Source organism: Strix uralensis, chromosome 23 (assembly GCF_047716275.1).
Source record: "Strix uralensis isolate ZFMK-TIS-50842 chromosome 23, bStrUra1, whole genome shotgun sequence".
Classification (NCBI taxonomy): domain Eukaryota; kingdom Metazoa; phylum Chordata; class Aves; order Strigiformes; family Strigidae; genus Strix; species Strix uralensis.
The window spans coordinates 2,444,650-2,552,916 of NC_133994.1; the positions used below are offsets into that span (position 1 = coordinate 2,444,650).

Consider the following 108,267-nt stretch of genomic DNA (forward strand, 5'->3'; position numbering starts at 1 on the left):
GTTTAGCTTGTGTTATTATCCCATCACCTCAGCTACAGTGGATCTACTCCTGTTTTATATAGATATGGCCATGGTGATCATCTGGATTCACACATGTAATGCTCCATTCAACCTCAGCGTCCAGTTCTGCCACAAATTTCTAGCGGCTGTGGAGAACACTGGTCTGCTAAGGGACCTAATGTTGGTATTTTGGCTGCTGCAGCCTAGTAGAGTGATGCTACCTCGTTATTGAATTATCTTTTTGACTAAAAGTTATGAACATCCAGAGTGTTGGTTTCCAAACTTAATTCTCCCTTCATTATTTCATTGTACTGTTGTCTCTGACAGTAACTTTGAAGCCAGTATTTATTTAAGCATGTGTATCTGCGCATTTCCAGCAGATGGCAAGATATTCCTAGGCAACTCTCTGGGAAATACAGTTGTATATACAATGCTTGTAAGTGCTAGTTCTTTATTTTAATGCTACAGGCTGTTGAGAACTGTTCTTTAAAAATTAGTTTAAAGAGGAAAAAATTAATTGGGGTTAATGATAGCATAAACCTAAAGTACTGCTTCAGGCATCAGATATTTGTATTAATGTTTATTAATTTCACTCCAGTACAAGGTTTTTCTAGCTGTATTTATCTTTTTAAAATTTTAAAAAACATTTGCTACATAATGGGTTTGGAAACTGTTAGACTATGCAGTACAACTGTTTTAGTGCCTCTAACAAGAATGTAGTAAGCTTCCTTATCTCCTTTTTCACTTGGTGTCTTGAAAGAAACAGGCAGTGGCTGCATAGGAAAACTCTGTTGTAGGGATATACATTCCTTGCTGTCTTGGGCCATTATTCAGAAAATAATTTGTCTTGCATGCCTAAAAAACTGAAGCACCTAAATACCTCACTGAATCCACAGAATGAAACCAAAATAATTTATTCCAGGCTTCACATGAAAAAAGTAGTGTCTTTTATCCTTTTCAGTGAAAGGAATAATATTCCAAAATCAATCAGAGCGTTTTTCTATATGTACCACTCAAAAGAAACAACTAATTGTCAAATATAGTTCTATACACTACAGCCAGGAGGAAATGAGAATATTTCTGGATTGAAAAGTTATCTAGCTTGGTGAATACCATAAAAAAAAAAATGATATCACAGGTGTAGTACTTGTAACTAGTATTTAGGCACAAATAGCTACAAAACCAGGAGAGGAAACTAACAATGTACAATTATTTTCTGTTAGTTTTTAGGTCAGAGAACACCATTTTCTCTTCAAGCTGAACTTCAGCATAACCAAGAGACAGAAACAAATTTTATCTTGTCATCTTCACTCATCCTGCTTAAAATCTGTAAGTAATGCCTGGTTTGGGAAGGTAGCTACTGCATCTGAAATTGATTGTGTGTATTGAATTTTATTATATTTTAACTCTTGTACCTATTGTTTCTGCTGTGCATTTGCCTCTTTCTGATCTACTGATAGATGCATTGGTCTAATGGAAAAGCATTTTAACTTTTCCAAATAGCTCCAACCTCCCTTTGCAAATAATCTCAGCAGTTCTTTTTTCACATTTTGATGTACAGATCTGTTTGAGTGCTTGTGCTTTATATTAACCTATTGTTATTCTGCCAGCGACAGCTGCTGCAGAAAGAAAGAAAAAAAGGAGTATCCTAATGCTTACCCATTCATACTATGTGCTTCCACTTGTACAAGTTGGTATTGTAAATATAAGTACAGATCCAAAAAAAGTGAGTCTGTGAATCCAGGCTACAAACAATGGGAGAGAGATTTAAAGATGGTGCTGGGTGGTTTGGTTGAATAAAAGAAAGCTTAGCCAATTTATAGCCATTAAAAAGTATGTTTTTGCTTAGTAGAATGCAGTAAGCCACGTTTTGTATTTCAGCATATGAAGTTCATGGAGTTGGGTTGGTAAAAAAATATGGTGGCTTATTCTTGGGAACAGTACTTCTGGTTAAAACAAGTCAAGTCACAGGTGGGGCAACTCTTTAAATAGTTATGAAGCACTTGTGCAACATTGGCATTGGAATATTTACAATATTAAAATATTCATTTAATGGAGAAGGGGTTATAAAATCAGATGAAAAATGGTCTGAAACATCACATAAAAAGTCATTGAGAATCATCACAGAAAAGGTGTATTGACGAGCAAGGTTTATTTTTTGTGTAGCTCAGATCACAAAATTGTTTTTGACTGATACTCTTGAATCCCAAGGTTGGAGGAACCAAAGGATCTTGACTGAAAGGGATGCTAACACTCACTAAGGAACTGTACGGCAATAAAAGGGAATTTTTCAAGGAAACTTAATGATACATGTAAAAATCTGCTAGAGTGTCTCACATTAGTTCAGAGTTAGTTTTGCCAATGTACCATCAGGTGATCAGTGTTTGGCTAAAACAGGCACGCTCATAGATGGCTCGTTTTGAGATTTTCATGTTGAAGTGCTTTGTCTTCACCTTTAAGACTTAATTATACATTAGTTTAGAAAATCTGTCCGATAACCGTTATCACTTATCCCACATCCTACCGGGAAAAAGCTCTGCTCTTTAACCCAGTGAGGACTACTGAGTTTAGTGTTTAAGGTGCTATTGCTTAGCGCTCATTCCAGGAGTAGGAGCATTGCAGATCACGGAGAGAAACGCTCCAGGTCTGCTGGTTAAGACGTGGGTGGGAGGCAAAGGCACTGTTGGACTGAAAGCATTACACGAATTACCAGTCGTAGCTAGGAGGCTCTTGGCTCACTGTCACTGCCAGTTGATCTGTCTCCTCTCCAGAGCACTATCTCTGGCTTACAAAAGGCTTTCCTTTGGAAGAAATATATCTCTTTAGAAACAAAGATCAAAGGATACGTATTTGTTATGGTTCGTTTTATTTCACAAGTGAGGAATTCAGCGGAGATGAAGACTCTGTCCTTGTAGCTTGGAAGCTATTGCTGCTATATTGATATTTACATCCCCTTTCCACTAGCATAAGAAAGAGGGAGGAAAAGCTCTCTCTTTTAATTTTGATAGTTCAGTGAACACATAAAGTTATGTAATTAATTAGCAAGTGGCTCAGCTAGGACCTTCATTGCTTAAATGACTAGAACTATTGGGAATGAGTTCCTACTGAAGGTTGTTGAAGAATCATTGCACTATAAGGGTGCCTCACCGAACAGATTCTGTACTAAGTTATTCTTACAGATTTAGACAGAAGGATACAGAGTGGTAACTTTTTAAACTTGATGACCAGGTGGCAGGACTTGTAGTTTTTCCTACCTTTTCTTTGCTGAAATTTTTTTTTTTTTTGACTGCTCTATCCACAAAGTACTTATATGTTTCTGACAAGGTTGACCATAGAAAATTCTTCTCCTTTTCTCCCCCCTAAACGCTTCATTTAAGACGTCATTATGACAATTAGTTCTCAAAGACAATTGTTGGAAAAAAAGGGCAATCAGTACTAGGTTTACCTCAGTAGAAGATGACAGATATCCTGTTATTACTTGAATTAGTGACTTAAGATCTTCAGCTATATTAGGACCTGACAACTTCCCAAGGTTTTAAAGCTTTAGTAGGGATTAGAGACTATGAACTAAAGAGCAGATAAATAGCGAGAGAGGGCTACTATCTTCAAATATATGTGAAATGTGAGTAACCAGTTCTGTGTCGCTCTAGAATGAAAATGTATCCCCATAGAATGTCCTCTTCAGCAGATCAAACCAGCAATGAGTGCAGATGTGCAGGCTGCTCTTCAGCTGACTTAATCTTTTTATTTCCCAGCAAGAGACAAGCTATTGTTTCTATTGAAGTCAGTGGCAGTGAAATCACTGAATCCAGGGGGGAAAGAATTTGGGCCAAATGACACTAAGTTTGGATAAAAACTATAAGGCAAAGCATTAATATATTTGAACATAAACTGGGGTAAAGCATATATCCTACATAACATCAGAAATCACCATGGTAATTCTTTGCAGATTTTTTTGCTGGATTGAATATTAGTGTTTTTCTAGCCCATGTTAAAATAGACAAAATGAATAATGTTTCAAGACTATTTTAAGTCAACACCTCCCTTTCTTATATAAGATAGAAGCACCCAGAAGCTAACTCACTTTTGTTGACACCACATTAGCCAGCAGGATAAAGAATTCTATGGGTAGCCCAAGCTACATATGTTTATAAAAGCAAACCCTTATGCTTCTCTATTTATTTTTTCAGGATATTTAAACAACCTAGCTCTGTAGAAACACAATTTTTGCCCGCTTTCCTTTTGTATGTGTTCACCAGCACACAATACACTGTAAATCATAGGGGCTCCTTTCTTCTTGCTGCATGACCTGTTCCTAATCCTTTAGAAAGCAACAATCCCTCTTCTGAAAGATAACTGTGAAAGAAACTATGGAAGAAAGAAAATGGATGCTTCTACCATCAAAGACATGCAATTGTCAATTCAGAGGATGGAAGAAAATGGTGAAAAATTTAAACAAAAAGACTTAACACTGAGGATCAAGTTTTCACCTTGGTTCCTCAAGAATCCTCTTTTTATTGCTTTCCCTGGGCCAGACCTAATTGTGCTGTCCTAAATTCTTATTATTGGTCAAGCCAGCATTCAATGTGATTGAAAGACAGGCACCCTTAGCTCAAAATACTCCAAATCCAAGACGTGCCTGATGGATCTTCAATAAGTATGCACAGAAACACCATTGTAGGCAATGGGGAAATAATCACGGCTGACACATTAAATGTTTCTTCTTTATAAAGTACAGGTTCAATTTTAAAATACTATATGCACTATAGTTTATAAACAATATCTAGAATCCTCCTGTCTTTTATATATATATAGCCCATATGAGCTTGTATATATAGAAGTTGCACACGCAACCTGGAAAGATGAGGGTAGGATAATCTTAAATATATCTATAATTACATGGTAAGTTTAAGACGTACAGAAATAGATCTTTTGTGTTTGTCTGACTCTGAAAGAAATCTAGCAATAAAGGAAGAACAGTCTGGATGGACTATTACACCAGATGTTTTACAGATTACTCTGTATTTCATCACTCAGTATTTAGTCTTAAAACTGTAGTAATTGTAATACTGAAATAGCTGAATAGCCTATATATTATTTGGCTACTTCCAGCTATGACTGTTCCACATACTTACCCCCTAAAGCTGGCCAATTATTTATTACTATGTAAAGAAAAATGTCCTCCTTACCCCATCTGGTAACCCAGTGCATGAAAATGGAGAGCTTTGTGATATTTGTGCTAGCACAGGGAATTCCCAGTGCTGCTCTTGTTCAGATTACTCACCCAATAAGCAACTGATGCAAATCTGTATTTGTTAGTAACTTGTGCTACCCAGTGACTATGGTAAAGGTGTCTGGGACAAAATTATGATCTTCAGAAGAGTCTGTTTAAGAGTGTGGGGAATTTGAGGAATGCCTTAAACTATCTTTTTCTCTCTATGGGGTTACCAGTATGTGGTGCAAGAGAATGAACTGGGGGGGGGAGAAAGAGTGTGTTTGTGTGGGAGCGTGGTGGTTAACATATGAAATGATCACAGAGTTGAGTTTCTTGCCTTTTATGTAATACCCATTGGAAGATACAGAGGTTTGTAAACTGAGACTTTTAGTCTCACTGTTTTTCATACCTGTGTGATGAGATTATATTAGTTTTGCCTAATATGTTCTAGTGCCAAAGAGAAAAAAAATTCACTCTTTTTTCTGTAGTGTGAAATACTTTTCAAGTGGGAAAAAAAAAAAAAAAAAAAAAGGGAAAGATGACTGAGTATCAAGCGAAATAGAAGTATTGCAAGAGTTAAAGAAAGGGATACATTTCCAGAGGTTGGATTCCTTTCATAGCTGTTAAATTTCCAAAGCTACTCCGGATTCAACTCTCTCTGACCAACTTGCTACAGTGTCTCCTCTTTACTTACACACCAGGAATATACAATTTATTTCTGCTACTCCTTTGCCAGTCGAGTTTTTAAAGTTACTGGGACACGTATTATGTCTCAAACATATCTTTAAAATCCTAGTAAGCTAGGAACTGTAATATTAGTTGGGACCTTTTGTAATAATAATTGTATTATGTACTATTAGTTACTTGGTAGGAGCCTGATCCCACTGGCGCTTTAAGTGCCAGGCTTTCCGCTGAAGATGTGAACATGAACATCTGAGCTTGTGACTCTCCGGTCTTGAAAGACTGGGTTTCCTTACCTTTATTTCTTCTTTTATCAAGCAGCTGAAAAAACCCCATTGCACCCCCCCATCTATTTGCAATAAAGTAAACTGAGCCAACAAATTATGGAATGTAACCGCAGAGTTAACTTCCTATTCAATAAAATACTGCATCCTAATGCAAAGGAGGCATAGAAGGCAATATTTTGTTATTGAAGGTTCCAAGGAGCACAAACCATATGAGGAATCTTATTACCTTAACCAGAAGATAATTATTTGCCATTGGTTAATATTTTATGGTTGCTACAGGAATATAAAAACTGTTTAAAAGCAATCAGGAAATAAAGAATGTCCAGTCAGTTTATATCCCCTGTCCCTTAGTGCATCTGTAGGATGCTATCAGAAATCTTCTTCCTGTCAGGTGAAATCTGGAGTAGTTGTAGGGTTAATTATTGTTGAACAACTTAGTTTCGAGGCCTGAAAAATATTTGTTACCTATTTCAAATGTTCTTTATCTTTCTGAGTACGTTTCTCCTTACTATCTTAAAGTATTCCAATTAAGCATTTAAACAGTTCTGAAAAGATAAGTTAAAATATTTTGGGTAAATCCACTCATGGAAATTTCACAGGCTTTGTCTACACAAAGAAGTTCTACCATTAGTTTGCGTGCTCTTTTCTGTGTGAGCTGAAATGGCAGTAGTGACAAAAGGAGCTTGTGAAACTAATTTGGTTAAAACAGTACAACTTTTTGTATAGATGAGACCTACAAGTATAAAAGCACTTTACTTTGGGTTGTCATATTGTCTGTCTTTGCCCCACTTGAGAACACGAAGAACAATGCTCCTAAGTGCTGAGTAAGTGCACGTACTCAGCAGCTCCATGACAGACCAAAAGGTGGAGATTGGACACTGGACTAGAGGGATCCTTCGTTCAGTGGAATTACTCCTATGCATTGGCTGGTCCTAAATCTGGAGTGATCCAGAGTGAATCTAGAGTTTTCAGATACCTCAGACATGTGGGATATTTGGATTTCTTTTTTTGGACCAATCTTTTTGCGGAACAGTGAATTCCCAATAATATCTGACTAGTTCTGTTGGTGCTATGTTTTCTGACAGCCTAGGCTTGACTGTCTTCTCAGATCTGTTTTTACTGTGCAGGACTTAGTAAAAGGAATAGCTGTGACATAAAGCTGGTATAAGGAGAGAACAGATCCCTAATGAATTATGTAATGATGGGCTTAGATCCTCAAACTCATTTCATTTAACTTACAAGCTATAAAGGCAGAAAGAGACAGTGCCTTTCTCATTTCAGCTACCAAATCCATCCAAATAGACAGGTTCATTGCTAAATTTTTATTCAGTTTTCATGAAGAAGAAATAGCTATATGTGTTTGTAACATATATTGCACGCAGTATTATCATAACATCAAACAAGCTTTCAACCATTGCAAGTGTTTTAAGCTGCTATAATAAAGAGGGCATGAGGGAGTTGCTTCAGATTTTTTTTAAAGGAAAATATTCTCAGAAGCTTTCAATAAGCATTTTGTTATCTATTCTGCTCCACAGACAAATATGCAGGGGTGCCGTTTTCCTCATAATGTGAAGTGCTTTCTTAGGTTAATGACTCAGTATTTAAAATCAGAGCAATCGTTTTAAGTGTTTTGTTGTACCAACAGTAGAAGCCTCATTGAGTTAAATTGGTTTCGCTACATTATCTATTGGATTAGCAAACTGGTTAAGAACTGATGTGAGAGCTTTTACTTTAACTTGGATAAATGCTTTTATTCTCACCCAGAATCAGGACAGACATTTCTTCATATTAACCTCTTAATAGCGCTGTCACTGCCAGCAGTACTTTCAATAAATCATGCAGCATCTTGCTGCTCTTCATCTTGTGCTTTCTGATTCTTGTCAACCTCTTGAGGCAGCAACAGCTATTTTTTAACATAAATAGAGTAGTCTGCATAAGTGCCCCACAGAAAGCACTCATGAATACAGAATGGTACTTTCTCTTCTGTTGTCAAGGCCAAAGTAGAGTTTTGCAAGCCCTTGGGCACCGAATAGGCAGGATTTAATTATGGAATGAAATCTCTGAGGTTATTTTGATTTTCCTTCTAATGCATTTGATCTTCCAGTTCAATAGTTGGAATGTCTATTTTGTCCATTTATAGAAGCTCCAATTTCTGTATATCTACATTTTATTAACACTTCGCATTTAGAATGATTACATTAACACATATCCCACTCTTTTTCTCACAGACACCCCAGTCCATAGAGCAGTGCTCTAAATTGCTGAAAGGAACACAAATGCTTTCAGGTACAGCACAGAAAAAGTGCCTTCTGATCTGTCACATGCTTTTTTTTTTTTTCCCTGTCTCCTTGACACTAATACAATCCATCCAAAGTCAGCATTCAACTGTCATCAAATTTAGTTTATTTCTGTTTATTAAGGGCATCGTGAAATTAGAGTTGAATAGGTCACTATCTTTAGATGTTAGTATGTCTAAAGTACTAATGTCTGATTATTTTTGAGTATGATGATTTTAAATGGAAAAAAAAAAAAGTAAAGCACATGCAAAAGTACAGAAGATTTAAATTTATGTAAAACTCCAATCATTACACCCTATTCCTGTACTGAAGTTTCTCCTTAAAAGAGTTTGAATGGCATCTGACTTTTCTATTTCTGGCTCTGGAAACAGATTTAAGAAAATCCCACTCTTCATGATGGAGGTGTTTTGTCTTGTGCTACTCATGCTGGTGCAGTAACAGTAGCTGAAACACCTGCTCTCCCCGCTGAGTCACCTTGTGCTGGAATGGACACAACTGCCATATGTGTGCTCACAGTGCACACTTCTGACTGCCTGCAAGGTTTTGAGATTTGTTTTTTTTTCCCCTTTATTTATGCTTCTGTCTACAACACTGTGATAGTCTAGCATTCTGGCTTTGTTTGAGGTTTTTTTGAGGAAAAGATTGCTGCCACCTTTTACTTTGATCAATCACAAATGAGCTGCGCACCTTGAAGATCTGCAGTCAAACTACAGAAAAAATTAATTGAATAAACCTTTTGAAGAAGTCAGCAGGGCGTGCAGCCTATGACTGTCTCCCAGATGGAGAAGCAACTAATTTTGTCCAATAACCCCATGTGATTGCTCAGTTGGCTTCAGTGTAAGGAGTTATGTCAGGTGCACAATTACAAACTATTACTGCTGAAGTAATTAGATTAGACATTGCCTTTATAATATCTGCAGCCACTTTCTTGCTAATTACTCTAAATAACCAGCCACTGCACGCTAGAGAGACTAGGTCAATGCTTTGTTCTCTGCTCTTTAATAACTTTAATTCCAAAATCATGGATTATTTTCTTATGATTTACACTCCACAGGAACTTGCTGCAAGTATTTCTTCAGCTAGGTTTAGTCAATAATTTCACTCTTAGCAGTAGATACTGACCCTGACAGGCAATGTCATAAACTAATAGCTAGAGAAACCAGCAGGATACAATAAGTTAGATTCTCCTTTCACAGCAGTAGTTAATCTACTGATTTTAAATGAAAGATTATTTCTGATTTATGCAAGTGTGACAAAGAAGAGTAAGGCACTATGGCCTTTCTAAAGGGTGTAGTACTGTTGTGGTGATACTGTTCAAAGTGCTGAGCAGAATATTTCAGACTTGCCTACCATCTTCCCTTGCCTATGTAAGTGCATCATCCAAGAGTCACATTTAAAATTCCAATGCTTCTGAGGCCAGATAAGAATTACATCAGGTGTAAATTGAAAGAGCTCTGTTTTAGGCTGAAAGGAGAGGTAGAAAGGGGAGTTAAGATGTGTCAAGGACCTGACCCAGGATCATGGAAAAAGCAACAACTTAGTAAAGAAAAGGCATTGTAAAGTCATGCTTCTGCTGTTTTCATTCCACTCTGCACTTAAACATTATATAAAACAGTAAGAATGATTCAGAAGAGAGCAGGAGGGGTTGAACTTCCTTGGGAAGAAACTAATTACGACCAAAAATGCACTTAGGAAAAAAAAAACAAACCCAAGGTGTATTTCTGTAATGTAGCATTTCATTGACATCAGGAACAAATACCAAGAAAAATAAAATAGAAAGAGAAGCAGGAGGAAAAAGAGACCCCCGATTACCTGCATATATTGAAAGAGATGCAGAATTTCATTAGCTTTCTAGATAAGGTGAAAGTTGAGTGATATTTGCTTTAAATTCAGTATGTGAGAGTCTCAGAAACTACAGTACGTAGTCTTAGCTGGATGCACTTACCTAGTTGGATGATAAGAGTTTCTGTCTCTTCTGAAGGGTTTTTCTTCTGTAAAACTCAAAGATACAGGAAATAAATCAGTATCATTGTACCAATTGTGCAGATGATGCAGTGATATAACTTATCTACGATTCCCCAACAAGTCAGTGGCAAGATCTTGGAGCAGAATCCAGGTGTCTCAGTCCAGGGCTAGACTGGTGAGACTGTGGAACGATCACAGCTTGATGGCAGTTTGTGCTTTCCACACGCTGTTGGCAGACAGTTTTTCCATTATAACAGAAACTAAAGATTGAGGTGGATGTAAGCCTGATTTATGATGGGAGCATATTTTCTATTACAGCTCAGTTTGGGATCATTATTTTTTATTCAAAACATTCTCTTACTTCAGTGATATTGAATAAATCTTATTTCAAGTTATAAATCTGTGTTAAAATAACCAGTTTTTCAGTGCTGGTCAAACCAAATCAAACCATATGTCACAGATAAGGCAGGAGGAATGTGTGCACACTCCACGTGATCAAATGCTTGTTTCATTCTTATTGCAATTGCAACTATTAATCATCAGCCACTACATTCAAGATCCCCATCTTCAAAGCCCAGCGCAGCTCTTCCTCTTATCTACATCTTTTGGCTTGTTTAATCTTACACCTCCCCAGTGCTTACTTTCATTGCAGCTTTCAACCACTTGCTTTGCTTCCATCTTTCCCTCCCTCATTTCATATTTTCTTTTGTGTCAGTCTCTATATTTAAAACAACCTCTCACTTTCAAGGCAACTAAATCCACAAAAAAAAAATTCCCTTTTGAAGTGTCTTACTTTGCTTTCCTACACTAACAATATTTCAGTTGTTTTGATCCATATCCCAATATATTTAATGCGGAGTTTTTTTAGAGATTAATTGTGAAACTTGTTGTGAATACCGTGTTCATTTGCTGAGTTCACTGGAATTATTTACAGAACAAAGTGTTGTTTTGCATGAGTTGGGTGAGACGATGTAGTCCTGAATTAAGGACTGTGTATGAGTACTCACAAATTTCATTGTCAGATAATGGAAGTGAAGAGCCCTAATGTATTAGGTCAGCCTCTGAATAAAAATGGCAAAAATATCCAAAGCAACTGAGTAACTCAAAGCCAGTTATGACATTTTTTTACTTCACTCAGCTATTTAGGGACAGATGCAAAAAGGATATTTTCAGAGGCACACATGGTAGACTTTCACTGAAAATTAACAGAATGAATTCTAAAGTCCTTCCTGAAAATGGAATCTGAGTTCCTTCACTGCCAAGCACCTTTAAAATTTTTCCCAATCTAACACAGGAAGCCTGAGCTTTCCCTGTGTTTCTAAATCACTTTTATCTATTTTTGGGTCTAGTAAACTAATAAACATTACTGTGTTTAAGTGTTTAAAATTTCAATAGCTTAGATCTGAAATGTAACACAGTCATTATTAACAATCCAGTAGAATTTTATGTAGTATATTTTATTTCATGCTGTGACTAAGAGCATTGAAATGGTTTCAATACTTTATCCAAGACAAATAATAATTTAAGAAAAGGCCTCCACTCCCCTCTATTCCCTTTTACTTAGCTCATGAGATTTTTATGATTAAAAACTCCAACTTTACCACTACTGTTAAACCTGGACCATCCCACAGAAGGCCAGATGCAGAAAATCACTTATGTGTGGAAGTGAGGAATTAGCTCTTCCATTACAAAAAAGGAAATGATCTGAGTGTGAAAAGCCAAATCTTCATTACCGATCAACCCTTAAAGTGGAGGAAAACCGTGGTAATTTAAGATTTACTTCTGCTGCAAATATGTACATATGAAAAATTGTCTTATGGTAATACAGGAAATAAGGAGCTGGGATTGTTTGGCAGAGTACAGTTATTACTGTATCAAATCAGATCGGTAATAAATTGCTGATTTTAGTAGGAATTGATAGCAGAACCTCCTTGACTTTAGAAGTGTCTTAAGCTCATTGGAAAATATTTTGAAAAGAGATGGATCAATACAGTTTCAGCAAGGCTTTTTTAGTCCATAGGTATTGTTCAATTTGTAGCTCTTCGCATGATTTTTTTTTTTTTTTTTTTACATTGTGTATGCAACCCAGTATATAACATTGACTGCTGCAAAGGCTGCTGGGAACACGGCTCTGGCATATATATCAATGGTATCAGCATCAATGGGCTTAAAGAGGGACTTCAGACCACTCTTTTTATCCAGTTTCATTATGTGCTGCCGTTTTGTCTCTCCAGTTTCTATTTCTATTGTGCCATACGATCCAGGTAGGCTTCTGGGAATTCGGTGCTGCCTATTGGAAATGGCCAGTTCCTGGTTCACACCAGCTATGGAAAGGGAAAACAGAACAATGGCATTCTTCACGTTTATCTGCAAAGGAAAGAGGAGAACCTATAATAGCAACTTATAGGGTAAAGGTGTAGTGTACTTCATCCAAGCTAGCCATGAGACCGACAGGGTGAAATACCTATGAGATCCATAAGGGCTGAATGGTATTTATCACTTGCTTTGGCAGAAGGACTGCTGAAAGACTGTGCCACCATGTCTAATTCTGGTTATAGTTTTACACGCTCCGAATTACCAAGGCACAACTGGGACAGCATGCTTAGGCTCCCTGACTGAAAATAATTGACTGACTTTAAGGAGAGAGTTATCCCATTGTGTGGCCAAAGCCAATAGGCAGTTCTCAGGCTCTTGTCAAAGTTGAGAGAACATGGACATGGGACTGAAAATTAATACGGATCAGTTGTATCTGCTACAGCTAAATAAAAATGAAGTAATAATAATCATAAATAATACCCAAGGTGCCAGAGAGTTCAAAAATATGTAGGCCTGGACTAAAAATTGTGAATTGTCAGGAAGAACGTTCCTTAATCAATACACTCTGCTTCATCACTAACATGCATGTACATATATGAAGAAAGCAGCAAAGCCATCTGGAGTTCCTGGAAGAAATTTCATCCCCGGACTCCTTTGCTCAATTTCACTGAGCTTCATATCTATATAACTCATATCCCTGCTAATTATACCTGTATTTATCTTAGGCAGTTTAGGTGTAAAAAAAAATATAATCTCCAGGGGACAACATTCAAGACTACAGTTTTTGTTTTGCTGACAGCATTTTATTATGCTGTAGCAGAGCTAAGAGAGTCTTAGCAGAAGCAGCTGATAAAGAACACCTTCTGAGAAAAGGCCTTTCTTCCCCATCTCATGTAATATGGACCCTAGGGGAGCAACTCAAGGTTACTGTAATTTACACTGAGGCCTGGACAAATATCCAAGGGTCTAAATATATTCTCAAAGTTTAAGGTATACAAATCCAGCTCAAGACATACTTTGCCTCTCTTCTTATTCCTCCTCTCTTATTCTCCATTTCCCATCTTCAATACAGCAACAAATCACGTAAGAATATGTTGTCTTTAGTGTTAACCATGCTGCGAGGGGAAATTAGGAGTTGCGTTTGTTTGCTTGTCATATTAACATGGCAAAAGAATCAACCAGGAAATTTTTTAATATTTCTTTTTCAAAAGGGGTAGAAGAATTTGCTTCCATAGTAAAAAAAGGTCATAATGCAGGGTGATTGCTTTTGCAAAGTTATTCACCGTATTACACTTACTGACCTCTCCACTCTGCCTTCTCGCTTTTATCTTGTTCTTTTGCTTTTTCATGTAGTCAGCATTGAAATGTGCAAATGCATACTCTACCAGTGCAGCGAAGACAAACACGTAGCAAATCCAGAAGTAAACATCAAGTGCCTTGATGGCAGATGCTCGCGGAAGCGAAGATCGGGCACTGACCATCAGCGTAGTCATAGTAAGAACAGTAGTTATACCTGCAGTGTGGTGTGAGAAAATTTAGTTTAGGTTTCAAAGCGTACACTATAATAACTGTATTTACTAACCTGAAGCTGAGGAATATTTTCACAGTAGAAGCCCTTTAATAGTGTGGCTTCTAATTTTCAAAAGCGGGGAGCTTGTGAAAGACAGTGCATTTGTATGACTAAGGCAGCCTTGAACACGTTCTCCTCACTTTTGTTCTAGATCAAGACAAACAAAACCAGAAGACTTAACCCTCAAAAACTTTTGTGTCTGGACTCGCAGCCCTTACTCAGGCAAACAGATCCACAAGCTCTAGGAACATTTTTTGGTCACTGTCCCAGTTCCTTCAGATCAATTCTTTCATACATCTGCCTCACATTCACTATTGCTTTTAGCCATCTTTAGACTGTTATTTTCTGTTCTTTACTGAGGCAGCTGCTCTGATAGCATGGCAAATTAAAACATGAGGGAAATCTTTTAAAGGACTGTCTCTTCTGCAGATGTAAATATAGTATTCATAAATGCACCTTCATGGAAAAGGAGGATTATTAGAGAGCATAATTACAACTCCAGCATACCCTTCCCCGTTAGTTCCCCAAACGATCCGTTTTACCTAATGACACTCTGGCAGGCACAGCTGACTGACTGATCCAGAAGGATACCCAAGACATGGCCACTAGTAAGATAGAAGGAACGTAAGACTGAATGATGTAAACTCCTCGATTTCGCCGAAGGTGGAAGTGGAGACTGAGCCTGGGAAACTGACCTGCTGGAAAAAAAAGCAGGCAAAGAAAGATTCTGACTGAGTGAATTACAATTAAACTGATATTCAAAATAACATTTTCTATAATGACACAGATCTACGTTCTTAAATATCTTTCAGAAAGGATCACAAAAAGCTTTTTTGAATGTTGTTCAATTAGTCTTCATAAACCCTGCACGAGGTACTGCAGTTCTCATCAGCACTGTTAGCTAAGAATAGGTCAAGTGATTTGTCTCAGGTCATATCAATGCCAGATCTGAAAATAAAATCATGAGTCTTCTCGAATAACAGTATTGCTTCAAAATGTGTACTGTCTTATCATCTGCTGTAGAAAGTCCTCCAGATACTAAATTTAGATTTTTTAAAAGGCCAAGTTAATTTCAAACTCAAAAAAGAGCTTAGAGGAGATGTGCAGCATAAATGAGAATCTGAATACATGAAAGAGGATGAAAAATCAGCAGGAAAGAAATTACTCCAATCTTTTACAAACATTGCAATAAACCCAGTGATACGCACACACACCACTGACTTCTACTGGGTAGAATTAGAATGATCTGACTGTACGTCATAAGCCTCATAACATCAGGGCTAATGGAAATTTTCCTTTATCCGAAGTTGTAAATTAGGTCAAGAAAGCGTGAGCTCTACCTCAAGTGGTTTTTATCAGGTGTTGTCTGGCTACTCCATGCAGTATTTTGTCAAACATACAGAGCTAAAGGACATGATATGCTACAGTGGCTACCTGAAGGCTCAGCAAAGGTTGGCATTTTTTACAAGTGTAGGCTAAAGAAAACTCTTTATCAGAAACCTGACAGGTCTTAAATTAGTTACTTAAGAAGAAGGATTTTCTATTATAGATATAGGAGGTTTCCCTATGCAGGAAAGTCAGATACTGTCCCTGAATTGAAAACAGATCCTGTTACCAGATTTGAAGTTCATCATTTCTGTTGTGAACTGGTAATTGGTAATTGTGAATTGAGCAAGCTGCAGCTTATCCAGCCCATGGATCTCCTCCTGGTTTTCTGACCAGTGGTAGACGATGTCCTCTGAAGAGTAGCCATCTGCCAAAAGAAAGCTGAATAAACACAAAGTTTGAGGAAGAAATTAAGAACTTAGAGGACTCATAGTGAAAGTCCTCTAATTTCTCTGCTATGCTGATTTTCACCAGTCCCATTGCAAACATGCTGTGATTCAGTCTGGATAATTCACTGTCCTGGCAACATCCATGCTGCCAGTGTCACATTGGGGTAGCTTTCCTACAGGGAGAATAATCCAAGTTGATTCACACTGACTAGCAATATGTGCTATGGCACAACGCACTTCGGTGTCATGAGAAATATTCAAATTATCTCTCAAAAAACTCATTTGCATACTCACTTAAAGTAGAGTAACTGTTACTGTAGCGCTCAAATTAGCCTACTTACCCTGCACTGTGCTTGGATCTCAGAGTCACAGAAATTTCTGATTGTAAAAGAAAATAACTACCAAATCTAATCTATCTATGCCTAGGTAGATCAGTGTAATTGTGTACTGCAAGTCTATCCCCAAATTCAAACACTGATTTTATGAGATAGGTATTCTGTACCTGCCAGGCAGTGTCAGGGAAACAGATCTCCTTTGTCAGGAATTCCCCCAGTGTCCTCAAAAATGATGTGTTCAGTTGGCTCTGTACCTCCCCGTGCAAGCCCTACAGTGCTTTTACAAAGGGACACTGCGTGAAAGTAAAGTATACAGCTGAATTGTTCATGTGAATCCCCACTCTTGGAAACAACTGTTAGGGCCTCCCCCAGGCTTGAAGTAGTTTAATAAGAAAACAATGTCTATGCAAGCTGCCTATGCGTTGTTTTTCTGTCAGTTCTCCTAACAGCTTTTGAACTTGATATTTTGAAACCAAAATGACAAAAAGGTAAAGATTTAAAATTCTTGATTCTTGAAATTCTAGATTCTTGAAAGTTTTGTAAAAAATGAGTGTGTAGAGAACAAAAAATTGACTTTGTGCATCCAGTTAGAGATCCAGCAGTATAACTCAGACCCGTGTCCATTCTGATTGTCACCAGCTGGTGTGACAATCGCCATGTATATCAGCCTGTTGATGCCTGCACTTTGGCATGGGTGGCAGGTGGAAGATAACTGCTAGGGAGAGGTGCAGGGCACCAGGGACATGAGAGAAGGGGGGAGATATGTACGAGGGGATTTATGTAATATGCAACTCCATAGGAAATCAATCTTTGCTAGTTTTGCTGTTAATGGACAATTTGCTACTAAACCACTCATTTGTTTAAAGAGGCTTTATTTCTACCTGTTTGTTTCACTGAAATCAAACCCCTCAAATTCAATTAAAAAATTCAACCACCACCAAAACTCCCTGCAGGACTTGCTGGGAAAGAGAACTGATTGCTGGTTCACTGTCTGCTGCCTCTGCATTTGGTGATTACATAAGTAAAACTGTAGATTGCTATTTTTGACAGGATAAAATGGTATTGTGGTTAATTGCCTAGAAAACAAAGTCAGTGCTAAAAAAGAAAAAGAGAAACTTGCATCAATAGGCCAATGGATCTGCTCGGAAACTGCTATTCACAAATCTCTGGAACCCTCAGGACCTGTAGACTCCTCGATATAAAACCCACAAAAGGCCAGATTCATTATCATTGATTGGGTAGCCCCTGCTTGTCAGTGGTGAATTTCATTCAAAAGTATTAATGTTCATGGGAATTACACGCTGATCATAGATAAAATACAAGTTGGACGAAATAGAAATTCATTTTTCACCCTCCTTTGTGAGTACAACTGAATTTAAGCCAATCCATGCAGTATTCTGATTGATTTCTGTGTAACAGATACTGGAGTGCCTAGGCAAGCAAGCTAAACAGCTACATAGGGGTTAGTCACGATGGCATTCATTAAAAGCAGGGAATTCTTTCTTTTTCCTGTTTTCTCATAAAGAAAAAATAGCACATCAAATTTTGCCTGTGGGTTTCTCTAGTTATTCTCACTAGATTTGATGCAAACCTCAGTAATGCTAGTGACTGTCACAATTGCACTAGGTTTTACATCAAGCACAAGGTTCCAGACATTTGTCAGCAGGACTATATGTTGTTCATCTTCACTAGATTAGATCCTATAGGTTTGAATTGGATCAGAGCTGAACTGGTATTGAAAAGTCCATAGTCTAGTGCCCAGCACAGAAAATGAAAGGATTCGTGTTTGCACCCTTTATTTCTAAATCCTAAGGCACCCCTTACATTTCATTGACTAAAGCAGAATCATTCCGGCAAGCTCCAGCAAGCTAAGTACCATATATGCAGGCTTTAAACAAAATACAGATTATAAAAAACACTGTACTCAGCCCTTACAGCTCTCCAAATCCAACATGCATTCTTGCTCATCCATTGGATACTTGGAAAGGTCCATGTCACAGGCCACTGTTGAGGTAATCCTGTTCCAAGCAATGTGGACACCAGTTAGTTGCATTCAGATAGAGCCTTTTCCTCAGAACTCAAAAGACTAAATGGAAAAGTTTGAAACCTTAATACTAATACAGGGAATTATTTTCTAAATCCTTATGGTTGTTACTAAGTCTGTGGGAAGGCCAAAGGCGGGGGGAAATTGAAGAAAGGTCAGGTGACTTCTCTAATGTCAGAGGACGCTTCAGCTACTTCTGACAATAAAAACGACTTTTCTGAGTCAAATCTGCTCCCTTCCACTGTCCCCAAGATCACTACCAATATCTTAAGGGTGACTTTGGACTTACAGTTTCAAGGTGCACACTCATTATTCTTCAGAACATCACACAATTAACTTTAAATACTGAGTTCTAGCAAGAACACTCTTCCAAAGTGAGGAAATACTACTTTGTCTGTTTAAAAGATGGGGAAGTTGAGCCTAAATCAGGGTCATAGTTCCCTTAGAAAACAGTGAGAGTGGGGAACAGAATCTTTGCTTTGTATTCAGCATCTCCTTGCCTGGTGACCAAAGAGTTATGAGATGCTTCTCCCCCATTAAGGACATTCTGGAAGTACTCAGTGATTATGCAGTGGAAAATGTGTTAGTGTTGCCCAACATACCTTCCTGGCAGTGTAATCCTTGTAAAGCAAAGGGATCTCTGATAGCAGTCACCAGTACTTTCTTCCATTTAAAATTAATAATTATTTTAGGAAATCATCCTAGGCAAACTGAATGATTGCTTTATAGTCTGTTCAAAAACTTAATACATGACAGAGTACACTTGCACTCTTCTCACTCACCTGATGCTGTATAAAATGACTCCATCTGGCTGGAGCCTGATAAGTTTGTTTTCCACGGTCACATCATGGAACCAGGCAGACTTGGCATTTACTATGAAAGTATCTGGCAGCCAGAGCTTGTCCACAAAGCGGCTGTCTAAGCCCAAAGTTTCATTGGTGTGGTTGTAAGACAGACGGTCATCTCGCCAGCTCTGGTGCAAAAATACCGTCATGGTATATTCCTATGACAAGAGAAATCCCAATAAAAATGTGATGCTAAACAAACACAGTGATGTCTTGGGACTTGGTCAAAAATCATTGTATTACCCTAGAACTGTATTAACTGCCTCCAGTGCAAGTAAGTATTTTTTTACTCAGTCAACCATAGAGCTGCACAACCATTTTAATTTCTGTCATATGCTTCTACCATGGATAAACCCGAGATATCAAAAAGTGATTTGATGTCAGTGTTATATTTAACATGCTGCAAGGGCTGTACATGTATTAATGAAGACAATCAGTTTATGTATCTCCACAAGTACAGCTTCTGTTGAGGGTTTTTTAAAAGAAAACTAAAAAATCAGGTGAAGTTATGCATCTGTAATAAAGGGAAAGGATGGAGGGAAAGTAAAAGTTCCGGTTTTAAAATTAAATCTATTGTGTTTCAGAAATGCAGTTAATCCATGCCTATGCTTGTTTATGTGACTTGTAAATTGTTATACTCCACTGCTTTATTGGAAGGTCTTTACACAAAAAAAGAGGAGCATCTCACAAGCAATCGTTCCCTTAGCTTCTTTTTGGAGTATCTGTGGTGAAAAGGAATTTGAACAGAAGTTGGCATTAATGCTTAAAATTAGGCTTTCTATTAGTAAGTGCTGCACAGATCCAACCTTGCTCCCTGTAGTAAGAAATCTCAGTGGCTTATACATGGCTAGATTCTTGTAACTGCCAGTGTCTGCCAGAAGAGACTCTGCCTGTGTCTTAAAATACAATGTTTGTTCTTTGCAGCATCTCCTTGTTGTAATTTCTCCACTTCAAACCCGTTGGGGATCAACTGTCTCTATTTAGTTTGTTTTCTACACTCCCTGTCGTTGCAGTACATACATTCACAACTTGGTAGGTTTAACTGATAACATACCATGTTCACTTCTGAGATGTGGTCGATGCTGGCTACTTCAATTGCAAGAGCAACATTAACAGGAGGACCTGAGAAAAAATGGTTGAATGGGGTGATTTACATCATCATAGTACCTATAAAAACATAGATGACCCAAGACTGTTAATTCTTTCATACAGAGTGAATTCATAAAAGTGTTTTCCAAGATAAAATACACTTTCCAAGTAAAATCTACCTAAAAGCAAGAGATTTAAACCTTTTACAGATTGCACCCTCAATTTCCAACAGAACACCTCACTTCAGTGATAAAGGACATGAGATATAATCACAACTAGTGAAAATTATGGAATCCTTTCTGGAAACCACATGATCTAGTTTAAGACAGCATGGCTTCAAGCAAATGCAGAAATTATCACCATTTAATGTAATCCAAAATTCCTTCAACTTAGATACCAGTGATTTAAGAACTGTATCAGCAACAAGACTGCATTGCTAGTTCTGTTGTACAGTCTTTTTTCAAAATCAAGCAAATTGTTGATTGTTTTTATTTCCAGTGTCCAAGTAATAGATAATCACAACCTTTTACTCATGTAGAGGATGAAGTTCACATAAACACCAGAGGGTAGAAGGATTGTAAGAAACAAAAGAGGCATTATTCTCAAAATCTCACCTCCAATCCCAGGCCTGAAATTACGTGCATACCCTTTCATTAAATCATCCAGGTTGGGTAACCAGGATATTTCGATGTTGGAACCTATGTAATCTCCGATGTCGTTCATAGCTCTAGGTAAAAAGAATAAGTATCTTTTAAAACTTGGCCATGTTTACAAACAGAAGAATAACAGAAAATGGAAGACATTGACTTCTACACCAGAGACCACCTACAGTATAATCAGCTATATTGGTAATTTAGTGGAAAAATACTGTGTATATTGATAGGAAAACCATTTCAGATATTTCTGTTTAAACCAAAACATATTTCAGGCAAGACTATGGCCTCTTTCTGAATTACAAGCACATACTTTTTTAAGGTTTTTCCTTTTCAGAAAATCAGTAGGGGAAAAATATATTTAGAAATGTAAAGAAAACATGAGGGAAACCAAGATACTTTGTACACTGCGTAAAATGCATCTGTGGATGCTGAAATGCAGCTATCTGGGTAGCAGGACACAGCAGCTGTGAGAGCTCCTCGTACCACTATGGAACAGCTGAGATCAAGAAGGCTGGTGTATTGTCAAATGTGATGGGAAAGCAGTAAAAATTACGCAGCTGGAATGTGGATTTAACATCTCTGATGCTGTGAAAAGTACCATTGGGCCTCAGAAATATGAAAAGCAATGCTAATAGAAGGTGTACAAGCACCTGAAAACTGCAAAGAGATGGTCAAAAAGGAGATCTCGCTTAGAAAGTGAACAGCTGAAAGCATGGAAGCACCAAAGGGGACATCCCCATGGCCCCGACCCAGCATGGAGCTGCCCATGGGCCGGACCCAAACCTCGGCTGTGGCGCTGAACTCAGGAGGTGCTGTCCATGCTGCCCAAGCCCTGGTAGTTCTCCCTCTTTCTGAGCCAAAATTGGTGGCTGCCTACGGTCCAGGCGACTCAGGAGCTTCCACAAACCTTGAGAGGGGCCCCTGGTTCTGCAGTGTGAGGAGCTGCCCGTAGTGGTGAGCCTGAAAGATTTGGGCATTGTCCTGGAACCTGAGGTGTGCTCCATGATCCTAGAAATGCAGGGGCAAGAGTCCTGGCTAAGGGCCTGGATCTGGGGCCATTCTTGTCCATGCTCTTGAGTGGTAAGTGAGGTATCGGTAGCACTGCAATGTCTCGGTCCCACTCCACCTTCCCGCAGGTGCCCCAGAGCTTTGGGCATACAGGGGTGGTTCCATCATGCTGGGAGGGCCCCAGCTCACCTGCTTGTGCTGTTCTGCGCTTGCCAGCGTCAGGCAGTGTGGGTGTTTGGCCATCTGTCCTCAGGTCAGGCGTGGGGGATGCCATAACGCACGCATCCCTTTGTAGTCGCTCCTGAGACCTGATGAGCCACCAAACAGGCAGTAGGTTTTGTTTGGGAGGTGATGTGTTGCTGTCAGATTTGTGCAGCATGCCACAGTCCCCCTCCCAGAAATAAGGCTCCATTTCTCAGGTGCTAGGCATATGCTTCTTTCTGATCCAGCAATGCTCCTTGAGCACATCAGCACAGTTTCTTGTTGCCATTTTCCACCACGTGACAGATGCCAGCGCCTCAACCTTCCCAGTACAAGCAGTTATATGGATATTCCATAATCTCTTATAAACAAAGGCAAGCTTATATTGTCTTCATAACTGTTTAAACTGAGCTGACAGACTTCATTTCAGGAAGATTTGTGCCTGCTCACACAATTCCTCTTGCCAGCACTGTGATTGACATGACAGGAATAGAGAAATGAAGGACTGTGACAACGTCTACCACAACTATTTGCAAAGAGAAAAATTGCCGGTGGTTTGAGAGGGCCAGTATCTGAATGCAAGTACTACATCAAAACTGTCTGAGCACTGTTTTGGCATCTTCCACCAAGTCCAGCAATAAATATGGCATTTGAGAGATATATATCACTAGTAACAGAAGAGAAACTCATTAAACGTTGATGAAAGGCTGCAGAATAATATACCATAGACATATTCTGCCTTGGTACTTACATAACTTTCTTGGAGTGTTCATGCGACATTGACCCACATAAAGCACATGTTTTTTCTCTCCAAAATATGCCAGTCTAGGCATTCAGCTCAGCACATGCAGTTACTGCTAGCACAGTAGCAGAGTATCCTACAATAACCAACTGTTCTTCTCACAGGGGACTGAAAGAAAAATCTTTGATTGCCCCAGTCATAAAATTCCTGCCCAACATGTATGGAGTCAATTATATAAGGAACGAGTTGTGGGATTACAATGTATAAATGTATGTTCTGAGCTGCAGAGACACTGAAAACTTGCATTAATGGAGCTGTCAAAGCTCAAGTGACCTTAAAGCACAGGAATGCTGCTCCAAAGTGAAACTTCATAGTTCAGGGCAAAATGTTAAATTTGGGGATATATATTAAATTGCATTTATAATGTTTCCTTGCCATGAGCACACTGTTGCATGTTCATCTCAAATATTTCTCAGGTTCCTATACCTCTTCTGAGTAAGGATCTTGGAAAGCACAGAGCAGTATTTTCAGCTACATAAATTGGAATCACATAACTGATTTAGACAAGGGCTTTGAAGATTTATAACAGAGGTTGACAGAGTTTTTTCCTTCTTTATTGGGTCTCATCAACTATATAAACACTTCTTTCTATCAGACTGCTGTTTTCTATGTGCTGGTCTTTCAATCATCCGACTGTCAGTATTTACTTAAATGAAACTATAGTTTCATAATATTTGGCAAGATGCTAAAGGTCTGGCTTTCTTCTGCAATACTATCAAACACTGCAGTACAGAAATTCTTTCATTTATTTTCTTTTACATTCACTACCCTATTTTTGGAAATACTAAGGCTATCAGTTCATACAGATAACAAATAATTTTTTTAATTAAGGCCTTGGCAGATTAAAGAATATGAGACTATGTTGAAAGTATTTTGTTTCAAAATGTACTTACTTGTAACTTGTAAGTCTCAGCCATAGATACATAATGGTATTCCTAATCAGTAAAATATCTGAGCTCCTTTTACAGGTAAGAATGTTACTTTAAGTCTTTTCATAATTAGAGTAAATAACTAGAATACGCTTGAATTAATATATCTTCCTAAAATCTCTTTGCCTTTTCGGTAAAAGATGGTGCTTTTTGACTCCTGTTGCTAAAACTGCAGTCAAGTCCTGTAGAGTGTTTTGAAAACAGTACTCAAGTCAAAAGGTGACTACAGCGTAGTGACCAATCTTGTGTGCCCAGCCTGTGAGGATGGGAGGATCAAGTGCTAGGTACAAGTCGTTGTAAAATTAGAATACCATGTATATTTATGAGTACTATACCCGAGAAAAATAATAAAAACAAATTCTTCTGCCCGCCTTTCACAATAGGTATTGCTACTTGCGTGCATCCAGAACTCATCCCCAGATAACTGACTTATAATCAGTCACTTGCTATAAAAGAAGTAATGCCACTAAAAGAACTGCCAGGAGCCTCATCTTTTTTCAAAAAGCATTTACAGTATGCCGCAGTTATCCTGTGTCACTATTCTATTTTAATGGCATTAAGGAGAGACACAGAGCTAAAAGGAAGTTAAAATGATGAGAGTTGGGTTAAAAACTGTGGGCTGTAGCTTGCCATGTGTTTTAAGCAGATTACAATCTAGAGGGAGTTTTATTTAAATATCCATGACACAATTAAAAAGAATCTTGTTTCTATTATTAATAAAGCCTTAGGGTCAGATCATCAGCGTAACAAATGTGCTGAAGTTAGTGGAGCTATATGCACTTAATACCAGTGGGGGTTATTAAAGTATTACAGCTGAAATAATTTGATGGCTAGATTTACTTTGTTGATGTTTATACTACTGGTTCATTTTAAAATTTCTTTGAAATGGACAACAAATTTGTTCTTACTCAGTTACTGCCACTCTCACACACTAACTAGCATGGTGCTCACATGAGAGAGTATGAATCAGAATAACCTACAGTTTCGTTTACAAACAGTTATCACTGAGTTACCAAAAGCTTTTGCTAATATTAAGCTTTTTTCATGCAGATGATTAAGAGATGAGCATCTCTTACATTAGCAAAAGCTGAGAGAGCTGGGACTGTTTAGCCTGAAGAAGAGGAAGCTCGGGGGGGGACCTTATCAATGTATGTAAATACACGAAGGGAAGGTGTAAAGGCAGCAGAGCGAGGCTCTTTGCAGTGGTGCCCAGTGACAGGAGCAGAGGCAACGGGCACAAACTGAAAGCCAGGAGCTTCTGCTTGAACATCAGGAAACACTTTTTCACTGTGAGGGTGACTGAGCCCTGGCACAGGTTGCTGAGGGAGGTTGTGGTCTCCCTCCTTGGCGATATTTCAATGCCACATGAACGTGGTCCTGGGCAACTGGCTCTGGGTGGCCCTGCTTGAGTTGAGGGTGGACCAGATGACCTCCAGAGGTCCTTTCCAACCTCAACCCTTCTGTGATTCTGTACACCTATATTGTAAACTACCCAGTGATCACTTCAAACAGCCATATTCTTCAAATTACATTTTGTCAGACTGATATGGAGGCTGGTGGAGCAAGAGAAATAATACAGCCATAAGAACTAATGTAGCAGGGGCTGTGTGCTTGGGTGTATGATTCAGCATTGTGGAAATGAGTCCAAGTTCTACCTGTGTCAGTTGATATGTGCTCTTTAGGTCTAAGGGCATTCCAGGTCCTTCAGCACAGTGGAAATCTCCCATTCCCCTCTTTTTTGTCCCTCAAAAATATTGAGGGAGAGGAGAAATAATAAACTCAGTAATATTATTCTACCTATAATATTTTAGTTTTTTATCTGATGAAGACAGAAGTGTGACTATTAGCAGATAGTATAGCAGTCCTCGGTCAAAAATTATTACTTTGGAAAACAGACTTTTATTTTCATGGCACTTTACAGGCAGTTTGTGGTAACTCCTTTGTGCCATTCCTCTAGACCTCTGTACATCAGATCCAGTGCTTTAAAGTTACATGAAGGATGTGGGATAATTTCGTTCATCCTTGATAAGTGGTTGGGATTATATATGGCCTAAAATATTATTCATTTATTGTACCTGAAAAAGGAAGACCAGCATAGAAAGACACATTGGAAGGGATTAACTTTTCATAGTAAGCAGTAAAGATGAAAAGAAAGGAAACTACTAATAGTTGATTCAGCAGCTTCGCTTCCTGACGTAAGCTGCTGTAAAGCTTGTTTTAGTAAGAAAAGGACTTTGTAAAATTAAGCTATTGATTTGTAACATTCAAGGGGTGTAACAGCGCGTCAAAAAGCTTATCTTTACTTTGCACCAGGCCAGAGTGGGGTGCCTAGCTGACTGACTGGCAGCATAGTCATGTGTATTAATATCACTCTGGATTCCCAAATCTAAAGCTGAAGATGGGTTTTCATCCACACTCTGACTCTGTACACGTCTCATTTCAAGCAGATACTCTGGAGAATATATTTGCATCTGTCAATATCTGGAGTTCAAGTGTTGTGAGAACTTCAACAGAGCTCATGAGCAGTAGAAAAGAGATTTCTGCTGTTTAAAAGAATAGTGAGTTCTCTTGCACACCAGACAAAGGAGAGAGGAAATTGCCATTGATAAACCTGGCAAAACTATGAAGTTCTTCTTTGCCTAACAAAACTGTCCTTGACACAGGTTAGGGAAAGCAGCTCCAAGCAATAAGTCTCAAATGCCAAAGTGGTACATCTCTTTCAGAGCCAAATACTATCAGTTCTAGGATAAAAAGTACACACATCCCAAAATCCTTTTGTTTCGAGCTGCCATCTTTCTCCCAGCTGCTGCAGGACCATTGCGTTCTACTAATGTGGAGTGACCTGGAGGAGAAGCATCAGTGGACAGCACATCTTTAAAGGGCTTGTCAGGTATTAGCCTGTCTTCACTATCTTCCAGAACACTGCTTGAAAACGGTTGCTAGAAATTTATCAATATACTAGAAAAAATCTGTTAAGTATTTAAATTACACCAAGGAATGAGGCAATCTATATGTTCTGCGTGAATTAGTGCACTACAGCAGCTGAGCAAGAGATAACATTAGCAATATTATTTTTGCAGAGTAGTGCCAAAAGCTCGGCAGCATCTTTAAGTCAGTGGCCAATGAGATACTGATTTTAGGTCACACTTGTAGGGAGAGTGCACTAACCTTTTGACAAACGTGTATAGCAGTAAGATGTGGAAAATCACTTTTTGCATCTCCTGTCTCTTCTTTAAATTGGCTAACCTGATTCTTTTTGGGACTGTGACATAATTGTTACACAAATCTTTTAACCTGGTAGATGGAAATACCAGTTTGACTGATACTGAGGACTGGGATGGAGTACAATTCAGTTTCTCTGAGACAATCTTTTGGGGTAAATGTCCCAGATGTCATTGCCACCCAAGAAAACTTTTTCCTGGGAAAAAGACAAGGAATATCCTGCAAGGTCAGTGAACAATCTGGCCTCTGTCAAACTCCAGGATTATCCAGAGCAGTGTGTGTAGCCTTCCCATCTTCCATTCCTGACTCCAAGTGAAGCTCACTGTAAATATGTTTTGTATTTCAAAATGTAATTGAAAAAGCATTAGGCTTAATTCATGGCAACCTTTTGAACATAAAAGCCCTTATTTCCTCTCTGTGAGTTTTAAGCTACAGAAAATGGACCACTCTTTGCATATATTCACATGTTAAAGCTGCTCTTTTTCCATGAATAGAAGGAAAAGGCTGAGGGAGACACACAACAGAAGGACAATTCTATGCAAATGTATAGAAGTCATTTAACACAGTAGAGTCTTAAATATAAAAGATACCCCTATTTTTAATTAGAGAATTAAACCCTCTTTCAGTGAAGAATGACAAAGTACAGACATGCACCCCAAAACTCGTATCAATAGTACACTTTCCCGCACAAATGAAGAAATGTTTCACTATTTCAGCAGATGATCTCATTCAGCGTCCACAGCATATCCAACTCTGACAAAATAATGGAAGCTATAGTCTTTGCCCCAAAGAGCTGTCAATCATTTAAATGCCAAATTTCTTGCCACTAATCACTGCCTCAAGCAGACCAAAAAATACTACTTTTTTAAAATGTTTACCTGAAAACAGCACTGACATAAGTAGGATGTGCTGACTTAAGTTGCATTTGGCTCACTCACTTCAGCCAAATAGCACACATGACAGAGAGATTGCTTCAAATACAGCTCTCTAAAGCACCCTGAAAGGATATTCAAAAATGCCATGAGGAAGCAGGCTACATGTATTCCCCACTTCCCTCCTGTGCCAAACCCTAACATTACTTTAATAGGTAGTTTTGCCTTTGGGAAGTCTTATGTCATACCACTGAGTTCAGAACTCGCTGAAATGTTCTTGGTGTTTGGAATATGTTTTGCTTACACCTGTCAATATACACATACAACTCGCAAGCAGAGAACCTGGTGGTGTTGGATGGCCTCTGTCATCATAACCATAATCACATGACATTCAGAAACCAAAATCAGAGCAATAAAATGTAGCTATTGGCAGTTTTGCCCATTATTATAAAACCACAGTATTAATAAAATACTGCTCTTCATAAAAGCATCACTTACCAAAATAATTATATGTAATATCATATTACAGAACTCCAAGGAAGAAGAATAAGGAAGTTAATGTGCTTCTTGGTCCCTTTCAAGGGGAATTATTTCATAGGTCATCTATGTTTGAGTAATTTTCCTGATGCAAGGATAAAATTTTGTTTTAGTTCTGTTTAACTCATCAAAAGTACACATGGAAGCAAGGTTACTCACTTTTCACAAGATAAACAATGTTCTGCCATAGCCTCTCTTAATCCTGCATCTTCAGAAAACCATTGTACTAACCAGAGCAGCTTTCTCTGACCGCTGAATGTCTTACACTTTTGCATATTTGGAAAACTACTACAAACTGAACAGCTGGAATTTCACAAGCCATAATTTGCCTTGCCTTACTCTGCCACGAGTATATATATTTCTAACAAACAACTCATCACTATTGTGTAACTGGAGGAAGAAAGTCAAGTAACTAGGTAATTAATCCAAATATAAAATAATCTATCCAACAAATTATAGGTTGCACATATCCTGGCAGTTGCTGTGCCTAGAAACAGACCTTGAAGACAGAGGCTGAGAAGGCTGACTCTTCCTTAAAATTCTTTTTTCCCTTCTTTTATACTCAAACATCACTTTTCAACCAAAATCCTTAATGCTAGCTGAAGTGCAGATAGAGAAACAGGATCATTAAAATTATGGGCAAGACCCTGATGCCCTTAGGCCATAAGCAGTATTTTCTCTGCCTTTAACACTGGGTTGCTTCAGAGCTTGAGGGTGTCAGGATCTGACCCTGGATAACAGATTCAAGGTCATTGGATAAATCATTATGTCAGTCCTGAATAAGAGCAGTTGACTTGACACTTCCTCTAATGCAAGATGCTTTTCCTTCCCAGTGAAAAAATCAGATCTCACTAATTAATTCCCAAAACCATAACAGCAATGTTTTGTCTTACTACAATTACCACTTTGCTTCTTATACTCCTCTGAGGCTATTAATAATGTCTATAAAGTAGAAGTAGGAAGACCCCTTTAACACCACACCATCTCTGCACTGGATGATGTAGGCATGTTTTTACATGCAGCAAGTTCTTTTTTACTCCCCCTTCTATTTTCATTGCATAATCATGGCAAGCTTTCTCCACATACAGCCTCCAGATCTGTAGAGAATATATAGAGAACATAGCTGGTTGCCTAGCTAACACCTTCAGAATAAATGTGACTGAGAATTGCAAACATATATCTTTACAATTCATGATTTTTAGGAATGATTGGTGTTCTTCACCAGATCTCCACTAAGATCTCTGCCAGTCTCTTCCTCTTATCTCAAGTTCAGGAGACTTAATGAACCCGTTAGAAAGGAGTGTCTGTTTTTTGGGGGTTTAAATTGTGCCTGTGGAGGCCCTAAGCAAGGATGTTCAGTTAGTGCCCCACTGGCAGTGTTGGGTTTTATGGGAGAGTTTCATGTTCAAGCGGGCCCCCTACAGAGCTGTTTAAGGGGATGAGGCTGCGCTGGGATGTGCAGTGCCGTTACAAAGAGTGATTGTCCCCAATTTGGAGTGAGTGCCCTCGGGAAAAGGCTTCCACAGGCACCCTGTTAAAAACACACCCCTTGACTAACCCAAGAAACTGCTGCTCAGTTAGTTGGCAGAAGTGCATCCTCTGCTAGAAAAAGAAGAAAGAAAAAAAAAAAAAAGAAAAGATGAGGAAACTCTTAGTCAAGACCCCTTTTTCTACCGAACCCTCACTCAAGCAGTCGTAGCCCTGCCATGGAGAACATCCCAGGGCAAAAGTGGGAGCCGCGGGCAGGGGAAGAGTAACAGCTCCAGCCGGAGCTGGCACTTGTCACCCCAGCCACGCCGAAAGAAGGGCTGCTAAGGCCAGTCTGAGAAAGAACGAGAAGGCGTTTTCTTACCTGATACACCTGTGCTGTTGGGTGCACAGTAGAACCAAGGCAGGAAAAACCCAGGTAAGAAATTCCATTTTACTCCCATTTATTAGAGAGCGGCAATCAAAACCCAGGTTCCCTGGCTCTCTGGGCAGCTCCGGAGCTCCGGTAGTGTTGCCATCCTTGCTGTGCTAAGTTGAGGCTGAGTTTCAAGCAGGGGGTTGTTGCTCAGCAGCAGCAGCAGCCCCCCCGAGCCGAGACGTGCCCAGGAGCCATGCAGGCAGCCCGGGGCTGGGGGGCAGGCAGCAGGGCAGCTCTCCCCACCCCGTCCCCGGCGGGCTGGCACCTCGGCTCCGCCGGCTCAGCCCCGGTCGGCTGCGCTGCCCGGTGCCGGCATCCCTCCTCTGCCGCTCTCAGAACCGCCGGGCTCCTCCTCCGGCCGGTCTGCCCGGGTGCAAGGCTGGCTGCTGAAAATAACCTCCCGAGCGACAGATGAATCCCACCGAGCGCGGGGGGGAGCAAACGAAAAGTGCTCCGGAGGTCCTAGACATGTCCTGTGCAAATAATCACAGCGGGGAGGAGGAGGAGGAGGAGGAGGAGGAGGAGGAGGAGGGAGACGCAGCCCGAGCGAAGGGCGAAGGCGATTTAGCCATAGAGCTGGAGCAAGCTCGGCTTTGCTGGGCTGGGAGCTGGGCTTGTGAGCGGCAGGATCCGCGGAGTGCCACCGCCCCCCGCCGCCTCCCCCCCCCCCCCGCCCCACCGCGCAAATCCCGCGGCACCGCTCCGCGGCCACCGCAGCTGCAGAGCCCGTCTGCCAGCAGCTTTCCGAGGGAAGAGGGAGTCTAAGCAGGGGGGACTCTGGTGAGGGTCAAGTGCCCCTCTTCGCTTTCTAAAAGCTGTCCCAGCCTGGCGGCACAGAACCGAAAGAGGCAGAGCCAGGGTTTGACAAACTTCTGCCTCGTCGCTCTCAGGTTCCTAAGGGGCTTTTCTAAAGTGAAACGCTTCGGGTTACTTCAGCAAGCAGGGAGCTGTGAAACTGCATTTGCAATCCTCCATCCCACGGCTGCTCGGGGGCTGACATGGTGCGTGCTCGGAAACGCCGGGCACGGTTCCACCCTCCGGGCCTGGCCAACTCCCGGGAGCTCCGGAGGGCAGCCCGGCCGGAAAGCTCTTCGGGACTTTGATTTCATCTTTACTTGCAGGTCAAAGTCGATTTTCTCCTCCATATTCGCTCTTTTCTTCTCTCCTCCTCCGCCTCTTCTGCTTTTTGGTGCTGTTCAATCTAGAATGACAATTTTAAAACCAACCCACAAAGGAAACACTGTGAAGGAGACATTTTAAAGAAATTTGATCGTAAAGCAAAAATGAATGTGCAGATACCTTAAGCAAATGAAAGGATGCACCTGGGGTAAAGTGTTCCATTTACCTCTTCATATACTTAATTTTCTATTATTATTCAATACAATATTTCACATGGCAGCTCAGGGGTGGTGGGTGAGGGGAATAACAACCCCGTGGGATCCAGGAGAAGAGATGTACAGATGTACACAACACATACACAAACGTCCCTACACACACATATACGATCATACGCCATAAATGTGGAAGTATGATGGGGGGGGGTATTTTCTTTCTGATCATTTCCTTCCTCTGCACATTCCAATGGTCATGCCTGCGGCTAATGCACGCGAAGGAGGAAAACACCTAAATTTAAACTCAAGTAGTTGGATTGTTGCACGAAAACTGTTTTTTTGGAGGAGGGAAACCAAAAGATTTTAAATGGAATTTACAGGATGACATACGGAACAGAATGGTTCTGTCTGTCTCTATAATAGAACAGATTTACACCTTTCAGGATATTTCAGTTGACATTTTTTTGTATTTTTCCTACTTTTAAGGATGGTGTTCCAACGAGCTATGTACCTACTCTGAGAATTCCTTGGTATTGTTTTTTTCTGGCTAGACAGCTGTCATCTGATTTACTAGTAAAAAAGAACAGTTTTCTATATCTTCAGCATACATCTGTAAAAATAGCAAAAATCAGCTGAGGCAATTTGTACATTTAGAATGAGTGTGTGTGTATGTGTATCTTACACATGTCAGCGTGTGAGTGTGTGTATTTGTGTGTTGGTATAAGTACATCATGGCAACACATGCTCCAAAGGGATAGACATTGCTACAAATTTGACCATTAAAACAAGTAAAAATACAATGGCAATCCTCTAAAAGAGTCATGACCGGAAGACTTGTATTTCTACATCAACTACACTTTCAGCCCTTCTTCACTTTGATCCCATGAAAAAGTTCTTTGCTGTCAGTGGTTCTGATATTGCAAAAAAAAAAAGAAAAAGAGGAAGAGTATTACCTACATATTTTCTCTAAATTCATTAAGCTAATTCTCTTTCTTACTTCTCCTTCTACCACTATGCTCCTTTTTCAGCAGCTCTGAAGGTGTCACAGTAAGGTGACTGCCCACAAAATCTTCAATGCAATTGTGATGGGAATATGTTTAGCTTCAGGATTTTAATAATTTTTTGGAAAAAATCTGGTAATCGAAGTATATTATCAGGGTTCTGATTATCCCTGGAAAAAATGAACTGTCCCGTTCATTTCACTGGGCATTGCATAGGGATGTTTATCCAATTGCTGAAATCATCTTGTATGATCAAGGTTTTATACTATAGATTTGGATTAATAATGTCATCATGAATGAAAGAAATATATACGGGGAGTTTTCCATCACCACCATAATAGTGCCTGGGTTTAACAAAATCTCATGTTATTTTCACAGGAACTGATTTAGCTACCACTTTGTGTCTGTACTTCAGAAAAAGAGATGTTCTAAGATCCCTTCCCACTAAATCCTAAAATAAATGTGTAACTTCTCTCAGATAAATAAATTACATTTGATGTATATGGGCCTTAATTATATCCTCTATATTATATAGAAGAAGGACAAATGCTAGGTCATTCAGCCTTGGTTTTAGTTGATGCTGCATACAAATACATATTTAAGCAAAATAGGTTGTTACATGTATACTCACACATATATATATGTACACCCACACTCAAAATTAATAATTCCTATTAGCCAAAGGGAAGAGAGGGATAAACGATCAACAATGTATTCAATTTCCTACAATTCTGGCAGAATATCCTCAACTCTTTATAGTCAATGACAGATTAAAATTGCTCAAGAGGTAGATGAAAAAACAATTAAAATAGCTATTAAAACATCAAAACAAGACAAAATAAATAAGCTCCCCAAATCTTTCTCATCTAATCCTCTTGAAAATAATTAAAGCTTTCTTTAGCTACTGGCTTGGAACTGTCAAATATTTTTAAAAAGATGGCCCATGATACTAAATGTTTCTTAAGCCTTTTTGTCACTCTACTAAATGACTACCTCTCCTCACTCCGTGCGGCTGCAAGCATGAGCTTTTACCAAGCCTATGGTCTGACCTTGCACATGGAGCTCACAGGGGCCACAGGAGGCTGCAGGGGATCAAACCTGCTCCACCACAACCAGGGTGTCAGGTCAGAGTTACAGTTTGGAACAAACTTTCGGCTTTGCTGTTGTACACACAAAGCTGTTGTAGATCTGCCAAAGCAACGTAATAATGACCAACGTGATACCTCAGTCAGTATGTCCGTATTATCTGACCATGACAGTCTATCAAAAGCTGATGCGCTCTGCCCATCAAGTAAATATAATTTAAACATTATTATTACTACTATATTATATTACATTGCTATATTATTATTATTACTATATTAACAATTACCAATTTTTGAAGTATTTACCCTTTCTCAAGTATTAAGCAAAGGTCAAAACTTTGAAGTAATATTTTACTATCATCAAAACCAGAAACCCACATTTCAAAATCTGTCAAGTATTTTTCTTCTGGAGAATTTAACAGGTGTGACTTTTTCCTGATCATAGTCATCCATACTTTTGTAACTGCTACCGTAAAATAATTTATTGGAGCGCATAATTTGATGAGATTGAGGAGAAATATGCTCAGTGATTTGGGCCAAGTTAGTTTTCCTAGTCCTTTATTACCTCAGGATTTTGAGAGCATATCAAAAGGACATTATTTAAATTTATTTTACAGTTGCACCGCACTACCTGATATTCTTAATAGATCCTTTTCTGAACAGGACAGGTGGTTTTACTGCCAGCAAAGAAAAGATGTCATATTGTCACACAGAATTTTTAGAGGCAAAAAATGCACCACATGGATAATTAGTTTCACTCTCCCACGATTCCCACATAAACAGCTCGTGAAAGACTGTTGTGGCAACGTCACCAAATGTCTCTAGATATATAAATTACACACATATGCCTATTTTTATAAATGAGATTTGGGAATATCAGTAGCAATTGCATGGTGGGAATATTTAGCTCATTTCAGAGGTTGTACTGTACTTGCACTGTCCCGTGGCGCCAACACAAATTTGTCTGTATTTAATAAATATCAGTGTAACCACAACATTAATTTTCCTTTCACCTAAAGTGCTGGCTGAGAAATCTAGTTTTTATCTGTTTCCAAATGTTCTGTAGAACATCCAGTTCCTCCCTCAGTCTGCATAGATTTTTTGGATAATCATGAAGCGCAGCACGGCCAGACACTTTGCCCTCTTTTTCTTTCCTCCATGCAACAGATTTGGGATGAAATTCCCCACTTTGCCCCTGAGCCAGGGCTAGTTCCAGGACCGGAGATGATTGCCTTACAGATGTGTGCACTCCCAGCTGATGACATCCCGGGTCACTCCTCCGTGGGGTGCTCTGATAGCAAATGCCCCTCTTGTTCTTTCTGACTGCCTCTGTAAGGACGACTCGTTGATAAGATGCTTATCAGTGTTTCTCCATTGTTCACAGTCCCACGTTGATCCGTATCATAGAATAGGGGCAGAGAAGTTGTTTTATGTAATCTGACATGAACCACACTGCAAAATTAAGATTCCATTATTGGCATGTCTTCCTGCCTAAAAGCTAGAAAGCTCCATATATGAGCTACCGTCACCTTGGAAACGTTCAGAAAAGAAATACCAACCGCCTGTAGAAGCGCAGTATGTAGCCATACAGCAAACTGAACTGTCCGGTTCTGCTAAGTCAGGTACTAAAGTAACTTCACTGAAATGCCTCTAAATTTAACTTCACAGTAAGAAAACAGCAGGGTTTTAATTTATACATGCTCACTCCATTAGCCAGTTTCTCAGAGACGTATCACTGGTGGTCAGTGCCTACAAAACCTGGAAGAGTAGAACCAAGGCCTTTTTGTACATCTCCTGGAGCTTAAAGCTGGAATTGCTTCACTGACTTTAAGTTGATAGACATAAATTGTGGATTGGGAGATAAGAACTTGTCTGGGGAGCCATAATTTAGCATCTTCAGAGGAACTGCAGATATCTTCTCTTTTCTCGCATCTATATGGGAGATAAAAATCTAGATTGCCTTTCCCTGGTGACAAATTATTCACCTGACACAAAATCACGACCAGTGGCCCGGGAATGATGCAGTCAGATATAATGGGTAGTGTGCACTCTGAAATGACTGGTGCTGATTGGAAAGGGGCTGTTAGTAAGACTTTAATAACAAAACATCTGGTATTTCTCTATTAATTTGGATTAGCAATTTGAACTTAGTTCCAGTTCAGAGAGAATACTATGTCAACGTTTCCTATGGAACGCCAATTCCATTTCTATCGCCGCCAAAAGCTATGTCTGGCTGCAACAGTGGTTATAATGCATTGTGCTTTACAGCACAGTTACAGATCAGCTATTCTTTTTTGACTCGAGTGCTGGCTAGGTTTTTAGGAACCTTAGAGGTTAAACTCATGTTTATTTATTGCTAAAACTTCGGTTACCATTTTTTGGTGTTGTTACGAAAATCGCCCAAATAGTTGTGAACTGGGACTGAATAAATACCTTGAATAAAAATATCACAAGAAACTGAAAATCAGTGATATTACCAGGTGTTCTTACAAGTGCTTTCTTGAGGGGAAGAAATGTGCTTGGATCTTTTACATCCTGACTATAGGAGTGTGAGAACTGGCAGATTCAGAGTTAACAACAGTTATATCTATTCTAGATCTGCAGAGAGAGCTATACAGTTAATCACTGCATATTTTTAGCCTACATCTTGTAGCTTTAATCCTGCAAATGTCTGTATGTAATTTGTTTTATGTAATATGAATAGATGCCATAAAATCAAGATTCCACCATCTATAGAGCTAAGAATGTCCATATATTTCTAAAGAATGAGGACTTATAGCATAAGTGTAAGACAATGAATTGGTCACTGTGAGTAATATATACTCTATACTGTGGGTGCCAGTAGAAATAAATACTTAGATTAGCAGCATGTGCTTATATGTATGGTATCAAAAAAACAGACCTTCTCATAGCAACTATAAAAAATTGCAGAAATATTGCTTACAATCAAGGAACATTTTCAATTAAATAAATCTGAGAATGCCGTCCGCCTCTACGTACAGATCAGTGTGTATTTCAGTACAGAGCTCTGCTTAAAGAATGATGTCCCAATATTTTAGTAACTGAATCACTTTGAATAGCTGAATTTCTCTAGCATGTCATTTAGGCCTGGTGCCAAGAATAAGGGGATGAGAATCTACTTTTCTGTGAACTGCCCTCTTCCTTAACTTTGCCGAGGCAATACATGGAATTGAAAGGAAACCTAATTAATCACCAATTAAGAGCTAAAACCTCGTAACTGAGCGCATAGTAGCAAACACGCAGGTTCAGAAGATTCCTCTGAAGAACAGAGTATTCCAACTGACACATTTTATTAATACATTTAGCTTTACTATGTAAATTACTGAAATATCATCTAAATACTTTTTCATTTAGTGATTTTGTGCACTTGTAATGATTATTAAAGTGCTACAAGGAGCCTCAAAACCTGCAATTTCTGCTGAAGCAAGAGGAAGCATTCAGAACGGGACATTATAAATGGGCAGCATGAGCAGTACACATGATTTTTGCTGTAATAACCTTTAATTAGTAAGTAATGGCGAAATCCTATTGTCAGAATAGTACAGGCTTATTTCTGACAGCTTCATTCTGGATTGAAACTTGGAAATCTTCAGTATTCTAAATGTGTACTCCAACCTCAGATCTGTATGACTTTTACATGGCAGAAAACCATGTGAATTCACTAAAAAGATTTTTTTTTTTAATCATAATTCCACCAACTTGTTTATAATTTATAAATGTATGTAGAATAAATACTAAGCTGAAAGTTCACTGGAAAGGTCCGATTTCAGTTACCTGAAATCACTCGAACTAGATGCCTCAGCCAGGCCGAGCAGGTGCCAGGAGTGCTCCCGCCTGGGCGGTTGTTCACACGAACACAGTGGGAGCCTTGATGCCACCGTATTTTTAAAGTATCAGTCATCCTTTTATATATCAGAGAACGTGTCAAAAGCTCACAGAAATGTATAAAAGATCTTGCCAATCAAAACCGGAAAGATGTTTGCGTTTCATAGTAGTTCATGTTTAACCTACACTACTAAAAATAAAATAATCGTCAAGCAGGAAAAAAAAAAAAAAAAAAAAAAAAAAAAGACTGATCAACTACTCAGCTGGTTCAAATCTTTCTAATTCATTGGCTTGAATAAACCCATGAATATCCGCCCTACATCTTGTCATTCTGTGTACTTATAAGAGTGCAAATTTAGAAGCGAGAATTTAGTCGCAGGCACTGGCTGGCGATACATTGATTCGGTATTTGCCAATGGAGGCCGCGGCGGGCGGGCGGCGCCCAGAGCCCTCCGCGCCCTCCGCGCCCTCCGCGCCGCCCGCCCCGCCCCGGCTGCCCCACTGCGCGGGCGGGGGGGCACGGCGAGCAGCGCCGCCCTCCCTCAGCGGCTCCGGGGGGGCCGCGCAGGAGCCGCGCTCTCTCCGCACCCCTGCCGCGCCCTCGCCGTGGTTTGCTCCGTTGCCGTGGCAGCGGAGCCAACGGCCGCCGGGCGCAGCCGGCGGGAGAGGCGCGGGTGAGGCCGCGGGCCTGGCAGCGCTGTGAGGGGGGTGCGGGAGCGGCCCCTCGGCCCGGCCCGGCCGCCTCGGCGGGAGGCGGCTGTCGTGGTCCTCGAGTCGGCGTCCCGGCGCTCCAGGCCGGGAGGTGTTGCCGCAGTCCCGCCGCCGGCCCCGGGGCGGTTTGCAGGGTGGGCCCTGCCCCGTGTACTCGCGTGGGCTGTGGCGGGGTACGGCGGCAGCCCAGTGTCGGGAGGGTGTTTCCGTCAGGCGGGTTCCGGTGCGGTGCGGCGCTCACTAACGGGGCGAATGGTGGAAGCGAGGTGGCTTCCACTGTCCGGCCTGTGATTTCCTCATGGAAGGCCCCGGGGCCTTCCGCCGTGGTGCAGCTTTGGGCCTAACTTACATGAAGCGTTTTCGAGGGAGTTGGAGTTGCACTACCTGGCAGAAAGTACCGGGCTGCGTTGTGTTTGTGTTACTTTTTAGTGCCGCTAACATCCTCAAATCCACCATAGCCCAGTGCAGGAATTCTGTCTTGGTTTTGAAGTGGTTCTTGTCATTTAGTCTATTCCATGCTTCAGATTCCATGGTGTATTTACTTTGTTCTTTAACTAGGGAAAATACATCCTCTCTTCTAGTTTATGTTTTTGAGTCCCACAAAAGGATTTACATAAATGCACTCAAAGCTGAGCCACCACCTTCGTTAAAATTAATCATATGTACAAGTCTCTGTATGAGTAAGATCTTGATGAAATGCTCAACCATGTGGTAATAACTCATTCTAGATGACAGAATTGACTGAGTTCTAATGAATTATATCAACACTTGAGAACAGTTTACTTAACATTGAAGGATTATATGTCTGCATAAGACACAAGAGCGAGTAGTGTTTGTGGGAGTTGTTCCCTAATCATTGTGGGTAGAGTGGTTGCTGAAGTAGATAAAATACATTCAGAAGGTTTATTATTGAACTGATTAATGCTTTTAAAAAACTACTAAAATGGAAGTGTCCTTTCTTTTCTAGAAGAGGTTTATTAAAGTTGATACTTAAAATGTGTGACTAGTACAAAGATGTGTGATGGTATCCAGTTATTTCATACGCATTAAGTATTTACTGAATGCTATTAATTTATCTCAAGATACAGTCACCACTATTGCAAGTTCTTGGAGATTATAAAACGTGCACTCTTCTCTTTCTTAGCCTGGTTGATTTGAAAGAACTATCAGTATGGAAGATAATGAGACTGGTTATAGTAAGGAAGAAGAGCAAAAATCTCTTCTACCATTTCTGGAAGAAACTGAAGACAAAGGTGGTCAGTTCTCTAATGTGGAAGAACACTGGGAAGGTGAAAATGATGAATTGTTTTGATAACTCATAAAAAAAACTAACATTAATGTGTCTTCTAAGTTAGTAGATGGGAACAGTTCAAGGGTTGAATGATATTCCACGTAAAGGCAGTGATTCCAGTAGGTGTTCTCTAGCGTTACATTACACAGCTGTAGCTAATCCAAATCTAACCCATTATTTCTGTAGCGGTAAATTCTCTACTTCCTACCTCTGTAAGGCATTTTGATTCAGAGTTGTCAGTAAAAATCTAATACTTGACTGTATGGACTTGATTCAGTTGCTCATACATTGGCATCTAGTGCCAGTTAAGTGCTCTAGACTCTCTCATCTGACTCCAGAAGGGTGTACATCTTCCACAGATTCAACTCCACAACAATGTTGCATAACTTAAGGCATCTAAATTGGCACCAGATAACTCTTAGTAGGCAGCTGGTTTCTCTGTCTGTGTCCAGAAGTATGTTTCAGTATAGTATGTGAGGCAACACATCTAACATTTTACAGATTATCATGTATGGTGTAGCACTGAATACTGATCTTTATGTTAAAAAGAGTTCTTAGGCTATTCTTATTGTCATTTTCTTGATTGCATCAATACTTTAAAAAAAAATTCTATCTTCACAGTACAGTAGGATAAGGTAATATAAGATAAATCTATTAGACTGTTGGCCAAAACCTGTCACTACATTAGCCTTCTACCTGCCCCACTCCCCATTTTCGTTTGTTTTTTCCCCACATCTATTGGATTGTTGGTGACACTTCCCTAACGAAGGCAGAGAGCACTTTCCTGTTCTGGTTTCAGGTGTACAATAGCAGTCCTGTGTGTTTCACCATATGAATTTTTTGATATATGCTGCATTAATGCTGTAAAATACCATCTCTGATTCTCCATGTTTTGACAACAGCAAGTATACGAGAGCTTTGCATTTTAAAATTCAAAGTCTCCCAATTAAATTGTTTTAATATCTATTAGAATACAAGCTTGAGGAAGAGTTGGCTGGTGCTGGCGTGATGGGAAACAAGGATGCTTCTGAAGGAGCTGGAGGCAAATCTGATTCTACCATGTAAATAACTTGTTATCAGTTCTAACAGTGATTTCCTTTATAGTGCTAACTTACCTTTTCGACAGAAGGTTTGGTTAATTCAACTATGCATTTTTTTGTCAAATTAGTTATAGGCAATGTAGACATTTCCACAAAAAATAAATCTTACTATTGTTAAAATAATTAGCTGAGTAAGATAAAGATGGACTCGGGACACTCTTTAATCTGAAGCCATTGTAGGGGTGTACACATAACACCATGATTTCAGCACGTTAATGTGGGCTAATTGGCTCTCCTCAAAGGAGTGTTACACTAACCTGTTTACACTTCTAAAACCCAGCCAGTTCTTTGTAATAATACCTAGTGTTGTGTTCGTATTCCTCGGAAATTGTAGAACATCAGGAGCTGCTGGGAAAAGAGAAGTTTGTCTGCTGAAGAGTATCAGTGTTGGGTTGTAAGTTTTTTAATATATACAGAGTTTTGTACCACTATGTAAAGTCAGCACAGAATTGGTATGATGATAGATTAATACTACATTGATTTTACAAGTAGGTGGTACAGCGGATTTATCCTTGAAGAAATACATTTATATGTAATAGAGGTCATGCATGAAAAGGAATTTAGTGGTTTGAATGTGGCGTTAAGCAGGTGCTACTCTCTTCACAAAGATCAAGGCACAGTTTGGTGTACTTTGAGGAGACTGTTAATCTCTGCCCTGGAATGACCTGGCACAGGGTTATAAGGCATGATGAAAAGCTCAAATAATGTTTATTAATATATGTATGTGGGAAGTTGCATAGCACATATGCCTACTGCCAGTAAATGTTGACAGTGTTACCGTTATCAACAGAGAAACTCAAAATACACTAAAATGATTTAAAAAAAAAAAAAAAAACAAACACAAACCTTCAGACCTCTTCTTGCTGTATGTTTAAGCAGACCAAAATGATGAGAGATTAGCTCACACCACAAACAGCAGCTGTATATAATATATTTTAAACTAGTTTAGAAAGTTCCCTTTAAAGTTGTAAACTATTGTTCAGGAAAACTAGAATGTGCAAAGCCTGGGTATAATCAAGAGGAGCCCCAGGCATTTCAAAAGAAAGACGTATAATTAATGTGTTAAATGTGGGTGTAAATGTTCACCATTAGATACCCAAGTCTAAAACTCTTGTCTTAAGTGCTTGTATGTAAACTTCTTGTACAGATTATGTTCATTTTTTTTCCCTTATTTATACTGGTCATATTTGTAACAGTTTTGCTAGAATAAAACAGAAAACAACCCACAAATGCATAGGTGGATGACGTACAAACTTCACCTAATTTTTCAATTTCTCATTATGGTTTCATTGTTACTTGTGTGTTTCAATTCAAAGGGCAAGCTTGGAACACTATTTGGGCAACATTAATAATATTCAGGCTATGAAGTATACAGATAGAATTTGCATATTAACCTTACAGAGGAACCTGAAAGAGCTCAATGACAAAGCCAAAGAAAAGGAACTTGTGGTTCAAAAAGCCAGGTTAGTGTTTAAGTGAACATAATCCATCAGCATAAATCACTGTCAAATACTGGGATACTGTAGCTGTTATATTAGAGTTTATAGATTTTTTTTTCATGAAAGGTACATGATGCAAACATGTGTTTAATGTAATATATTCAATATATTCCCAAACCCTTGTAAAGAATTAAGGATCAAGGATAAAAATTAATTACATACTTGAAAAAATGAAATACAGTATGAATGTTAAAGAAGAGGTGTTTGATCTGGGAGAATTAGATGCTAATTCCTTTCAGTGATGTCTGCACAGTCCTGCTGGTTCAACAGTCAGTTGGAAACATCAAGTGGAAGATTCATTGTAAACATTTTCTTACTTGTGATGGAAATTGTACATTAGAGTCGGTGAAGAGAAGCGCTTACTGTGAATATTTTGCTGTGTTAAGGTCATAAAGATGTTCTTTAGCAGCAAAGATATCTGAAGAAGGTTAATATAAAAAGATGTCATTTAATGTTGTAATTTTTGATAATATCTGAACTGCGGATGAAGTCAGAATAAATTCTTGTTACATTTTTCTGGATATTTGGGGAAAATGTTTGAAATGAACAGGGGCTTCTGAAGAACCTCGTAGTAAAATCTTAAAAGAAAAAGTGGGATGGTGGGGGGGGGTTGGGGGAGCTGAAGGAATCCTAGCTGTGAATCTTGCCCCCAGAAGGAAGAGTTTCATTGGGAAGAGTAAAGAACTTACAAAATATAAATAATGTGTTTGTTTCTTGCAGAGACAAGCTGAGTACCTGTCAAGTGCGGATCAAGATGCTAGCAAAGCAGCTGGATTATGTAGACACTGAAATAGAGAAAGAGGAGGAGGCTGGCAATGTGTAGGTAGAGAGTAGTTCTGGATACCAAAGATTACAGGCATCCAGTATGTTTATGTGTCTGTAATTAATGAGAGAAACTTTTCTGCTTTCATCTCTGCATATTGTTGAACAGTGGATAGAATTTTTAAGCCCATACATTAAAGATGTTACTAGATGAGTGGTGAAGCCCATTGCCATTCTCCAGTGAGGATGTAACTGCATCAGCTTGGGAGGCCCTTCTGATCCAAGGGGTCACTGCACTTCCAGGCAGCGAGCAGCGCAGCGCGTTCACTCCCATGGTGGGGAATGCTAATACTGCAGCCACGTTCCGGCTGATGTATTTTCAGCAATAATTCCTTCTTTTGAAATAAAGAATAATGGTGCATGGGGTCAGGAATCATTGATCTCTATGCTTTCTGGTCTGGAGATAATATTTTGTTAGGTAAATCAGTGCAGAAAGAGGTGGAAACTTAGGAATGGATAGGAAAGAGACGTGTATTTTAAAATACAACCACAACAGATTATTAAATCAGCCTAGCCCACTACTGTCAGTTATGTTTATCAGGGTCTTAATTGCTTCTGTTTAGTATGATGAACCAACACCCCTATGCTATGGCAGTTTTAGAGGTCAGGTTTGCTTCTGGTAACTATTAAGATCAAGACTTTTACATATATATATATGCCATTTCTTTTTTTGATTGTTTTATGTTGTAAAATGCATGAATGCCTTTCAGGAGTAGTTCTGCACACAGGAGCTGTTCTGAAACACTTTTGCTATAAAGTGGGAGGCAATTTACTGTACTCTTCACATTTGGTTTAAATAGAAAGAAGTGGGTGGCTTGTGTACCAGGAACCAATGTATTGTGAACAAACTTCGCAGCTGCATTTTATGACCTGTGTTAATCTTCAAGTTAGTATATTGATGAATGATAGAATGATAAAGGTAGGTTAACTGCCAAAATGGAATAGCTGCTTAAACAAAAATGATGAGTTGAATGCTAATGAGCCTCCCATGATGGGTGCTAGTACTCCCTGTTCAGGATCTCAGAGAGACAGTAACAAAACGCAACAAAGACAGACAAGCACCATAGAAGTTCTTATGACAGATCACATTGTGAGGTCTAGCTAAGCAGAAAAATAGCAATTCTCACGATCTATTATATTTAGCAAGTGAATAGTGTAGTGAGAAGACTTGATAAAGTTCTGGGTTATGAAGCTCAAAGGCATCATGTTTTAGCAATAATAAAAATACTCGCTACCATTAGCATTACTGATGCCCAGTGCAGAAATTTTGAAGTTAGAGTAATAACTGCAGGTAGAAGATCCATTTCCAATTTTAATTCCAAGGAAGGGAGTTTATGTTGAATATAGTCAGTTCATTGTCTGTTGCTGCTAGTTTTCCTGAGTAGAGAAGACCAAGGAAAATAAACAACTGTGTGGCAATGCTGCCATTGTAGGCCAAGTACGTGGAATATTGTAACGCCATTTTAAAAGCAAAATCATTCTACGTTCTCTAGGTTCACCTAAGCTTACTTTCATTAATAATACTACTTTTATCATCTTGAGAAATGAATAGTCGCGTGAAGCTACTGGTCAGTGCTTTTGAAATAAATACTCCTCTGTAAATGTCAACCAGTGTGTAATAGTTTAAAGAAAGCTTTGCCTTGCATGAAGAATGGACATGTAGGAGGCTAAGTAAGAGGCTGCATAGATTTGTGGAATTCTAATACATAAATCTCGGGCTCTAAGATTTTTTTTATTGTTGCTGATCTTGGTGGGGGCGGGGGGAATATATGTTTGTTTTTCACCTTTATTAGTTTGAATTTCTTCCTGATTATCTCTTTTTAATGTTAACAGCGCAGCCTTGTCCCGCCTTCAGGCAACGCGCAGACGACTGTGCACTGAACTGGAGAAAGAGAAGGATTTTGAGCTGAAAATTGCTTTGACGCTAAAAGACAACATGTAAGTGAGGGAAGGAGAAAACAGTGTGATGGGAGTCAGTCTTAATATTACGTTCTTCATATGCTGTTTAATGGATTCCAAATTTAATTACTACGTAAGTTGCTTGTAAATACTGAACTACATTGGTTTCGGTCACATGAGGTTGACTGCAAGGCAAAGGATCTTGAGAGCAACTTTTAGCCTGAGCAGTTCATTGCTGAGGAGACTGGTTGCAGTGTCTCAGCCCCTGAGTTAGTTCTGCACACATAAATGAAGTTTTGATTTTATTTGGGGTTGTGCATAACATGTGGACCTAAACAGGTCTCCTTTTAAATGGAAAACAAGCTGGACTAAAGTAAACCTGTCTGTGATACTGATCTCTGAATGAGCATAAATACTTCTAATTTATGCCTCAGTGGTTTTTATAGGGCATAAAGGGAAAGATTGAAATTGAGAATGATGGAGACATTGCTGTAGTACCACACATTTTTATGCTAAGTTAATATTGCTACTTGTAATTGATTGTTCACACATCCTAAATTATTTATTTATATAAGACAGAATAAAACTGTCTTTTGCAGAAGGCAACAGGCAAGTGTGTTTATATTTTGGCACCAGAGGTACAATTACTAGTGCCACTACATCAGAGGAAGAACACAAGCATGACCTTATAGATGTGATTAACCAAGTGGTTAACAGCATACAGTATGTTCTGCTGCAGTGTTGTATAATAGCTTTAAGCTGCTTGACTCGTTTATTGTGTGATTAGCAATAACTTTATTAATCTCTATATATGTATCCCTATCATATTGAGATTCTTTTGGCAAAGCATAGAAGAATAAAAGCTATGGCCTGTCCCTGAAGTTATTTACTGTTGAAGAAAAAGCTGTTTTTCTTGTTTTTCATATTTTCTTCTGGGTAAATGCAGATTTGAGAAACAGAATCTTGAGCTTTATTTTTTACTTTTTTTTTACTGATACTTTTGATGTCTTTAAAATGAGATATGGTATTAGATATGAGCCTTAGGATGAAAGGTACAATACCTGTGTCACTAATAAGGTATGATTTACAATGTAATTTTAAAAAATGAAATAAAACATGGCTAGATTTTTGTTTTCACCATAGAGCCTTACCTACTCAGTAGCCTTAAGTGAAAGAATGTCAGTATTTCAGTGAAAACAGCTCGCGCTTTGTTTTAAAGGCTTGAGATGTGGCAGACAGAAACTGAGCAGGGAAAATATGAAATCCTCCATGAACAACTTAAGAAAGCTGAGGAGGAGCTGGAGGTGCAATACCAAGAACGAGCAGAAGTGCGGATTTGGAAGGAAAAAATAGCAGCACTGCAAGCAGAAGAAAATCGTCGGGCTAGAGAAAAGTAAGCGCCTATAAGTCTGACTCGGCTTCCTTTCCCCATATTATTTTTAGCCAATTCACTATTTCAGGTGTTGAGAAGATTAGCTAATTCAAATACTAGTGGTATTGTGTTGCTTAGCTGGATGTTGCTTCAGGAATATTTTATGAGGGAATGGAATTAAAATAAGAATTGCCCACAGTCTTGCAGTTATGCAGGTAGAGATTTCTGATCTATGAAAATAAACTTGCCAGAGACAAAAACTGTGAATGCTTTTTGTCTAAGGAACTAAAGTTTATTATATCTAACTGCATGTGTCTGCATTGTTGTTGGTCCCCAGAACCTTCTGAACTTACGATCAAGTTCATCGAGATTTCTTGGAGAGAAAGCGGACACCAGTTTATCAATTTGTCGATAGGTTTTGTGAAAACAACAGACTGTAGGGGGGTGGGAGGGAGGGGCAGGTGGAGACTGATGTTCTCCTTTAACTCCCCCACCCCACCCTTGGATGTTGTTGTGTTGGAATCAAGGTTTCCTTAGTCCTGCTGCAGCTGTTGATTTGCCTGTGTTTTGTAGAAAAGAGGAGGAAGCCCTGAAAGAATATGAAGAAAGACATAAAAAAATACTTGAAGATGCCAAAAGGAACCACAAGAAAGCAGTCTGCTTCCTGAGAAAAAGCATGGCAAGGTTATTGTTCACTCCTTTCCTGTCTGTACATTCTCTGGTGTACAATACTTTATCCTTTGTCTTTGAAAAATAATAATTTTTCTGCTAGGTGTATCTTCTGTTACACTTGGAAGTCTTCTGCCCCAGTACCAGTGTTGTGAAGCATTCAAACCTTATGTGGCCCAAAAAGCTTGGGAAAGAAGAAAATCCACTTATTGTCCTAGTAGGGTCTTCAGATTCCCTGGAGCTGAAGGGACTGTCTTTTTGACGAGATGCAGAAGGGTCTGACTAATTTTACCATTACTAATGATTTGAAACATTTTTAATATATGTGTCTGTCGTTAACTGAAGTAGTTGGAAGTAGTATAACTAAATTCCAGATTTGAAACTTGCACTCTGCCATTCTATAGTCCCTCTGAAACGTGGTAAAAAAGCTTTCTTGCTGTCTGGTAAAATTGGTCAATAGGCCATTTCTTTGTGCTCCTTTTCTGGTTGATGGTAAATTAAATGTTCTCTTCGTTGGTTTATGTTTATAGAATCATTGTGGTGTTGAATTATTTTGCTACTGAAGAAACTGAACATTTGTTGCTTACTTTTACTTGTATATTAGGACTTAATTGAAAAAATGATTGAAATATTGTACTGTTTCTGTGTTGATTTATTTTTCATTAGATGGCATGTGAAAACATAATAATTAAGAAGAACAAACAACCAAATAGATTTTTTTTTTTCCCTAAGTAATGTATCAAATATATTGATCTTACTAATTTTTTTCTAGTTTACTATTATATTAGCTGGAATACTCTCAGGCTTGATTCATGCCCACGTATTTCTAGCTTTTAGAGTTTCTAGTGTTTATTTTTAGCGCGGGTACAAATGATTGGCTTGTATAAAGTTCACTGTGTAATTGTTTAGATATTGGTTATGTGAGCAACACCTGAATTCATTCTTTATTTTAGCAACTAGACATATGTCATAATGTGGAACACATTCTTCATATTCAAAATTATAAAAAAAAAAGAAGTTGTTGAGCAAACTAGTTGAAAGCCTGTTGGCACTTGTAACTTGAGCGGTACCATATATAGAAGAGTCTTCCAACTGTTCCTCTTTCCCCACACCCAGTATCATAGTAAACACAGAGGCTTACAGGAAGAATGTTTGGTGACATTGACAATTACTACTTGTCAGGTTAAACATTCTAATACTAAAAGCTTTCCAGGATATGAGCCTGAAAGATTTTACTTTGCTTACAGAATTCATGAAAAAAATGCAAAGGAAGAAGTGAAAACTCAGGAGCATATGGAGAGAAGGATACAAGCTGTGCTTTCCCTGAAAACCAGCATAACTTCCAATCGGGTACTGCTGCCGTGCCTTAGATGCGGAATGAAGAAATTAATTTGTTAGACTGCTAGGTTTTAATGCAAGTAGTTTCAGTTTTCATTTCAGAATTGTTGTGTGATGCTGTCAGATCACCGACCAGATCTCTTGAAACTGGGGAGAATTTAACTATGGCAGTAATGGTGTTAGATTTGTATGGGCAGATTTTGACACTCCTACTTAGGGAGTTTATTCTGTCAGCAGTCTAGTTGTTCTGGTAGAGTAACTCTCTTGAAAATAATGCATGCTACAAATAAGTTCTCTGAAAACTCACCCAGAAGCATTTCCAGTTATCTGGATCCTAATGCAGAAATACTTCATATGGAGAAAACATATGGCAGAAAAAGCAGTTATTTAAGAAGTTGTAGAATCTGAGGAAATTATCTTAATTTAATACTGATTTGATTAGAACTGTATCTTTTCACATTGCTTCATTGAGGAGCATTTCAAGGGCAGGCTGGAAGGGTAAAGAAGTAGCCCTGACCTCGTCAGAGCTTTCTGCATCTCAGCACACTACGACTACTGCGTATGTTGAACCCAATAAGTTCTACTTCAGAGAAATCTACCAAAATTTATATATAGGATCAACGCAGGGTTCTCTGTTTTATATTCTTTAATATGTGGATAAAATATGTAACTGGTTTGTATGGCTTCATAGGAAAAACTCCAAGCTCTCCAGGTTCGGAACAAAGCAATGGCCTTTGAGGCAAAGAAGCAGGAGATGAAAATGAGGGAAGCTATCCTAGCAGAAGGAGGCAATGTTGCCAAGGAAATTTTTCTCCATAAGCGACTGCTAGAGCATGAAAAAGAGAAACAGTAAGTATTCATATCTCTATCAAACTCTCAGCTGCTTACTCCTGCAGGAATATATTGGAGCTCTTCATCAGATTGTGAAACACAACATCTAGGATGCTGTCTTGAGGGAGGGAACTCATACTCTGTATGTGTGGTATTTGTATCATCTGGTTTAAGCAACTTGAACTTCTAGCTTAGGTGTATTGCTCAGAGAACTAAAGTTAGGAGTCCACATTCTACAAGTAGTGCAAAGGAGATAAACTACTCCAGGAGGAAAATTGAGTGAACCCAAACTGGATGCCTGAAGTAACTGTATTTCTGCATTTCCTGAACGCTGTCCCTATAAAAATTGAACTGCTTTCTAGGCTTTTAGAGTCAGTCTCTGGAAGATTGCTCTGCAGTAAGGTCAGAAGCAAGGTACACTCCTTCGTGCTTTTTGAAATTGAAATTACTCCTCTGCTTTTGTAGCAAATTTGATAGGAATGTGCCTGTATATTATCTGCTCCAGTGCAAAACTTAATTATTGGCTTTAATCACTTATGAAGATGAATTTGAACTAAGATGCCAAACAGAGGGTAGCTGAGGTGTGTGTTTCTGCATGCTGGCTCTGCTACAAGGGCAGTAACCTGTAGCAAATGTTAGAGATTTAATAAGTAAAGGTTCAATAAGTCTTAAGTTTTGATTAAATAAAGCTTCATTCTTGATGGCTGCATAACACCACTTTTCCTATCCCTAAATATGTTCTAAAAATCATGTTAATAAAATAATCATATCAGTTTGTAGAGATCTGCCAGAAATATCCGACTCTATTTAAGTTTAGTCCTTTTCACCTTGCTTGCTTTCTCCCTTTTACTGTTTCCCTCTGCAGGCCACGGGAGATCACAGTTTGTTAGTCTTAATGTTAGCTGTGTCATGTTTCTCACAGCGGTTCTTTTCTAATTTCAGCTACAATCCTGCCAATCTGCTGAAGAATCTCTTAGTTATTTCTCCCAGGGCTCTGCCTTTCTCCTTTTCTGGGAAGGGATATTCTTAGTTTTCTCTGAGTATATTTCAGCCTGAATGTATATTTCTGAATTATACTCAAAAGAAAATAACTCTTTAGTCATTAAAACCATTGTGTCATTAATTTGTATATCACCTATAAAAAGATTCATAAAGACCAGAACTGATCACAGGAACAGAGGATGGCTTTATACTTCAGGCAGATAGCGCTGGGAGTCATTCCTATGTCTTTGTAACCATGATTAATTTCTTTGTACCATGATTTTCCAAAAATACATTATAAATACAGTGCCATTTATCTGCTTAATGGGGCATCATGAGGCTAAATCCAGACATTAAAGTGCTTCAGTAAGCAGTAGCCTGTATTTAAATGAGAGGTGATATTTTCTTTGCTCCTATTTAGAATCAGTAATTACCTATATGGGTTAGTTGAAGACGTGGAAGTCTATATTAAAAGCCATCATTATTGTGGGTAATATCTGTGGCAGAAAATTGTGTATTTAATTGCTGGTATTAAAACTGAGATTAAATGATCTACTGTCACTTTTGTCACACTACCCAGTGGGTCACGGAATTTGTAGTTGTACATAGCTTGGTATTCATATCTTCCAAGTTCAGCACTTACGTCCTTACCTTTAACCATTCTTCCTCCCTTTGTTAAATCCACTGGATTTCAGATAAGCAGTTTTCTTTAAATAGCTAACTAGGTTAGGGAAATTATTTTAAAACTTTGTTTTCAGTAGCAATGACGGGTATGCTTTGTCAACTCCTCAACTTCTAAAACACTGTAATTGAATATATTTAGTCTGCAAAAATGTATAAATAGCCTCTGAATCGCCTGGTGTCTTAACACAAATTACCACTGCACCCAGTTTAACGACTTGCTATTTAGCTTAAAGGCTCAAAAGAAACTGGACTGTAGTTAATATTATTAGCAAACAGCCATGGTTGGTTTAATATGTCTTAAAACATTGGATTACAGAGCTGCTAGAGAACGGCAAAAATCAAGAAAAACTGAGATTGTATCTCGAATTTTGCAAGAAAAAGCTTCTATTCACAAGCAGAAAAAAAGTCAGTCCTGTACTAAGAAAATTAAGGGTGGTGGTAAACTTGAGGGTTCTTTACTGTGGAGAATGAAAACATGGCAGTATATTGAGAAGACCTGCAAAAGTTCAGCTGGAGCGATATCACAGGTAAACAAAGGCCTAAGAATTAACTGTCTTCTGATTTATTTTGTCACAGGTGCAGGGCAGTGAATTCTTTTGCCTGTGTTTAGCACAGGCTGCAACCTAGTACCAGACAGTACAGATCAAGAGGGGAGTAATTTCTCTGTTAGATCTCTTAATGACTGTCTCCCTTTTCTAGACTGTTGATGTTTGTATGAATAAAGACATTGCCTGGTTTGCTGTGGGAGATTTTTTAAGGGCATTTGTAAGAAGAGGTGAATTTTCAAACACATGAATCACAACAGGCATCAAAACCATGCAAAGTACCCTCACTTCCTTTTTAATTACCTCCATCGCTGAGGAAGTTTCAGATTCAGATCAGCACAAGAGAAATGTTTCCACTGTATTGGAAAGGCGATAGCAGTTCTCTCTACACATAAGCTTACTGGATATTTTGGGGTTTTTTTACCTGCACAGTATTCCAGGGAGTACTGTCCTGGAAAATAGAGGTGGAGTGAATTGAATTCCCTCATGAAACTAGTGGCTTCATGCAGTCTTTAGGTATTTAAAAGAAAAGGGGTGGGGGACAGGTGTTGGTAGAAATAGTCATACTACATCAAAACAACCAAGTCCTTGGTTATCATGTGATACACAAAACATTCAGAAACTACGGTTGGTATTTTCATGCCTGAGGACTAGTTTCTAGCCTCCTATAGTACACAGTTCATGTCATATAGATGCTTTTAACATAAGATTTTGTCTGTATTTAGTGTCTTAAGAAGGGATTGCCCTAAGTTGTCATCTTTGGCCTCTGAGCTTTATAGACCTGTCACTTCGGTATTATAAAATCTCCTCAAAAACTGTTAACTGTTGAAGTAACTGTCCTCTAGTACTTTGTAACTATATCTTCAAAACTTATGTTCTTTCACAAAAGTCGCGGTGCTCTCCATCAGCTGGTTCCTCAGCTGGTGAGAGAACTGCGTCTGTAGGAGAGATTTCTGAACAAATAGCCCCCGATGTGCTCTGTGAAAGTAGTGAAGAGGAGAAATGGGGGGACGAGACCCTAATAGAACCAGAGTTCCCAGGACTTTGGAGTCAGGAATGTGACTTGCGCAAGGTAAGTGTTGTGATATCTCTTACTAGAAATAGAAAAAAAAAAAAAATTCGGATGAGATCCTTTTGTAGTTGACTCATTGTAAAGTTAGTCTTTATGTTTTGACAGTATCCATAAAAGTATCTTAATGGATTAAAAAAATTTCCTTTCCCTCTCTTGTAGTTGTAGGTATCTGAAGTAACGACCCAGGCAAGTGCTGTTTTAAAAACCTTGCTTAAAAACAATTACCTATTTTTCAGTTAAAATGCAGACATTATTACATCAGATGTAGAGATTCAGATGTGAGAATATCATCAGAGTAATTTCTGTTTCACTGTTCTTGTGGTGTTTGTTCTCTTAGAGAAAATAATTTTAGTTCAGAGATATGTGAAGACATACATCACATCATGTTCACTTGAGTTTTAGGAAAACTAAACATGACTTTCTGTGGAGTTGGCAACACAGATTGCTTCATGTGTAAGCAACTTTTTTCATACCATGCTAGGCAAAGAAAAGTGTGTCTGGTCACAAAGTAATAGTATTCTGTACTCTAGATAGAAATAAATTATACACTCTATAAGAGTGGAATTGTGTAGTTAAGATCTTAAATGTTATTCCAAGGTATACTTGCATATACTGCTTTTTTGAGATGCAGAAGACCTTTAAGAGCAGACTTTATAATCAATCAAAAAGAAATAATATCCATAGATATTCCTATACTTGCATGAAAGAAGCACTGGCCCATAACTGAAATGATCAGACTTACTTACAGTCACAGTGTGTTTTACTGATGTTCCTTATTAGGTATCCAAAGAAGCAATGGATCCAAAAGTGAAAAAAGACAGTTTTGAGAAAAAAATGGAGGGATACCAAACTGGAATTTTTCACAAGCAAATAGTGTCTGGTCATGAACGTAAAGGATGTATGTTCTATAGTAAACCAAGTTCCATTCATTTCAAGGTTAGTGGCCATTCTGCACAGGATCTGTAAAGGTGATGTATGTACCTACTGTATGTGTGTAGCCATGTCTTGATCAAAGTTCTGTTGCACTGGGAAGAAAAAAAAAAAATCTTGTTGTCTTTGATAGATCTCTAGTCAAACCTGAAACAGTACTTGTCTTTTTCTCTAGCGATCTCTTAGGCGGGTTATAGTCAGATTAAATAAACTACTTAGTTTTACTACTTAGGTGTAAATTATAAAATATTTAATTTACTTAAGGGAATTTAATTACTGTCAGAAAGGTGAGCAAGTGATGAAACATCTTGTTAGACTGTGTTCCATGTTTTTTAAAAGGCAGCATAACTATGACATATATTGTTTGCATATACATTATTACTATAAAATAACACCCTTCAAGAAGTCATGCCTCCAATCCCGTTAAGATTTCAGTTTGCAAGGGACCATCGTATTGTACTGGTCGTGAGGAAACTGAGCTGCAGTTTATCTCTGTATTCTAATTAACAAGTGACCTGTGAGAACGTGTAACACGGCCTGGTTCTTCTCTGCACTTGGTGCTGGTGTGGCACATCAGACAAATCTTCTGTCAGAGAAACACGCCGCCAGTCAGCCTGCGGGGCTCTTGGCTGTGTAGTGAAGTTGCCCAGGTGCCCAGCGTGCGTGGTGTTCTGGTTTTATCAGGAGCTGGGAGCCTGTGCCTTGCACAGAACCAGCAGACCTCCACTGGGAGCCAGTGGCACCTTGCTCTGTGTCCAAAAAATCTGTGTTGTCTAAACTGTTAACAGCTCTCGTAGACCACGAATGTGACATCAAGTCTTTGATATTCACTGCAGCAAGACAGAGCAGCTTGGTGCATTAGCTGTTCACAGACCCAGATAAAGTTGCCCCATCCAGGAAGCATGAGTTCTGGCTTTCTAAGCTGTATGTTTTAAAAGTTCAGAGCAAGGCAATGCTTTATGGATTTGTACAATGCTCTGCACACAGGCCTGTGATCCCAGTAGGGGCTGTGAGCACAACTGTGGTAAAAATTGGTTTTGTCATTACCTGTGCAAATGCTACTACCTGTAATTCACACCACCTGATATGTTTCATATTCCAAGGATTTTGATGTTGGTCACATCTACAAAAAGAAGATAGCTTTGATAAACGCATCCTACAGTGTTAATTTCTGCAGACTAGTGGGAATCAGTGAATGGCTGAAGGACTTCATCAGTGTTCAGTAAGTAAAATTAACTGTAGACTAATTGCTTGTTTTACCTTCGTACCACAACAGGAGATGTAACCAAATTTTGTAGCAAATTAAATAGATTTCAGTAAATACATCTAAATTATTATCTCCCATTCTTGTGTGATGAGCAAAGGAACTGTGTCTCAGAGCTGAGGAGTACGAGGCTCACTGAGCCTGAGCTGCCAGTTGTTGGTTTCTGTAGTGGTGATAGCAAGGGTCCAGGCCTGAATCCGTGGACAGCAATATTGACCTGTGGTAACTGCCAGCCCTGAACAAGCAGAAAGCTTTTTTTCAAAAACATCAGACCCTTTTAAAAAGGAGAAAAAGATCTCTTTGTAGGTACAAAGAACTAAAAGAGGACCCAAGCATCTTTCTAGGCCACCACAGGGGCCTTTAAGCCTAGGCAAACCTCTCTCACCAGCCACCACCCTTCATAGCATGAATCATACTAATTTCCAGATTACTGCTGAAGTTTAAATGTGAAGAAGCTGATGAAGGAATCAATCTTGGAGCAAAGAGCATGTAAATTAAAGTCCTGTGGTCTTTCCCATCAATCCTTTCATATAATCCTGATGACAGGTTACATAACAAAGTACTCTCCAGTTGGGAGAGATTGCAAATTAATCACAGTTTAACTATACTGATAATTTTATTTGACTGTTTATAAATAAACAAGTGGAAGTATTCCCAAATTGTTTCTTTTTAAGAATAATTTACTTTTTCTGGAGATATTCCAAGCCTTTTAAAATATAAAATACTACTTTTCACAACTTGCCTGTATCTAAAAAGTGAAGTCAAGAAGGTAATACATTTGCTTGAAACTGTGAAACAAAAAAAAATATTGTAGTTTAGCCTTAAAGTGAAAAAATACTAAAGTTCTTGTTTGTGTGTAAGTGAAGCTTACTGACAAATAGAAGACATCAGAGCAAATTCATCTGGCTTACATAAAAAGTGAAGGTTTCAACTCTTACAGCTGACTGACCTGAAGAAACCATTTCTGTGAGTGTTGAATCATACCCCAGTGAAATAAACAGGTTGTATTGCCACAGTAACTGATTTCATACTCCAGAGATCGTTTTAAAGCTCCCTACCCACTGCTGCTTCGTAGTGATAGATTGCTCTTGGAATTTCTAGCTAGCTTGATAAGAAAAATCACAGGGCATAGGTAAACCATTCCTTGCCTACTTCATCCCTGTAAGAGCACACTGGAATGTGAACATGCTCTTGCCTGCATGTGATCACCTGGAGCTCTGAATCCAGCTGCTGTAGAAGATCTTGGTAAGGATGTTCAGCACTTCAGTCACAGACTAATGGAGATGCACAACTGGCCACCAGACAGCCGAGCACTTGCGCTTTTAAACTTGCTCTGGTGCTCAGCCGAATATGAATGGTGTTTTTGGCTTGTTTTGAAATCATGTATGTGGATTTGATTTTGACCCATTTATAATACATGTTTAATTTCTATTACGAAGTCTGAAGCTACTAATCTGACAAAATGAGGGGTTTTTCCTACTCTCAGAGTGATTTTTTTTTTTTTTTTTCTCATTTAGTATGTTGGACAACTACATATTTTAAATCAGCACCTCTGATTTGTGACCAAAACTGAAACAACCCTTTCTGAAAGGTCTGAGTCTTTCCTTGAAATAATTGCCTTTAAAGTACTCTCCAAAAGACATTAAACATCAAGAATTGTGAATAGACTGGGTCAATGATTTTTCGATGTCTGATGAATTCAGTTTTTTTTCAAATAAATTGGTTGCCCATACATTTGCCAGATAGCTAGCTAGCAAAAATAATTTATAGATCTTATTATCCATTGTTATATTATTAATTTGAGCAGGACAGATCAGATTTGTAGACACTGATCTTATGCTGTATAATGCTTATCTCTCAAGTAGAACCAGACATAAACTGTTTGTTCCAAAATAGTTTTACCAAGTATTTTGAAAATACCCAGTCCATCTAAACTGTGGTAGTGTCAGCTGTCCTCTGAATCACTTACACGGATCGTTATGGACGTAATGCTTGAGAACTGTTATCAGTGACAGATGCTATATTTGCTAATAAAAAGCTATATTCTAATGGTTAAAATGAGCATTATTACATCTGTGTGCAATGGGAGTCTATTCTCAGCAGAGTGGTTCTGTGTGTTTGGCAAAATATTAATATTTTATCAAGGTGACATTTGAAATAGAAGGAGCTATTCCTTCAAGTCTTTCTCAGGAGAAGCTGCTAGTGATCTGTTCTGAAGGTCAATATACAGGTGCTTATTTCCCTATTCACATTTCAAGTTCCTGAATTCGTAACAGCGCTTCCCTTTTCTGTTTGAAAATGTTTTATCTTGCTTTTGTTTTGATAAAATTGTGATTAGTCTGTACGTTTTGTGTTTCGGTACGGCCTGGTTTGCTTAGGTATTCCCATGGCTGACAACATGTTGTTGTCCATTTCATCTGGCTTCCCTTCTGGCTCTGTCAGGCTGACCAGGTCTCCTGTAGTGCCTTCATCTCATTTAGAGTGCAGCTGTGAGATTTCTTCTCTTCTGACGGGCATTTTGTTTGCATCGTGGAGACCATGAAATGAGACACTGAAATGAGTGGCAGTTTCTATTCAAGATAATTTTGATACAGTTTGCAGCAAGCAGCACATTCTCTAATCATCTGCATTCACCTTTGTTGGTTTACCTCTTCATTTCCCGCTTGGACAGGGCAGATGTTACATTTTGAGCAACACTCAAAATGGAGACTGGGAGAAGACTGCTTCCTCATTGTTAGAACAGGTGACCGGGCCACCCTGATCTTGATATTGTTGCGCCTCAGCTTCACCTGTTTGGCTTCAGGCTCTTGCCTGTAGCACGAAGGCAATAATTCTTGCCTTTTAAAAGCACTTTAAGACTTTGAGTAAAACCTCAATAAAGAATCACCCTTTGCAGTTTTACAATTACAGCAGGGTTCTGTAGCTTTTCATTAATCTGTCACTCATTCTGACTTTTCTAAGTAATCCAAATAGGGAAAAGAAAAAAATCTGCCCATGTTACCACAATAGGAGCTGGAGGTTTCATACATAGCCTTAATTTGGTGTTCTATGTTAATTATCTCCATAGGTTTGACCCTCCTGGCAAAATGCCTGCTGGAATGTCCTGTGAAATCTTGGTGACATTTAAGCCAATGGTAAGTGCACCTGAATGCTAAATTACACAGTGATAAGAATCCTAGTGTAATCCACTAGTCTGATTAAAAAACATCATTAATTTAATTTCCTAACTGTTAACAAGGAAACAAACTGCATTTCTAGAAAAGGTACTGTGGTATTTGGTTAACTGTGTGCAGGTTCAAGCTCTGTTAAATTGTAGTGAGATGTTTTAAGGGTGCATTTTCGAAAGATTCCTGGCACTAAGTATTCTTGGAGTATGTCTCGAAACTTGCTCCAAACAAAAAGATTTTTAATATTGCATAACTAAAGTTAGCCAGGCAGTTATCAAAGACTGTTTTAAAGTGGAAATGTAGAATCTATAGAGATACATTTTAAAATGTTACTCAAAGAATGAGTGAAAATGTTTTTCATCAGACTACATAGACTAAATCTTTGCAAATTACTTATTTTCTAGATAAATGAAAATCTGGAAGGAGAAGTCATGTTTATGGCACAGACAGGTTCTTTTTCTGTTCCACTGAAATGTACAGCCAAGAGATGCATTGTAAGTGACTTTTTTTGTGTTCAGAGTCAGTATAACAGTGATAGAAAACGTGAGATAGCATAAACATTGAAAATATTTAGCAAGAAGTATTTATATTGCCTTCTTTTTTTTTTCCCTTCTAAATGGAGAGTCTCTTTCCAGAAAATTATTCATTCCTTAGCTTCCTGGATTACACTGAGATTTATACCACATTATCTTAATGGATTTACTTAACCATGAGCTGTAACTTTAACTTCAGAGTGGAATTAACTGAAGTAGTTCTGGTTAGAAATCAAGGACACAGTGTTACATTGTGAATGGAGGGAAGAGAAATGGTGGCTGGAAATGAACTATCTTTTTCTCCTTGTAATTTTTGGAAATCCCATCCCAGACCTGCAGTAGTTCATTCTTAACTTTAATTTTCTATGTAGACAAAATATCACAATATCTTTCTATCCTTTCTGACATTTATAAAAAGCACATAATCTTTCTTCCAGCATCTCAAAATCTTTTGAGAATTCTATATAAAATTTTAACCAAAGAACACAGTTTTCTTACTATTAAAAGATGAAACTACAGGCAGCACTAACTTTTTTAGATATCTTCACTTCCTATGAGCTAATTTGAAGAAAGAATTTGATAAAAGCAACAACTTGGTTTCTAAATTACTTCCTTCATAGCTAAGAGCACCTTTGGCTTTACAGGCCAAAAGAAATTACAGATGAGAACATATAATGCTAGAGGAAAAAGATTATACAAGGAGACACCCAGTATCAGAATAAGACTGGCATTGCAAAATTTGGGATATACTGGAAATACACTTAACAAAAAATTAAAAGATCATTCTAAAAAGGTTTTAGACATATGAATGTCTTCCTGGAGTTCGTAGTATTACGTTTCAGTAAATTGTATGAATGAGATTGCACATAAAGTTTTTTTACTGGATTGCACATTGAAACTTTTGTGCACAGGGAAATGAATCAAGAATAATCTGTTACACAGAGAATAGAAGAGGGAAGTAACTGAAAGGTAGTGCACTATAATTATTACATTAGCAATCTAGCAAGGTATTTAAGGATGTTCTTAATTTTAAGCACTTGTAGGAAGCTAGAATGATATCACATCAACACTGCCTGCTGAAATCTGACTCTGTATAGGATTGTATATGGTTTTCAGTCAGAGGACCTTGAAGATGAGAATGCACAGTGCAGTGGAAAGCCAGCACGTTCACCTTTGATCAGAGGAGTAATTTCCTTCACCTAGAGAATTCGTACCATCATTCTGTGCTAATTATGCACAGGAACTCCTGTTCATTATGCCCTGAGAGTGGGAAGAGTTCAGCTGTAAGCAGGATACTAGCAAGCAACCAAATTGTCTTTGTCTTTTTTGATGCTTGAACTTGAATTGCAAGTGTTTTGTTATCATATACCCAGTTACAAAGTCATTAAGAATTCTATATGAAGTAGTGTATTACTTTTCAAACCGGATTTAAACCATGGTAGCTCAAAGAAATAAGACAGCATGTGTTATAAACTTGTACGTAATACGTCACAATATGATGTTAAATGCTGCTTGCATCTCAGCTTGAATGCTAATAAAACCACTTTACTGTAACACAAGAGCAATAATGTTGAATTGGTATGGAAATATTACCTACTTCCAGAGTAAATTCCTGAGGACTTAATGCAAGCTGCTACTATGAACAGAATTTAACCTGTTTTTTCCATTGTCATATAGTGGACTGAAAAGGAAGTGGCTCAGTTTGACAAGAGTTGGCTTCTACAAAAAGGCAGGATACCCACAGTTCATGTTACTTGATACCGTCTCTGAAATGATAATAAGAACTTTAAAGTCCTATTCTTGAAAAGGTGGCTGCTCATTCAACTGACATTACTGACTATCTAGGACAGTCGTAATTAATGGTTTATCTTCTCACAGCTGGCACTAGATAAAGAGCTCATTGACTTTGGCAGCCATGTGGTGGGAGAGACAGTTTCACGGACCATCAACCTGACAAACAGTGGAGCTCTGGGAACAAGATTCAGAGTTCAGACATCAGTGGGTGACAGTGGTACACACAGAGCAACAGCAAAATCTTCTCCTGGAAGAATGGTAGGTTCAGAAGCATTTCCCTAAATTGATAGAAACATTCTGCTTTGCAAAGTGTGGTAGAGCCATACAGAATCCTAGAACAGCTCAGGTTGGAAGGGACTTCAGAAGATCATCTGGTCCAACCTTTAGCAGTTTATGTTTGGGTTGGCATATCTTAATGCAATCTGTTAGACCCCCAAATATCACAAGACAAATTCAAAACCAATTATTTGGGGGTGGGGGGGAAACCAACAATGATAATTTTTTTGAACATTTTTAGTCATTTATGTCATGTTTCCTGTTTTTTCCACATCCATGAAAATTAGGAAAAAATACTTCAGTTAAAAGAGGAGATTCTGACAGAGTCATTTAAAATCCCAGCTGCTGGACTTCAGAAAAAGGCCCACTGTTGCAAAACTAGCAATAAATTAATGAGAATTGGGAGCACTAGCCTGTGATCTTCCTTTAACAATTCAGAGCTGATCGTTTCAATTTCGTATCAAAGAAGGACAGTCACAGTTATTGACAAGCTGTTGTTACAAGGGAAGAAGTTGTCTCGGTCAAACTAAGAATTACATCAAGGGCTGTTGCCTGAAAACTATATAATAAATAGTGTTAAAAGAATTGAAGGAAGATCTCTCAGGTCAATAGTGGAACGAATGCAAATGTCTGTAATATCATGTCCTGTGGAATGTCCTGGAACGAAGCAGAGACTGTCAAAACGTACCAAAGCTCAGACACTTGGTGCAGAACTGACAAAATGTGTGATGTTAGACCTGATAGTGATTGCTCCTACACCTGCCAGTTTCAAAGTTGACAGAAAACTGAGGAATCCTAACAGCTGTGCTCCTCCATGTAGCAGATAATTTCAAGTGAAAAACACTTCCAAAGCAAGCATGTGTACGATCATCTTTCATGTCATCACTGGGGGGCAGATTTTTGAGAAGACTGAACAGCTTAAGTATGAAGACTGACTTGTTCCTTATCTAAATAAATTGTGGATTTTATTCTTAAAGTGGGAAATCTTCAAATTAAAAAAATAAAAAACAAAAAACAACCAAAATAAAACAAAATCAACCAACCACCCACTGTGGTAGGAACTTGTGCTTTGTAGTTCCTGTGTTACAGAATATCATTACTGTAAATGTTCCTTTTTCCTCAAGTGTTGCATTGGTAGTACCCATAAATGAGAAGATTTCAGAGGTCCTTGACCGGAGGGAACATCACTACTAGGTTGCATACCTTTGTTATGAAGTGCCTACACGTTCTTGTAAATGCAGTGCAGGTACTTCATCTTTGTTCCATCAGTGCAGTCTTTAATTTCTTTGATTGTTGAAGAGCAATTGGCTCAGATGGTTTTCAAAATCTCTACTTGATAAAAGGGCTGACCTCTCTTTTGAAATGCTACATTCAGTCCTCTGTACAAGTGAAACTGCTGAGCTGTTTGCTGTGGTTTTCACCTCTCGTACTATCTTTACAATAAAAGTGTGGTTCAGACAAAGAATTTGTGAATTAACACCATCTGTATCCATGGTTTTCCTTCTGTATTCTATCTTTTGTAGGTCTGTAATAAACAGAAGCTAGTTTTAGCGGACTTAGTTTTGACATAGAAGTGCCTGTGTTTCCCCTAGTAAAATGTTAGTTCTGTTAATGGTAAAATAACTGACACTATATTGTATTGCTCTCATTACATTATTTACCTGTTTTGGGCAGCCAGCAAAAATGAAATCTGTTCCTTGATAAACGTCTAGTAGAATGTGCAGTTTTAGAAAGTGCAACACATTTCTCCACACGAAACAGTCGCAAGAAAACACAAGTCTGATTTGCAACTGCTTGATAAAATTGGAGCTGGTGCAAGCTAGATATCGTCACAGTAAAAAAACATTTTTTCTGTTTTCTAATAGGTTACTCAACATTTGAGTGACTGTGCCCCTGAAAAGAAAGTCAGCGATAGTCCTGTGACATCTGAGGTTGAAAAGAAGGAACAAATTTGTCCTGACCGTAGTGAAGAAGTGACCTGCTGTGTAGCCCAGGTGGAGCAGCAGAGGACAGAGACAAGCCCCAGCGGTAGTTCCCCAGGTAAGATGACTGTTTTAGAAAGCTGGCACTGCAGTTTCCCAGGCTAAGCACTATCCATTTATAGAGTTTCCTGTAATGAACTATGGAATTCAGTTTGCGAAGTTACTCAGTAAATTAAGTAGTTCATCATTCTAGTAGTAATGTTCTATTTCTTTGTATGCTGCCTCACAAAAAATGACTAAAAATAATGTACTGACACCATTATATCAAAAGCAGCAGAGAATCTCGCTTCTCATTAGCGATCAACAATTCAGTCTCAGAAGAATACAAAAACCAACTAGCTTACAGAAACTGCAAAATTGTTATCATCGTTCTTGTCTCAGCAACTGAATACCCACTTCTCAGAATAGAAATCCACATGACAGGTTTATTTTTACAGTCTGTAATTCTAGGAACAAGGAAGCAGAAAGATGAACCTTCTCAGACATTTTCCATCCCATTCCTAATGTTTACTATGTGCTTAATAAAATCCAGTCTTGTAGAAGAAAGACTTTCTTAATTTTTTTTATTATCTGTATTCTTTAACATTTCTTCTGGATATTGATTATTCCAACTGCAGGAAACTAAAAGTCCCATGATAAGGTTGTGGGTGGTTTTTCTTTTTAAATCTGGGATCTGTATTGTGAAATGGAGTTATTCCATAAATCATGGTGTAGGTGTCTTCCCAGAACACATGCCTTTAAAGATGTTTTCAGACCTTAAAAAAAAAAAAAAAATAATAATTCTCTTGCTTTGGCTCATTAACATATCTCATGATGCTTTGATCTTTTTGCTGGTTAATGTGAAGCCTTTGGTGGCTAGTTGATTACTGCCATATAGTTCAGAGTTAGCTTTGTCTCTCTGGTGATGGCACTTCAAAGTCCTAGTGGGAGACTGTTTAATTAAAAGGTACTTATTATTGCAGTTGTTTTGAAATTAAAGTGAAGCAGCACTTCCACTTGCTTTGCAGGTCCTCCTGACTGCTTTGCTTTGTCCTACTGAAATTGTTCTTAAAGTCCAGTTCACGCTTTCAGCTGAATTTGCATCTCTTGATGTAACAATCTTTATTGTTATATATATTTATGCTGCTGAAACACTAATATTGTTATTCTGTAGTGGAAAGCTCAGGTGCCCAAGGTAGACTTAGACAAAGGGCAGAGTTGTACAGCCAAACAGAAATTTCCTTCTAGACGTTTATATTTCCCTATCAGCAGTACACATGATTGGATTTGCAGTATTGACCAAAATCATTACACTTCTCTGATATTTTTGTTTAGTGAATAGATGCACAAATCCAGCATTTCGTGGCGTTTTGTTTGTGTGGGTTTTTTTTCCACAGAACAACTTGGTCAAGATGTATTAAATTCCAGATCAGATCTGGACACAGACAATGCACATAATTTAGTGGAACTTTCTCCTGAAGAAACACCAGTCGAAATTATGCTTGGAAAGGTAACGAATATCCTGAGATACAGACCAGGTTTTCACTAGTCTAAGCCTACATCAAATAAATTGCTTTGGCTCTGGTGGGAAATGCTTAAGTACATGATGAATTTCAAGCACACTGGCCTTCACTCTATCACAATTAATTCTTAAAATGAAATTGCATGACACATTTGCCCTTTCTTTTGATCTATGAAGACTTATTTGAGCTGAAAGATTCTGTATACATTTACATTCCCCATGATTTAATTTTTTTCTTTTTTTTTTTTTGCCAAACATTTTTCTGCTGTGTTGTTTTGTGGTTAGACAAAGTCTAGTGACAACACAAAAGACGGGTTAGGAAGAATGTCCGGGCAATGTCAAACTTGAGCCCTATTAACAAATCTGGGTATGAGAGTCCAGACACGAGTTCATACTAGCATTTACGGCCTCTGCCTATGCGTACAAAAGGCCGGTGGACTTAATGCTCCAATCAGTAGAGCAGATCTTGGAGTGGCAGCCCAAGACAACTTCTCTGTGTTTGTTACATGTTCACCAATATATGATGGGAACACTTTGGTAAGCCATGTCACCTGGCTGTCACACGGAGTCTTGCAGTAAAAGGAGACTTGGTGAGGTTCTCGCTGTGCCTGGTTGTGAAACCACGAGCCATGCCAAGTCTTTTCCCCACAATAAACCTCCTAGGGAGCTACTGATATGGATTTTTCCCTTGCACAGTGCATTCATTCTAGTTACAAAGAAGGTGTAGTAGAGTGTTTGTAGCCAACTACAGTAATTTATAGCCAACTACAGTAATACAGTCATTTTCATTAAAAACATGTTCCTTCTTGTTCAGGTTACTGAAGGGGAAATTGGACCCTTCAGCTCAGTCAAGCTTCAGATTATCTTTGTCCCGGCTATCCCTGGGGATGTGCAGGCAGAGTTTGTGATCATGTTTGACAACTCAGACTGCAAACCAGTGAGTGATTTTTATGCAAGACCTGCTTCAAAACACTGTAGAAAAAGAGTTTTAAATCCTCCTACTTCTGCTTTTCCCAATAATTAAAAGAGCTCAGAATCCTGTATTAGAAACAGGAGAAGGAGGTAGAGGGCAGGTGTGTTTCTGAACATGGTAAGAAATAGCAGTGAGGTACCATGGGATTATGTATCGTGTGGTTTGATGGGAGGTGACTCTGTAAATCATGGCCCTTCTTTCTGATGCAGTGTGGCTATTAAACCTGTTGATTCTGTTTAAGTCCTATGCAAATAATCCTGATATTCCTGTTTTATCAGACATCATACTGGAGCACATCTAATGTCCTGGAAACGCGTACGGAAGTAATCTCCTCTATGCCCAACCCACATGGTTTATTTTCTTTCTGATACATCAGAATTGGAATTATTTAGCATGCAGTAGTGAAACTGATGCGTGAAAGCTGGAAGAGATGACAACTTTAGTTACCACTTCAGCATATTTTGATTCTACACTTTACTGGAAGCCAAATTCTGCCTGGGAACAGTTCACAGAAGCTTGCCAAAAAAATAAAGAAAAACTTCCAAGAAGCTCAGTAGGCCAGTCTTGGCTCTGCCCACAGTCTACAGATGGAGTAGTCTACAACAGGAACTGCAGATGCATAGTAAAGGCTCCTGTGGGCACCCTCTCTTTCAGGATCATTTCAGCTGAGGCTGAGCTGTGTGGTCACTGATATCAGACCTAAGGCCCTTACAGGGAACACAGCACTTGCTGCCAGTTCTGTGTCTTTGCTGGCTAAACAGGTGCAGTCTCTGAGTCTCTGAATTATGGCACACTCACTTAAGCTAGATGCACTTCAGTGTTTCTTTTCTATATCATGGGCAGCATGCTGTTCCTTCATGTTCGCTGTCAAAGAATCAAAACCAAAGTATAATTATTTTTTCTGTTGGGACACCATAACATCTAGGTTTTATTTCATAAATTATTTTCATAGCTTTGCCTAATTAAAGAACCTGTTACAATATGAATAATAAAATATTTTACTGTAGTTTGTAGCAGAAATTCTTGCTCTGTCTAGATCAGTAAGAACTTGAGACTAACAGTAATAATTACACTCTTGATTTATGTATTAACAGCTGTGCTTTAGCGCCATTGGAGTTTCCACCGATGTGCCAGTTTGGGTGCCCAATCCCAACATTGATTTAAAGATCTGTATGTACGACCGACTTTATCAGGATTGCGTTGCCATTCGAAGCAGGTGAGTTACCCTTCCATTATCAGCTGCCTTCGATAGCTGAATGATGAGACCTGAAGTCACTCGGTGATGTCTTGAGGTTCCATTGTGCCAGACCCATCTTGTCTTTCCAGGAGACATTTGAGGCCTTTCAGGAGGACATCCTGATTACAAACCCTGAGTTCCACACTGCTGTGGGAATCAGACTTGGGTGTCCCACTGTCCCAGATGGCCAAGACCAGGCGTAGCTGTGAAGTGTCTGGGTTAATACAAGCCTTTCGGTTCCCACAGGATTCCCGGTGTTGGGCCTGGCCAGTGGTACAACTGTAAAGTCCCTAGAGAACAGCAACCCCACAGAGTTCCATCATGTGGAATTTGCACACTAAGCATTAGGGAGATAAATGTGTCTAAAATTAGTGCATGTTGGGTATAATGATTCAGCCAAGAAATTTTATGAAAGTATTTTGTTATTAGTTATTTTACCTTTAATTAAAGTCCATGTGAGACTTATGATCTGGAAGCCAGCCTCATGCCAACTGTTCTTTATTGAGAAGGTCAGTCACCAGTCTTGCCTCACTTGGGATGTGATGCTGGATAAATCATGTCAGTCCCTTTGCATTTAGTATAAAATGGGAAGGGGACACTTTTCCTCTCCCATATAGGCCTTAAGCACTGCACTGGAGTGACAGGTACCTTTTAAGTACACAGACAGTGACCAAATAGCAATTTACAGGGGAAAAAATATCTGGGTGTTTCTGTAGTCCAAGTCAGTAATGCCTGACGACCGGTTCCAGTTGCACTGCAATATAAAGGTAATATTTCAGCTGACTGGCTCCCAGAGATTTCATGCTATTAGAGAGAGCTTACACGAGCTTTTACTCATCTTAATTGTCTTCAGGTGCTGGGTGTCTTCCCTCTACCTAGTGCAGTCACTATTGAATGCTTATTTTAACAATTTGCATGTCTTAGATTCTATTTAAATAGGATTGGGGTGGGGTTGTGGGAGGGTGGGGGAGAGGTTGGTTCTGTAGAAGGCATCCATTCTAAACCTCTTACCAGAATTACAGACTGCAGAGATTCTTCACAGTTGGAAAGAAATGAGTAAAGCTGTTATCTCAGAAATTCAGCTTACAGATATGACAAGCACAAGTTGTTATGTAAGTGATTTTACTTGGTCTAGATAACCCAGGGATAAAACTTACAAGTATTGAAGCAGAATAACTGTCCTAATGAAAACTTAAGATTTCAAGATAGAAGCTGTCAAATTGCTTAGGGCAAAACTTCTTAACCGAGGGAAAAATCCTGCTGATCCTTTGCCAAGTTTCACTAAATTAAGAGAACTTAATATGTAGTATACTGTCCTTAGTACCTTGGCAAATCAAGTCTTTGATTTATCACCTAATTCTCCATAGTTAGGGAAAATTGTCTTTGTTATGCAGTCATTTGGGCTGAAATTCAAAGTATTTCATGTGCAGAAATACCATGTCTCAAGTTTTTATGCTGCAAAAGGAGATAGATTTCATCATTCAAATGTGGTGCCTGAGAAGTTTCTTCCTCTAGTAGCTACTGAACTTTTTCTGTAGCGTGGATCAGAAAGAGGATTCCTCATTGTTACATGGTACATGTCAAACCACTTCTCAAACAGAATTAATTTAAACTGCTGAAAGTAGCTATAAATTACGATCAGTCAGGAACAATTTCTTACGTTAGACTAGTAAAGAGCTGTATTTTAATTGCAATAGTGAAAAACTGGGGGAAGGTAACCTGGCTGAGGTCTGGGCCTGGAACCACGCACAGACAAAGGGTCCAGAGCCAAGGACAATTATCAGACTAGCAAAGGAGCGTCCAAACTGCTGTCAACACACAACCAAAGGTAATAGTTTGTTACAACGGCTTTACGTGTCAACTGTGTAGCAGCTAAAGAGTTACTACCGTGCTGTCTGTGAACTCGTGCTCAGTGCAGCAGGCCAGAGGTAAGATGACCACAGCCCAGCTGAAAAGGCTGCTCGTCTAACCCCTGAATGCCTTGGCTAGAGACAATGAAAGCTCAGATCTGGTAGATGCGAAATCTTATTGGCATAACTTCTAGAACACAGATTCTTTAATTAAATGGTAATTAGATACTGAAAGAATCCTGCTATTCAGGGATATTCTTACAGATTTCTGCTTCCATCCCTAACTAGATACAGGGGGGAAAAAAAGTTATCTAAAACTTGTAGCAAGAGAATTCCTTAGATTTTTGGGGCAAAATCTGACCCAGACCTGAGGGAGATGATGTGTTAGAATAACTTTTTGTTCAGCACCAGTACACACAAACGTCTGACAGAAGCAGAGCAGAAAGGACTTGCCTGTATCTTACTGCTGCTGCAGTCTATGATGTTGTAGTCTATAGCATAAGGAGAAGATCAAGTTTTCAAGTTAGACAGCTCTGGCACTTAAGTGCCCCAGCAAGCTCTGTAGAATTGCACAACATTAGTTAATACTGGTTTTGTTTTGTTTTTTCTGGTCACATGGAATGCACTAATCAGAAAGCATAAATAATCACATAAAAGGTGAAAGTGTCTTATCAGAATCCTGTGCAATATAAATCACTTTGAAAAGCAGTTTCTTTGGCAGGTTATAATCTGCACTGATTTAATGAAGTAGTATATAGTTCTCTTAGACTGTCAACAGTCAGAAATCATTCCGGGCTCCCAGTGCCACATGCTATAGCTGTTGATTTAGAGCAGACCATCTGGACTGACAGCTTGTAAACCAGTCCAAGAGAAGGAAAATGACAAGCTGAAATATTTGTAATTTGCTTGGCAATTTTGCACGTCGGCATAAAACTCCAAAGCAGGTTATGGTCTGTGGCTATCGCTGCATTATAATATGGCCAGAATTCAGTAAACAGGGAGATGTTTCCTAGCTTCCAGTACGCCGTTCGTAGGGCAAACTGATCACAGGTTTTAGCAGAGGAGCTGGCAGTACCAGCTTAGCCACACTATGACTGCTAGCCCTGGGGAGACTCTGCTGTTAGAGGAGAAGTTACAAGAGATCAGTGAATTCATGTCTATGGAAAAGAAGTCACCACGGTTTTGGGGAGAAAACCCCAAAGCAGCAGTGCTCTCAGTGCATTTCTGGCATAAGACATCCCCCCCCCTTCTGAGTTTGAGGTCTTTTCCTGCCTGTACAGGCTTAATTTTTGGTATTGAAGGTTTTGAGATAATTATGATGATAATGAGGATGAATGGAGTTCACAAAGTGGGTACATGTTGATGTTTTAGGTGTATTATGCTCTTTCAGGTTCATTCTGTTGATTCTCCTGACTACGGGCTGGGTCATTAAGTCCTTGTTAGCCACTTAAGCAGCACCCAGGTATCCTTGGCCCCACTTAGGTGTCACTGGTCCTCATTCTTCTGTTTCTCAAACAGCATAACAGGTTTTTATGTGTTGCACCCCACCCACCACTAGTTGTTACATAACCTAGAGCCAGCAGTACAAGACAACTACTCCTTTTCCATCTTGAGTGGGTTCTGTGCTGCAGCTAGGACCAATTAGGTGTCTTAAATGTTACGTGAGTCATTCCTATTGATTCGCATAGAAGGAATGTATGTTAGGAGCAAATAATTCGCTGATATTTCACAATAATTTGGCGTTGACTTTCCCCTGACCTGAGTTACCACTGCGCTGTGCTTTGATAATGATGTTCTGATTAGCTGTGTATATTGCTTGAAATACAGCTCAATTTACCTAAAGTACCTCCAAAATCTCATTTTCTATACTTAAAAGAATACAACTGTGTGATTTTGCCGTAGCAGTTTTACATGCCCATCACTTTCAAAGGAAGCTTGGAATTGTTACAATCATAATGTAGAGATGCAAGGGTGGGGACGGGGGTGCCTAACTCCAAGAGCAAATGTTGCTGAGGTGGCAGCACGGGCAGCCTTAAGGCCACCTCAGCATGTCTGATCTGTTTGCAGAGCAAAAACCACGCTGCGTTTGAAGTTTGAAGTATGCAAAGAATTAAGCAAGCACATGGAGCTGCTTCCAAAGGCAGGTTACATCCAAGCTCAGTCATCCTTCAGCGTGCAACTCAAGTTCCTGCCCAGGTAAGCTAACAACATTCATCTTTCCAGTATTTAAGACAATATCTGTAGGAAGCAGGTCAGAGTTTTGTAGCAGGCTGGACTTCACGCTGCTGGTGTCCCTGCAGTCTCCCCCCTCTCTCCCCTTGAAGAGCTGCCAAGTGCTCAAGGAGGAAATGAGCTTGGATCCCATACCTGTGAGGAAATGCTTTTCCTGTGGTGACAGCAGCAGTGTGGAAATCTTAGCAGTTGCAGTCCTGGTAGGCTGCCCCCGTTTCTGTGGGGAAGCTATTCTTATGCAACAGAGGGGTCATCTGGGCAGGTGGCTGCTTCATGGATCACTGATTAAACAATTTCTGGACAAGAACTCCTGTGCTTGCTAATTAAGGTAAGAATGGTTGGGCTTCCTGTTCGTATCCCTCCTACCCACGTACCTTTTTCTCCAAAACATGAATGTCTTGCTCTTGAATTTCATGTGGCGTTTTATATAACATCCTCTAAGCTGCTAATAGCCTTACCCCAGCAAGTTTCTCTTCTGCATTTCATGATACATCTACATACACAAATATAACTCACTTATAGAAAACAAAGAATGCCAGTTTTCAAAAATTTAAAGTCAAGAGCTCTTGTCGACCACTGTTAATTTTATTTACCTCGTCATTGCCATCCACAATAATGTAGCAGGACATTTCTTTTCAAACATAAATTAAATTATATAGATCTTAATTGTAGTGCCAAATATTTCAGCGCTGCAAACCTGATTTTTTCATACAGGTTATCTAGTCCCACGGATGTAAGTATATTTGGATTTTCAGTGATGTGCTCAGCATCTTTGGTTTCTAAATTAAGAGTCTAATTACTGATTTAGAATTTTTCACCAGGTTAATATTCAAAGAACTCAAAGTATTTACAGTTCTTCCAACACCTCAAATCCTATCAGATTACAACAGGAACCATTACTATGACACTTTTCAGTTCCTGAACTTCAGATGCTGTAAAGTGCTGTTACACTCACTGAGTGGATAGAAGCGTAGCTTGTGTTTAGGACATTAATCTTCCTTTGAAAAATGGGGAAGCTTCAGAAAGGAGAGTTGATGAGATTAAGGCATTTCTGACACACAAAATAAGTATCTGGCTGTTTCAGCATACCGATCAGTTTTAAAAGACCTAACACGCAGGGGGAGTGCGTGTTTGACAGAGAAAGATGAGCTTGCTACGAGCTGATGTGAAGTACTGAGCTAGTGACACATTTCTGTAAATGCCTCCTCATGGATTTAGTATTATAAGCTTGGTTTTCTCAGACAAAGGAATAGCTATTCTCAAAGTAACAGAAAAGTAAAAAAAACAACCCACACACTCAGCAATACTAAGTGAGCAGATAGATGAGTGAAGGCTTGGGAAGCTCTCCTGAGTATTCTGGGCACACTGAAATGCTAGGTCAGATGTTACAATGCTCATAATTTTCTGGGTGTTTGAAGCATTTTCTGTTTATTTGAAGGCAAGTTCTCTAATCTGCTGACTTTCAGAATTCCCAAATACCACATCTCTTAGTTTTTCTGCATTTGGAACTAGTCCTGCAGATGCTGGCAGTCTAAATCTGATTCGTCTTTTATGCTTCTCTTTAATTGCTTTTAGGCATGAAGATGCCATTTTCAGAGAACTATCTGAAGGATTTCAGTATCTTTCCCCCAAGGCGTAACAGCCGATTTAGAATCCATCACTGTCTATGCACAGTTGCAATTGTTTTTTTGTAATACATGGATTATTTATTATTTTGTAGTACATGAATGTCTCCTGCTGTTCCAATGTCCTGTGACAAAGTGAAAGCTGATACTTTATTCCTACCTTGTATTTAACTCCAGTTCCCATCTTTAAAGAAGTCAGCAATACCTTTGAAGATCACCTTCTAAAGTCGCAGTTCAGACTTGCAAAATAACAGCCCGCAAGATTTCAGATCACCATGGTGACTGAGTGGGTGCTATTTATTCATTAACTATTCTTTAACAAGACATGAAAAAACTGCCTGTAATTCCAGTAGTAGTAGTAGGAACATTATCGCTGTGGAGACCTAAGAACAGGAAGCAATTCACTCTGGTGCTGTAAGACACTATAAATAGACCAGCAGAGCTAAAAATGCTGGAGCTGTTGTATTGGCTTGGCTTGAAGCTCTAAAATTGAGCTTATGATAGCAAGATGCTTCAGAGACAGAAAACCCGCATATTTCTTATAAATTACTAATCTGGTGCATAATAGGGCACTATTGGTCTCCAAGTTTGTTTCACTTCATTTATGTTTCTGTGCTTTGTGACACTGTTGGTTCTGCCTTAGACGGGCTGGGAACTAACTCAGGGCAGCGCTGAACAGAACCAGCTGCCCGGGGGGGCGGGGCTTGCAGCGAAGGTGCAGAAGGCTTCTGTTCTAAAGCTCTAAATTTTTCAGAATTTTAAATGACTGGATAGCATTTTAAAAAAGGATAAATGGATGCAGACCTCTGAATAACTCCCTTAAACTCCTGTCTGTCCAAAATCCTGTCTTTAAAAAAAAAAAAAATAATAATCCAACATTAACGTACACGGTCATAGCAACTTCATCGCTATGTACCCTTGCGCTCCGCGCGTGCCTGGGCAGAGGGGCAGCTCTGGAGGTATGCCATTCCGTGGGAAACCTGGGACAAATCTGTAATATTTCTGATCTGACTGCATCTTCTTTGTCTTGGTCAGAAGGTGGAACTTCATAGGTCACTAATTTTTGATTGGTATTTTCTTCCACCATTCCCCCTAATACTTGCATCGATCTTGCATACAGGATTTGAGTTAGACTTCACTTCAGTGAAGCACTGGAGCTGATGCTTAATCAGCCATGTATGTGAATGCTCCTACCTGAGCACTAACACTGTGTTAAGATTAAAAGCTGTGAATAATAAAACTTTTAGACCTTAACTAACACATTGTTCGTCTTTTTGTGGTTTGGGGTTGTTTTTTGTCAGAAATACATCCAGCAAAAGTTTATTATTCCCTTTACCTAAAACACAGTCAAAATATTTTTATGAAACTGAATGTACTCTGGGATTTTTAGGCCCTCTCTTCCTGAAGATGCAGGGAACTATTTCAACGAAGAGACAAGAGTTCTGGAAGTTCCAGTGACAATACTGATTGTGGATAAGGTTAGTGATTTTTATTATGCTGGTTATCAGGCTGACCATAGGTGTAAGTTATTTTAGTGACTGTTCACTTAATTATACCTAATCTTAGACTAGTTCTTTACTAGTTGAAGTCCTATGATAATAGTAAAAGGTGCTTAAAGTGTTAACACAGATTTGATAGTTTCTTCTTGTCGTCATGTTTACAATACAGAAAGTTAAATCCTTTCTAGTTAGTGCTCATCTACTCCCTAGGAGTTTATTTTGTACCAGAGAGTTATCAGATACCACAGCACAATCTTTTTATTCTGATCTGTGCTGCAGATGTAGTATTTTCTTTGAGTTGACATTTCCTGGGGATGCAGGTATGATTCCATTCTAGCATATGGATTTTGAGATACAGATGATATTTTTTTAAATTTTGCTTATCAAAGACACATTTCTTATTGCTTGTTTTTGGAGAACAATGAGGCTGAAGTTGAAGACAGCTATGTTACATTTACATGGAATTTACAAGTAGAGTAGCATAACTTTTTTGCACTTATCTTTTTGGATGACATTTCACTGAAATCCTGTTCTTACAATGCTACAGATGGAGGTTTTGATCGTGTGCTCTTGCATTTGTTTCAGGCCAAAAAAGTTAATTTTACTGTCCATGCAATTGTGACTACTTCGGATTTGGAAATCAGTCCTGCACAAATCAATTTTGGATACTGCACAGTCTACGAAGCTGTGCAGGCCAATGTCACAGTAACAAACAAATCCATTTTGCCACAGGAGTTTGGATTTGTGGGACTTCCAGAGGTATGTAGTTATCCCCCCCCACACCTCTTCTTGTACCAAGATATATTTAATTATTTTGAAAACATGTTTCAATGTGAGTATAAATAAATCATAACTGTTTCTTGCAAACCCGTGGAAATCCTTCTGCCTGCAGCACTGTGGAAACACCCAGATTAGTTCTGGTACTGGTTTCTGTAAATTTCAGCTTATTGTACCCTAAGCTTTTTCCAGGCAGTATGAACATCTTTGAGGATATTTTACTGTTCTGACCTACATAACATTATTATTTATCCTATATATCTACCAAGAACTCTACTAACAGAATAGGTGGTGCACTTTTCTTTCAGACTCACAGGTTTTATACTTAGCTTATAGAACTAAACAAAACAGGCTTAGGGATGTTGCTTTGGCCTTGGGGCTGAGGAATATTGCACAGTTTGCATCCAAATGCCTAAACACTTTGTCTTTAAAGCAGGATGGCCACGTCCACACTGCTTATTGGGAATCATCCCCTGAAGCACGCCTAGGTATTTTCTGACTGACTGTAAGTTGATGTGGAGGCTAAATTAATCACAGGAGCTGCCAGTTTCGTGTGGGCTAGGTCTACTGAATTATTTTCTTTTGCAAAAAGTTAGCTGTTCAAGCTCCATAATAGCATGATGATCACAGTGTGAAATGGTTTGGCATATTGGAGTCGGAGCTAGAGGAACCTGACATTTAATTAGGCATTCTCCCTTTCTCTGCTGTTTTGGGGATTAAAATCAAGGAGTTAGCTAAAAGAAATTGGACTCTTCAGCTTCATTAAAGTTTTACTTCACAGAATGTGTTTCATGATTAGCTTATAATGTGATAGGGAGATACTCTTGAATCATTATCAACTCATAAACACAAACCAATATACACTTGTAGATATTAAACTGGTACTTGTCACTGCAGTGTCTGCACATCATACAGGAATCAGCTCTCCAAAGATACAGGGGGAACTGTATTTCAGTCAGTTGTCTATGAAGAGTAAATAAATGTCGTCAGAGAAAGGTGATTACCGTAGATGGTAAGAAGCTGGGGAAGAGATTCTGCTGAAGTCTGAGCTAATGGATTTAACACCTTTCAAGTTACTTTGAGATGAGAAATCTGCACATCAGTCAGACACTAGTCACTAACTCAAAGGAAAGCGGCTCACTAGAAGGTTTCTGTTTTCCTGACATTTGTACATTTAATAACAAAATTTTCGTATCTTGCCAGTAATGTCTTATTTTGAATTATTTAATAATTTGATAATTTACCTAATAATTTCTTATCTTAATAACAACAATTTCTTATCCTGCCATTTTGAAGTTTGTTGAAATTCAACCCAATGATGGACTTGGAATTCTTCTTCCCCTTGAAAGCCTGACATTGGACATAATCTTTAAAGCTAGCAAGGCACAAGAGTACAGCTTTGAACTAACCTGCAAGTCAGAGATTAATAGGTATGTTAAGAAATTGACTGAGTAGTAGGGAATGTAGAAGTCTCGGTCACACTGAGTTTCCACTGTTAAGCTAGGTCAGAAATCAAATCCCTGCCTGCTTTGAAGAGGTGAGGCAGGCAGGAATTCTCCAGTTGACCAGAGTTGCCTCTTAGTTTCACCCTTCATTTACCTGTCAGTCTTCACTGAAATGACTTTTCCTATCCCACCTGAAATTTATCTTTCTCACGTATCCAAGCTGCAATTTTGCCCCAGGTCATCTTAACCTGCAATGTTCTGCTTGCTTTTTCAGCAGAATTACTGAGGGATCTTTTTTGTAAAAATGCTTCATACATTAAGCTAATGCTACTAAAATAATGATGGCATAAACTTGGATTTGACTCGATGCATTTCCAGAAGTTCACAGAGGAAGAATTCAAGTAGGGACTCTAGCCAATTGTGCATTAAAAATAGATAGTATTATTGTTCATCTTTAGGCAAAATTCCCATTGCAAGCTTGAAATTCTGCTTAAATAGGGACTACAGGATTAGTTCCCTATTTTCCGGGCTGATTAAGAGACTATTTTATGCTGAGACAATTTATCATGTGTTTATTTTTAGACAATTCAAGCTGTCATGCAAAGCAGTTGGAGTCCACCCACCTCTTGAATTGTCTCATTCCTTAGTTCGGTTTGCTGCAACAGCTTTAAATGGTGTGTCTACAGCAACACTGTATGTGATGAATTCCCACGTGAGTGCCAACCGCTTGACTCACGCTGTCCCAAGAACTGGCAGTGGGGAACTTGCCCCTCTTGGACCCGCTTCGTTTGAATTCTGTGTGCCAGAAGACTGTCCAGTGACAATTACACCTTCTGTTGGGGTTGTGTTTCCTGGGAAGGTAAATTCACTTTAAACATCAGGTGTTCGGCCAAATCTTTTGATCATCTACATCCCTACAAATGCTGTCTCTTGTAAATGAAGCTCAAAATGTAAATTATTATTAGAATAGCTGGAATATTTTTGTATTGTTTGAAATAATGTTTTAAACTGGACATAAGGGGTTAACCAGCTAATCTGGCTAATGCTGGATGGGAGCTTTCACCCTGAATGTTCTTTCCCCAATGTTGTCATTATGATTTATTTGAAGAATGTTTAAATATCAAAAATATTGGGCATGTAAAACGTGCTCATTGTAACATAGTGGACTTCCAAGGAAGCTTCAAGTGACCTTACCCTTACGATCGTCTGATTCACTGGAGAAAACCTGTATTTTGTAAATCTTTTGGTGTCATGTCTATGCTGCTGTTGAGCTTGGTAGGTATAACGTGTGAGGGCTGAATTCTGCCTCTCATTCTTGTGTATGCTCTCACGCTCCCAGAAAAGCTTGATTCAAGTGTCCTTCAGCCCGACACTCTCAGATCAGCTAATCAGAGAAGAGGCAGTTCGGAGGCTTTGCAGAGCAGCTGCGACAGGGGCAGAAATACAAGTAAGGAATGCTAAGAACTAGCACATGCTGTTGGTCTGATACTTCTAGAGATTTGTTTCTCTGGATGGTATTTTTATCATAAAAATTATTTGCATATTAATGAAGCCCAAACCCATGATCCATGTAAGACCCGCCTATGAAGGACAAGAGTGTGACTGTACTGTTGTACTTAATGTGTAGTCTGTTCACTGAGCAATAATTTAATTTCATGCTAACAATTTCAAAAGCTTTCCTAGAGGATTTTCTTGCAAGTGCTAACTGCAAGTACCCTTAAAAAAAAAAAGTTTCTACACTTCTTGCAGGTTTACCACATACAAGGACTTTATATGCAGTGCTGTGGGTCAGTTAATTTCTGTGAGCACCTACGGTTGTCTTGAATTATGAGATAAATAGGTAAAAATTCCATGAGGGATACAGTCTTTTACTCATCTGCTCCAATAGGGGAACTCTTTTTTTAAGATGGGGTAGAATACGTCCGTTTCAACTTAATTTTACATTATTAGAAACGTACGCAATAACTGCTGTGTCTGTGGCTTGTTACTGTAATCCTGCTGCTGCTCCCTTGCTCCATGCACTCTGCCCCCTCTTAGGTTCTGTGAATTGGATTACCAGGGATCACCTCAGTGTGTAATGTCTCCCTGTGTGTATTTGCAGAAAAGGAAGAAAGATGAAAAGAAAGAGGGAAAGAAATCCAGCATTTCCATTACCAAGCAGCAATCTTCCAGACAGCTTGTAGGGGATGGAGACAGTAAATACCTGCCCTCTCCATATAGTTCTGAACAACCAAACCCCAAGGAGTTAAAGCCTGAGTAAGTCAGCAAAAGCTTCTTGTACTACAGAGACAGCATTCTCTTATAAGTGGTTTAATAAATCTACTAAAACCTATAGGTAGTGAAGAAAGCAAACTGTAGAGAAGAAATAGCTTTAGCTATGTTGCAAAGGCTGTTTCCAAAATTAGTACTGCTTGTAAGCCACACAGCTGTAGCCTCTCGTGTACGGCAAAGGCTCCCTTTATGCATCAGAAGGATTGAAGACTTCAAAGAATCTATCAGAAAGCAGGAGAGGTGGCTGTCCGGGTAAATTTGGCTGAACCAACAAGGGTGTTATTTTAAAGGGCAACTAGAAAGCTGAACTTAGTTACCAAAAGCAATTACTACTAATATACCTTTTCTGAACAGAGCTGAATACATTCAACCCAGAAGGAAACCATCTGATGGCCCATATCCATGGGTTTGGGTTAATTTTTCTTTTTTTGACAGCTTACATAGTCCATCATATTAAGTCCTGGAAATGTAATGATGCTGTAAAATGTGCATTTTAAATTGTCATTTTACAATACGTGTCCCTCGGTGAGAATTAACCTTAATAGCAGGTGCTATCTAGAAATTTGGAAACTTTGATGCAAAATCTGATACTTGAGGTCCCTTGTTTGTCAAATAATTCAACTTTATAGAGCCCCACTTCTGCCTAATCTGAGGAATTTAAAAGTGTTTGGAAGTAAATGCATGCTTAAACATGAGGCATTTGGCTGTACTGGATCTTAGAGATTTTTGACTAAAATCCCATATTCGTTGCAATCCATTAATTACAACTTTTAAATACTTTCAGTACAGGTCATAAAAATAATATTTATATTTGAAAACTCCCATTATGAAGTATTGCTTGGCATATTGCATTACAGAAACGTGATCATGTGTGTTTCCATATCATTGTAACGATGGCGGTACTGGAAGACATTGGAATATTTAATGTATTCAACATAAGGAAACTGTATTGAGGATTTTGCAATCTTCACTATAACATCTGGGTTTATAGTTTTTATTCTCTTTGGTGAGAAAAGCAAACCACTTGGTAGGGTGGGTCTGTTGCTGTGCATCAAGACAGCCGCTCAGTTTCACTGTTATGTTCAATTTCGAATGTATGACTAACAAACAGTAAACACAAATAACTCAGTAGATAGCGATTTGATTTTTTTTCCTGCTCTCTCACTTACTAAGATGATTCTTATTCCTGGATTTTCTAGTTCTGATGCTTATATGGCAGCCCAGGCTTTCCTGCTGAGGAATTTCCGTGGGAGGTTTGACAAATACATCATACCATGCTTTGTTGCAAGTGGCTGTATCGATGAAAAGAAAGGCTCTGAGAACCTCAGCTGCAGGTATTTGCAATTCATGATGGTTGAGAAATTTGAGGGGGAAATGGTGGGCATGTTAATTTATTCATTTGAGGAGGAAATTTGTTTCCTGATCTTAATTACTTCATGGGTCAGTGGTAGAAACTCATACTTACAACCCACTAGTTAGGTAAGAATCAAACACAGGAATATCAAAGCAGCTTAAAGAATAACTGTATGAATAATTCAAGCCAGATGTAGTTCATCTTCCTGCTTAGGCACACACAGAAGGTCAGCCACCAAAAATTATGTGTTGTTTTGTAACACCAATTTAATGATATCCTGTGATATGAACAGAATAAGAAGAGATTTTGGACAATAGTTTCTATTTCTGTGTGATCCAAGAGCAAATACCTTTTTACTGTCTCTCTAGCCCTTACAACACTTTGTATGTGGAGCTGCACTGTCCAGCTGTAGCACCATCTCTTGTGGTCACTTCAGATAATGGAGAAAACACCGTCAATTTTGGTGATGTTGCAGTAGGTATGAAATTTGAATTCAAGTTTTGAATTTTTTCTGTCTGACGTTAATTTCTTCCAAGCATAGTTTTGCATTTGCTTTTACATTGTTCAGCCGATTTTCAAAAGTCAGTATAGAAATTAGCCCAGTAATAGGTACTTAAGTGGAAAATTAGGAGCCTGTCTGGCCAGCTGAGGCATGTAGAAAGCAGACTTGATCCCAAAACGGAATCAGAAGCTCCACAAGTGACTGTCCAAATCTGAAAGTATTTTGGTGAGCTTTGACTAGCGTATTAGCCATAGAAATGGGATAAACGTTTGGCCCAGGTAGAAGCATGAGGAAAAAGGAGGGATGGTAGCACATGAGTGAGCATCATAACTTTTTGAAATGTTTTCATTCCGGTCAGGCCACAGAATGATTAAGCGAATTACAGTGCAAAATATCTCCCCAGAGGAGATGGAAGTATCCTTGTTTGGAACGTGTAAGTTCATATCATTCCGCTTCTGTTTGATTTGACTCTTTATCTGTAGGAGGAACTGTTTGACACTAAAGCAAGTAGGAGGTAGCAGATTTCAGACTTAATACCCACCTTTCAGAGTGAGGCAGGAGGTGATGTGAAGAATATATTGGACGAGCCTAGGTGACCTACACGAAAGCTAATTCCATTCCACCCTTTTAACTGGAAATAATTCTGCTTAGAGCCAGATTTGAGAAGCACTTAACTGCTTTCTAAAGAATATAAGGTACTGATGCCAAAGCTAGTTTCAATGCAGCATGACGTACATGTGAAACAGAACCAACAACTCAATTTTTGCACGATACTTCTCTGAATTTCTGAATACCTCGTAAGAAGAGGCTGCTCTACTGGCTTGGCTGGGTTAAGCTGTGTGGGATAATATAGGAGAAGGCACGTCCTGGATCTTAGGGTGTTTGTTAATGACCCATTCCAGGCAAAATCTGAAAATGGAGTTGCATGGAGATCTTATTAACTGGAAAAGGATCTTGCAGCTATTTTAATTGGGGGGGGGAAATGGATTAGTTCTTCTTTCCTCTGAGTTAGTTACTGATCTCTGAAAAAGCTTACAGGTGGTTAGTTTATACATCTTTGGTCTGAACAATACTTAGAATCTGTTCTTAGGTCTTTTTCCCCAATCTCTGTTTATAAACTTTTTTCCTTGAGTTGCATTATTTTAGCTGGGATTCTCAGTTCTGAATCCCAATGGTCCCTTCCTGTTGGTCAGACCAGTTGGAATGCTCGAGCCAGGGGAAAATGAAACCCTCATCATCTCTTTCTGTCCAAATGAGAATAAATGGGTGAGTGAGAGATACAACAGTAATGGGGGAAAAGAGGAGAGACAGAGCACTGCAACGGGCTGTGTAATACACACATATTACTGACTGGGATGAGGCTGTATAATTATAAGAAAAACTGTGTTGCCCATGCATAGCCCCTCCCAACTTCTGGATCTTTATCTATGCACTACATGCCAAAGTTCTGTAGTAATGGCCCATTTGTGGGAGGGGGGCAGTCGGAGGGGTGGGGGATGTTTTCCTTCAGCAAATGGACTAACACAAACACTCTCTTGGCAGTTTTTTGAAATGCTGGACATCCAGACAGCAAAAACCAACCTAACCCTGAGGATCACTGGTCATGGGGTGACACCATCAACTGTTTGCTCTGTGGAAGAAGTACTCGATATGGGATATGTCGTAGCCAGAGAGAAGGTGACTTCCACGTTCAAGGTAAATCCCTCTGTGCTGAACCGGAAAGCACATCAGCAATTTTTGTAAGGAGGAAGAGGAGTTCTGTGGTTTCTAGTCCGGCAGAACGTAAGGCTGAGTGGCAAACTGCAGACAGAAGAACGTGGCTTTAAAAGCATGTCTGGCAGGGTGATTTGGTGCTGAGAGTTTCAGGCCAAAGGTAACAAAGCTGTGTGGGGAGGATCTTGTTAGCTGCTGCTGTCCTGCCTGCAGCCCCCACAGAACCAGAGAGCTCCAGTACCTTCCTAAAAGAAAAAAAGTAGAAGTGGTCTGGGTGATCTTCTCTGTAGATCTAGCCTGTCTGCTGAGGGATGTGAGGGCAGAAGTGGCTTTGCTTTTACCAGCATTAGAAATATTTGCCCTCTTTCTCTATTCTGCCTGTTACTGCTCTTGCAGTTGAGGCAGCTCTGTGTCCAGGAACAGGGGTGAAGTGCAGAACTGGTCCTGCAGAGCACATGGGGCTCTGCTCTGCTGTGGTGCACTCGAGGGAGTTCAGCCCAATCACTCCTTCACATACTGCAGAATCCCACAGGCTCAGAAACAGCCCAACATCTAAGCATGATTTTTCTGCTCTCAGATTGTCAAAGTATGTCATTAACCAAAATCTACTACTTGCTGCAAGACGCTCAGAAGGAGCCTGGTCCCTGTTGTTGGGGGGCAGGGGCTGACACAACTCACCGTGGGTAGCAATGACGTGTGCTTTCGGTAGCATCTGGGTACACAGTAGTGCAGTAATGCAGCAAAATAAGTTCAGCCAGTTCACCAACTCTGGATCCTACAGGCTTGAGAATCAGTTTTCTTGATGAAAATGCTGTTGTGTGAATTAATGTCATCAGATACAGAACACTTCCACGCTGACCCTGCGATACTCCATACAACTAGATTCACTTTCGTCAACAAGGGACAAAGATCGGCAGAGACTTCCATCCTTTATTACATCCCCTTTGCAGAGAACAGAGTTTGTTGGTAAACTTGGTTTTTTTCTTTCCTCTTTTCCTTTTGTTAAAGACTTGCACGGTATAAAGCAGTGTTACTTTGGCCTGTTAGATCTACACAACCGTCAAAGCCTGGGGCATCACATCACTGAAATCAAAGACACAGTTTTGTTTCCCCAGCAGGAGCTGTACTAATTCTTTCAATATGGGGAGCTGTAAATTTATGCAGCCTGAGAAAATATCCACAAGTAAGGAGATCCTAGTGTCTGAATCTAAATAAACCCACACAGTAACTGCGTATTAAAGATTATATTTAGGGATGTCCATCTCTGCAAAAACACGTTAGAATATAGGAAGGGTTTGGTGATGCTTCTTCAGTTCCTCTAGAGGTGAATGTGTGAAGCTGATAGATGGATTTATCTGGTAGTTCTAACACCCTGTTTTGCTGCAAAACTGTGTATCAGGTCTTATTTATTTGCTGTTCCAACAAAAATTGAATGGGTTTAAAATATATGAAGAAGTAAACCTCCTAAAGGAGCTGTCCTCCTTTCTTATTTGTATCCTCATTTTTATTTACCAGGAACACAGAACTATAGTGGCTTAAGTGTGTTCAGCATCTTTCCAACAGAAGGGGAAATCGTTGCTGGGAAGAGTCAGGATTTTACTGTTACTTTCAGTCCTGACCATGAAAGTCTGTACTACTCTGACTGTCTCAAGGTTGTGCTCTTTGGCAAGGTGAGACAATCGAGACATCTGGATTATGAGATCGAAGTCTAACTATGGCCTACAGTGATTTTTATCAGCATGGGTCTTAGTAGGAGTGTCAAATAATTATACCCAGTGCACAGCATCTGTAGGCAGAAATATTACCTTTATTAGTTTAACTGATGTAGGGAGGAGATGGCAGTTTTGGAGCCCACTGACTTTTTTTCAGGTTTTAAATATTCTGTTATTAATTTGTAACAATAGTGACTAGGGATTCAGTCCTGCCTTCTGCCCCGCTGCCCGCGCTGTGCACGAGAGGTGACGGGAGCTGGGGTGCTGCTGAGCACAGCTCTGGGGGGGTTCTCTGCCAGTGGCGTTGAACGGCAGCCGAGAGTGGAGCTACCCCGCAGCAGGGAGCCGCTTCTGCGGGCGCTCAGTGTGAGGAAGGAGGTTTTTCCACCTGCAGAGCAGCAGCGGGGCTGAGCTGGAGCCCAGGGCAGGCTGCGCAGGCTGGCGGCACAGCCGGGGGCTTTACGCCGGGTTCCAGAAGAGACCGACCAAAAGTTAAAGCAGGGTGCCAGCTAATGACCGCCCGCAGGCACTGCACACAGAGCAGGAGCTGGCACTGAGCAGTTCTGCTGGCTGCTTCTCTCCGTGCAAGTTTTGTGTCTCCAGAGAATCTTGGAACTGTGGTTAAGAATCCAAATCAGAATAAGCTGAGGATGTTTGGAGCCCAGTCCTTGTTCACAATCTTTAGCCAAGTTTGGCAGCAGATACGTTTTGCCTCTTTTAGCGGCGTTAGTATAAATAGTTTTCCCAGTCCCCTCCTGAGGCCCAGGGCCCAGGAATGAAAGGTTGTTTCAAACAGAAGGGCCCCAGTGGACAAGACAAGGGGAAATGCAGGATTCCTGCATGAGAGAACCGGGCCTCTGGGCATTTATATAGGCAGGTGACATGATAATTTCTCTGCAGCCGAGGCTGTTGCGTGGGTGTTCAGTCACAGGGCACTGAAGCTGTAACCTGCATCTGAAGCGTTGTGGTCTCCTGCAGGACACAGCCCACACGATCCGCCTGAAGGGCGCAGCCAGAGCGCGCCCCGTGTTCGTGGCAGGGGGAGCTCCCCTCGACGTGCCTGTTGAGTCCTTGGCTGTGATGTTACCGCGGTCGTCGCCGGAAGCGCTAGAAAGAGGTGATGTGCTACCACTTTGTTACAGAACAGTGAGGGATAAGACATGGGCATGTGCCTCATCCTTTTAAGAAAAAGTAATTTATAAAGGTACTTTTTCCAGAATCAGAACAAATAAGCATTATGGCATAGCCTATACATATAACACACAAAAAAAGCAGGAAGACAAGATTTTTCTTTTAATTTTTATGCAGTTATATCTTAATGATCATCTTCTATCTTTGTAACTTACCTTGCAAAAAATGATTATCATTTAATACTACTACAAAATATTAAGATGTATTTGCTTTCTGCCACTTCTCTGACTTGTATGAACTGTTTATAAAATTATTGGACTCTCCCAATTGTGCTGTTATGAAACAGACACACTTTCAGGGGTTTGAATTTATCCTTCCTTAATTTCTTTGGACAGGATCTGTGTTGAGAGACAGTAAACAAGCAACAACTAGCTCCTGAGCTATAAATAAACCCAAGCACACACCGTACACAAGCAGGAATACAGTATGCACAATGTACGGGCCATGGGGCTGGAAAATGAGCATGAAACTTGATAAACAATTAACAGTTACAGTTTGCAATTGCAAATTGTGCAAAACCTCCTTTTAATTCTTCACTAACTCTGTACGAAGGATCTCCTTATCTATGCCAGCTCAAGAATTTGCCACAACATCACTTTGTTTTGAACCATCCTGGTGTAATTTATGCTTGTTCCACACTGATAATTGCTCCGTTTTGACTGTCTCCAAGTTTACTTGACTCCTGTTTGTTTAGAGCTACAAGAACCAGTGAAGTCCATTCTCCTTATTCTGGAGTACATCAAGGGAGAGAGTTCTGCAGCACCAGCCGTGACAGAACTGGAAGTTGGAGCTATACAGTCAGCTCAGTTCGCATCAAAGAAGGTGAAGAGAATAAAAAGTGCAGTTTTATGGCAGGTGCAGTAACGAACACTGACCGTGCACAAACGGCTACTAGTTCTTTGAAAAACTCATTATATAAATTAAAGAATACAGCTTTCAGGGTTTCTGACAAGCTTTACATTAGGAAAGTGTCAGTGTTTGAAAAGAAAATACTGTTTTCAGGGCTTAATATGAGGAATTAGTATTATCATATAAATTAATTTAGCCGTTTGCTTCCCTAATTCTGAAATACAGAAGTTTGAGCACAGCACTGGATGACAGGTCTGATCCTGTTATTTTAGTGTAGTATTTTGTGGCAGCGTGGCACAATGAACGGGGTGGATACCTGCAGTGTCCAAGGGCTGAAGCGCTTTGGCCCAGATCCAGCACCTGGGCAAAAATGGGGAGTCGTTGTGTTTGCCGGAGCAGAAGGGGCTGTGGTGAGGGCGGGGTGTGTGTGTGTCTCCCGCAGAACACGGAGTTCAGCGTGGGCAGCCTGGCCCTCCTGCAGCAGAAGGGCTTCGCCATCCAGCCCGCCAAGGGGACGCTGGAGCGCGGTCAAGTGAAGCGCATCGGTGTTTCGTGGGTGCCACCTCCTGACTTGGATGTAAGTTGCAGTCGCTGCGTTGCTCTGGGCGGGAGCGGGTTCACCGACTTGTAGCTGGTCTGGAAGGTGTCAGCAGTGCAGGCTGGGACACGCGAGTTACGGTGAGGAGAGTAAAAACCCGGAACAGCCCATGTGCTTGGGAGGTCTACTACCTCGCCAGGGCCTTCCACGCATCCGCGTGAGGAAAAGAAGCAGCATTAGGCACTTGAACCTTGCAGAACTTTGAATAACTGCTCACAGGTCGCTGTGTTATACAGCACCAAAAGGCCAAAATGCTGCTGCTCTTAACTAAAGGACACAGCGAGGAGGCGAGCTTTTAGTGTCCCTGTGCAAGGAAACCTGCAGTCCTGCTGACACAGCACTAGGTTTTCATGGATCGTTCTGCTACAGTGTTCACATTTCTTTGGGCTGCCTTTCCTTCAGTATATTCCTGGAAGTCAGTGTGGCCTTCTTGTTCTTCAACTCTATGAACCCTGTTTCCCTGGCTGCTTCGGCCTTTTCGTATTGCAGTCTAGGTCTGAGGCCCAGACATCTCCACAGGGCTGTGATTGCCCTTCCTGATTCATCCTCTTAGGATTTCACAGAGACTGAAAGAATTTACTCCCCTGCTTTTTGTTGTGAGCCGCGCGTGGGATGGCAGAATGAGTAGCTTGTTCCAAAATTAAAAGCATCATGTGCAGAAAGACGGCAGTAGAGTTCCTGGCATGATGCATCGGGTTGACATCGTGCCTCTTGGTAACCACTGGTGGTTACACAAGATTGAAGGCTAACTGGTGGCTAACAGGGTCCGTGGCTTTCCCAGCTCCCCACAGCGTGCTCTGCCCCTGCCGTGCCCAGTTGTCAGGGCTGTAATGTGGTGACGGTATCAGTAGTGCTCTGGAGATGGAATGCTTAGTCACTGCTCCTTTCCTTACTGCAGTATGAGCGTTGTGTGGAAATGTAAAAGAGCCAACACAGTGGGAAGAGAGGTAATCTATAGCTACAACTGGTGCATCTTACAACTGAGATGTAAAATGCATCGTTTGGAACTTGATCGACTTATCTGTTCTAGGTACAAAAGAACAGGTTGGTTTTATATGTGCATTTTTTTGTAGGCCAAGGACCCTGTGCTTGTGACAGCCCTCCTGACCTTAAAAGGTGACATTAAGGAATCTTACCGAATCCTCTTCATGGCAAGAGTTGTGTCTGCGTGTGCTGCCACGGAGTGAGGGAGCCAGGCTAACCGGAAGGGAAGATGGAGGCTTGTCTTACTGGGAAATCAGCGGAGCTCCGTTGAAACATGGAAAGATTTTGAGACTGATGCAGATATGTGCGGGGAGCAGGGAAGTAGGAGGGAACATGACATGTAGTATTTCTGTTTTCCCAAAAAAATTCCATGTAAACTCTGTTTCCATTAGTTTCATTTTCAAGCTGACTCTGTGACAATAACCTTGTGGTGGAAGACAGACTGAATGAGGGGCCCAGGTAGATACATCTGCTGTTAATCACCGTGTCTTCCCAAGGCGGGCGTTCCCTCGGGAGGAGTATCTCTGTTACATCTACGTGGGTGAGTTTCAAACAACGCCTATCCTTCCAATTTCAGATGCATTTTAATGGATTTGGAAAACCCTTGACTTTTTCCCTTTTAAAACCAGAATAAAGCTTCTTACGCAAGTCTCCTCCAAATCGTTCGGGCAGTCATTTTTACAGTGCACTGTGAAATCTTCCTGATGACACATGATCGAGGAGGAAATAGTGACTGTGTTGCCCACTGAGTCGCTGGCTATGGTTGGACACTTGCCCTTGATCGTGGCTGTCCAGGAACTTTGTATTTCTACATTTGTTTTCCTCTTAATTTCTGACTAAAAATAGATTTCGGCCTGTTACTGAGTTAAGTTGGAGTGCCCTGCAGGTGTAACTTCGGCCAGGAAGCAGTAGCTAGTTCAGGGAGAAGTAGAGAGGCACTACACTATGGAGAATGAAGGGACCAGGAAGTTAGCAGACATCTAGAAATGTAGATAATCTTTTAAATCTTGTATCACACTCTTTTTCTTGAATCACAGTAAATCTGTGGCAAAACTCCCTCACCACCAGGCATATTGCCCTTTGGCCCTGCGTAGCTGTTAAGATTGCTTAATTAGATTATGCAGTATGAGAATAGAAACGGACTATTTGTAAATCTCCCTAAGGTAAAATGTGTTGAGCTCGTCAGACTGCAGGAAAAAGCAGTAAAGCAGTTGTCACCAGAAATATTTTATAGGGGAAGCTTGTATAACCGATGAAGAGGCGTTCCTTGTTTTTCCAAAGACAGCGTGTTTGATCCATTCAGCTCTGTTCTCGTTTAATAATGGATCAAGTGGCTGCGAAGTTACTTAACTCTGCAGTCTAAAGCCCTACAAACGCTGAAGCACTAAACAGCAGAGGCAGGAGGGGCGGGGGGGGCAGTGCTGGCCAGAGACAGCTCGGCCTTCGGAAGAGGCACGGAGTATTCCTGCTGGCACAGCTGGGGCAGTCAGGGTGAAGTTGAGGACAATGAAGTTCGTGTGCTGATTCTCTTACAGTCCTTGCAGCCCTTGCAGGGAGATTAAATACCGCTGCATAAAATGAAACTCTTGCAAATAGTTCTGCACGGTTGACAGTTACTTCACGATAGGGAGGTTTTCAGAAAGCAAGGACGAGCACAGCCTGGTGGAGTGGGAGGTTTATTTCAGGCAGTTAATTTGGGGGCATCCATTATGTGAGGATCCTTTGGATTTCCCTCTTGGAAGCTGGAAAGTAATGGCTGAGAATAAATTAGTCTCCAGACTTTCATAACCATATAATGTGCTGAAAAGAAGTGTAAAATTATCTACCAGGAAACAACACCCCTGACTTAGGAATCTTCCACTTCATAGAGGCCAGGTACTGTGAAAAAGCATCCAAAGGATTAAAGAAAGTAAAAAAACTGAAAGAATACATGTAGAGACTGCAATAATGTTGAGACATCGTGGAGGTTGCTTGCAAGAATAAGAAGGTGGCTCAGTAAGCGCGAGGAGTAGCTGGTCCACCCAGCAGTAAGTGCTTGGACCCTGACTCTGAGAGACTCATCCCAGTGTGGCGAGCTCTGGCTGCGCCCCGTCTGCTGTGGAAGCTGGAAGGGGACGCACACGGCGCTGGGTTAGTGCGCTCAGGAAGTCAGGCTGGTTACCAGAGCAGCTGCCATCGACCGGCTTAAGTCCCTGTCTGTACTGAACAGCCCACCGGGTAAGCGAAGGGTGTAACCCACTGTTAACTGTGTTCTTGGACTTGATCTTGGAAACTTAGATGAATAATTTCACGGACTTGGAGTGAGCATAAGGTTCTGGGTTTCACTGGGGAAGGTTTCCACGCTTAAAGCTAAATGTGTATTCCTTCTCTCCGGGGGAGTGTTGAACCATGACAATAAGAATAGGTTGCTATTCCTGGAGTACTGGAAATAAAGAAAATTATGCTTGCAATACACAGCTGAGATTCTGTAAAGCACTTATGGAAATCTGAATGTTTTCTATTTTCTTTCATAACAGAAAAGCCTGTTATTTTATCTCGGGCCTGGAAAGTAATTGTATTTGACTTCTTGGGGGCATAATGGCTGATCCTTGCAGGATTGGGTTTTCCCCTCTGATCGGATTGGTTTTGTTGTTCTGGCACAGACAGTTCGACGTGCCCAGCTCTTGCACAAGGCAATGCTTGAGCAACGGAGGAGACAAACTGATGTGAAAAGAAAAAACATTGATGTGGGAAAGCGGATCCATTGTTAAACTTAACACAGGCGTGTGGCCTGTGCTGCTTCATCTGGAACACATCTGGAACTGAGTAAAAGCACAGTTACTTTTTCTGCAAAATGTAGCCCTTGGATGTTCCACTGTCATTCAAATGAGAATTGCCACATTCCACCAACAGAGAGAAAACAGGATCCTTTCCAGAAAGAAACAACTAATCCTCTGATATATTTGCTGAAGTTCTTGGGCTTGATTTAGTGTTTAAATGAAGTTTCCCGATCTAGAGTAAACAGGTTTTCCTTAGGAGACACCTGCCAGCTTGTTTCCTTGCCTAAGCTGACTGAAGTGGAGAAGTCAGTGCCTAAACCCTGTGACAGCTCCATCCTGTTTCATCACCAGGACTCTTCACTTGCCTAAAACCTCTTGTTTGTGTGAGTGGATGTTGAGCAAGCAAGCCAAGGATTCACTAACAGATCTGACTTCTAAACCAGAAATAACTAAAATAATTTCATTAACATAGTTACTTTTGCTGTATTTTTAATTGGCGCTGAGCCTCTTTAGAATCTTCCCAATGCAAATTTGCAACAATCCAAGATGCACACTGTCAGGCTACTGAAAATTTAGGAATTCTATATGGATGCTCCTACCTAAGCAATTCTTATTTGTAATATATATGAAAATAGCTTCTTAATCTTTCTCCAATATAGGAAACAAGAAACTGACTGGGATGACTGACTACTGGAAACAATTTTCCTGCTAATTTAGACACACCAGGCTGAACTAGAAATACTGGGTTTGTAGGTAATTCCTTGAGGACACAGCTGAGAGCTATTGCGTCCATTTGCATGGCTTAATGCCAAGTGCACAACTCCCCGAAGCAGCTCTAGCCTTCGTGCAAGTTAATCTCTTGAAGAAGCAAACAATCCTGTCCAATGCTGTGCTTCCAAAGTAGGTTATCAACAATCATAGCACATTTGGCATTAAAATTGCCAGGAAATTCTAAACATGTAATCTGATGTTTCTCTTTCCATATTATAGGACTCCAATAGGGATGGAGCCCTTATTGTGAGGATAACATGGGAAATGGAACCTCAGAGATATATCTAAGTATCCCAGAAGCTGAAGTTTTCTGCTCCTCTAAGTGCACTTCTGAACATTAGGCTTTCAGACGGAGTTTTGCAGCTGTGGTCCCTCTTGGATCACTGGACACAAACTCCTGTGCTTTCAGGTCTGGGTCTGTGCAAATACATATACTGCTTGGCTCTGCTGCAGTTCTAGTTTAATAAGAAATTCACATACATGTATGATCTTTATAACCCCTAAAAGCTATATTGCTCATTTCTAAAACAGAAAGGAAGTGAGAGAATAAGTACTAGTGTCATAGCCATGTTATTAATCCATGTGCTGCTTAGCTGGTGACTTCAGGTTGCTTCACACTTCTGAATGCAGCTCTTCCTAAATGAGCAATGGTCCCATGACCCTGAGCAGTCCTGTAGGAAGATACTTTAGTCACTCTGCCCCATGCTATTGCTGCGCCTTGAAACGCTGGTTTTGAGCAAAAGTAGCAAACGTCAGGTGGAGAAGGGGCTGTGGAACTCTGTCCTGCCCAGCTGCTGCGGCCAGCGCTGCTCCCAGGGGCAGGAGTGCCCCCGGCCACTGGAGATGATCCATCCTTCTTGTAGAAGAAACCTCTGGCAGCTCAAGTCCAAATATATTCTCCTGTTGCATTAAAATCTCAAAAAAATCCTTGTATTTTGTCTCATTCTCATTACTGGAGGAGCTTTTATCCTAGTTGATCTTCCCCTTTCTTCTCCAGTTGAAATCCTTCTAATCCATGAATTAGCTCCCCTGCTTTTTCAGCACTGGGTGTCTGCCTTTTTGTTGTATCATGATCACCCTGATTCTGGTCATCTCTTACATTGACTAACATCTTTTTTTGCCATGTAACTGACCTCTGCTGTATTAGTGCTTCAAAGGTATCCAACCTTTAAGTCACCACCTACTTTGAAGCAGAAGTAATCCTTGCTCATTCATAGGGTGGATATGGTTGGCCTTTAGCACACGTTTTGCTCTTCCCTGGGGAGGGTTAAGACTTCAGTAACTCGTAGCAAGTCCTAACTCCTAAAGGGGTTTGAGGAGCTTCTTGTCACTAGGGGCTCATACAATCCTACTAAACTAGCTAGACTTCACCCTGAACAGAACTGCAGGAAAGCTGTCATTTAGAGGTGGGTCAAACTGCTGTAATGATCGGTGTAATCACAGCAATGAAACATTTCTCTATGAAATTTCTACCAGAATATCAACCCTTGGGGGTTGGGGCAGTGATGTGCAAGATAAAACAACATGCAGATATTTTAATTGCATTTTTCCATTTGAAATGTTGGACACAAATTATTTTGGAGCAAACCGATCTTCAGAGAGCAGTCAATACCTTCCCAGTCACGTTTCACATGTTTTAACAGGACTGTTTTTAAAAAGGGAAATGATCTGTTTTTTCAAACCTTTGTTTCTTTCTATTATTTCTCATACGTAGTTTCCCATTCCTTTTCAATTTTTCCTTCAAAATCCCTCTGGCCCTGCCCAGGCAGGGGCTGCGTGTCCAGCTGCGAGCACACCCGATCGGTTCTCTCTCGAGCAGAGCGCTGAGTAGCAGACCCAAACCGCTTCGGGGAAATCTCCGAAAGCTGAATTCTCCCTTTGTACCCCCCCTCGGCTCCGCGACTGCCGCGAGGGCGTGATAACGGGCCGTTAGTTATTCGCCCGCCCCAGCGGAGGCGGCCCCAGGCGCGGGGTGCAGGGCTCGGGTGTCCCCTGCCGGGGCTCGGGCACTCCGGCCGCTTGTCCTCGAAGAACCCCCGCGGCCGCTGCGCACAGCGCGGGGCAGCGCCTCGGCCGCCGGGCTCTGCTCAGCACCCCCACCACATACTGCAGGTGCTTCTCTCCTGGCCGCCCGCTGCTCTGATTCTCGTTTTCCGTTCCGAGGCACTGCTCTGTTCTTCAGAGAATAACTGCAAGAACTCTGATCAGTGAGTAATCAAAAATTTTCCGATGTCTGTTAATGAACCTGCTCCCGTGGCGACCGAGGGACGTTGTCAGATCAGAGTGACGACTGACTGACAGCCATCCGTTACTGATGCTTTTTCTTATCTCTAAGACCCTTACCAACTTGCAAATCTGACTTGGCTGGCCTTGCTCTGTAGACTGAGGTGAATGATCCTCTTTCAAAATGACTCTGAAGTGTCATCTTCTGAAAAGTCAGTTTGCAGATTCTCTTCTGCGGCCAAAAGCTTTGTTCTATTTTACATGAAATCTATCCCATGCCGTTTGCTGTATGCAGTACTGCTGTGGCAGCTGCGCTCCTGAAATGTGATAGAACCTGTTCTCCTTTTTTTGTACTGTAAGGAGATCTGAAAAAAACCATTTCTGGTCACATTTGAGCTATGAAAAAGTAAATTAAAAATAACTGGGGGAAGTAGGCATTTGTCTTAGGCTGGTATTTTCAGACAGGCCTATGGTATTAGGTACCTCATCTCAGTTAACTTTAAATAACTCTTTGATTCATTTTTCGAGAATCCAGCATGTGTACTTCTCTCTCCTAAGCAACAGTAAAGCACCACTTTGTAAAAACATTTATTTACTCAGAAACCAACTTTTACAGTGGGGTTATTTGCACGTTCTCAGATGGATTAATTTTACAACTATGAAGAACAGACCTCTGAAACTAAATCTAAAGGGGTTTTGCTCTGTACTCCTACTGATTGCTTTCCCTTTTTCACCTCAAAAATCACGTGAAATTTATTCCCTGTCATACGTTCGCTGTTTGACTGTAGATATTTAAATCAGTGAATCATCTACCTTCCTTCACAGATGCCCTCAGAACATGTCTAATTGGACAAGTCTGTGGTATGTCTGGTAAGTTTATTATTAATCTTACTAACCCAGACTAATTTGAAAGTTATTATGAACAGTAGTTGTAGTAAGGCAACAGAAACTCTCTTCTCTCAGGCAGGACGGAGCGAAGGGTTTCTCCTCGGTTTTATGGAAGTGGAATATGTTACAGATGAGCCCACGGGGGAGATAAGGTGTCGGGCAGGGTACAGCATTCGTCTAGGGAGATGTCATCTTTCCTTTCTGAGTCCCCTACAGTTTAACTGCAGGGCTTGTTTGTTCCTCCTAAATGGCACGCCGGGGGCTGCGCAGCGAGGGCCTGTCGGGGCTCGGCACGGCGCTGCTTGCTGCCCAGGCCTCAGCTCTCCCCCTTTTGTGGGGCAGGAGGTGGTGAGCTTACAGCGTCGTGTTTTCATTCTGAACTCCAGCTGATTACGAACCTGTGTACTGGAATGACTGAAAGGGGGAAAACAGTGACAAGTATAGAAGGGAAAGCTCTTGTCACAAGTGGATTCGTCTCTTGCCTAACACATGCACTGCAGGGATCCGAACATTGTTTTTATAGTTTGCATTCTGTCAGTATATTAACTTCGGTGGTAGCACACAGAGTGAGTTGGTTATTTTTAGCTGTCATTCAGTCTGGACTAATTTTGGTTGCTATCCTTTGCTTTCTTAGAACGTGCTGATCCATTGAACTGTTTAAAATACATAGTTACATAAAATATTTTAAGAAGGTTTCTGTAATTAGGCAGCATTGAAATCATGAAAGCAAATGAGCTCAAGCTGAGCTTTCCACTCCCGAGATGCCTTTTCCTGGGTGATTTCTGCCTCTGTGGGGGGCAGCAGCAGGCGAGGGCGTGCTGGTTTCACAGGACGCACCGGCACGCAGCTGGTGGAGTGTCAGGGAATGCCGACTGGCTCGCCACACTGGAGGAGTGTCTCAGTGCAAAGTTCCAACAGGGCAGCATGTTCTTCTCACACACCATTTTAAGCTGCCTGAAAGTGTTTTTCTAAAACAATAATTTGCAAGAAAATGCAGGAAATTTGTGGAAGTTTGAGGCCCTCAAATCCAACCTTCATACTGAGTGCAGTCTTTATGTGTATCTGACTGTCATACTAACAGAAATATACTCTTGTTAAAACTAAATAAAACAGTTATTGAAGAAATGTTTATTTTGGAATCATGGTTTTTATGGGCAAGTACTGTCTTTGATTTGGAGAAAAGAATAGAATGCTACTGAGGCCATTTCTATACATATTTAGGGTGGAATATAATCCTAATGAGAAATTCAGGAGCATGATCTGTCACACAGTAATTCCTGTCAGGCCACTATGAATGTACTTCAACATTGTCCTTGGACCTACTACTTCTTTACAGGACTTCCAAGCATTTCTTATTGCCTCATCTTCTCATGCCATGTCTTACTGCTCACCTGGCTCGTGAGAAGAGTGGATTCATTTGAGAAGTTGGGGGGCGGGAAGGTAGAGTTTCAATCGAGAGAAGCACCTGAAACACTAGCACGTCCACCTAGGTACCCTACAAATTGTTAAATAATAAACTTTGTTAAACAATAGCTAGAGATAGAGTTGTGTTTTCAAAACATACTGCAAAATATAATTTTTGTGCTCATTTGTAAATAAAGGTCCTAGACTTATGAAAGTTTGTACTTGTACTTCCCTCCAAGTACGTACCCACTCTTACTGTTGAAAGCAGAGCCCTGCTCCCTGCATAAAATTTGAAAATACAACCCAAGATATTTGACATTACGGCACCTCTGAGCCAGAAGGGATTGTACCCACGGTCAGTAGTATTTCAACCTGTGATTAAGTGTTTGTGATCCAACTTCCTAATTCAGGATCCAGCACCCATTGAGAACTAAACCTAGGAGGTTTGGCCTGTCTTTCACCCAATTAGAGTGAAATTATATTCGGCTCTGGAAGAAGTAAAACATAAGCAATGAAGTGATGATATTGTCCCTCCTTCTCTAAGGTTAATCTTGCTGGCAGTGTTCCTGCTCCTGCTCTCTGGGATCACAGCGAGCTGCATCCAGTTCTGCTGCCGGAAGAAGAGGCTTCCAGCCGAGCCCTTCCCTTGCCATCCTTATGATCTGGCAGGCAGTGCTGTTGACAGCGACAGCACTGCCCATAGCACAGTGACCTGTAAGTATCCTCTGGGAGTCAGCGCTTCAGCAGTGCTTTGCTACTGAACGTGTGCCTACAATTCTCCATCTAGCCCTTGCAGTAACTGGGACTTTCTGAGGTACTCCCAGAACAACTTTCAGCCCCGTAGGGTGGGCACGAGAGATAAAGGAAGGTCATCAGGGCAACACAGTGAGTGAGTGCAGAAAACAAGTAGGATTTAACAGTACAGAGGTTAAAATAAAGTCTGTAGTGGGTTAACTTCTTAAGTGTCATCTCCCACATCTGTTCTTACTGCCATTCCCTTATTTTTTTAACTTTTCTGCCCATCTCACTGTCCAACTATCCCAGCCAAAGTTCTCTCTAATGTGAGGAATTGTTCACAGCTGTTCACGTACGTGTACGAACCCAGCTGAAACTACCTCTGTTACGACATACGTGTACTATGTCAGCGATTTCACAATAATTACTGGATGGTGATATGCAGAGACATTTTTAATTCTGAGTCCTTTCTTTTGGAGAATGATTATAGATTCTGTCATGGGTAGTTCTATACTGATAGCTTTTAGTATATAGTGCATATGTTCTGACACCACAAAAATGAGTCCATAATTTCTTGGAGAAAAGCAGGATTAGCCCTTTATATATCAGCAGCCCATGCAGGTGTTTAATTTTTTTTTTGTAATTCCTTTTCTTCACAGCATACAGCTCACTGCAGTACCCTCTACGTGCCCCTATTCCTTTGATATTTATGGATGTGGATAAGAACACTGTGTCCCCTCCAGCTTACAGTCTCTATGCAATGGAGTTGCCACCTTCTTATGATGAAGCTGTCCAAATGGGTAAACAATGCATTGAAGTAGGACAGATAAGCCAGAAACTCAATGACATCCCTGGAGAAGTGACATCAGGCGGGCTGAATCCCATCCCATATTCACCTGATACAATCAACAGAGATCCAGCAACACAGGCAAATTCAGAAAATTCAGAAGATGCAACAAAAGAACAGCCGCAGCTCTGACTCATTTCAGGAGGGGAGTAAAGGAAGGGAAGGACTGTAAGAGTTAAAGAAGACATGAAGAGTTTGGTTTTATAAGCAGGTTATGATGGGAGGACGTTTCCTCTCATGCCCTTGTAATGATCTGTCAGTTAGAAGAAATGTTTTCTGTGACTGCTATAATCTCCTGGTAAAACTTCTTCAAGGCCATGAAATGAAGTAAAAGGGCAGCAGTTTATAAATGCCTGTAAAAGTGGAACATGAATGCTTGTTCATCTTCTGATTAAAAAAAAATATTCCTTGTGTCCAGCATATGGCAATAAAAAACGTCAGGGGAATTTTGCCTTCTTGGGAACACACATGAAGAGTCAGAACAGTACAAACAGCAAGTTGTTGTTCTGGAACAGAAGCTTCCCAAACTGGAGTTGAAAGGGGAATCCTAGCAAGTCACACTGAACAGCCTCTGTAGTTTCTCTTCCTTTGAGAACCTTAACTGTCCAGAAAGTTGCTGGAGTGCAAATTGCTACATAATGGCACACGCTCCTTAAACTGCAGGAAGATGGCAAACACGGACAGGAAAGTGTGTGGAGGGAAATGCATTATGTTATGTTTCACAGTGAGACAAGGAATGAGACAGATGAGAAAATATATTTTTTGTTGGTTATGAGACCTGAAGGGATTGTTATTCAGTTTTTTTTAAATCTTTAAACTTCTATTTTCAAGATGAGCTGGCTTGTAGGTGGGATCCTTTTACTACTTATTTTTGCCAGTTAAAGTACAAATTAGTCTCAAAGAGACACTTGCACACACGGTTAAGCATTACTAATGTCTTTCAAATACCCATCAATCTTTCAAAGATGCCTGTAACCTTTATCTGCTCAGGTGTCAGGGTCTCAGTCAGTACAGACAAGAAAAAAATCAGAGAGTCCTGTCAGATTTCAGCAGTTTAGTACATAGATGAGCTCAGTAATGTGCAGGATGGTACAAAGCATGCTCTAGCTGTGCCACCTAGAATAAGTTACAAATACAAAATACCATAGTACAGGCTGGGCAATAGTCCAAAGCAATTACTTTTCAGGGATGATTCTTTGTGAAGTACTGATAGCAAGGATAACTGCTATGCATCATTTTAAAACTGGGAGCTTGGAGTTGATTACAGTGGTCTCAGCCCAGACAAAAATATGGGCTATGAGAGGCCTTTTTTTAAATGACAGCTCTTTCCCTTTCTTGCCCCTCCCATATTCCAAATAGTATGAATTCTATCCACTCCTGAGTAGTGATTTTCTTTGAATCCACTTTAGCAAGGTGCTAATTTGGCTGCCTTTAGGAACATGAGCAATCTACAGGATGGTTCACTGCTATGGGATTATCTACGGGATAAGAGCAGGAAAGGAAGCACAAGCACTAGTGCTATTAATGAATGTAATGTAAAGTGTGGAGCACTAGGTCAGAGCTAATGTTGACTGACCTTCTACTAACAAGAATGTGACTGATGGTCTTCATTTTTGCTGAAGTTGCTTCAGTAGCTGTGAAAAGGCGCTACCTTTGCAAATATTTAAGTGTCGGTCATTAATAAGCAGTGGAAGTGGTGGGCACAAAATCTTGCACAACTTTTAGAAGACTATTCTCTGACAATCCTTACTGCAAGAACTACCCTGGAAATGAGCACTAAAATTTAAAAATTAGGATCTCCCTGCCAGCCAGCAGGACTGACTAGAATCTCTGCAACACATTCATGGTGTGTGAGCTGTTCATGAGTCCGGCTCCCTAGAGAAGTGTTAGTTCTATATTTAACTTGCTTATAGCTTACTGTAAGGGTTGCAAGGTTTAACAAATCTGCTTTTCCTCTGTCTCTTCTCTGTCATTCTTAATTATACTTCTGTTTTATTCTCTCCGCTGACTTCTTTTTCTGTGTCAAGATGGAGACTAGGCATAAGCCAGTGTAACTATTTGGATGTCTCTAGCTGGAAGAGCAATACATGCCCAGTCCTGGGTGTCTCCAAGTCACAAATACAGCGGATGTATTTTTATTTCTTGAACTTTTCCATCAGGATAGTACTCAGAAACAAATCCTATGCCTTTCCAAAGAAGAAATATCTGTTGGAGGGAAATGGCTGAGTGCTCACTCACTAATAAAAACAGGAATACAAAATCAGGCAGATGAAAAAATAGTGACTGACACAAGAGGGCAGTCCTTCACTTTTCAGTGCCTTGCATTATATCACCACCGGGAACAGCTCTGGAAGAGACGAGACGAGCTCCTGGTGTCGCAAAGAGGGGAGGGCGCTTTAAGGCTCAGTTTTGCTCAGTTCTTCAGAAATTACTCTGCAACGCAAGGACTGAGCTTGCTTGAGGAGGATGGGGGAATAATTACAACCGTTTGACTTCCCTCCCCTTCATGCTTTTGCTAGCACAACGCTTCTGTCTTGTGAGTTGTCAGCAGTACCTGACACACTGTCTACCAACTGCAAGGAGATGTTTCCATTTGGTTATGGGGATGACGTTTCTAACTGTAAGATCCCAGTCAGAACCCTAAATGCCCGTGGAGCGTTTACAAATCAGATCGGACTCCGTTACCACCTGGATTAACAGAAAAGCCTGGCTCACTCTGGGGCACCTCTGTTGCCAGTCTAGCTGGGTTAGAGTTGCTCTGCAATAATCTATCACTCATGTCTTGAATTGCATTCGTCCACAAGTCATTATCCAGACTGAAAGAAAACAACTGGACCTGCTGCTTCTTTATGAAAGTACAGAGTAGGCAAAGAGGGAGTAACACTGCAGGAACTGAGCTTCCATGTGTGTATGCAGGAAGCAAGTGTCATCTGACGCAGCATAAATAAATATATAATAAATATACAATATTATAATATATAAATAAATATAGAATAAATATAGATTAAAGAATAATACAGAATAAAGCACTTTTAGTTTTTTCCCTGACTTCCTAGGAAGAAGGGCATAATCTGGTATTTTCTCTCTAACACCTAAAGGAACAGTGACATTATAGCGGGGGTCTGCTACAGGCCCCCCGACCAGGAAGACTGAGCGGATGAGGGTCCTCTCTAGACAGAGAGGAGCAGCCTCACGTTCACAAGCCCTGGTGCTCATGGAGGTCCTCAACCACCCCGGTATCTGTTGGAGGGACAACACAGCAGGGCATAAGCAATCCAGAAGGTTCCTGGGATGCATTGATGATAACTTCCTCCTCCAAGCGATAGAAGAGCCAACAAGGAGAGGTGCTATGCTGGACCTTGTTCTCACCAACAAGGAGGGGCTGGTGGGGAGTGTGAAGGTCGAGGGCAGCTTGGCTGCAGTGACCATGAAATGGTGGAGTTCAAGACCTTTAGGGCAACAAGGAGGGGGACGTGCAGCAAGCTCACTATCTTGGACTTCAGGAGAGCAGACTTTGGCCTCTTCAGGGATCTGCTTGGCAAAGTAGCATGGGATAAAGCCCTGGAGGGAAGAAGGGCCCAAGAAAGCTGGTTGCTATTCAAGCACCACCTTCTCCAGGCTCAGGAGTGATGTATCCCCACAAAGAGGGAGTCAGGTAAGAACACCAGGAGGCTGCACAGATGAACAAGGAGCTCCTGGACAAACTCAAGCACAAAAAAGGAAGCCTGCAAAGGGTGGCAGCTAGGGCAGGCTCTTGCCTTATAACATGATTCATTAATTCAAACATAAACTATTTGTTAATATAAACTACTGACCTAACCAGCCTGCAGGAACACAGAATTTTCTTTGCACATCAAAAGCAGTTCAGTTTGCTCCTCACAATGTTTTCAATAGTGATGTCTCAGCCCTTTATCAAAATCATCTGACTCCTCACAGAAAGCTGATAATCAAAGCTGTCCCTGGCCCCTGTCTTTGTGGAGGCAGATTACCCCCACAACTGTTCCTTATTTACATCTCCACTTAACAGCTTTCTTCAGCTCAGTAGCATTGCAGAAGTTATATCCCTCCAAACAGAAAGATCGTGACTAGGGGATTTACAAATTCTGTTTAAATTCCTGCAGCAAACAAAGACCTCTCTTCCCCTCTTGAGAACAGTTTATATTTGTGTAGAAAGTCCAGTTCATCAATTAGAACCACTGTGGGAACACAGTGAGAGAAAATGACCCCTTAATGAACTAATGTCAGGCAACAGAATTAAAAAGGGCCATCTCCTGAATCCTGGTCTACACAAGCAACAGCTTGAAATGTTGCTCCCAAGTGCCTTACATAATGCTAAATAGCAGGAAGTAGAATGGAAAAGAGTGTCCATTGATCACCTGGGTCTTTTCTGTTTAATTGGGTAAGTCAGAGAAAGACAAATTTTCTTGTTGTTAATGTCTATCAAAATAGGCTTAGTAGCCAGCTTCCCCTCAACAGGCATTAGGAAGAGGACGCTAAGAGCTCCTATCCTACTGTATGGTAAGTTTAAATGAACTTCTTTCTTTTAACTGATGTTTTAAAACTCACTAACTAAATCCAAAAATGTGGGATGGAGATTAATGCTCTGTCTTCATTTTGGCTGCTTTTCCATATGCGTTTTCATGTGGACAATAGGCATTTTCTGTCAAACCTTCTGACTTTTGCTTCGTGTTCTGCAAAGCTCTCTTTACCTCTCAGTGTGGGATCTGACTTTATAGTTCTAGAAAACTTTGTTTTGTGGTTGATGCTCTTAATGAGGCTCAAATAGCAAGTGAGAGACTTTTAAAAGCTCCCAACCCAGATAAACTTAGTGGTCCTTTGTGTTTATTCTGCTGAGCTAGTAAAAGGGGAAGGAGGGATAGGACTACTCTTAAACTTTACTTGTTCTCACCAGGTACGATGACTGGGTCCCTGGTTTTGTCAGTGAAAGCATTTGGAGTGTAAATGGTTAGCTAAGCTTCAGACTTGGATTTTGTGCTATTAAAGTCAGAGGAAACAAGGTGAGATTCTACAGAAAAAGCCCACTTTACATTCAGGTTTATTCCTCTTAGCCCCATATACATTTCCTCCTGTATTTGCAAACAGGCATGACGTCTCAATTTCTAGTTGGAAACGTTGCACGGTGTTGCTTAAGAGCTGTCAAATAGAATCCAGAGGTGGGTGTATATCAGTGAGAAATGAAATGATCTCTACGGATGTATTCCTTACAGCTGTTTTTTAAAGTATTCTGAAGTTTTAAAACAAGACACTGTAACTGATACTATTTATTAGTGCTATAGTCATCTGAACTGTGAGTGTCTAAACCAGAAGCCTTTCATGAGAAATCTGCAATCCCTGGTGGTGGTATAGAATAGCCTCCCAGGAAGATCCAGGATCAGCATATTTCCTCTCATAAAGAATTCATCTATACATTTTTCCCCTTTAAAAATGTTTTAATAATTAAACAGCTTTTAAAAAAAGCTTTCCAGAAGAGAGAAGTGGATTTAAATGGACAGATTAAAAAAATTCAATTACTTTCTAACAAGGCAGTCATTCGAGCATGTCTAAATAATTTTAAATGAATGTCTAAATAGTTTTAAATTAGGCAATTAACCAAACAGGACTTCACTCACTGTTAGATCTGCTCGGGGTTACTGTGAAAGCATTTGTCTTTGACAGGTGCGTATCACAACACATTTTTCATACAAGTCTCATGCCATGTGTGTAGGAGATGTGATATCACAGCACATAAAGAAGCTGCAGGTGTTAGAGTGCGGTACAGCACCGAAAGGCACTATACTCGCCATGTGCTCTGTATCTTGGAAGGATGCTCAGATAGAAGATCCCTAATCTACTGCAAAGTGCCAAATGGAAAATGAACTCTCCCTTTCATATTGCAGAAGAGGGTTAGGCAGTTAGCCATCTAGGGACAGGGTTTCTTAGACACCTTTTATGGCTTCAAGAGCTTGAGACGACAAGCCCTATTTTTGGAAGATTTGCTTCTCAGTATCCGCTTGAGGCACAAGCGCACAGCCAGGCTCTGTGTCGAATGTGTCCAAAGGACGCATCTTCCTAAACCATATATTTTAAAAGATAAGTAGTATAAAAGAGAAGTATTATAGATACACTTGCTAGGAATCTCAGAAAAGAAGATTAAGGGAGAACATGTGATGGATGTTTCCTTTCCTTTAACCTTTTCAGCAATAAGTAATAATCCATTGACAATACTGCCTGTCCCCTGGTACTCTGCTGGCCTATTGCAACAACATACCAAAGATTAGGCTGGTTTGCGCTGAAGAAATCCACCAAGTCTCCTCAGGATTGCTTACGCTAAATCTGCTCCAGTGGTCCTGCCAGTATTGGAAGCCATAATCTACAGATTGCTGATGACCACAGTTAACTTGGTGGTTTTTAAATGCAGCATCTCTCTTACCTAGAGCTATGCTGACAGCATACTGGTGCAAGCACTCATGTTTTACTACTGGTTTTATCAGGTTGCTCTCGCCTGTTGTAGGAAGGCCCTGCAAACTGTGAACTCCTGTCAACATTGTTATTGAAGCAATTCCCCTTTATAATGCTGAAGGCTTCTGCTCCCCGGCTACGGAAATGTGCGGGCAGCTGCCTGTGCATGTGCTACTGAGATGTGCCCTGTCAGAAGTCTGTTAGGTGACCTCCATCGAGTTGCTTCCTCTCTTACGTCTCTGTTGCTTTTCCCAGCCTGTCGGTCCAGTGTTTGAGACTTACGTTCTCTGGTGCAGGAAGTTCTCCCACAGTGCCTACCCTAGTGGGAATCTGGCCATGGAGGAATCTTCTCCATATTCAAGTAACACCGACAGTTGGGGAGGGGTGGGGGGGTAACTTGAAAGCCACAAGCAAACCCCCCCAAATAACCCTCTGAATTCCTTGAGCAGTGGAAGTAACAGAGCCTAGTTTTCTAAATTTCTAAATCTTATGACAAAGTTCCCTAACATTTAAGAATATGTAACCTTCAGTAGGCTTTCTTATAGCTAGGACATGCATGAGATCTTTCTCATGTGCATTTTCCAGTGCCTAATAAGGGTGAGCTCATGCTGGAGTCTTTCTTGCAGTGGGGGTATTAAAGATCCCTCTATGCAGCTCCTGTTTCATGAAACATTTAGAAGCTTCATGTCCTTGAAACCTCCAGTTTTCTATCACCTTGCTTGAAATTGGTCAGTGGATTCAGAAATGATTAGCTGGGTGAGGAGAGCGGAAGGAGAGGAGACAGGACACAGATTTGACTGTGATTACAAAGCCTCATTTCCATAAGAGACCAGGTTTAAAAAGAACATCAAGTGAGAGACTGGTCCCACAGCAGGTTATATGCTCAGCTGGATGGAGGATCGAAGAATTCTGATTTGTCAGTCTAGTGTTTTTCACCATCACTAGATCCACTCAAGTCTGATTATATCCACACAAGCTTTGTGACATCTCTAAGGGAAAAGCCCCTCTCTGTAATTACCCAAAGTGCATTTTTATTTGTGATTTGAATTTGGTGCTCATTTGGCACTGTTCAGCATGCAATTTTTCTTCTCTCGTTTGTCCAAAATGATCATTTTGCCAGTTATTTTCTGTTGTTATTTGCTGGCTGTGTGAAAGAGCCTATGATGGGGAGATGTACTGCTGGAGAAGTTGGTGCTTACATCGCTGTCAGCAGCTTGCAGTCCTGCCTCTCTCCTCTCACACGCACATGCACTCATCATGAGCACTTGTGCTCAAAAAGAAAATGCAGACTTGGAAGTAAATTGCCTCAATAATTCATAGGCTTTATAGCCCAGAACAAATTATACCTTGGCTCTGTCATGAAATTCAGGTTGCAAATCACTTTATAGCCAAGCTCGTTAACAATACAAGTAAAGTGGTACATCTGTAATGGCTTTTATCATCAATGCATTATAATCTTTGGAGAGTATTAAGTGGTAAACCTGCAGCATCCACAGTGAGGCATCAATAGGGTCTGGATACAGTCAGAGTCAGAGAAAAACCATTTCTTTTGCTGTCCCCAAATAGCTTGGAAGAAGATTTGGTTGGTTTGTTTTCTAACTGCATTTCAACTTTATCAGATGTAGTTTTTGAGGGAAAAGAACCACTGCTGTTGCCAGTACTGACGAGTGGGACACTTAGACACGTGTGTAAAACCTGCTCGCTTATAAAATAGCTCTCACAGAATCACTTTCCAGATTCTTGCTCTTGGCAGTCTCCTGGCTCTGATTCTGATTATCTTTACCTGTTGGAACTGTTCTTGTTCAGGGAGACACTTACTAATTTTGCTGCAAATAGCAGAGGTTCCTTCCTTTAGCCACACCTAAAATTCAAACTAAGAGAGAAGCCTTTGAATCGCATTCTGAGCAGACTATCAAAACAAAGTATCATAAGGGAATTGTGCTCTATAAAAATGGAAAAGACAATAAATGTTTTATGAAATATTACATCCTAAGGTTAAATCCAATGCACAAAAAAAGCTTAGATGCAAACCCACATCACTGGGAAAACATTTTGTTTTGGTCAGTCAAAATTAAGAACACAAAATGCCAGAGTTCTTTTTATCTTACTGGGGGAAGAAAAAGGGGGCTGTAGAAAAGAATGTACACTTTCAAAGAGGTTTCACATCTGTTTAGAATAACAAGCTCACTTTGGGCACTTGGAGAAAGGAGAAAATCCATTTCTATTTCAAATCTAGAAATGTCTGAATCTGCATTAAAGTGCTTAATTTTTACTCACTTCTTTACTCTGCTTTCCCAAGCAGCTCAAAAAGGAAACAAAAAGTAAGAGCCTGATGTTGAGCCCCTATGTGTGCATTGTTTTTTCTCTTTCTGTGCTAACAGCTTATGGCATAAGGTACTTCCTTCCCACAAGTAAGGAAGTATAGTCCCGGGGTCGAAGTATTGACCTGGGAAACCCAGCCCAGCTCCTTGTTCTGCCACAGACTTCCCATACGATGCTGGGAAAGTCACTTAGTCTCTGCTGGCCGCTGTTCCTGGTCTGTAAAACAGGGACTGCAGCACTATCTTATCTTGCAAAGAATTTTGAGGATGAATACATTGAGTGTGGGCTGCACTGTCGTAATGAAATACAAATACACAGTCAGAGCATGATGAACTTTGTGTGGGACATAAAGCTCAGGGGAAAAAACCTCCCTGCTCCCTCCCCCTCTTAAGGGGAGGGAATTTAGAGAAGAAACTCTGGCAAAACAAACAGTGTGAGATTTAGAAATAGCCTCTGGACTTCAGGTGTCTAATCCAGTCATTGTTACAACATTCCTGACTAGAAGAAGCAGAGGGGAGATAAATGTAAAAGACAGGCCCAGGATCAGTGCGAGATGCCTGAGGAGGTGATGGGAGGAGTCTTGTGACAGCAGCTTATCTTGCAAGATTGTTGACCTGCCGGGGATCAAATGTCCGGAGATACCACCTCAGATGTAAACATGAAAAAGAATGCCAGTTCTTTGTCAGTTTGTAGAAGCACTTAATTTTTATCACTTTGATTTGTTTCTTGCTGAATCTCAGCCTTTGTTCTGTAATCTATGATCTTTTGGTCTAGTTCAGAACTCTCTGGAGTCTGATTTCCACCCTCTCCACACTTATCAGATCAGACTAGGCAAGAAGCTTTGTTCAGCTCCATGGGGCAAGAAACGCTATCCTTTTAACCCTGAAAGCACTTGCCAAGTGGCTGCCTCTTGTCAAAAGGTAGTTGGCAGAGAGACACCAGGGTTCTGTGAAGAAGGTGGAAGGAAGCTGTTCTGCACTGCTCATAAGGCCACTTCAGCTCTTTTTAAAGCCCATATAATTGTGATTAGCTAACTAACCAGGTCATAAAAATAAATACACCGTGTATATTTGGAGAACTTGTCCCTCCACTTTAGTTATTCTGGCTAAACTACCTTCTTCCACAAGATGGCATAAGTGAGCCTAAGTGGCCTCTGTGAATGTCGGTTTTTCAGACACGGTGCTGCAAGGCAACACGTACAAAGTCAATTAAATTTTCTGAGATTGGAGGAAAAAACGTTATACACTTTTATCCCTTACTTTAAAATTGCACATATAGAGTAGACCTTTTCATCTTACACATGCTGTAAAATACTGAAATTCAACTACTTGAGCCATATGGTAAGTTAAAAAGCATATGTTCTGTTATTTTTCACTGTTAATATTCAAGAAAAATTCTGTGATAATGGGAAGGGCTATCTTCCAGTCAAGAAACATCCTGGAGTGTGACAGACTCTACCACAGATAACCTCGGCATCTATACACATACCACTTTCAATGTCTTTGCCTCTATTTTCCATTAGTAACAATTACAGAATCACAGAGGTTGGAAGGGACCTTTAGTCCAACCCCCCTGCTCACTAGGGGGTCAGCTAGAGCAGCCTGCTCAGGGCCCTGTCCACTCTGGCTTTGAATTCTCCAAGGATGGAGATGCCACTGCCTCTCTGGGCAACCTGTTCTAGTGTCTGACCACCCTTAGAGTAAAAACAGTTTTTTGAATGTTTGAGTGGAATTTCCTGTATTTCTGGTTGTTCACACATTGTTAAGATCCCTCTTGAACCACCTGTTCTTGAGGTCAAAGAATCCCAGCTGGCTTGTCCTCTCCTCGTATGTCAGATGCTGATCAATCCCTTGATCATCAAAATATTTAATCTCCTCATCTTTAGTCCAATTTACCTAATTCATTCAGGAATTTCACCTGAATTTGTGTGATATTTAGTATATTTCTACTGAATGTGGGCCTAGAATAAACAGTTGCATAAAGTGGACCATGGGAAATATCACGAGCCAGATACCTAATCACTCTGTTTACCTCTGTAAACTGCAGCTGCAGGCTGTAGGCTTTGCTGGTGCTACCTATGCAACGGTTTTTATTGCACTACTTAGACTGACATTGCATCATCTCATACAGTGAGAGTTCAACACAAGGTTGTGATTACTGCGGTCAGCTCAGTATGCTGCTGATTTGTGTCCCAACGGTAAGAAAATTGGCAAGATGAAATCAGATGAAGAGCAGAGGAGAGAGAGGAGGTGCATCTACATGAACTGTTTCATCGGAAATGGATAAGCTGCTTGAAAGCAAGAAAAATAAATACAATCTTCCTACTGCTTTGCATGGGGCTTTTGGGTGGAAGATGCTATATAAATACCCCTCCTGTGGGAGATCATGCTTTAGAAGTACAGGAAATTGCCTGGATTAAAAAAAGAACATAAAGAATAATGTTCTTTCAGGCCAGAAAAGGAAGAGACATTTCCTTTTCTTTCTCTAGTTTCTCATTGTCACCAACAAGAAAACCATATTTCATCAGAGCATGCCCTTGCTCCCACAGGTTTCAATCAAAATGATCAGTTATTGACAAAAAATATTTGCCCTTGTTTTCTTATGTGAATTGTAGCTAGTAATACTGTAAACGCACTGCTTAATACTATGCTATAATAATAAAGAAAAATCCAAGTTTCTGATTGATTCCTACCTCTTTAATTCCTAACATATCCCACTTGTTTTAGGTACAAAACTTACAGCCCAAAATCTCTAAGACTTAATCAATGTGCAAGATGCTAGGTAACACATATTAATGTAATTAAGCAACAGGAAAAAAAAAAATTAGGATGAGGTTAATTTGAGCATCTGTGGGATTAGTTTGGTGACTTGTTAATTTATAATTATAAAACATAAAACTGCAAGTGTGTACATGTGTCTGATCAGTTGCTGGTACTATTCCCTACAGCCCTTCTTACTTCTCACCTCCCCC

General features: G+C 40.1%; 3 protein-coding genes and 1 long non-coding RNA gene across 6 annotated transcripts; 3 read left to right on the plus strand and 1 right to left on the minus strand.

Moving 5' to 3' along the window:
• Window positions 1-11,883: 11,883 nt before the first annotated feature.
• GABRD (gamma-aminobutyric acid type A receptor subunit delta) lies at window positions 11,884-31,121 on the minus strand. Of its 3 annotated transcripts, none has more exons than XM_074892890.1 (9): window positions 30,499-31,121; window positions 21,034-21,146; window positions 20,385-20,452; window positions 19,268-19,488; window positions 18,377-18,459; window positions 15,947-16,084; window positions 14,874-15,026; window positions 14,063-14,274; window positions 11,884-12,812 (listed from the first exon to the last, which is right to left on the minus strand). In XM_074892890.1, the coding sequence occupies exons 1-9, from the start codon at window positions 30,564-30,566 to the stop codon at window positions 12,513-12,515; spliced, it is 1,356 nt and encodes a 451-aa protein (XP_074748991.1). In that variant the 5' UTR covers window positions 30,567-31,121; the 3' UTR covers window positions 11,884-12,512. The 3 variants fall into 3 exon arrangements, with proteins under 3 accessions (XP_074748991.1, XP_074748990.1, XP_074748992.1); XM_074892889.1 differs by having other exon boundaries at window positions 14,874-15,029; XM_074892891.1 differs by lacking the exon at window positions 30,499-31,121 and having other exon boundaries at window positions 14,874-15,029; window positions 20,385-20,497.
• Window positions 31,122-38,365: 7,244 nt separating this feature from the next.
• On the plus strand, window positions 38,366-87,541 carry CFAP74 (cilia and flagella associated protein 74). Its single transcript, XM_074892569.1, has 39 exons — window positions 38,366-38,489; window positions 39,671-39,815; window positions 40,788-40,878; window positions 42,234-42,380; window positions 43,137-43,235; window positions 45,072-45,176; window positions 46,357-46,530; window positions 47,083-47,193; window positions 48,426-48,528; window positions 49,208-49,365; window positions 51,329-51,539; window positions 52,447-52,629; window positions 53,410-53,565; window positions 54,663-54,781; window positions 57,891-57,957; window positions 58,395-58,484; window positions 60,402-60,575; window positions 62,459-62,633; window positions 63,952-64,064; window positions 64,891-65,013; window positions 66,144-66,265; window positions 70,204-70,332; window positions 73,384-73,471; window positions 74,078-74,251; window positions 75,566-75,699; window positions 76,297-76,573; window positions 77,054-77,161; window positions 77,816-77,970; window positions 79,185-79,319; window positions 79,708-79,817; window positions 80,200-80,255; window positions 80,988-81,107; window positions 81,384-81,536; window positions 82,391-82,520; window positions 83,070-83,224; window positions 84,245-84,383; window positions 85,152-85,279; window positions 85,749-85,883; window positions 86,978-87,541. Exons 2-39 carry the CDS (start codon window positions 39,698-39,700, stop codon window positions 87,089-87,091), a joined length of 5,079 nt encoding a protein of 1,692 aa, XP_074748670.1. The 5' UTR covers window positions 38,366-38,489; window positions 39,671-39,697; the 3' UTR covers window positions 87,092-87,541.
• Window positions 87,542-92,391: 4,850 nt separating this feature from the next.
• Window positions 92,392-98,474, plus strand: TMEM52 (transmembrane protein 52). Its single transcript, XM_074892754.1, has 4 exons — window positions 92,392-92,625; window positions 93,467-93,511; window positions 95,478-95,647; window positions 96,328-98,474. Exons 2-4 carry the CDS (start codon window positions 93,480-93,482, stop codon window positions 96,645-96,647), a joined length of 522 nt encoding a protein of 173 aa, XP_074748855.1. The 5' UTR covers window positions 92,392-92,625; window positions 93,467-93,479; the 3' UTR covers window positions 96,648-98,474.
• A 1,501-nt stretch (window positions 98,475-99,975) lies between these two features.
• Window positions 99,976-107,972, plus strand: LOC141953769 (uncharacterized). Its single transcript, XR_012631997.1, has 2 exons — window positions 99,976-100,170; window positions 107,427-107,972. It is a non-coding gene; the product is annotated as an uncharacterized LOC141953769 (long non-coding RNA).
• The last annotated feature ends 295 nt before the right edge of the window (window positions 107,973-108,267 follow it).

Coding starts and splice junctions, on each gene's coding strand:
- CFAP74 (XM_074892569.1), top strand. CDS start 39,698: ATGGAAGATAATGAGACTGGTTATAGTAAGGAAGAAGAGCAAAAATCT. Junction 54,782..57,890: donor AAGGACTTCATCAGTGTTCA/GTAAGTAAAATT, acceptor TTATCTCCATAG/GTTTGACCCTCCTGGCAAAA. Junction 82,521..83,069: donor GCAGAGAACAGAGTTTGTTG/GTAAACTTGGTT, acceptor TTTATTTACCAG/GAACACAGAACTATAGTGGC.
- GABRD (XM_074892889.1), bottom strand. CDS start 30,566: ATGGAATTTCTTACCTGGGTTTTTCCTGCCTTGGTTCTACTGTGCACC. Junction 21,147..30,498: donor CAACAGCACAGGTGTATCAG/GTAAGAAAACGC, acceptor CTTTTTACCTAG/AGCTATGAACGACATCGGAG. Junction 19,489..20,384: donor ACATCTCAGAAGTGAACATG/GTATGTTATCAG, acceptor CTCTTGTCATAG/GAATATACCATGACGGTATT.
- TMEM52 (XM_074892754.1), top strand. CDS start 93,480: ATGTCTAATTGGACAAGTCTGTGGTATGTCTG. Junction 93,512..95,477: donor ACAAGTCTGTGGTATGTCTG/GTAAGTTTATTA, acceptor TCCTTCTCTAAG/GTTAATCTTGCTGGCAGTGT. Junction 95,648..96,327: donor TGCCCATAGCACAGTGACCT/GTAAGTATCCTC, acceptor TTTTCTTCACAG/CATACAGCTCACTGCAGTAC.